Source organism: Dipodomys spectabilis, unplaced genomic scaffold (genome assembly GCF_019054845.1).
Source record: "Dipodomys spectabilis isolate Male_0828 unplaced genomic scaffold, ASM1905484v1 ptg000763l, whole genome shotgun sequence".
NCBI lineage: Eukaryota > Metazoa > Chordata > Mammalia > Rodentia > Heteromyidae > Dipodomys > Dipodomys spectabilis.
Genome location: NW_024871440.1, coordinates 147,367 through 286,832, shown reverse-complemented (window position 1 = coordinate 286,832; position 139,466 = coordinate 147,367). Strand labels below are relative to the sequence as shown.

Here is a 139,466-nt window from a genome sequence, read left to right as displayed (position 1 = left end):
ATGGATGAGGGCATGGCCCAAAAGGAGGGTGTGGCCATGGAAGGTTGGGGCCAAGGCAGGAGGGTGTGGCCATGGATGAGGGGTGGGGCCAGGGCCGAAGCCAGGGCTGAGGGGCGGGGCCGGGGCGGAGGGGTGGAGCCGGGGCTGCGGGGCGGGGCCGGGGCTGAGGGGGCCGGAGCCAGGGCTGTGGGGCGGGGCCAGGGCTGTGGGGCGGAGCCAGGGCTGCGGGGCGGGGCCTGGCCAGGGCTGCGGGGCGGGGCCGGGGCTGAGGGGCGGGGCCGGGACTGAGGGGCGGGGCCTGGCCAGGGCTGTGGGGCGGGGCCTGGCCGGGGCTGAGGGGCGGGGCCTGGCCAGGGCTGTGGGGCGGGGCCTGGCCAGGGCTGCGGGGCGGGGCCGGAGCCAGGGCTGCGGGGCGGGGCCGGGGCTGAGCCGGGACTGAGGGGCGGGGCCTGGCCAGGGCTGCGGGGCGGGGCCTGGCCAGGGCTGCGGGGCGGGGCCGGGGCTGAGGGGCGGGGCCGGGACTGAGGGGCGGGGCCTGGCCAGGGCTGCAGGGCGGGGCCTGGCCAGGGCTGCGGGGCGGGGCCTGGCCAGGGCTGCGGGGCGGGGCCGGGGCTGAGGGGCGGGGCGGGGCCAGGGCTGCGGGGCGGGGCCTGGCCAGGGGCGGGGCCGGGGCTGAGGGGCGGGGCCGGGACTGAGGGGCGGGGCCTGGCCAGGGCTGTGGGGCGGGGCCTGGCCGGGGCTGAGGGGCGGGGCCTGGCCAGGGCTGTGGGGCGGGGCCTGGCCAGGGCTGCGGGGCGGGGCCGGAGCCAGGGCTGCGGGGCGGGGCCGGGGCTGAGCCGGGACTGAGGGGCGGGGCCTGGCCAGGGCTGCGGGGCGGGGCCTGGCCAGGGCTGCGGGGCGGGGCCGGGGCTGAGGGGCGGGGCCGGGACTGAGGGGCGGGGCCTGGCCAGGGCTGCAGGGCGGGGCCTGGCCAGGGCTGCGGGGCGGGGCCTGGCCAGGGCTGCGGGGCGGGGCCGGGGCTGAGGGGCGGGGCGGGGCCAGGGCTGCGGGGCGGGGCCTGGCCAGGGGCGGGGCCGGGGCTGAGGGGCGGGGCCGGGACTGAGGGCGGGGCCTGGCCAGGGCTGCGGGGCGGGGCCGAGGCTGAGGGGCGGGGCCTGGCCAGGGCTGCGGGGCGGGGCCGGGGCTGAGGGGCGGGGCGGGGCCAGGGCTGCGGGGCGGGGCCGGAGCCAGGGCTGCGGGGCGGGGCCGGGGCTGAGGGGCGGGGCCGGGACTGAGGGCGGGGCCTGGCCAGGGCTGTGGGGCGGGGCCGGAGCCAGGGCTGCGGGGCGGGGCGGGGCCAGGGCTGCGGGGCGGGGCCGGGGCTGAGGGGCGGGGCGGGGCCAGGGCTGCGGGGCGGGGCCGGAGCCAGGGCTGCGGGGCGGGGCCGGGGCCTGGCCAGGGGCCCCACCCCAGCCGCTTACCTGAGGTAGCACTGCTGCTCCTTGCCCAGCCAACCTCTGCAAGGAGCTGACCTGAGGACGGGTGACAGGCACTGCAGTGGTGGCTCCCAACGTCTGAAAGGCGGGCAGAGCGCGCTGAGAGGCGGAGGCCTAGGGGGCCTCCTTCTCTTACCACCTCCCCACTTGTAAACGAAAGCACGGATTAGTCATGGAAGGGCGTCCGTCTGTGCGCGCTGGATGGGCCCCCCCCCAGCTTCACTGTCCCGCGGCCACACACGCGCAGGTCCCATCCTCCCCCCGTCTCAGCCCGCGCCCACCCTGGGCCCGGTCATTTGCTTTGTTTGCTGACTGCTCAGAGGGTCCCCACGGCAGGTCGCACACGCACGCAGATCGGTGCGCCCCTCCCGCTCGCTCCTCCCCTCCAGCTCGCAGTGAGGTGTGCTGCACTTCAGCACTGTTTACCAGCTAACATTCTTCTCCCGCTCCACCCTCAAGAAAAACGATCTAGTTCATGCAGGAAATAATTTGGAAGCTAGAAAAAGGATAAAACGATGACCCCTGGGAGGCCCGCTTCCCTTCAAGGGCTTACACAGCTAGACGCAGGCGAGAGGTCTCCGCTCCCACCCCCAGCGCTAGTCTTCCAGGGGGCGGGCACCCTGGTGTTAGCTTCATGGCTTCTACACCTTCCCGAGGACAGGCGCCGATGGGCCAAAAGCTAGGGATATTATTTAGGGTTTCGATACACACCCTTGTTGGGCCCCCGAGTCCCAGCCCTCATGTGGGGCTCTCGGGATGGGCACCCCAGCAGCAGGGTGACCCTCGGGGTGGGAGCTGAGAGCCGAGGCCCTGCCTCGGGACTCCAGGCCCACGCAGTAGAGATGTGCTTCAGAGGCTCACTCACATGAAGTCTCCATTTGGAACCATCACTGTCCACGGCCAAAATGGAGGACAGGCTCCGCACAGCCTCATGGGTAACGCACAAGCCTGTCTGAAGGGAGGGACAGCTCCCCGCCCCTAGACCAGCCAAGCCACTGGTAGCTAACAACCTGCAAGAGCCTCAAAATCAGATGCAAAAATTCTTAACAGAATGCGAGCAAATCCCTTTCCAGGAGGAGGGCACTATATGTGAGCAAGTTGCGTCTGTCCCAGGATGGTAAAAATCCTTGCGCTTAGCTGTAAGGATGTACTGAAGAAGAAAAACACCCTTTTGTCTTAGTGGAGACAAAGAGATGTCAGAACTAATGAACGAGTGTAGCAAGGTTGTCAAGATACAGCAACAATGTACAAAATGCAACTGTACCCTCTATGTTAGTCACACCAGCACTGCACAGTAACAATGTTTTAAAATCCCATTTGTAGTAGCATTAAAAAGTAAAACCAGCAAGAAATATTGAAGGATAAATCGGACAACAGCCATAACACTTCTAAATACAGTTGAGGAAAAATTTCAAAGATCTGAATCCATGGATCAGAAAGCCCAATATCAAGATACCAACTCTCCTTCAGATCTTACAAATTTAATACAGACCTAATCAACGTCTCAGCAGGCTTTGTGTTAGATATTGACAAGATGGTTTTAAAATACATAGGGAATGATAAGGGACCTAACTGCCAAACAACCTCTGAAACCAATGTAACTAAACATCATCATTAGGAAAATACATTTAATTTCAATACTGTAACCTCAATGTAACCACAGTAAAATACCTGGACGCACCAAGATGCACTATCACTCTCTGGCCAGGGGTCTGTGGAGGACAGGAAGAAAAGAAAGCCAGGCAGGGCCAATATCCCAGGATCCCCTCCAAGAGCACTCCCCCAACTTCCTCCCTCAAGGATATGACCCCTCCACTTCCTCCCTCAAGGATGACCCCCCACCACTTCCTCCCTCAGGGCCACGCCCTCAGAGGCCTAATTTCTTCTCTAGGCCACACCCCCGTGACTTCACTACCTCCCACCTGACCCAACCCTCTTAACACTGCCAGGAACTGAGGGTCAAAACTTTAGCACACCCAAACCATCGCACCAAACACGTGCAGCACACGGAGCATAAATTATACCTCAAGGAAAATGCTAGATAAATCAATTCCCTTCTAGTTCCCCTTACACCAGCATCTCTCCACCCCGAAACCAATCCCATCCGCCCAGGAACACCCACAGCCTCAGGCCCAGGCCACAGACAGGACGCTGGCCGGGGGGCTTCCTGCCTCTTTTCTGCCGTCTGCTCCTAAGTGTTGAAACTCTGAAGAGGCCCAGGTCCTTCAGCGGCCCGCCGCCTCTCTGTGGGGTCCAGTCACCCACACTGAACTGGAGTTCTTTGGGAGTGAGGGTGGTGTACCACACCAGGTTGGTCGGCTCAGGGACCCCGTCCAAGCCCTGAGTGGCTTGGGCACCTCGCTGGTGGCAGCATCAGGACCATGTCCTCCGCACTGGCCAGTGCCATTCCGAAGCACACCATTTAAGAGACATGGGGCAATCTTAGCGGACTCCAGGCCCCCCGTGTTCCCCAGTTCCCCAGAGCCATGCCTGTGCCAGACTGACCTGTCCCTCCTCTGGCCATCACCTGACGCAATGCACGCAGCTTTTCCTCGCCAGGGACCCCATCCGCCACCGCCACTGTGTGTACTGTGCAGCCTTTTGTTCCACACTGGTGCTCGTCTGTGCCACTGGCTGCTTCTTTGGTGCTGTATCTATGCATCTCTCTTTTTTTTTAGTCGGTCACGGGGTTTGAACTCTGGGCCTGGGTGCTGCCCCTCAGCTCTTCAGCTCAAGGCTAGTGCTCTACCACTTGAGTCACAGCGCCACTTCCTGTTTTATGCTGGTTCATTGGAGATAAGAGTCTCGTGGACTTTCCTGCCCGGGCTGGCTTTCCCACGATCCTCAGATCGCAGCCTCCTGACCAGCTAGGATGACAGGCGTGAGCCGGTGGCGCCTGGCTTGTATCCGTCCATCTAATAGGTAACATACGGAGTAATTTTCAGTACCAGTAGTGAGGCTTGAACTCAGGTCTGGGTGCTGTCCCTTAGCTTTTTTGCTCAAGCTTGGTGCTCTACCATTTGAACCATAGCTCCACTTTTGGTTTTTTAGTTAACTTGAATTTTCCTGCCTAAACTGGCTTTGAACTGCCATCATCGTATATCAGCTTCTTGAGTAGCTAAGACTACAGGAGTGAGCCACTGGTGTCCAGATGCATGGTGGCTCTACGGGTTCACTCTGGCTTGAGGCTTGGTGCTCCTTCCTGACTTGGGACACTGTGACTCATGTCACCATCGGAGCGCACACTCAGGGGAGAATGGGAAGAGAAAGCCAGGAGATGTACAAACGCACAAGGTTTGCTGGGGCAGACCACCCAGGAGACCAAGGCAAGGCTTTGCTTTCCTTGGCCCAGTTACCAAGAAGGAAACAGCCCACCAGCACCACGGGTCTGCGGGTGGTCACCTGCATGAGGTCTGCGGGACAAGCCGCTTCCACTGAGAGCTGCAAAACGTCACCATTAACTGGGGGCCAGCTTCACAACTGTAATCCCAGCTACTCAGGGAGGCTGAGACCTGATTCAAAGTCAGCCAGAACAGAAAAGTCCGTGAGACTCTTATCTCCAATTAACCACCAAAACCCCACAAGTTAGCGGTATGGCTTGAGTGGTAGAGCACTAGCCATGAACACAAAAGCTTAAGGCCCTTAGTTCAAGCCTCAGTATTGGTATGTACACATACGTGTATGTACGTACACACACACACACACACACACACACACACACACACACACACACCTCCACTAGCTAAAATTCTGCTAGACCCTACCCCCCCTCCAGCCTGGACTTGGAGCTTCTTGAAGCTCTTTGTGGGGGAGCCAAGTATAAGCTTCTTTTGAGCACAGGGTTCCCCCGAGCCAGGCCCTTAGTAAAAGCAGGTTCTGCATCACCAGGCCCACAGGCAGGAGCCGAGAGACGGCCCCACAGTCCCCACGCCTGTCTCAAACAGTGCTGCTGGGCTGGAGAGGTCCACCTCTTCAGGGATGGCAGGTTTCCCCCGCTTGGAGCATCGCCGTCACCCTTCCCCGGCGGCCCATCCCCTGGTGGTGCTGAGCGGACTCTGGACATGGTCTGTCCCTCTACGCCCAAGCGTGTGTTCCACACCCTCAGAACATCTCAGTCACGAATGGAAAAGGTGTGCTGTGTGGCAGGGCCGCCCGTGCGGAGCCATCGAGACGGCAGAGCTCATCTCTGAGCCGCCCGTGCTGAAGCCGTGGAGACGGCAGAGCTCATCTCCGGGCCACCTGTGCTGAAGCCGTGGAGACGGCAGAGCTCATCTCCCGGCCGCCTCGCAAGCACCAGGTCATTTACAGCTGTGCTTTTGTCAAGATAAATGAGCTGTCGATGACACCATTTCTAGCTCTAAGCATTTTAATAGGACAAAAAGGGCCATAAAAATCAAAGGCAACTTCCAGTCATTTCTGCGTGTGTTAGCAGCGTCCCACAGGCAGCCCGGAAACACCTGGCGCCATGCAGCGCTGCGACGCAGGGAGGCAGCGGCGCTGGGAAGAGCCTGCAACCTCCTGGGACGGAAGCTGGGTGTGGCTTCGGGAAGATTCCTCAACTTTCCCACGGGCGGGGGTGGAGGGCTTGAGCCAAGAGCCGTGGCCACCCATCACTCTCCCCTGCCACGTGCGTCACCAGGGGCTCCTGACGCCTGGGCAGAGGTCGGGTGTGGGGTGCTGACCGGGCACGGGACAGGGCAGGCGTGGCTGGAGGACAGTGGGTGGCGTGCATGGTGACACAGCAGCAGACACCCGAGCCCTGACTCCGCCTCCAGGGGTGTGGGCACACGTCCCACCAGGGCCTGGCCAGGCCCATCTGTCCTCTCCCGGCCACGCAGTGAAGGGCTGGCTCTACACGCCCTCCCACCATGCCACCCGCACCCGCCACGGCCCCTACGTCTTGGGCCGGGACCTCCAGTGTTGTGAGCTACACCGACCAGGACCCTTTTTCCAGGGACACAAAACTCATACTGTTCTGACTGGGGACGGCACCAAGGCCTTCTGGAACACACTCCTCATCTGCTTACCTGCCCTGTCCCTCCTAGAGGGTAGACAAGCAAGAGGGAGCAGAAATGCCCCGGCAGCAGCCCAGGCCGCCTGGGTCACCTGTGTCCAGTCTGCAGCCCAGGCCGCCTGGGTCACCTGTGTCCAGTCTGCAGCCCAGGCCGCCTGGGTCACCTGTGTCCAGTCTGCAGCCCAGGCCGCCTGGGTCACCTGTGTCTAGTCTGCAGCCCAGGCCGCCTGGGTCACCTGTGTCCAGTCTGCAGCCCAGGCCACCTGGGTCACCTGTGTCCAGTCTGCAGCCCAGGCCACCTGGGTCACCCGGCACCTGTGTCCAGTCTGCAGCTGGGACTGAACTGCTTGGGGGAGGGGGGAGGTGTCCGCCGACCTGCCTGTCTCACTGCTGTGAGTTCCTGCTCACAGCTTGGCAGTCTGCCGGGCCCACAGCAACAGGGTGCACTACCCCTGCCCTGCATGCCCACCTGACAGCTCGGCTTCCCTTCCCACCAGCCCTCTGCGGCTCCTGACAACCAGCCTGCTTGGTGGCCTCACCCCTTCCGGGGCTGCAGCTGTCTCCACTGGCCGGTGCCCCCAGATCTCATGTCCCCTGGGGATCTCATTCGGCAAACACAGAGCTGCCCAGTGGCTGGCCAGCAGGGAGCAGCACTGGGGGTGCGGGTGAGGTTTCCACCGGGTGCCGTGGGCGGAAAGCAGATTCCTTCACACCTGGAGTCACTGCACCGTCATGCCCCGCTGCACGAGCCAGGCTGCACGGGCCTGTGACCAGCTCCCCCCCCCCCCCCCAGTTACCTTCTGCTTCCTGGAACCCAGCCCCAAGCTGCCCTCCCCAGGGGACCACGCATGGGTGCACAGCCCAGGGAGGCTGGAGCGGCCTCTTCCCGAGCATTGACCTGTGCTCCCAGGATACAGGGCCAGCCGCCTGGGGGACCAGCCCACACCCAGCACTGGCCAGGCCACCTGCCCCCCCCACCCAGCCCCCAAGCCAGACCCGGCCCTGAGATCCACGTAGACAGAGAGAGCAGCGGCACACCGGGCAGTGCCGGCACTGGCCTTCGGTCTGAGTCTGCTAGAGCCCCTGCATACCGGCTGCCGTCAGGGCCCCGGGCAGCCTGGCCCAGCATCCTGGAGAGAGACACAGCAGCCCGGCAGACCATGAGAGAGGCTGCCTGACCAGGACACGGCCTCCTGACCGCAGCATGCCGTTCCGTTCGGCCGCAGGTCACTCACAAGTTCTGCGGAGCCACCCTGAGCACCCACCATCAGATTTCTCCAGACACGATGCTGCCCAGTCTCGGGGCCTTTGCACTGACCGCAGCCCTGCCCCACCGCTTTCCTAGGACATGGTGTTGCGGGGCGTCACAACTAAAGTTTGTCCTGCTCCTCGCAAGGCCCTCAGCCCCCAAACGCCCCCTCAGTCCTCCCCAGGCCCACGCTGGACAGGCTCCTGGCCTGGAAACAGAATGCGCAGGGCACCAAGCCACGGATGGAGACAGAGCTGGGCGGGGAGGACAAGGATTCACGTCGCAAAGCCCAGGGCTGAGGGACGGGCAGGGGGAGGGGGCCAGGGCTGAGGGACGGGCAGGGGGAGGGGGCCAGGGCTGAGGGACGGGCAGGGGGAGGGGGCCAGGGCTGAGGGACGGGCAGGGGGAGGGGGCCAGGGCTGAGGGACGGGCAGGGGGAGGGGGCCAGGGCTGAGGGACGGGCAGGGGGAGGGGGCCAGGGCTGAGGGACGGGCAGGGGGAGGGGGCCAGGGCTGAGGGACGGGCAGGGGGAGGGGGCCAGGGCTGAGGGACGGGCAGGGGGAGGGGGCCAGGGCTGAGGGACGGGCAGGGGGAGGGGGCCAGGGCTGAGGGACGGGCAGGGGGAGGGGGCCAGGGCTGAGGGACGGGCGGGGGGGGGAGGGGAAGAGGGGGGCAAAGCCCAGGACTGAGGGACGGGCAGGGGGAGGGGGCCAGGGCTGAGGGACGGGCAGGGGGAGGGGGCCAGGGCTGAGGGACGGGCAGGGGGAGGGGGCCAGGGCTGAGGGACGGGCAGGGGGAGGGGGCCAGGGCTGAGGGACGGGCGGGGGGGGGAGGGGAAGAGGGGGGCAAAGCCCAGGGCTGAGGGACGGGCAGGGGGAGGGGGCCAGGGCTGAGGGACGGGCAGGGGGAGGGGGCCAGGGCTGAGGGACGGGCAGGGGGAGGGGGCCAGGGCTGAGGGACGGGCAGGGGGAGGGGGCCAGGGCTGAGGGACGGGCAGGGGGGAGGGGACAAGGGGGGGCAAAGCCCAGGGCTGAGGGACGGGTGGGGGGGAGGGGAGGAGGGGGGACAGCCAGGGCTGAGGGATGGGGGGAGGAGGGGGGCAAAGCCCAGGGCTGAGGGACGGGCGGGGGGGGGGGGCCAGGGCTGAGGGACGGGCGGGGGGGGGGGGCAAAGCCCAGGGCTGAGGGACGGGCGGGGGGGAGGCAGGGCCAGCAGGCCAGCGGGGAGGCAGGGCCAGCGAGGTCCCCAGCCCGCTGGGCATCAGGGCCGGACGTAGGTTGTACCAGAGGCATGGGCAAGCGGAGACTGGCCAGGCTGAGTGAGGCCAGCTGTAGGGATCATCCCTTGGAGCTCAGACTTCATCATGGAAGCAAGCAGGCCACCAGACAGGGAGACACACGGTCTGTCCCTCAGGCCGGTGGACCCTGGGCTGTGCTGTGTGACTTTTACCACTGTGTCCAAGGGAGGGAGGAGGCTTGACCGCGCTGTGAGCACTGTGGCGAAGGGCAGACCTTCTCCCACCCCGGCTTCCTGCAGGAAGAGGAAGGGGCCTGACCCTAAGGTCCAGTATTCCAGCATGTTCCTTGGCGGCGGCTCACCAGCTCGGCTCCCCGGGCAGGATGGCCTGTCCTCTCTGGGCAAGCAGGGCTGTGGCAGCACCCCGCAGGTGCCCCTCTCCATCCACGTGGCCCAGCCTTGGAGTACCGCCATGCCATGGCTTCTGGGTTTGCCATTTCCCTGCATCTTTACAGACGGCTGCGATGTGCGGCAGAGATAACAAGTCTGCCCAGCGTCAACAATGCTAATAAATATTAATACAACATAAGCACCGCTTTTACTGCCACGTGAAGCCAGCTTGTTATGCACAGATGAAGCCCAGCGCTGCCTCCTTCATCACCACTGGGAGAGACACGCTGTTCTGTGCCGCCGCCGCCGCCGCCGGCAAAGCTGGGCTGGCCTTGCGCTCAGCTGGGGCGGCCCCTCCCACTCAGCACCAGCCCCCACAGGCCCAAATCGCCCACTTGGACCACCGGGGCCATCTGGAGTCCGTGTGAGACTTGCTGCCCGACCTGTTCCCACGAGTGTTGTGACCATGCCGGGGAGAGGCCTACCAGCCTGCCTGGAGGCTCCCACGCCCAGACAGCGCAGTCACCCCAACCTCCTCCCCAAAGCTGCAAGCACCAGCCGGGCGAGGGGCGGGCCCCGCACTCGGGTGCGCCTTCAAAGCTGCCCTGGGCAATGGCACTGGCCACTCCAACGGCTGTTTGTGCTGATAAAGGCCTGCCACAGACCAGAGCCTCGGCATGGAGGCGGAGGCCAGCGTGCAGGTGGCAGGGCTGGGGAATGCCCCAAGCCCTGGCACAGGTCCCCTCTGAGCATGCCCACCACTGTCCCTGGGCAGGGGACCAGGTCGCCCAGAGTGTTTTCATGGAGTGTAAAGCCTCCCAGCAACCAGAGGAATTATGCAGATTTGGCCTGGTCACCAGCAAAGTCTTGAACTCGCAGCTCTCGTGACTCGCCTAGCCATGTCAGTCTGGCCCTGCCCAGTGCCATCTTTGTAGCTAGCACCAGAGGGCCGTGTGTGGCTTGGTGATGTACAGCCAATGGACAAAGCCCAGGAGGAGGGGAGGGAAGGAGAGGGGGGGCACACCATGTCTTTAGCCCTTTAGCCCTTTCAACAGCAGCAGAAGCAGACGGACAGAATGCCACAGAATGCCACGCACACTCACCTGGGTGGACAGCAGCTGGCGGTCCATCACGGCACCCTGTACCATTTGTAGTTTAAAAAAAGCACGCGGGAGGCGGAGAGGCTGCTCCCCAGACCGCAGGGAGCACCACGGCTTCCCGGAGGTGGTTCTGAGGGTGAGCACGTTCCCTGTGGGCAGTGAGGAAGGGCCTGGGATCGGAGGCTGGCAGGGGACAGCAGCTGGACAGAGATGAGCAGCAGGATGACCAGGGCTCTGCACGCGGCAGCTCTCAAAGGCCGGAGGTGCGGGAGGGCTGACCGACGGGGCCTGAGTGCCGTGCCCAGCTTGCCCCCTCCTCTGGGGCAATGGGGCCCACGCAGGGCGCTACAGCAGTGCAGGTGGACAGCGTGTGGTTGCAGGGCTGGCGTCTGCACATGCGTGTACATGTATGTGCGCGTGTGTGTGAGTGCAAGATTACAAACCATAAGCCAGGTGGGTACAGCAGACACAGACACCAACTGGCGGCCTCCAGGGCTCCCTTTCAGGGCTGAACAGGTGCACAACCAGCCCACCAGTGTGGAGGTCAGACAGCGCTCCTCTGCCTCCGTCCCCCCTGCCAGGACCCTCTGTCCTGGTCCTGCAAGCTCCATCCTGCAGCCTGCTCTCTCAGGGAGCTGGGGTGACCCCAACATGGCAGTCCCAGGGGAGGGGGAGCTCCCAGGGACTACAGCGCTGGGACCTTACCAGTCTACCCCAGGAGCCATTGTGCACACTCCTGATCCTGGGGTACACGCCCTGCCCCCCGCATCCAGCCGCCCGCTGACTGAGGGCCTGGCGGGGCAGTGGCACTGCCAGCTGCTGCGGCCTGGCTCGGGGTGGCCCCTGCCATGCGGGCCTGGAGACTCTGAGCAATCTTGGCCAGCCGAGGCAGGCTGCCCAGGCCCCTAGCTGAGGGCAGAGGCCCTACGCCCCCCGCAGCCCTCAGTGGCTCCCGGGCTTCACCCGGAAGGATGCACACACTCTGTGGAGTCCTGGCAACCACGGGGGGAAGGAGGAATTCTGGAAACTTCCATGCTGAAGTAGCAGCCTCCCGAGGCCCCAGGCCCTGCAGCAGAGGCGACCCCTGGCCAGGTGAAACAGCCTGTCCTCAGCTCCACTGGGAAATACGTGCCATCTCCAGCAGAGAAGCAGTCCTGGCCACTCCACATCGACCGAGGGGCACAGGCCTGAGAGAAGCAAGCTGCCCTACCCACCCAGGAGGTGGGCCCCGGGGCGCGGCAGCCGGGGACCGGGATGGCCGCCGGGGTCCTAGGCCTTCACCGGGAGGACACTGAGCATGGTTGTTCTTCCTCCCACCGTCCCTAACAAGGACACAGGAAAGCCTGTGGGTGGCTGAGACGGGGTGCAGGCCCTGGCCCAGAGGGGAGAGAGCGAAGGCCCACCAATGGTGGGTGCCCGTTCTTCCCCAGGCCCTCGCCCCGCAGCCTCCGCTCTGGCAGCCTCCGCAGTGTCTGCATCCGCTCCCTGGCAGGAGGCCCTGGAGCCCACGCCTGAGCACTGGGTCTGGAGAGGCCCCTCAGTGGGGCACGGTCCTCACCACCCATCACAGAACAGCAAAATGCAGCCAATGGCGGTGCCCGGCTCCTCTCCAGGGCCTCCAGCCCCCAGGAATATAAACGGCGTTGTCAGGAGGCGTGAGGAAACCCGGCCTCGGACGGCGGGGACTTTGGTGATGCCTGGTAACCTCTTGAGCTCATTTCCCCCTTTGTCACCTGCAAGTGTTGGTCACAGAGCGGACGATGAAGACAGAGAGAGCTACGTGCTTTCAGTGAGGAGCAGGTGGCCCTCCCCCATCGCCTCCCGCCCCCGCCCCGCCTGCCGCGCCCGCCCTGCCAGCCGCGTGTCAGCCTCTTCCCACCGGGCACCAGGATGTCACTGTCCTGGAGCTGCCAAGCAAGGCTCTAGCCAGCCCCACTCCAAATGTCACGCCTAGGGATTGGAGGCATGGCTCAGGTGGTAGAGCACCAGCCACTGAGCTAAGGCATCAGATACCAGGTTCCAGTCCTGGTAACAAAACAAAACAAAAAGCCCAAACCCAAACCAAATGCCGCTCCAGCCCACAAGCCTCGCATCCCGCTCACAGCGCCCAGTCCCGGACCTCTCCTGTGAGCTCGGTACCGGCTGAAGTGCTGTCACCAGAACCACCTGAGACCCAGCCGCGGATCTGAACTGCGCCCGGCCCCAGTGCGAGATGCAGGGCGCGTTGGAGGCAGTGTGGGAGGAAGCTGCCTCGTTAGTACCGTGAAACCTTAATTACGTGTTGAAATAACATCTTGGACGTGCTGGATTACTAACGTAATTATCCAAATCAGCTTCACCTGCTTCGTCCTGGCTGCTCGCTCCTGAGGTGGAGGTGGGGGTGGGCGCACCCAGATGTCTACAACTGTCAAAACTCCTGAGGGGCGCAATTACGATATGTGAATTTCAATGTGTGTAAATTACACCTCAAAGGAAAAAAAAAAAAAAAGGCAGGCGCCACAGCCGAGGCCCTCCGGTGGAGAGAGGCAGCTGGGGCAGGCTTTAGAGCCGAGGGCAGACCCCACGTTTGGGGGTACACCGGTCCCCTGCAGCCGCGGGGATGGCATGGATATTCCCTGTTCTGCCAAACCCAGGACGGGGCCTGGGATGAGCAGGCAGGGGTTTCTGGACAAAGTTCAGAGGGCACACTTGGGCCTCGGAGAAGGCAAGCAGGTGCAGGACTGCAGGAACGCCACCCGGTGCCCAGGCCGGGCCCACGGGCCGCTGCAGGGTGAGGCAGCACACGTGCAAAGGTCCTGCTGCCACCACACACAGCTCCAGTGGGGCTGGAGGCAGGGCCACCCTCGTGATGAGCGGGCGGGCGGGAGACCCCGACTTGGGCGTGCGGTAAAGAGAGGAACAGGACGGGGGGGGGGGGGGGGCTGGGGTCAGACACCCCGGGCCCCGCCTGGGAACCCCTACGTACGGCTGAACGGCCCCACCGGGCCCGAGGCCTGTCCATCAAAACTGGTCTGAGGACCAGGTGGCACCATGGGGCGCCCGCACCATCGCCCCTCTGCCTGGGGACCTCTGTGTGCTTTATGCCTTTGTGAAAACCAGCGGAACCAAAAGATCTAACACACACAAAGCAGGGTCCACCTCAAGACACACCAGCGGACGTCAGGGTGGGGAATGGCAGGCTTCTGCTGGCCCGAGCCTGGACGGGGTGCCTGGCCAGGAGGTCCCCATGGAGAGGTGCTTGCTTTGGCGCCTGGGTATCAGGACAAACGGGGCTCAGCAGCAGCATGGGCACGAGTGGATTTGCCGTCTGCTCCCAAGGAAGCCTGCCACCCGCAGGCGGCAGCACCGCGTCAGGCTGACCCAGGCTGGTCCTCCGAAGGCCAAATGGCAGGGTTGGGTGAGGCTTCTCGGCCACGGGGACACCGTCCTGAGGCAGCAGCGCCAGCGGTGGAGCCATGGGCAAGCAGGACTGACGAGAGGTCCCAGGGTGGCTGGCACACACGGGGCAGGGACAGGGAAGCGTGACCTGCCTACGGGGGCCGCGTGGCTCTGGTGTCTGCCGTCCGTCTGCGGAGTCTGCGCCAGGCCTGGCTCGTGGCCCCTCAGACTGGACGTCACTGCTACCTTTGATCCCTGCTTCCCACCACCGTCCTCCGAAGGCTCGAGGGCCCGGCCCGCGGAGAAGGCGTCTGCTGGCGCAGGCTGATGGCCAAGTTCAGCTCGGCATAGCCACCCCCCCACGCCACCCCTGACTCTGTCTCGGACCCAGGCACAACGCACAGCAGCAAAGGGCACGCGTAGTCAGAGCAGAGCGGGGGGATCCTTCCTACGTCCACAGGTGACAGCTGCTGCGTCACCCCACAGCACAGGCCTCGCGCGGCCCCATCGCTGACCCCCCGCCCCACCGCCACGGGTGACCGCTTGCTGTTACATTTGTTCCTGAGTGGAATCCCACAGATAGTACCTTCTTGGGTTCTAAGCCAACTGCTCTATATGAGTGGCTATGAGGATCAGCACCTGAAGAAGGTCTGTCCTTCCTCAGTGCCATACAGCACTCCAGCACATGACCAGACTCCACTCCGGCTTATCCAGTGTATTGCTAAAGGGCCATTATGAACGATGGCGGGTCCCGAGCGGTGTCTGGTGGGACCAGGAGCGGTTGGGGAGCGCGAGCAGACTCTGTCATCTTTGCGGGGCTCTGTCTCACATCTCGTCCCTTTTCTTTATGATCTCCCATCCCTCTGGAAAGCAAGGCAGTAGTGGCTAAGAGTGAGCCTAAGATTCTGGGTCCCATGAATGGCTGAGAAGATTCCAGAATCCCATGATCACAGGAGAGCGAAAGCCTGCTGGTGCCTGCTCTGCATTAGCCATACAACTTGAATAAAAAGAAAAGAGGAGGAACATCTGCCCGGCGTTAGAGAATGGCTCGCTCCCTGACCCGGCTCGGGAGAGGGGCAGGGCCAGGACCCTGCAGCTTCTCTAGTGGCGACGCTTCTGGAAGGATGTTTTTCTAGTTCTTTAAACTGTTCTGAACTTTCCTCCTTTTCTAGAATAGGTGCATTTTTGGTGTGGTTTTCTGTTTGTTTTTTGCCAGTATTTGGGGCTTGAACAAAGAGCCTACGCACTGTCCCTGAGCTTTTGTGCTCAAGGCTAGCACTCTATCACTTGAGCCTCAGCTCTACTTCCAGCTTTCTGGTGGTTAATTGGCGATAAAAGTCTTAATGGACTTTGCTGCCTGGGCTGGCTTTGAACTGTGATCCTCAGCTCTCAGTCTCCTGAGTAGTTAGGATTATAGGCGTGACCACTGGCACCAGGCGGAATGGATGTGTCTATAATGGGAAAAGGAGTATGAGAGTCTGCAACTGCGTGATCCTACCATTTTGCCCCAGAGCCTAAAACCGTGAATGTCCCGGAAACACCCCTCAACGGGGGACCCTGGGAACTCCCTGGGGACAGGCGAGCCTGAGCCTGCGGCGGACGCCTCCTGGTAAGTGGTCTCACAGTAGGGACAGGTGTCTGTGGGACGTTTCTAGGGGGAAAAGTGGCGGGACAGCAGCAGCCCCCGCTACCCTGGCTCTGGCTCTGAGCCTCTCTCCGAGGTCCAGAATGCCCACCGGTGCCAGAAGAGGTCCCAACAGGACTCAGGGGTGCTGAGGGCTCCAGCTGGGGCAGGAACGGCCCCCTGGGGCCGGGGCCCACAACCTGGGCAGAGGTACTGGCCAGCCAGGAGATTATCTGGGCTACTTTGTTTTAAGGGAAGCTCAATTTGGAGCAGCAAAGTGACCATGTTAACTTGCAACAATTCTAGCCTTTGTTGCTCCAGTGGGCATGAATCCTCCCCCCACCCCCCAAGCTGGTCCAGCCACGCCCCCGGGCGCTGGGGCTCCCTAACACTCGCCCCAACCCCCTGTCCAATTGGCACAGTGGGTAAAGACTCACCCATGTCAGTGTCGGTGGGCACCCCAAGCCCTCAAAGGCTCGGGCTGGACACAAGGGCCTCAGAACCCTCAGACTCCACTCATGGGGCCTCAACTCCTGAGCCACGCTCGCGCCGCCCACTGGCGGGGTTCCTCCAGGATTTCCTGGCCCCAATAAAACTACGCCAGCACCTGTGTGCAAGGCTTCACAGGCTGGTCTCACTAACTCAGACTGGCAGGAGCCCAGAACCAGACCTGGCCAGTATGAGCGCTCCATGACCACGCTACCACAGGTGGAAAGAGGGCTGCCGGGGGCTGGATCCCCGCACCTGACAGACATGTGCGAGCCCCAGCCCTGTCCCCACTGCTGTGCCCTGCCGCCAGCGAGATGGTCTCCAGTGAGCACCACCTCGTGAGCGATCTGGTACGCGAGGCCCCACCAGGCCACCTGGGGGCCGACCTTCCATCCCTGAGGGGAAGCCAGGAAGGGCAGTCTGGGCGGGGGCGGGGGTGACTTGGAAGGACAGGGCACCACGCCAGCGCAGGGCCGTGGGCGCAGGACCTTCCTGATCAGTGTGTCTGGCTCTCTGCGTCAGCATGACGGTGGGGGTTACAAGGCACACCGTCTCCAGCCCCATTATGGCCCCAGCGAGTGGCTCCACGTTAAATCTAACAGCCAATGAGGATGGTCAGTATTTAGCCTGCTCATTGCAGGTGGTCCTGTAGCCGCCTGACAGGCCGCTGAGCGGCAGCACGCTTGGGCTGTGCCACACACGGAGTCCAGGACATCAGGGACAACTCGTGCCTTCGGACTTCACCTGCTGGGGTCCTGACCAGCGGGTGTGATGCAGGCACCGCAGCTGCTGGCAGCGAGGGGCAGGAAGGGGGCCCAGGCGAGGGTGGCAGGGTAAGAAGGGGTGCAGGCCCCAGGGGCGGGAGCCACGGTCACTTCCTTCATGCAAGAGATGCCCCGTGCTCATGCGGGGGGAGGAAGATGCTGGCTGGGGGGGGCCCTCAGCATAGAAGACATTAACGAGAGATAACGGCTCCGCTTTGAAATTCAAATTCCTCTGCCTTCCTCATCAACTTCTGTGATCCACACGGCTCCTCCGGACCTTGTGGCTTTGATGTCCTTAATGAAAATATGAAGGGTGATTAAGGAGAGCTCTCCGCTTTCCTCTGGGAAATGTGTAAGGAGTTAGGATCTGCGCATTGAGGCTGGTGACGATCTTCATCAGTGTGTGTGTTGGGGGGAGCTAGGAGAAGGGGAATTGGGGGGAGCTAGGAGAAGGGGAATGGCTGCCTGAAGCCCGGTCCTGGCTGAATTAGGATCTGCGCATTGAGGTCGGTGACAATCTTCATCAGTGTGTGTGTGTGTGTGTGTGTGTGTGTGTGTGTGTGTGTGTGTGTGTGTGTGTGTGTGTGTGTGCGCATGTGTGTGTATGTGTGTGCATGTGTGTGTGTGTATGTTGGGGGGAGCCCAGGGTGGGCTGCACAGAGCCAGGCCCAGCTCCAGGCACTCAGAAGCCCTGCGGGTCAGTCAGCCATCTCTCAGCAAACACAGGTGGAACCTCTCCCCAGGCCCCAGGCCTTGTCCTGGTAGAGCTGACCTCCCAGGACAAACACAATTCCAGCCCTGTCTTTGTCGCCAGCTGTGTACAGTGCCTGTGTCTGTCTGTCTGTCCAACAGACAGGAATGGTGTCCTTGCTGCCAGATGACGGGAGCCCAGTAGGGATCTGGTGTCCTGCAGGGCAAGGCATGGGCGGCCAGGGCAGAGGACCAAGGGCATGCAAGGCATGCCTTCCCATCTCACAGCCTGTCCCGAGCTGGAAAACAGCACGGGGTAGCGGTCTTAGTAACAGATCCCCTCCAGGCTGACGACCCAGCCCAGCATCAGAGTCAAGAATGCACACACACCACGCCTAACGCTCCATCTCCACGAATTCCTTCATCCCTGGGGCTGCACCCTGGAAGCCCTTGGGTACCAACCTGAGAGCAGAGGGCTGCCGGTCTCCATCTCTTCCCCATCTGGTCCCACCCTCACCCCTAAAGAGGAAAAGGGGTTCATCCAAGTCCACTCTCCACTCTCATCCAAACTTCTAAACCTGCCGTTGACACTCCACACCCCAAAACAATGAGATCTGAGCCATCTGAAAACCAGTGACTTCTAGATCCATCGGAGCACAGAGGTCACGGAGCAAATCCCCATGCCCAAACTGGAGACAGACCCACACCTGCTGTAAGCAGCGTGAACAGAGGCCTGGAGGAGGGAAGGAAACCACTCTGCAAGCTACTGCGATGGAGGAGGAGCGCAAGGAAGGACACCAGGAGAGGTGCTGGCGGCAGCCGAGGAAGACCCAACTAACATGGGGAGCCTGGAAACTCGTTGGGAGAGGCGATGCCCAGATCAGCCCTTAAGAGAGCCAAGAGACAGGGCCACCAGGAGAGGCCAGTAAGGACAACCGGGCAGGATGGGAAGCAAAAGCATCACATAGAGATGGTCTAGACACAGATGACAGGTGCTCCGGGGAGAGGCTGCGTCCAAGACCCCAGCCCAGCCAGAGAGGGGTGGGAGCTACCACCACTGTCCTCTGCCTACAGGGGCAGCGTGAGCAACGCTGTGAACACAGGGCGTTTGGAAGGCCTGTCACGCCCCATCGTGGTATGTCTGTACACACACACACACGGCACCCCTCCAGTCACTAGAGGCTAACCAGCAGGACCGGCCAGGTGGCCCCCCCACCGGGCCCGCCCCGCCCTCTCTGCACACAGTCTGGGCTGCCGGGGCGGAGGCACCGGGTGCTGTCCATGGTGCTGAACAGTGGGCTTCTCCACCCCCTGCCACAGGCTCCACTTCTACGCTGCCCAGGAGAGGGCACTAGTCCATCTTCCCTCATTTCCAGACACAGACACAGATGTGGGTTTGTGCCCCCTGAGGGGGGGAAAGGCAAAACTGCAACTCAGGCTTCACAATTTACACACCTGCTCTCCTGCTTCTGAAATTTATAGAACTTCTTCCTTGGGGCAGCCAGCTGTGCCTACCCCGGGCACGAGCACTCAATGCAGCTGAGCACCCGTCCTCGGCACGGAGCGCCACGCTGGACACGGAAGCCCACACCTGCAGACCCATGAGCCCTCCCACCACAGGCCACCACTGCCAGGCTGCAATCACCACTCCGACTTCCCATGATCCACCACGCGTGTCTATCTAAAAAGGACTCTTCAGCGCAGGTTGCACGTTAGGGGAACAGTGCATGAATAATTTTCCAGCAACTTCCTTTCTGGACTCAACTCCATGTCCCCAAGATTCACTGCCGCGATGTCCCAGAACCAGCGCCTTTCCTGCCGCGGCCACAGACACAGCGTGGCGGGCCGCCTCCAATCTTGCCGCCCTGGCCCACGGGGCCCCTCTGCTTACTTGGGCTCCCCCTGGCTTCTCAGAATCCCAGGCCTGGCATCCTGCAGCTCTCGTCAGGATAGACGCCTGGTAGGGTCTCTGGCTGTGGGACATGCTGCATTCAGTGACTTTACATCTCCTTGGTTCTCAATCTTCTAACACCTACGCTCGTGGACTCACCAGCCTGGCGCTGCCATCATTCCGCATGGAGACGGGATCCCTTCGGCTTTCATCCATGGACACGGGAGAGGCCGGGCCGGTGTTGTCATACCTGGCCCACTGGACCCTCTCCCCTCAGAAGGCCCAGCCCTGACTCTGCTGGAGGACTCAAGGCCACCGGGTTTCAGTCCAAGGAACAAAGGAGCACGGTGGGCCAGTGGTGCACACGGACTCTGTGGAAAGCCATTACACCTGGAGATCCCAGGCGAGACAGAGCCATGCTACCGCATGGAGAAAATGGACCAGCAGCCCCACCCACAAGCAATTATCTCCTGAAGTGACATGCACAAGTTCCCTCCAGGAGCTCAACCTCCCACCCCAGGCCCTGGGCAGCCCAGACCGAGTCCTGTTCAGAGAGAGACTCGGGGTCCATGCCCGTCCCCACTTGCAGCCGTGGGTTCTGAAACATCTCACCAAACCCTACAGGATGCACCTGTTTTCTGTGCCTGGGTTTCCAAATCAGTCAGGGGTCTCTGGAGGAACAGAACCCACAGAAGAGAACGTGAAAATAACGACAAAGTGGGTTATCAGATTGCAGGATCAGAGGCCGGAAGCCCAACAAGGCCAGAGAGCCCCGGAGCACTCAGCCAAGACACTGACCAGGCCGGAGGCCTGGACGCTGCCTGGAGACTGGTTGGTGTGGGTCCACACTGAAAGGCGGAAGAAGCTGGAGCCTGACACCCATGGAGATGGCCACACAGCAGACACTGTTCAGAAAGGTGGAGGGTTGCAGACCCTGGACACTGGCTGGCTTCCTCCTCCGTCCTGTGTTCCTCCTGAGCTCCCAGCCCATTGGATGGTGCTACCTGTACTCAGCATGGTCTTTCATTGGCTGTCCCACATGCCTGTCATCTCTGGACACACCTAAATAGACACACCCAGAAGTGCTTTAACCAACCTAGCTTCCCCCACCCAGTCAAGTTGACAATCAAGATGAACCACCGAGCCTCTGAAATACCTCCTTGCACTTTCCTTTTTTCTAATTGGGGTGAAATTTGCGTTACACCAAAGAACTCTCTAAAGTCGTGGCATTTGGTGCCCCTCCTCTACCTGCTCCCTAAACCTCCCCTCCCCCGGGGGCCTTCAGAAGGCTGGGGGCTGGGCACAGTAGCATCCTGGGTGTGTCCTCATCTGTTTGCAGTTGCTGATGAGACCAAGGTCACGAGTTCACATGAGATCACGGGTAGCTGGGACAAGTGTCCTGAGCAGGGACCAGAACATTCCTGATAAATGAGACCAGGAGTGTCCTAGCCGCCGGACAGGGCCATGTTTCAAGAGGGGCCAAAGATACCGGAGTGAATGTGTTTGGGGGTGTGTGGTAACAAGAGTCTAGAAGAGACACAGGGTATGAGGGGAGTAAAGTGCTAGTTCAAGTGCTGGAGGGGCCAGGCTCCCCAGCTGGCGGAGCCCAGCCACCCAAACACCACGAAGTCAGCACACAGGCATCTCCTGCACGTGACTAAGACCTCAGACCTGACCACAGCGGGGCTGGAGGCCGGTGCCCCAGGGAGCGAGGTCCCTTCACAAGGGACCTCCTTGCCACACCTGCCATCCCTCACCGCACCCCGAGTCATCAGCCCAGCTAATCACCACTAATCGTAATAGCGTTTCTGTCTTGCTGCTCATACATTTAGACTTGCTAATCAGACCCTTCCACCTTGCCATGCTGCCTCCAAACAGTTCTGCAAAACAAGAAATAAATACCTCCTAAGCGCTGTTATCGTCTCTGCGGAGATGCAGGACACAGACGGAATCTGAGGGAGAGCCAGCCTCGAAGGACACGAGCTTCCCATCCAACGAGACAGAGGAGAAAAGAGGCCCGAAGTCTGCCCTGGCCACATTTGCTCAACACCTTCCCTGCACCTTTCCACGGCCTCCGCCTCCGCCATCTCCAGCTGACCCTGGCTGGGCCAGCGGCGCCGTCTCTGACCCTGTGACCTGTGAGCTCCCTCCTTCCCTCACCAAGGTAGGGCACACCCACCTGCCGTAGGCTGGCTCTGAGCATGCTGAGGCGGGCCCCAGGCTTGCGATCTGTTTGCCCAGAGCGCCTCTCCTGAGGCCCAGCAGGCCGCAGGGGCACAGGAAGGCTTGGCTCAGGGAACCCCAGCCTGAGGACCCACTTAGAGCCCGGCATTCACGTGTGTGAGACCTGCCATGTCTCCAAGGCAGGCCTGGCCCTGCACCTGGGCCCCTCCAGAAAGCAGGGTGGGACTGGCACTCCACGGCCACACAGGGACCAAGGAAGAAATGTGGCGGACGCCGGCGGCAGCCAGGGCACTCCACTCAAGGACACACTGGAGTGGTTCTAGAATTCTGGAATGGAAACTGACAAAGAGGTGGCCGTGAATGCACCCTAGTATTAATGCATCCGTTACTATGGCAGTCTTGCAGAGGGCTGACTCACCCGCACACCCACCCCACTGTCCAGTCTGGGGCTGTGCTGCCCAGGGGTGACAGCATGCCCCACGACCCCTTGACCCCCCATGCCCTTGCAAACACCATCTCCGCCGGGAATGGGCAGACAAGAGCACTGGACAGAGGGCCTGGCTTCTCACCTGCTCCTGCCTGACTCGGCTAGACCAAGGCACGTGCCCTCTTGGTGTAGAGGAACTCTGGCATGCTCCCCCGTGCCAGCTCTCAGGCCTACTTATCACAGGGCTCACGTCCGTGAGTGAAGGAGCCTTTCTGAGGCTGGCCCAGGCGAGGCTGTGGCAGGAAGGAATAAGCACCGAGCACCAACTTAGAGCGGTGGCAGGCGCGGGCTCACAGTCCTGCGAGGCTGGGGCTCCTAGCCCCATCTCACAGTCAAGGAGCCCGGGATGGGAAGGGCGGCCTCTCAGAGTGCCTAGCCGCCAGCTGGTCTGGGCAAGCCAAGCCCGTGTGCTGCCCACTGCCCCAGGACCCTAGAGTTCGTTGTGATTTTTATCTGGACATCAATGCTTGTTTTTTTACGCAGCTCATTAGGAGCGAGCAGGCGTGAAGGCAGCAGGTTCTATCCGGAAGGGGCACCGGGGCGATGGGGGAATCTGGAAGGGGACAATGTCCCCTGTGGCTATGGGTCAGGCTAGCACTAGGAAATGGAACTCCCGCGGGCAAAGCCGCACCGGGGAGGTCAGCCATTCTTGGCCACGGGCCCGGGGACCTTGCTGACTCCAGGAGAGGCCGTGGTGCGCGCCCTCGAGCGCACAGCAGGCCCCGCAGTGCAAGGCAGGCAGAGACCGAGGCAGCACCATCTGTGGGCTGGGGGCACCCCTGAGCACCCGCGCAAGCCGCCTCCCCCCACGAGCCCAGGACCAGGCCCAGGGTAGGTCCTTTTCATACTTTTGCATTAAAAAAAAAAAAGGAACAAGAACTACGTTTTAAAATCTAACCTAAGAAAACCAACAGGGATGAGCAGAACCAGCCCCACACCAAGCCCGTGAATCACAGCACAGAACCATGTGCCTGCCCCGCTGTCTAGTCACGGCCTCTGAGCCATCATACAACCACTAACACCTGCATGGGCCTGCACAGCGTGCAGAGGGGTTAGCCAGGAAAATCAGGTGCAAGATCCCATGCCCCGCTAGAGCCGGAAGGCCCCCAAGAACTGGAATTAGGTCCCTTCCACACTCCCATCTTCCTAGTCTTTCCTAACTTCAGTAAGGCATGAGAGCCGCCACTGTCACCACCATCATGATGGTCACCACCTCTGATCCTCATGCCACCATCACCATCATCACAATCACCACCATCACCATCATCACGGTCACCACCATCACCATCATCACGGTCACCACCATCATCACGGTCACCACCATCACCATCATCACGGTCACCACCATCACCATCATCACGGTCACCACCATCACCATCATCACGGTCACCACCATCACCATCATCACGATCACCACCTCTAATCCTCATACCACCATCACCATCATCACGATCACCACCATCACCATCATCACGATCACCACCATCACCATCATCACGGTCACCACCTCTGATCCTCATGCCACCATCACCATCATGACGGTCACCACCATCACCATCATGACGGTCATCACCATCACCATCATCACGGTCACCACCTCTGATCCTCATGCCACCATCACCATCCCTGCCATCACATTACCACCACCATCAGCTCCCTTACTATCATCAAGATCACCATCACATCAGTACACCACCATCACATCACCATCGTCACCATCATCATCATCAATCACCACGTTACCATCACAATAAATCAGAACTCATCATCCTCATCACAACGGCCATCTCTTCGATGACAGTATCACAAGACTTGAAAGATACAGTAAGGACCGACAAGCCTGACACCTACCCCTGACCCCTTGTCAGGTGTCAGAGAAAGGGTTAGCCCCTCACTCGGAGCCGGAATCCCAAAATCCAGGGCCTCCAGAGTCTCAGGGAAACATGTGATACAAAACAGGAGCCCTGTGCCCAGGGGTAGAGCCTCTGGCCTCCTAAGGACAGGGCAGAGACAGTGGCACCGGGTGCAGAGGAGCTGGAGGCCCAGACCCTGAGCACCACCCGGACTGTGGTAGCTCAGAGTGTGCCTCACAGTTAGAACTCTATCATAGAATGGTGTTGAGCACAGTAAAGACAGTACCGACGCGTAATGCTTATCTGCATCTATATTCTGCTCCATGAGTCACCACTTTAATTTGTGTGATTGGCTGTTTTTCACTGAAAGCGTTATTTTCCATGAGAACTCACATGCAGATTGCATTCTGTTCCTGTATTGCCACCTGGACCCTCAGCAGTACCTATGAGCATGTCGCAGAGCGGTGACCCAGGCGAAGAGGGCCACTGACACCCAAAACACGAGCCTGGGACCTTCCAGGCCACAGTGATGGTAAGGCACAGGCCATGCCCAGAAAACGGTACGGGAATGCAGAGCCAGAGTTCTGCATTGTGGAGTCCCAGGGGCTCCAAACTCATGGCGGCGACCGTTTGTGGTTGACACATGTCACCGCTCAGCACGCATCACCAGGTTCTAAAGTTACCAAGCGACTTGAGAACTTTTCACGCTTTCTGCTTCTCCTTTACACACACACATACACACAGTGGGGGAGGGGAGAAGGATGAAAGGGAGGTATCCAAGATGCACTGTACTCATAATCTGATAAGTACAACTACCTAAAAATATAATTTGAAAAGAATTGTAAGACTTCTCAGTCTCTGCCTCCTCCACTCATACCGTGAGTCATGCAGCCTCACAAGGCCACCAACCAAAGAGATGGTTAATAAATGGCGATTAGCGCCACCACCCCTGATGTGACCATGACCATCATCACCACCACCACCACCACAAGCAGGACACCACCATGACCATGACCACCACCATCACCATGACCACCACCACCACCACAATGACCACCGCCACCATCATCACCACCACCACCACCACAAGCAGGACACCACCATGACCACCACCATCACCACCACCATCACCATGACCACCACCACCACCATGACCACTGCCACCATCAGAACCACCACCACCACCACAACCACCACCACCGCCACCACCACGACCACCGCCACCATCAGAACCACCACCACCACCACCACCACCACCACCGCCACCACCATCAGAACCACCACCACCACCACCGCCACCATCGGAACCACCACAGGCATCCCCATCCAGTCCCTGACTCCATAACCGAGACCAGCGTTACCATCACAAGCATTACTGCCATCAAAACCAACACCAACCGTGCCATCAGAATCACCACTGCCCCCCTCCACCCCCGATCCCATCCAAGTGAATCCTGAGGCCCCTTTTCAAGGGGAAAGAGGGGGATCAAGGTCTTGGGTCTTGGGCTAAGGACTGGATCTTGTTCAAACAAAACCAGAGGGCCGCCCCAGCAGGGGAGCTGTCCTGGGCAAAGGACTAGTGGCCATCAGAGCTCACGGCGTCCAGGAGGTGGTTGAGAGATGAGGAGAAGAAATCCAGGCGGGTCAGGAAAAGGCCCATCTGTTTGCTTCAACTAGTTCTTTCCGTCTTACCCTCAAGCCCGTGACTTCCGGGCTGTGTTCCCTGGAACTCTGGGTATCCCCCAGAGGGACCAGTGGGGAGAGGCCAGGCGCACAGGGGACCCCAGCCTCATCAGAGGGGCTCCCCGCGCAAGCTCACACTTGGATGGGAGGTCAGGTGACATCTGGAACACCTGCAGTAGGTGACAGCATGGGAGCACTTAAGGCTGGACCTCAGAAAACCGACACCGCAGCAATGCAGACAGCAGCCGCCTCTGCGCAGCTGAGAGGGACGGGCACCGCAGGCACCACGCGGCGGCCCATGGGGAAGTCAGCCCAGCCTTGCTCATGGGCCCCGCCCCGCCCCCCCCACGGGCTCCGTCCTCACCTTGGGCCCAGCCCCACCGTGGGCTCTAAGGGCCGACAGCATGGAGAGTTAGCCAGGCTCAGGGCTCTGCCGGGGAGAGTCCGGCCCTGTGGGCACAGAGCACAGGGCTGGCACCTCTCAGTCTTCTCCATGTGCTGAAGGACAGCAGCACCGCCAACAGCCCACTAGGTGTGTCCACAGACCTGGGGGCCGTGTGAGCCATGCGCCACAAGCCACAGGCTCTGCTTCTAAGACACTTGTCAAATGCTGACCGGTTTCCTGCCATTCTGTCTGTGACAAGGAGCTCCGTGTCCCTGTCCCCAAGGCAAGGCCGTTCTAGCCCTGGACCACACCCACTTCTTGGGAGGGCCATGTTGTTCGGAAGTAAGTCAGATTCCTTCTATGATCTATGCCCGACAGCTGATGGGGAGGGAGGAAGAGGGGGGGAGGAAAAGGAGAGACAGACAGACAGAGACAGAGCTAGAGACAGAGCAAGCCAGAGCCTGTCAGCCTTCACCTCCAGCTTTTCCACCGGACAGCTCCTGATACACAGAGCCGCTGCATCCCCTCTGGGAAGCCATTCACGCCTGTGTTCATCACAGGAAAAGACACACAAGGAGCATGAAATCACAGACATCGGCAGACGCCTTGACTGGTCCCGCACGGACCTCTCAAGGACACATGGGGCCATGCTCAGGTGTGAAAGGAGACCTCCCAGAGCCCACGAGCCTGTCCGCCCCTTCTGTGTCCACTTCTCCCAACCATCCCAGGCTCTCCGGCCGCTGGTCCATGGAGAACCCCGGCAGCCCTGGCCAGCCCATCGGAACAGCCCATGGCAGCAGCCTGGGGGTTACCATGCATTTCCCCACTCCTGGGTCCCAGCTCAGCCCTGGTGGACAGGTCCTTGTCACGGCCACTTCACTGAAGAGGAAACTGGGGCCACACGTGGGGCACCCTGGGGGGAGGGTCTGCGCTTCTCCCTGCAGACCACCAGCCAGGAGGAAGCCGTGTGTGACCTGAAGCTGCCCCTACCCCCACCCCGTGTTCATTTGCCTCCACACAGCCTTCCTCATTACCGAGAGAAAAACCAGGGTGAAACCTGGGGCTGGCGGCTTTTGGAAACAGCCTTCGCAGACTAGCAAGCTCTCTGGAGAGCCGAAGCGGGAGTGTGCACCCAGTTTCTGGGATGTTCCTCTCCCAGTGCTTAAACCCACTGCCAGGTAACAGGCTGCGAAAATTCAGCCCTGCACCACTCACAATGGCGTGAGGGAGCGCGCACTGTGAGGGCACACGCACATACACGCACACATGCACGCACATATACACACGCGCACGCATACACTCACGTGCGCGCATATACACGCACATGCATACACTCACGCATGCACACTCACGTGCACGCACGCGCACACACGCACACACATGTGCTTGCACGCACATCCCACGTGCACACACATGCACGCACGCACATACACACGCGCACATATACACACGCGCACGCACACATACACGCACATACACACACATGCATACATACTCACACATGCACGCACACACACACGCACATGCACACATACACACACACGCACGCACACGCACAATGCATGCATTCACACACACTCGTACACACATACGCTCGCACGCACACACACGCACACGTGCTCACGCATGCACGCGCATGCACTCACACACGCGCACGTGCAGTGTCTGGTGCAAGTGGGCTGGCCCCTCCCTCCACGCTGCCTGCACTCCGCTGGCAGCGGTATCCCTCCTGTAATCTCAGCACAGGCCTTACTTGGAAATGGGGCCCTCACAGATGCAGCCAGGTGGGCTGAGGACACACTGGACCAGGGCGGGTCCCTAAATCCAACGGTGCCTAAGTCATAAGAGGAGGAGAAAAAGCACAGAAGACAAGAGAGCAGTGAGGCCGGAGCAAGGCGTCCACAGGCCAAAGAGCGCTGGGACCCCCAGAGCCGCGGGCTGGGGAGAGGACCTCTTCCAGAACCTTCTGAGGTAGGAAGCATGGCTCCGCAGCACACTGTCTGACATCGCTGGATGTTTCAACCCCACCCCCCCCAGTCTGGCAGCCTCAGAAACAGGCAAGGGCAAGAGGGCAGTCTGTGCTCAGGCAGGGGCTGCTGGCAGAGGTCTGCAGGCTGAGGGGCAGCCAGGCTGGGCTGTGTGGAGGCTCCTGTCCCAAGCCCCCTTCCCCTCCCGGCGCCCCCCAGTCCGCACCCACAGGAGCCCCTCGGTAACCAATCCCCACATTCAGGCTGCTAAGACGAGAGGTGCACACACCAAGACTCTGTCCAGATAAAACCCGGAGCCAGGCATGCTGGGCGAGCGCGGATGACCTCTGAGGCTGGCTGCAGACCAGCGCAGGACGCCAGCTGAACACGGCCCATCTCTCGGGCTCAGGCCGCACCCCCTCTACCTGGTGCCCCAGCTGGCAAGGCCCTGCACCCCGTACCCCATTTACCTTTCCATCAACTCAACAAAGCTAAAGAGAAGCCAATGGTGTCTGGAAAGCAGGTGGGAGCACTCCCCCCCCCCCCCGGGGAGGGGTTTGGGGAGGTTGTGGGGAAGGGACCTGAGGAGCGGGTATAAATGACTGCACCATGCGTGCAGCCACACCAGGATGGAATAAAATGTGTTGCTAAGATACAAGTGGCAAAGAAGTTCATTAAAGGACACTTCACACCGGCTGTCAGACTTCTTCCTTCCAAGACGGCTTACTTGGTATGGACCCTCGTGTTTATAATTAGATCCACAGTAGGAGACATTCAAGTCCACTCAGCACATTAATAAAATAACTTCATTGAGACACTGATGGGGGGCGGGGGGCTGCGGGACTATTTCATTTAAAGAAATGCATCTGAGTCCCACCTGCTTACCTAAATGGGAAAGAATGCTCTAGTTGTGTGATCTTCTATTTTCACTTCACAGAATCTCACACTAGGACTGTGGAATTGCTAAACCTTGGAACCTAGAATCTTCCAGAGCCTCAAGTCGACAGTGTGTGAACCTTGGGGCTCATTACAAAGACAAGACTGAGCAGCCCAGTACTTCCTCCGCATGGCAGGGTCCGAGCACCCCAGAACCGCCTCAGCATGGGGGTCTAACTGCCCAGGGACCTCCCAGCCTTACAGGGCTGGAGCATCCCAGCATCCTGTCACAGGCCCAGTGCTGGGTGGCAGGGCCATCACAGGAACCAGCCGGGAGGAGGTTCAAGACCCTGCTGAGGGTCAGATGTCCACCCAGCCCCGTGGGCTGGGAGGTGACTGACATACGGCCTGCAGGACTGTGCCTCTGGCCAGAAGCACAGGAAAGGCTGCGGCGCTGTCCCCATCCACACGCGAGCAGACCCACAGAAGTGCAGATCACCTGACCATGGGGAGCTGCGGTGCTGTCCCCATCCACACGCGAGCAGACCCACAGAAGTGCAGATCACCTGACCGTGGAGAGGCTGCGGTGCTGTCCCCATCCACACGCAAACTGACCCACAGAAGTGCAGATCACCTGACCGTGGAGAGGCTGCGGTGCGCCCTCCCAGCGTAGTCTGGAGATCTGAAGCCAGAACCTCAGTGTCAGGGCCAAGCACCCCTGGTCTGACGCCCACTGGGGCCACTCCAACTCCTGAAGGCTAGGGCAGTTGGCGGGTCAAGTCAAAGTCCCCAGAGACTGGATCCCCCTGAGCAGCGCTGGCTGCCAGCCCAGCATCGCCTTCCCCAGGCTCCGCGCCCAGCCGCCTGCCGCGCACCGTGGGGAAAATGCCCCACTTCCCTCAGCCTGTCTAAGGACTCTGGGCTCCGTCATGCCCACCCTCCCTCCTCCAGCCACAGCAGCCCCCAGCAGACAGCGCTCTACCCTCTGCCTGCCACACACTCTTCCCCGAGAGCCACCCAGCCCTCTCGCCCTCTTGTGTGGGCTGTGGTGCCAATGCTGCCCGTCCCCGCCCCCACCCCCCTTCCCACCCCATGGGAACCACGTCTGCCCCAGCCTGCTGAAACCAGGCCCACTGCAGCCTATCCGGTCCACAGCCACCGGACTGGTGCCCTTCAGAACATGGGGACACCCGCCTGTGTCCAAGGTCTGCAGCTAATCTGATCCGTGCTACACCAACACACACTTCCACAGCACCCCGGCCCTGCTAAAGTAGCCCGTTTCTCACTAGTGTAGGCTAGCAGTCAACTGCTCTGGGCATGCAGCAGCCATTCTGGAAGGATGCACCTAGGGCCCTGGTCACAGGGGTGCTGGGCAGGGCTCAGGACTTTCCTCCAAGGAGCTGACTGACCTCCACGACAGCGCTGCATGTAGAAAACTCAGCCCACAGAACGCTGCCGTGGAAACAGAGCCAGGATCCTCGGGGGCCACAGAATGGCAGGTGAAGCCCGGATCCTTGAGCCGGATCTGGTCCCCATGTGTAAATCTTCTGCCCTACCCCACCTTTCCCCTGGATAGGGCAAGGAGCTTTCCAGTCCTTTTCAGCCAAGCCCGGGGACTCTGTGGGAACACAGACCCTCTATTTCTACCCCAAATCTAGGCTCCCATCTCCGCAAGGAACACACCATGCTGTGGAGACCAAAAGCAACTCAGGTGTCTGTGGTCACTAAAGAGCCAAGGTCAGCCGGGCGCCGGTCCTCACGCCTGTCATCCTCGCTACGCAGGAGGCTGAGATGAGGATCATGGTTTGAAGCCAGCCAGGGCTGGAAAATCCATGGGACTTTATCTCCAATGAAGCCCAGAAAAAGCCAGAAGTGGGGCTGGGAAGGTCATCGGGCCTGTCCCGGCTACTCTACTTCAGGCTGAGGGTCTGACTGTGCCCTGGATAGCATGTCACCAAAGCCCCCCTCTGTGAACACACCACCGCAAAAGCAAGCCAAGGAACGGAAAGAATGAGGCGCAGCGTGCCAGGGAGGCGCGGGCCGCAGGGCCGCCTGGCCGCCAGGGGCCACGGGAGGCCGCAAGCAGAAGGAAAGCGCGTCAGCAGCTTCTCCCCACACGCAAGGCAGAGCTGCCCCACGATCAGGAACCGCGAGGAAAACAAAACACAACTGTCACCGAAGCACATTCTTCCTTTGAAGAACAGAGGCTGTTTCAAAATGAGGAGACAAGCCTGAAATTAAAACCTCAGCGCCAACTGCCAAAGGAGAGCGTGGGATGGTCTCGGGGCTCAGCAAGGCCGGCCAACACGAGGAAGGGGTGCCCCGAGCTCCAACACGAGGAAGGGGTGCCCCGAGCTCCAACACGAGGAAGGGGTGCCCCGAGCTCCAACACGAGGAAGGGGTGCCCCGAGCTCTGGGGTCAGCTCTCCCAGTGCTGCAGGCAGGCTTCTACCACAGCCCTCCCTCCCGACCCGGGCTGACCCAGGGCCCCCGACCTGCTGGCCACCAGGAGAGGAGGAGATGCCACCCGGTAGCAAGATCTACATGTCCTCTTCTGAGGGAGATTCCTGCCACGATGATCATGTCACCGATTTACCTGGCATCATCCCTGGTACAGGGACTCCATTAACTCTGTGTGTGTGTGTGTGTTGGCACTGGGGCTTGAACTCAGGGCCTCCTGGGTGCTCTCCCGTACCTTTTGCATTCAAGACTAATGCTCTACCGCTTGAACTATAACTACTCCAGGTTTTTTGGTGGTTAATTGGAGATAAGAGCCTGGGCTGGCTTTGAACCTCGATCCTCAGATTTCAGCCTCCTGAGTAGGATTACGGGCATGAGCCACCAGCGCCCAGCTAAGCCCAACTTTTGACACCCACAGCACTGTCCTCTCTCCCATACCAGCCAGCCAGCCGGCACAGGAATGAAGCTCCAGTAGCCTGGGGCCAACAGCTCAGAACCTCTCTCTCCTTGGGTCCCAGTGGTTTTAGCTCCTCCTAAACAACCATGTTAACCACAGGGCCCCCCACCCCCAGGTGCCCTGTGGACTGGTCAGAACCAGAGAGCCTAAAGCAATCAGAGCCCCGGCAAGGCAGAGCACCTGTCAGAAGAGGAGGCCACAGCCCCCTCGGGGCCGCACTGGTGTGCCACCTCCTCGACTCCGTCACTTCTCCACGCTAACCACGGCTGGGCGCTCGCTGACTGGCTGGAGACACAGCGATCCACCTTCCACCCGTGAACCCGGCCCCCGGGGCAGGCTCTGCTCGAGAAGACCTGGTGTGAAACTCTGGTCCGCCCAATTGAGAAACGCTCGCGAGACAAGCGCTAAAGCCTTCTGAGTGGCATCCTTTGCAGGGGAGAGCAGGGGCTGAACCCCCAGCCTGGGCCCGCAGACCCCCAAGAGGCCCCCCACAGATGACGGACCTGGATGGCAGGCAGCAGCTCAAGGGCGCAAAAAGGTGGGAGCCAGAGATGTGGTTCCTGAAGAGAGGCTAAGAGGAAGCCGCGCCGTTCCCCAGGGCGGCACCACCCAGCTGCCTTTACGAGGCATCCTGGGATCATCAAAGTTATTGTCAGAGGCATCTCACTGGAAAGACCCACACTTAACTGAGAGGAGTTTAAAGGGGCTCAGAGACCAACTCTGCCCTGGAAGAAAAAGGTGGCCCAGCTGGCACCAGCGACCTCTCCCAGAGGCGGCCGGTGAGATGACTCGCAAGCGTGGGGGCCTGCAGCAGGGCACCCCCACGTCACAGCAAGCCGCACGCGGTGGGCACTGGCAGGCTCGCCCCCTCAACCCTGTTTCCCAGGCCTTGGCAGCTTCCCCGGGGTGGTGAAGGAGTGGAGGGGGGCCTGGTTACCGCGCTGCATTGTTACTGACAGGAAGCGGCACTGGAGGCTCGCTGGCTTTCCCGCCAGCTCCCCCAGAGCTGCCTGATGTACTTCCCACAGCAGCAGCTCGCCAGACTTGGAGGCTGGAGCGCTGTGCAGACGCCTGCTGCCCTGACGGCATGGGACATGGTCTCTGGCAAGCTTGAAAGATGAGACCCCCTCCCCACCACCTCCATGTCCCCGCGATCTGCTGCGAGCCCCTCAAATACCGAGCTGTACTCAAAGGCTGTCCACAGCCCCTTGTCAAGTATGAAAAGCATGTTTAGAAATAGTGTGTTGTACAGAGCACCTAGCGCTAAGTACCCCAGGACTCGACAGCGCTGTCCACAGGACAGTGGATGGTAAGGGAAGCGAAGCCTACATTACTCAGCTAGTCATTCATGTGAGCTTTAAAACAGACCTGTGTCATGAATTTCCCAACAGGCACAGGTTACTGTTATAACAAAAATGTTTTCAGAAGTAGAATTCTTACCAAGCACTGGTGGCTCAGGCCCTTGGGAGGCCACTTCGGAGGCTGAGAACTGAGGACCGCAGTTCAAAGCCAGCCCAGGCAGGAAAGTTTGAGACTCCTTATCTCCAATTAACCACCAAAAAGCTAAAAGTGGAGTTGTGGTTCAAATGGTAGACCAGAGCACGAGCCCTGAGCAAAAAACCTGAGGGACAGCACCCAGGCCCTAAGTTCAAGCCCAGACTAGCCAAAAAAAGAAAAAGAATTTTCAATTAGTTGTGGTAATGCACGTCTATAATCTCCGTACTCAGAAGGCTGAGGCAAGCATTCAAGCCCAACCTGGCCTACACAGCAAAACTCTGCTGGTAGAGCGCTGGCCTTGAGCTGAAGAGCTGAGGGACAGCGCCCAGGCCCAGACCCCGCCCCCCCCCAAAAAAAGTAGCATTCTCCTTACCTGCTAAATGTTAGTACAGGGCATAAAAACAGATCCTTCCTCTCTCTGTTTGTTTTTCTGGGGGAGTGCTTGTCATGGTCTTGAACTCGGGGCCTAGACGCTGTCCCTGAGCTTTTCTGCTCAAATCTAGTTCTCAGCCACCTGAGGCACTGCTCCACACTTCTGGCTTTTTTCTGGGTAATTGAAGACTTTCCTGCCTGTGCTAGCTTTGAACTGCAATCCTCAGTTCGAAGCTTCCTGATTAGTTGGATGAAAGGTGTGAGCCATTGGAGCCCTGCGTCTTCCTCTCATATTTACAGCAGAATCCTGGACTGATTTTTACATACTCTAGATCTTTCATATGAATCATGATACCTGCCAAGAGGTCTCACTATAAATATATTCACTCCTTATGGTCAATGTAACATAACTTACAATAACATAAAATCGACAAAATGAAAAGATAATTAGTAAGTATATATAAGCATAAACGTTACCCGCATGCATGCATACACACACACACACCATCACCCCTGCGAGAGCCTATGCAGATGAGAAAATCTAAGCAGCCATGGGCTACGGGGCTGCCACGGCCTTCATCCTGGAGCCCCCCCCCCCCCCCCCCCCCCCGCGGCAGACGATCCCGCCTTGTGCCAGGCCTTCTGCAGGAGCCACAGCTTAGCATGCCACCTGTCTGCCTGCCAGCTCGTTCCTCTCGTAATTTGACTGCTTGAAAACCCGCTAGTACCCCACCCCTCACTTGTAGGTTTTTTCAGGCCCTTGACCTCCAGGGACCTGTCCTGCAGCTCTGCCTAGCACACCAACCCTGCGATCACATGGCCCAGGAACTCCTCCAGGAGAGGCACACAGGATCAAGATCAAAACGACCAGTGGCCAGCACTCTAAGGCCAGGACACACTTGGGGCATCAGAGTTGCTGAAAAGACAAGGGCTGTGCAGACAGCCCCACCTCCCTTCCCGAGGACAGACAGCAGGGACCACAGGGGTTCCACCCCAGGGCACTGGAGAATGGAGGGGCACAGAAGGGGGGCACTGTCATGGTGGTCCGCTTTCAAGACCGACACTCTGTAGAAGTGTCACCAGATGAAGCCACAGATGTCCCTCAACAAGGCAAGCAGCTAATCAGAATGCATCCCATCTACGCAAGGACTGCTCACATCCTAAGAAGAATAGCCACAGACACTTGCCGAAGGTCCAGAACTGGGGGCTCTGCAGTGCCAGAGCTTAGGGCTGGGAAAACAGCATCTGAGGGCTGGCTTCAAGGTGACGAAAATGCTCTAAAATGGAGGGTGGCGATGGCTCGGCTGTCTGTCAAAACTCTGTCGTGCAGCACACTTGTGGCGGGTGCAAGGGTGTGTGAACTGAAGCTCAGTATCACTGTGTCTGTTGGAACTGAACTCAAGAAGAAGCTTCTAGAACCTTCCAGGTAAGGACAGTTGGCAGGCCTTGGCACAGGAGAGAGCCTGGAAAGAAGAGCTGTCTTCCCAGAAGAAAGAACATCCTTTGACCAAGAGCTGACCATTGGAGCGGGGGCTTGGAGTAAGACCACACCGCAGTGGGCTCACTCAGGGCCTTGCTCAGGGGGCCTTGGGGTGGAGTCTCGGGGTTTGGCATGGCTGGTGTGTCAGGCAGCAAGCGTGATTGAGTCCTGGTGAACATCACATACGTAACACCTTTCAAGAAGACAAGAGTTTAGCTGGGCACCGGTGGCTCCAGCCTGTAATCCAAGCTACTCAAGAAGCTGAGATGTGAAGATGGTGGTTCAAAGCCAGCATGGGCAGGATACGAGACTGTTATCTAATAAACTACTCAAGAAAGCTAGAAGTGGCACTGTGGCTCCGGCGGTAGAACACTAGCCTGTAGCAAAAGGAGCTCAGCTCAGAGCAGTGCAGTGTGCAGGCCCAGAGTTCAAGCCCAGGACTAGCAAAAAAAATCCTAAGGCAGGCGGTTTTCTGCTAACCTAAGGCCCTCAATGGGGTTAAGGCTAGATAGGGATTTTTTTTTTTTTTTGCCAGTCCCAAGGCTTGAATTCAGGGCCTGGGCATTATACCTGAGCTGCTATTGCTCAAGGTTGGCGCTCTACCACTTGAGCCACAGAGCCACTTCCAGCTTTTTGTTTATGTGCTACTGAGGAATAGAACCCAGGCATTATGTATGCTAAGTGAGCACTCTACCACTGAGCCACATTTCTAGCCCACAGACAGGGAATTTATCTCCATCTGGCCAACAAGCTATGTACTTCTAGGAGTGCTTTAAACACTTGTCACTATTCCTGAAAGTTAAAAAGAAAAATCCCAGTATCAAGGGCATGAATGGGAAATTGATGGCTGGGAGCTAAAAGGCATTCTGCACCTGCTATTATCAATCTAACCGAGGCCGATAATGGGGTCATCTGTTCATTTTACTATCTCGTTCATCACCTGTGCATGCACTTTTAATTGAAACTTAGCCTTCATATCTGATACTAGGCAGGGCAAGTGCAGAAAAGCACTTCTGCAGGTGGATGGAGATGGTTAAGACTGTTCTCTACCAACTCTAGAAAGGAATTCTACTTCCCAGTGTGTGTGTGTGGGGGGGGGGGGGGGGAGATAACTGATCCACAAGCTTTTCCACGGCTCCAGCTTTGGGGTGCCCAGGCTCAGCCCAGTCACCTTCAAGCGTGTTTCATGACCTTTCCTGCCAACCTGCCAATCACCATCCAAGTCTGCCAAGGAGCAGGACGGAGGGGGGGCAATCTAAGTCCACGCGGCTGGCGAGAGGGGGGGGTCGGAGGTGAGCTCCGCGGGGTGGGGGGGTCGGAGGTGGGCTCCGCGGGGTGGGGGGGTCGGAGGTGGGGGGGTCGGAGGTGGGCTCCGCGGGGTGGGGGGGGTCGGAGGTGGGCTCCGCGGGGTGGGGGGGGTCGGAGGTGGGCTCCGCGGGGTGGGGGGGGTGGGAGGTGGGCTCCGCGGGGTGGGGGGGTCGGAGGTGGGCTCCGCGGGGTGGGGGGGGTCGGAGGTGGGCTCCGCGGGGGTGGGGGGGTCGGAGGTGGGCTCCGCGGGGTGGGGGGGGTCGGAGGTGGGCTCCGCGGGGTGGGGGGGGTCGGAGGTGGGCTCCGCGGGGTGGGGGGGGTGGGAGGTGGGCTCCGCGGGGTGGGGGGGGTCGGAGGTGGGCTCCGCGGGGTGGGGGGGTGGGAGGTGGGCTCCGCGGGGTGGGGGGGTCGGAGGTGGGCTCCGCGGGGTGGGGGGGGTCGGAGGTGGGCTCCGCGGGGGTGGGGGGGGTCGGAGGTGGGCTCCGCGGGGAGGGGGGGGTCGGAGGTGGGCTCCGCGGGGTGGGCGCCGGGTCCTCGTTTACAAAACGCCGCAGGGCCTGGAGAGCCGCACCGGGAGGCGCAGAAACAGACAAACCCCGGCGGCGGGCGGCCAGGGCGGGAGACGCTTCTCGGAGGGGAAGGGTCTGCGCGGCCCTTCCTCCCGTGCCGTCCGTCCTTTCCCGCGGGCGGGCGTCCGTCCCTCCGTCCGGAGGTGCACGGCAGGGGCGGCCCTGAGGAGAGCGCTCCGCCCGCGGCATTTCCCAGCCCGCGGCATTTCCCAACCGCGGCGCGCCGGACCCCCGCCGCCCCCGCCGGACCCCCGCCGTCCCCCCCGCCGTCCCCGCCGGACCCCCGCCGCCCCCGCCGCACCCCCGCCGTCCCCCGCCGCACCCCCGCCGTCCCCCGCCGGACCCCCGCCGCCCCCGCCGCACCCCCGCCGTCCCCCGCCGGACCCCCGCCGTCCCCCCCGCCGCCCCCGCCGCACCCCCCGCCGTCCCCCCGCCGCCCCCGCCGTCCCCCCGCCGCCCCCGCCGCACCCCCGCCGTCCCCCGCCGGACCCCCGCCGTCCCCCCGCCGGACCCCCGCCGCCCCCGCCGCACCCCCCGCCGTCCCCGCCGCACCCCCGCCGGACCCCCGCCGCCCCCGCCGCACCCCCGCCGTCCCCCGCCGGACCCCCGCCGCCCCCGCCGCACCCCCGCCGTCCCCGCCGCACCCCCGCCGGACCCCCGCCGGACCCCCGCCGCCCCCCGCCGTCCCCGCCGGACCCCCCGCCGCCCCCGCCGGACCCCCGCCGTCCCCCCGCCGCCCCCGCCGGACCCCCGCCGTCCCCCCGCCGCCCCCGCCGGACCCCCGCCGCCCCCGCCGCACCCCCGCCGTCCCCGCCGCACCCCCGCCGGACCCCCGCCGGACCCCCGCCGCCCCCGCCGCACCCCCGCCGTCCCCGCCGGACCCCCGCCGCCCCCCCGCCGTCCCCCCGCCGCCCCCGCCGCCCCCGCCGGACCCCCGCCGTCCCCGCCGGACCCCCGCCGCCCCCGCCGGACCCCCGCCGTCCCCGCCGGACCCCCGCCGGACCCCCGCCGTCCCCGCCGTCCCCCCGCCGCCCCCCCGCCGCCCCCGCCGGACCCCCGCCGGACCCCCGCCGTCCCCGCCGGACCCCCGCCGTCCCCGCCGGACCCCCGCCGCCCCCGCCGGACCACCGCCGGACCCCCGCCGCCCCCGCCGGACCCCCGCCGGACCCCCGCCGGACCCCCGCCGGACCCCCGCCGCCCCCCGCCGCCCCCCCGCCGCTGGACCCCCGCCGCCCCCGCCGCCGGACCCCCGCCGCCCCCGCCGCCGGACCCCCGCCGCCGGACCCCCGCCGCCGGACCCCCGCCGCCCCCGCCGCCGGACCCCCGCCGCCGGACCCCCGCCGCCGGACCCCCGCCGCCCCCCCGCCGCCCCCCCGCCGCTGGACCCCCGCCGCCCCCGCCGCCGGACCCCCGCCGCCCCCGCCGCCGGACCCCCGCCGCCCCCCCGCCGCCCCCGCCGCCGGACCCCCGCCGCCCCCGCCGCCGGACCCCCGCCGCCCCCGCCGCCGGACCCCCGCCGCCGGACCCCCGCCGCCCCCGCCGCCCCCGGAGGGTCCGGCAGCCTGGACCCCCGCGCCGCCCGCCGCGCACCGCCACCGGGCAGGGGCGGCGGGACCCGCTTCTTCTCCGCTCTGCTCCAAGCCCGGGCGCCAGCCGCTCCCCGGGACCCGGCCCGATGTGCGGGAGCGCTGCTTTTTACGGAAGGTGCCGGCGGCCCCCGGACTCCCCGTCCCCGGACTCCCCGTCCCCGGGCTCCCCGTCCCCGGGCTCCCCGTCCCCGGGCTCCCCGTCCCCGGGCTCCCCGTCCCCGGGCTCCCCGTCCCCGGGCTCCCCGTCCCGGGACTCCGCTCCCCGTCCCCGTCCCGGGACTCCGCTCCCCTTCTCCGCGCTCAGTGAAGGCCTCCGGTCCCTCCAAAAGGGGCCCCGGGGCGGATCAGAATGGCGGGGGCCCCGGGGCGGATCAGAATGGCGGGGGCCCCGGGGCGGATCAGAATGGCCGGGCGGGGAAGCGCACCGTCCCGCCGGCCGCAGGGCTCCCGCTCGCAGCCGGCTCCCGCCACTCTCCAACCTTAAAGACTCGACCCCGAGTCCCGGCCTCCCCCGGCCTCCCCGGGCCCGGAATCCCAGCGGAGGGGGGGAGGGGGGACCGGGGAGAGGGGGACCGGGCCGTCCAAGTTCGGCGCAGGCGGGGGCGCGGGTGCCGGCATCCCGTGCGGAAAGCGATGGATGGGGGGAGGGGAGGAGGGGGGGACCCCCCCCCCCGCGACGGAGGGGGCGGGGCGAGCGGAGGGGGCGGGGCAGAGCCGGGAGGGGGACAGGCGGGGAGCAGGGGCGGGGCAGAGCCGGGAGGGGAGGGGCGAGCGGAGGGGGCGGGGCGAGCGGAGGGGACGGGGCAGAGCCCGTAGGGGGACAGGCGGGGAGCAGGGGCGGGGCAGAGCCGGGAGGGGAGGGGCCAGCGGAGGGGGCGGGGCAGAGCCGGGAGGGGGACAGGCGGGGAGCAGGGGCGGGGCAGAGCCGGGAGGGGAGGGGCGAGCGGAGGGGGAGGGGCGAGCGGAGGGGGCGGGGCGAGCGGAGGGGACGGGGCAGAGCCCGTAGGGGGACAGGCGGGGAGCAGGGGCGGGGCAGAGCCGGGAGGGGAGGGGCCAGCGGAGGGGGCGGGGCAGAGCCGGGAGGGGGACAGGCGGGGAGCAGGGGCGGGGCAGAGCCGGGAGGGGGACAGGCGGGGAGCAGGGGCGGGGCAGAGCCGGGAGGGGAGGGGCGAGTGGAGGGGGCGGGGCGAGCGGAGGGGACGGGGCAGAGCCCGTAGGGGGACAGGCGGGGAGCAGGGGCGGGGCAGAGCCGGGAGGGGAGGGGCCAGCGGAGGGGGCGGGGGCAGAGCCGGGAGGGGGACAGGCGGGGAGCAGGGGCGGGGCGGGGCCCGCCGCCGCCTCGGCGATCCGGACGCGCCATTGGCCGCGGGCTGGAGGACGGCGCGGGGCGGCGCGGGCCGGGGGCGGGGCCGGGCCAGGGGGGAGGCGGCGGCGCGGGCGCGCGGAGCCCCGGCGGCGGCGGCATCTGCTCACGGGCCGCGGCCCGGCGCGCCGGCCGGCCCGGCGCAACTCCAGTCACAATGGACAACTTTGCCTCCCCCGCGCCGCGCCCCCCGCGCGGGAGCTGCGCCCGGCCCCGCCTCCCCGGGGGCCCCGAGAGCAAAGTTGGGCAGAACTGGGGGACCCCGGGGCGCCTTTCTTTTGTTCCCCGAGAGCTGGCGTCCGGTTCCAAGCAAGAAAAAGTGAAGCCGGCGAGGGGAGGGGGGGCGGCCGGAGCCCGGAACCGCTCTCGAGTAGTTGGGGGCGCGCCCGCGCCCGCACCCCCACCCCGGGGCCAGGGGCGGGGGCCGCCACGCCGAGGGAATCTCCTCCTCCCAAAAACACGTCCACCCGCTCAAAATGGACGCCGGCGGCGCGGAGGGGCGGCCGGGCTCGGGCCGCCCCGGCCTCCCGCCCGGCTCGGTCTCTCCGGGGGCGGCCCCGTGGGAGCGGCGTGCGCGCCCGGCCGGCCCCGGCGGCCCGGCTCCCCGCGCGGACGGCCCCGCTTACTTGCTTGTCGCCGGGCGCTGCGATCCGCGGCTGCCTCTCGTGGAGCTGCTTCTTGAGGTCGCCGTTCTGCGGAGACACGGACGGGGGTGGGCTCAGGCCCGGCGGGGCGCCCGGGGCCCCGCGCCGCCCCCGGGGACCCCGCGGGCCGGGCCGGCCGCCGCGCGCCTCCAAGTTTCCCGGGCCGCGTCCCGCCGCGGCGGCGGGGCAGCGCCGCGCCGGGCCGCTTACCTGTGGCTGCCGCCGCATCGGGGCAGCTCGCGGCGGGGCGGGGGCCCGGGCACCCGGCGGCGCGCCCCGAGCCGTGCAAGTTTGCAGGCCCGGGGTGCGGGTGCGAGTGCGTGCGAGTGCGGGCCGGGGCGGGGGGAGGAACAAAGAGCCAAGTAAACACGGCGAGCCCGTGTCGAGCAAGGCTCATAAATATGCAAGTCGCGTCCTAATCTCCCCGACACACACGCACTCACGCGCGCTCACACGCGCTCACACGCGCGCACGCCGCGGGGCCGGCCGCCACGCCGCCGCGCTCCCCACAACGGTCGCCAAAACTACTTTGGCGGCGCGGGGCGGGAGGCGCGGGGCTGGGCCGGGCCGCCCCCCGCAGCCCCGAGGCGAGCGGAGCGGGTCGGGTCCCGCCGTCCCCGCTCCGGGGCCGCACGGCGGGAGGGACCGCCCGAGGACGCGGGGTCGGCCCGGGCCCTCCCCGCCTACCTGGCGGCGCGCGAGTTCCGCGGCGAGCGCCTCGGGCCGGCTCTGCAGCTCCATCCCGGCAACTTGGGCGGCACTTTGCGTTCACTTTGGCCCGGGCCGCGGGCAAGTTGCGCGGCTCGGAGGTGCCGGCCGGGCGGGGGGCGCCGGCCTCCTCCACACCCCGCAGGCCGGGGGCCGGCCACAGGGCGGGGGAGCGCCCCGGCGCGCGCCCGCGGCCGCCCCAACTCCTCAGGCTTCCGGGCGAGCGGCGCCGGGCCCCCGGGCGGCCTCCGCGGCTCGGCTCATGGCTCCCCCCACCCAGCGCTGGGAGCCCCGCGCCGCCGCGCGCGCCCCGCCGCCGCGGCCCCCGCCGTCCGCCGGCAGGGACTATAGTTCCTCCGGCGCGCGCGCCGGGATCTCGCTGGGCCTCGGCAAAGTTGTGATGCGGCCCGATGCTAATTCGGCAGTGCCCGGATGGAGCGCGCCGAGGCGGCAGGGGGCGGGCCGGAGCCCTCCGCCAGCCCCGCCCCCGCCCTGCCCCGCCCCTCGCGCGCCTGCGCACTGTCGCCCCGCCGCGGCCGGGCGCCCGCCGGCCGAGAACAAAAGTGCCCGCGAAGCGGAGTGCGGGGAGTCCGGCGGCCCCGCGGCCCCGGCCCAGCTCGAGGAGCACGGGGCCCGCACCCGTCTCGGCCCAGCTCCGACCCTGCCCCCGCGGGGCGAGGCGGGGCCGCCGCTGGCCCCCCCCCCCCGCCGGCCGTGCCGCCGGGCCCTCCCGGCGCGGCTCTCCTCACGCTCACAAGTGCGGTCGCGGCGGGTGCCGCCCGCCCTGGCACCGTCGCCGAGGGCCGGGCCCGGCGCGGGCTGTCGGCCCCCACGGAGGCTGCGGCGTCGAGGCCGGGCAGCCTCCTGGCCGCTCCTGGCTTCACCTCCGGGCACGAAAAATGAGTTTCCTGGGTTGTTTTGGGGGCTGTTTTCTAGGACCAGGCTGCCAAGGGGAGCGGCGGCGCCCGCCGGGCGCCCCGCTGCGGGGCCCCGCCCCGGCCCGGCCCCGCCGGTCCCGGCCCCGCCCCCGCGGCCCCGCCCCGCCGCCCTGGCCCCGCCCCGCCGCCCTGGCCCCGCCCCGCCGGTCCCGACCCCGCGCCGGTCCCGCCCCGCCGGTCCCGTCCCTCCCTCACCTCGGCCCCGCCGCCGTGGCCCGGCCCCCGGTTCGGCCCCGCCCCCGGCTCAGCCCCGCCCCCGCTGCCCTGGCCCCGCCCTCGCTGCCTGGCCCGACCCCCGGTTCGGCCACGCCCCTGGCTCAGCCCCGCCCCCGCCGCCCTGGCCCCGCCCTCGCTGCCTGGCCCGACCCCCGGTTCGGCCCCGCCCCCGGCTCAGCCCCGCCCTCGCCGCCTGGCCCGACCCCCGGTTCGGCCCCGCCCCCGGCTCAGCCCCGCCCCCGCCGCCCTGGCCCCGCCCTCGCTGCCTGGCCCGACCCCCGGCTCGGCCCCGCCCCCGGCTCAGCCCCGCCCTCGCCGCCTGGCCCGACCCCCGGTTCGGCCCCGCCCCCGGCTCAGCCCCGCCCCCGCCGCCCTAGCCCCGCCCTCACCTCGGCCCCGCCCTCGCCGCCTGGCCCGACCTCAGGTTCGGCCCCGCCCCCGGCTCAGCCCCGCCCCCGCCGCCCTGGCCCGGTCCCCCCGCCCAGGCCCCGCCCCCAGGCCCCGCCCCGCCCACGGAGAGGCTTAGAGCAGGCAGGCCCCCCAGCCCCGTCCTTGCCCGCACTAGGATTTGAACTCCCTTCGGCTCCAGGATGGTGCTCGTCTACTCGAGGCTCACCCGCACTTCCACCTGAAGATAGGCGTGTCACAGAGGTTTCCTGCCCGGCCTTGCCTGTCCCGCGAGCAGCTAGGGTTACAGGTGTGAACCCCAGCCCTGACCCCACCAGTTCTCTTGTTAGCCAGTGTGGGAACAGCGATCGGGACAGCATCGCGCTTCCAGGCGCCTGTAAATTCCAAATGAAAGCACTCCGGGCGTTGCGCGCGCCCACCCGTGTCCCAGCCCCCTCGGCCATCGTCACCACCACTGTCACCTCCTAGATCCTGCTGACAGATGAGATGTATTAAAGGCCAGGACTTGCACACAGGGCTCACCACATTGCTTCATTTTAATCCCTTGCAAAACCCCTCGAGAGTCAGTACTGTTAGCCCTCTTACAGATGAGGACGCTGAGGCCAACCTGGGCTGGAAGCGGGTGTTTCTCCTCTGTGAATCTAAGCCAGACGCAAGCCCGGCCTCCACCATGGTGTCCAGGCCCAGCGGGGTGTGCACACTGGCCCCAGGGCCGTGGGCTGCGCTGGGGTGGGGTGGCCGGCCGGGAAGGGGAGCTGGGCTTGCAGCTGCAGCTTTTCCACTCCCCAGGGAGGACACAGGTAAAGACCTGTCACTGCACACGCAGTCGCCAGCAAGAATCGTAGTTCAGGAGTTACAAGTTGTTAGTAACATTTATAATGTGTGAGAAAATGTGAGCATCCAGGGTCCCAAATGTCAGCCCCAGGCCAGGTCAGAGAAAGATTTCTAAGCAACTTCTTCCCCAACAATGCTACCAAAAGAATAGCATTCCCACCCGAAGCCCAAAACTAAGGTGGCAGCAATCGGGAACACACACCTGCAGGACTGCTAAACCCAGGACCAGGAGGGGACTGTAGCAACCTCCCTTTGCTGCCTGAGCCCAGCACCTGGCACAGCACCCCACGTGGATGCCTGCAGGCTTCTGTGTGCTTTTGCACATGTGTGTGCAAGGAACGCTTCTACTTTAACCCAAAGAAAACCACTTAATAGTTCCAGAGCAGCAGGGGATCTTTTATTTTGTTCCCTGCATGCGCACACATGCACATACACACACACTATTCATATCAAAGAAAGACTTTCCCCAAGACAGAAGAGAATGCCAGCGTCCCTTTTCCTCATTCTTCTTATCTCATAGATGAAAAAAAGGCTGATTCCAAGAACTGAGGTTACAGAAGGGTTTTTATTTCAACCCTACTCTGGGGCTTGAACTCCAGGCCTGGGCGCTGTCCCTCGCTCTTCAGCTCAAGGCGAGCGCTCTACCACTTGAGTCACAGCACCACTTCCAGTGTTCTGGTTTATTGGAGATAACAGTCTCACGGACTTTCCTGCCCTAGCTGGCTTTGAACTGTGATCCTTGGATCTCAGCCTCCTGAGTAGCTGGGATGACAGGCGTGAGCCACTGGCACCCGGCATCAACCCTACTCTTATTTCCTCAGACAGGGAGGGCAACAAGCAGGCACACAAACCACCACGACCTCCTGCCCAAGGCAGACATAAGCAATCAATCATAGATCTCTTCCTGGCTGAGCCTGCACTCGGCCACATTCCTCTCCACACAGCTTTCCTGTCAACCAGTGGTCACCTTGGGCTGGTCTCACTTTCCTTCCCAGTTCTCCCCAGGAGCGTATGATGCCCCTTGGGAGCCTACCACAGCCAGGGGGGCTGCAAGACCTGGCATATCAGAGGCTCCCTGCAAAACGGGCCTTTTCTGACCCACACAAAGAAGCACACTATGCAGAGACCAGGAGCCACACGAATGTGGCCACACTCATGGGCAAGGCTAGGCATTTTAGCAGTTTCTAGTCTGCTTTTTAATTTCAGTCTCAACCACTGCATTGACTTCATGCCCTGACCAGAAAATCAATGTTTTCACTGCACGTGAATCCCGCGGCGTGGAAACCTCTCATGGCATGGTTCTTTCATCCCTGTCTCTGTGTCCCCGGACCTCTCTTTTCACCCAACTCCTGCATCTTCTCAAAGCTCCAGCACCTCCAGAGGCAAGGCAGGGGCAGTACAGGCAATAATTGCATCAGTCAATATCCGCTGGTCTTCTAGCTACTCAGGCGGCTGAGATGTGTAGATCACAGTTTGAAGCCAGCCTGGCCAGAAAGGTCTCTAAGACTCTTTATTCCAATTAAACCAGAAGTAGGAGTGTGGCTCAAGTGGTAGAAGACCAGTCTTGAGCCAAAAAGCCAAGTGAGAATACAAGGTCCTGATTTCAAGTCCCAGGACCAACATGCATGCATGTGTGTACATACATGTACACACACACCGAGTGAAGTCCTGTGAAGAGAGGAGAAATGCTACGGAGGCCATGTTACAGGGAAAGCCCGCTGAGGTGCACAGGCTTCCTGGAGTGCACGGGGAGGGAATGGAGCCTGGGCGCCCCCCTGGGCGAGACCCGCAGCCCCTGGCTGCCAGGGGACACCGACGCCTCACCTCCCATGGGGAGGGCGCACCTGGGAGAGGAGCCCTTCGCCAGCTCCACTGCTCTTCCTGCCTGGCCCATAGAAGGGAAGAAAGTTCTGGAAAGTCAGTTCTCCTGTCTGCACTGGTGCATCTCCCAGATGGAGATCGGAAGGCTTAGGGCAGGCCTGCCTTGTCAGCCCACAGCAGCGGCCAGCTGGGGGCCAGGGCCTCCCACAACCAACCCCTCGGCATCAGCTGGGCGGTGTGTGCCACGCTGCGCCTCCTGGCACAGTTCCGGGCTCCACAGCACGCCGCCCGCCTGCTCCTCCAGGTCTCCTTGACCCAGTGCAGCTTGAAGGCAGAAGGGAACACCGAGATCTGCCAGGAGCCCGTTGCCCTTGGGAACAGATGGAGGGATGCTGTGTCCCCCTCCCCTCCCCTCCTCACTCCTCCTCTTCCCTCTCCTCCTTGTGTGGTCCCTTCTAACCTAGAAAGCTCCAGGCCACGCTCCAGCAGGGCCCCTGGGGAGCCGTCAGCATGGAATGCCCACGGAGCGGAGCGGGCCCAGAGCCTTCTCTGGCCTTTGCTTCCTGTGCACCTGGTGAAAAACAGCAGCGCTGAGCAATCTGTGCTCAACATGCTCACGGGGTGAGACTCGCCCAGCGAGAGTCCTGGCAGGTGAGAGGTGCGGCTCAGAGCCACGCCCACCCTCCGCTCGTTTGAGACCCCTGTGGGACACTCATGAGACAGATGGCCTGACAGACAGACAGGACAGGAGCTGGGCACACTCCTGCCCTGTGTCCTTCTCGCTGGTGGTGACCCTGGACCCTTTCCTTCTCTGAGCCTCAGAGGTCTGAGCGATGTAAGTCAGCAAACAGCTGGAAGTGGAGGTGTGGCTCAAGTGGCAGAGCACCAGACTTGAGTGACAAGGCTAAGAGACAGCACCCAAGCCCTAGGTTATGTCCTACCCAAAAGAAAGAGGAGGAGGAGGAGGAGGAGGACTGCTCTTCTGGAAGGCCAAGTTCTGACAGCGACCTTGAGCCATCATCAGGACACAGTCTCCACAGTACATTTCTTCTCCTGAGTTGAACATGGGGGGGGGGTCTCAGGCCCATCCCTGTACCACGGGATGAACGCACAGGCCATGTGTGTGCGCCAGGGATGTGGGTGCGTACTCTGCCTCCTGCCCAGCCTCCAGAGACCTGCGGGCTCCTCTCTGCTTAGCGAGTCCTCACAGGGTGCGAGCACGGCCACAATCTGGGTATTTCCCCAGAGCCTCTTTCCCAGGTAATTTATTAAGATGTTAGTGCCTAAGCAGAACCCCAGAGAGCTGTACTCCTCGATCTGGAAAATTGCTTAATTATCTTTTCCTTTGTTTCCCTGGCTTGGCACCATTTTACTTACAACAGGAAGCTTTTTTTTCTCTTATGGAGACACCTTCTCTGTAGACACAGGGCGGCTTCCCTGGTGCGTCTTCGCTGCTGCCACGGTGGTGCGTCTTCGCTGCTGCCACCGTGGTGCGTCTTCGCTGCTGCCACGGAGCGATTCGATTCGGGTCCATGCAGATGGGTTACAATGCTTTGGCGCTTCAGCCCTACCCAGGCCCACTCCATGGATGAGGCCAGAAGCGAAATGCCCTTACCAAAGCGGTGAATGAGCGCAGTTGGGCTTTGTGTTAGTTTTGCTTTGTTATAGTGGCACACATTAATAGCACTAGGGGATAGTTCATTCGATGGGAACCGCGGGCTTTGAGCAAACCCCTTCCCCTTTTAAGGCGGTGGTGGGTTTCACTAAGCTTTCCTTCCATAGCGCACATGTGCACATATAAATGTATGACACATACGTGTCAAGTCTGACATGCACAGGTGCGTGATTCTCCTCTCCCTCCCTCGCTTCCTTCCCAGAGGCTCCTCCTCCCACACACACGCTCATCACCTATCTTCCTCTTCATCGTGAAGCTAGGTCTCGGTTCTACCGTGAGCCAAAATGGGTGATACTCTTTTGGGGCTTAGTGGATCTCTCACAGCGGCATCCATTTTCTTGCAAACGATGTCTTTTCGTTGGTCTCCATGGCTAATGATCCCTGGTGTTTGTATTCTTTCACTAGTTAGTGGCACCTGGGCAAACACCACAGCTTTTGCCTGGAGGCTTCGCACCATGACAAGGCTCTGTTATTCCCGCATAAACGTAAACTTCCCTTCCTGAGCCATTACTTACTGACATGCTGACAGCATACACCCATCAAACCCAACGTGCTCCAGGACCTGGTCGAGTGGAAGAGGCAGCTTTCCCGGGGTGCCCACCCCACCCACATCCTCTCCGATCAAATTCTACAGACACGTTGGAGGGTTTGTCTGGTCGGATGGCAGGCAGCAAGCAAGCGCTACTGGCTGTCCAACCAACGTCTTGGAGCAAAACAGGCAGAGTCGGGCTGGGAAGGAGGCTCAGTGGTAGAGCGCTTGCCTTGCATGCCTGAGGCCCTGGGTACAATTCCTCAGCACAACATACGCAAAAACGAAAAAAGCCAGAAGTGGCGCTGTGGCTCAACTGGTAGAGCGCTAACCTTGAGCTGAAGAGCTGAGGGACAGCGCCCAGGCCCAGAGTTCAGGCCCCACGACCGGACCAAAAAAAAAAAACAAAAAACCATGCAGACTCCTCACGGCCTCTCAGAGCAGCCCGGGCCGCAGTTAGTTCTTGCTATCCTGTCTGACCACCAGGCTCTGGGAGATTACAGCCGAGCTCAGGTGCTGGGCCTGGGCCCGGGGGGCGTGTCCCAGCAGGCCCAAGGTGAGCTCAATGATGTCTTTCTCAAACCCCATTCACCTCCCACAGTCCACACTTCTGCTCCACCATCAGCGTCCAGGGGGCTGCAGCAGCAGATGACAGCCCACAGGTGGCTTACCATCACAGAAATGGATGCACCCACGGTTCTTAAGGCCAGAATTCGGGATGAAAGTACTCACAGAGCTGCTGGCTCATGCCTAGCATCCTAGCTACTCAGGAAGCTGAAACCTGGGAATCACAGTTCGAAGCCAGCCCAGGCAGGAAAGTTCATGAGACTGTTATCTCTAATAAACCAGCAAAAAAAAAATCCAGAAGTGGAGCTGTGGCTCAAGTGGTAGAGCACTAGCCTTGAGCAAAAGCTCAGGGACAGCACCCAGACCCTGAGTTCATCAAGCCCCAGGACTGGCAAGGAAGGAAGGAAGGAAAGAAGGGAGGGAGGCAGGGAGGGAGGGAGGGGGGGGAGGGAGAGAGAGGGGGAGGGGGGGGGAGAGAGAGAGAGGGAGGACACGGAAGTACTGGCAAGCCACATCCCCTTCCAGACACGCCAGGGCAGAAGCCGTCCTCCACTTCCTACGGGCGAACCTCCAGCTTCGCTTCTCTTCTCCCATGGCTCTCTCTTCCGTGTCTCCAATAAGGACACTTGTCAGCGCACTTGGGAACAACTTGGATAACCCAGGATCTGCTAGGTCTTGAATTCCTCTACGAAGATCCTTTTTTCCAAACTGAGATCCCAGCACGAGCTCCTCTGTTCACGGGTGAGCAGGCCGCGGGTGAAATGGGTGCAGGTCCAGCCGGGCCTGGCTGGGGATCGCTCGAGGCAGGGAGGTGTAAAGCTGGTGACAGGAAAACGCCCCGGAGCCCCCTCGCTCGCCAAAGCACCGAGTTTTAATTAGCATCAAAGAGCAAAGGTGACAAATCAGGGGCCAGGGGCTATCGAGGGCCACTCAGCTGAGGCAGCCCCCACATCCACTCCAGAGCCAAGGAGACCCCTGGCTCCCAGCCAGGGTGAAGCCAACATGAGAAAGTTCAAATGGTCAGAAGCAGCGCCGCTCAACAGGCCACACGGACTGGGAGTTTAAGAATTGTTCTAACCAGCCAGGTGCTGGTGGCTCACGCCTGTCATCCTAGCTACTCAGGAGGCTGAGATCTGAGGATCATGGTTCAAGGCCAACCCAGGCTGGAGTGTCCATGAGACTCTTAGCTCCAATTAAGCCCTGAAAATGCTGGAAATGGAGTGGTGGTTCGCCCAGCCGCCGGGCTGGGCTGCTGCGCTCGGATTTGGGAAATGACCACTTGCTGCCACATCTCACGGTGTGGCCAAGGTTTCTCACCCGAGCCTCCCGGGTCCCTGCCTGTGAGGACATCCCTGGGGGAGTGGGGGGGCCCTTGGCACCCGGGTGGGCCAGCGGCGCCGTGCTCGGCACCGGGGTCTCCCTGGCCTGCTCTCAGGGCCTCGCTCTGGCTGGGCAGGGTCTCTGCCTCGCCAGGCAGCCTCCCCTCAGAGCCGCCTCCCTGCAAAGATCTCCCAGGCTCCCCTTGTTCATCTGGGGCCCACATCACTCATGTGGAAGAAGCAGCGGGAGCTCCAGGAGCCGGCCCAGGAGGGAGGGTGACTGCAGACAGAGATGAAGACAGAAGTTCCCGAGCCACGCCTCACAAGGGGGAGAGCAGGAGGACGGCGCTTTCTACCAGAGGCGCCCAGGGGCACTGGCGCCGCCCTGCTGGGCGCGCGCGCTCTATCCATGTATACATACGCACATAGACAAATGTATAGATACGCATGTATCTTTCCCCTCTCCCTGTTCCCTTCTCGCTCATTTCCTGAACGGTCAGGCGAGTCTCTACTTGGTGGCAACGGACTTTAGTCCCTTCTACTCCTCTTTCCGCTCGTGTGGAAGTCTAGCACAAGAGCAGTCGAGTTCCAGTGGACACCACGCCGCAGCCCACACCTGGGGGCTCCTCCGGGACGGGGATCTGCAGCGCCATGCGGGGCCTGGCTGCGACTCCCGGGGAGGGGCGCGGAGGCCAGGCCTCCCCCCCCCCTCCTCCTCCCCTCCTCTTCTTCCCCCTCCTCCTTCACCTCCTCCTCCCCCTCCTCCTCCTATTCCTTCTCCTCCTCCTCCCCCCTCCTCCTCCCCTTCCCCCTCCTCCCCCATCCTCCTCCCCCTCCTCCTCCTCCCCTCTTCTCCCCCTCCTCCCTTCCCCCCCTCCTCCTCTCCTCCTCCCCACCTCCTCCTCCATCCTTCTCCTCCTCCTCCCCACACCTCTCTCCCACTCCCCTCCCCTTCCCCCTCTCCCCCATCCCTCCTCCCCCTCCTCCTCCTCCTCCCCCTCTTCCTCCCCCTCCTCCCTTCCCCCCTCCCCCCCTCCTCCTTCTCCCTCCTCCCCCCTCTTCCTCCTCCTCCTCCTCCCCCTCCTCCTCACCTTACCCCCCTCCTCCTCCCCCTCCCTCCCTTCCCCCCTCCTCCCCCCTCCTTCTTCTCCTCCTCCCCTCCTCCTCCTCCCCCTCTTCCTCCTCTTCCTCCTCCCCCCTCCTCCTCACCTTACCCCCATCCTCCTCCCCCCCTCTCTTTCCCCCCTCCTCCCCCTCCTCCTTTTCCTCCTCCCCCTCCTTCTCCTCCTCCTCCCCCCTCCTCCTCTCCCCCTCCTCCTCCCCTTCCCCCTCCTCCCCCTTCCTCCTCCTCCCTCTCCTCCTCCCCCCTCTTCCTCCCCCCTCTTCCTCCCCCCTCTTCCTCACCTTACCCCCCTCCTCCTCCCCCCTCCTCCCTTTCTTCCCTCCTCCCCATCCTCCTCCTCCTCCCCCCTCCTCCTCCTCCCCCCTCCTCTTCCCCCCTCCTCCTCCCCCCTCCTCTTCCCCCCTCCTCCTCCCCTTCCCCCTCCTCCCCCCTCCTCTTCCTCCCTCCCCCTCCTCCCCCCTCTTCCTCCCCCTCCTCCTCCTCCTCCTCCTCCCCCCTCCTCTTCCCCCCCCCTCTTCCCCCCTCCTCCTCCCCTTCCCCCTCCTCCCCCCTCCTCTTCCTCCCTCCCCCTCCTCCCCCCTCTTCCTCCCCCCTCCTCCTCCTCCTCCTCCTCCCCCCCTCCTCCCTTACCCCCCTCCTCCTCCCCCCCTCCCCCCTTCCCCCCTCCTCCCCCTCCTCCTTCTCCTCCTCCCCCTCCTCCTCCTGCTCCTTCTCCTCCTCCTCCCTGCCTCCTCCCCCCCCTCCTCCTCCCTCCCCTCCTCCTCCCCCTCCCCCCTCCTCCTTCCCCTCCTCCCCCCTCCTCCTCCCCCCTCCTCCTCCTCCCCCCCTTCCTCCCCCCTCTTCCTCCCCCCTCCTCCTCACCTTACCCCCCCTCCTCCTCCCCCCTCCTCCCTTATCCCCCTCCTCCTCCCCCTCCCCCTCCTCCTCCTCTGTGCCTGGTTGCTGAGGTCTGGCCCGCAGCAAGCGCTCCTCCTGGCTCCCAAGGCCAGACGTGCAGGGAGAGGGGCCAGCTCGCAGGCTCGGTTCAGAGGACAGAGGGGGACAGAGGTGAGGGAGACGGAGGCAGGCCTTGTGTTTCGTCGGATGTGGCTGAGTGGAGGGCACTTGGGACTTGGGGTGTGGCATGTGAGCCGCAAGGTCATGGGGACCCCTCAGGGAGGCCATGAAGAGGAAGGCAGGAGGTCTTGTTACCAGTGTGCTTGGTGCCCAGCGCGCCGCAGGCAGAGGCTCAGATGTGGCCACCAGGAGGGGCAAAGCTGCTTCTAGATCAGATCTACTGAAGGAGACACATGCTCACACTGGGCACTGGGCACTGGTGGTCACACCTGTAATCCTAGTGACTCAGGAGACTGAGATCGAGGATCATGGTTTGAAGCCAGCTTAGGCAGTCCATGAGACTCTTTTCTCCAATTAACTAGCAGGAAGCCAGAAGCAGAGCTGTGGCTCAAGGGGTGGAAAGCGAGCCTTGAACAAAAAGCTAAGCAGCAGTGCCCAGCCCTGAGTTTAAGCCCCAGTATGGGTGTGACCTCTCTCTCTGTCTGTCACACACACACACACACACATAACAACAACAACAACAATAATCATAATAATCCCCAGGTACTGCAGAGTCTTTCTGGGGACCTGAAGTCCTGCAGGTGCTGTAGCAGGTACATCTCTGGTGCTAACTAAATAGCTGCTGTAATTAGAGCCGCTGGGAGAGTTCTGAGTATTTCAACCCCACAGCGAAAGGGGGACCTTTTACAAGTTCAAAGCCATTTCAGGTAAGTCAGGTACAATTCACACTGCCACTGTCTCCCAGAGTGACTTACTTGCCCTGAAAAGGGTGATCGATAGAGATTATTAACTTGCAGAGCAAAGTACATTTCAAAGAACGGCAGAAGCCCCCAGATCTTAATTAGGTGCCATTTTTCTCTGTTCAGAAGAAGGAATGAGTTTCTGGGTTTGCAGGTGGGTGTGTGGGGGGGTCAACTGCAAAGGGAACAAATAGCTTGGAGGGCTCCCGCAGGTCGGGATAAAGGAGAGGCTGTAATGGGAAAAGACATCGTGAAAAAATGCTGTTCTAGGCTGCGGTGGGAGTCTAGCTATGCCAGCAGCTGCTCGCCCCCCCTCCTCCGCCCCCCGCCCCCGTGGACAGGGTCCACACCAGACATCAGCATGTCCAGAACGGCCAAATGCTCTAGGAAGTGTTGCGTCCGGGGGATTTACCTATGTCACCCCTTCACCCGGAGGTTCTGCAGCTTCCCCTCAGGGGCAGCGGAGGGGGGCATCCTTGGGCTCCAGGGACCCTCCACCCTGCGTCTTCCAGTCAAGTGTCAACCATCACCTTCTGTGCGGCTTTGGGAAAGTCTCTCTACTTCTCTGTTTCCGTTTCTCCATCTGTAAAATGCAGTGACAAGGTGGGCACTGGTGGCTCATGCTGTCATCCTAGCTACTCAGGGGGCTGAGATCTGAGGATCGCAGTCCAAAGGCAGCCCTGGCGGAAAAGTCCGTGAGACTCTGATCTCCAATTAACTAGTGAAAAACTAGAAGTGGTGCTGTGGCTGAAGTAGTAGAGCGCTAGCCGTGAGGGACAGTGCCCAGGCTGCGTTCAAGCCCCAGGACTGTGATCAAGGGTGATCATGCTGTCCATCTTGAGGACACAGGATAGTAGATACCATGTGCTGTGTCCCCTGAACCAGGACTGCCACGTGCCTCCAGAAATGACCTTCCTGTTCAGGAATACTCTGTGGGAAAATCATGAAGTAGCATGGAGTGGCAGGTGGAGTCCCACATAGAATGCAGCTAAGAGAGTAGGTAAACTGAGGCAGCCTCCCAACAATCCCCAGGGTCACGGTCCTCCCCACACCCAGGCTTAGGCTCAGACCAGTCACAAGCAGAAAAAAAAAGCACGAGATCCTCCCTGAAAAACAACTAAAGCAAAAGCAGCTGGAGGTACGAGGTATGGTTCAAGTGGTAAAACGCCTGCCTAGCAAGCATGAGGCCCTGCATTCAAACCTCAGTATACACACGCACGCGCGCACACACCACACACACCACACACACACCACAACACGCACACGCACACACGCATGCACACACGCACACACACGCACACACCACACACGCACGCGCGCACATGCACACACACACGTGTGCACACACACACCACACAACACGCACGCGCACACACGCACGCGCACATGCACACACACACCACACACACACACCACACACGTGCACGCACACACCACACACACGCACACACCACACACGTGCGCACACGCACACACACCACACACGTGCACGCACACACCACACACATGCACACACCACACACGTGCGCACACGCACACACACACCACACACACACTCGCGCACGCACACACACACATGCACACGCACATGCACACACACACCACACACGCGCGCGTGTACACACCACACACACGCGCGCATGCACACACATCACACACACACACCACACAAACACACACACCACACACGTGCACGCACACACCACACACACGCGCGTGCACACACACACCACACAACACGCACACGCGCACACGCATGCGCACACGCACACACACCACACACGCACACACACCACACACATGCACGCACACACCACACACATGCACACACCACACACGTGCGCACACGCACACACACCACACACGCACGCGCGCACACACACACCACACACACGCGTGCACACGCACGCACACACAACACACCTGCGCTCACACACACCACACACACGTGCGCGCGCACACACACTCACACACACAACACACGTGCATGCTCACACGCGCACACACACGCGTGCACACGACACACACGCACACACCACACACGTACGCGCACACACACCCACACACACGTGCACACATGCACACAACACGCGCACATGCACACACGCGTGTGCACGCACACGCATGCACACAACGCATGCGCACACACACCACACGTGCGCACACGCACCGCACACACATACCACACTGCACGTGCACACACACGCAAACACACCCACACACACGCGTGCGCACGCACACTCACACACATGCACACAACACACACACCGGCGCGCGCACACACACGCACACACACACACGTGCAAGTGCACAGAACACGTGCACGCGCACACACACGTGCACGCGCGCACACAGCACACACACGTGCGCGCACGCAGATGTGCACACGCACACACCCCACCACACACGCGTGCGCGTGCACACACGCACACACAACACACATGCACACGCACACACAATACACACGTGCACACATGCATGCACGTACACACAACACATGCACACGTGTGCACACCGCACACACAACACACACGCACGTGCACATGCACACACAACACACACGCATGCGCGCGTGCACACGTACACACAACACACACACACATGCACATACAAAGAGTTCAAAGCCAACCTGAACTCCAGTGTCTCCAACTTTGAACTCTGACTCATTAGGAAGGAGGAAGAAGGTGGGAGGAGGAAAGCAGGAAGAGGGAAGAGGAAGTAGAAGGAGGGAGAAGGAAGAAGGAAAGTAGAGGAAGATAAAGTGCTGGAAGGCCGTGTGCAAATCGGCTTCATGATTAGGGAATCAATATTGAGATGCACCAGGTGTGAAAATAAAAACGCCAATAACGAGCCAATTTTTTTATCGCCTCAGGAAATTGCTTGGAGGACTTCCCGAAGGAAATTTAGATGAAGAAATGAAAGGGAAAAGCGAAGGTAGATGGAAGTTTGCTGAATTTATCATCATGTCATCCTGGATGCTGAGGGAAATGTACGACTTATACAACTGAGTTAGAAACTATGGTTTTTACGAAAGCAAAGAAAACCACTCAGCGATGAAGCAGTCCTATATAACAGACCTCCAAAAATAACATAAGGAGCGGAGATGCTCCAACCATGAGCCTACAGACAATCTCTTTTCTTTTCTTTTTTTTTTTTGGGGTCCGGTCCTGGGCCTGAACTCTGGGCCTGGGCGCTGTCCCTCAGCTCTTCAGCTCAAGGCAGAGTGCTCTACCACTTGAGCCACAGCGCCACTTCGGGCTTTTTTCTTATGTGGTGCTGAGGAATCGAACCCAGGGCCTCAAGCATGCAAGGCAAGCGCTCTACCACTGAGCCACCTTCCCAGCCCGCCTACGGACAATCTCCTGCGCAGATGCAGACCAGGTCAGATACTCTTCCCTCTCACAGGCGTGGGAGGTGTGGAGTCTTTTCAAAGCAGGCAGGGCCAGGAATTTCCCTGGGGTTGTGTGTACGCACGTGTGTGCGTGTGTGTGTGTGTGTGTGTGTGTGTGTGTGTGTGCTTCTGAGCCCTGAAGGGGAATCAGTTAACATCCTGATTCTGTTGTTGATGAAGTTTACTTTTTGTTTGGTTGAACTCAGGGCCTCTTCATTCATACTTGGCTTTTTCTGCTCACGGGCTGGTACTCTACCACTTGAGTCTTGTCTCCACGTTTGGCTTTTTGCTGGTAAACTGGAGCTATGTCTCTGGGGTTTGTCTCCAAGGCTGGCTTTGAACCGTGATTCTTCAGATCTGTTTCCTGAGTAGCTGGGTGACAGGCGTGAGCCACCAGCGCCTGGACCATGGCATTTTTTCACTGAGGGTGAGTGGATGTGCAATGGGGGGAGGAGGGGAATCTGAGGGGTGCAGCCTAGTGCTCGGCGTGATGCAGGGCAGACAGGGCGTGGGAAGGGGCAGAGCTGCAGCCTGCTCAGAGCTACTCGGAGCAAAAAACCTTGACCTCAAGCCAGGCGCCGGTGGCTCACGCCTGTCATCCTAGCTACTCAGGAGGCTGAGATCTGAGGGTCACGGTTCAAAGCCAGCCTGGGCAGAACAGTCTAGAGACTCTTGTGTCCAATGAACCAGCCAGAAAGCTCAACTGGTAAAGCACCAGCAGTGAGGGGAAAGCTGAATGAGGGTACAAGGCCCTGAGTTCAAATCCCAGCATTAGCACAAAAGCTAAGTGTCCAGAATGGACTTATTCTTTGCCAGGAAACTGAGTCAAAGACGTGTGGCCGCCGCCCTTCTGGCGGCGTGCTACGCCAGGACTCACCAGGAAGGAGCCCCCACATCCAGTGCTCACAGATCCCACAGCTCCGCGGGGTTCACAGCCACCTCTCCCTCCTCCCTCCATGCCAGGCCTCCCCAAAATGCAAGCTTCCCACATGTCCACACCAGGTGGCCACAGAGTGGGCACGAGCAGCTCCGCCAGGGGATGGTGCAGCTGCCGGGTGCGGAGCGTGTCCGGCTGCTCTCAGTGCTCTCATCTCTGGGTGGAGGCGGTCAGGGAAGAATCCACCGTCTCCCGGGACCACCAGGCGGATCCTGTACCTTGCAAAGCTCTGTCCAGCTCTGGGGTCTCTGAGTCACTTACCTCCACCTTTCCTGTGGCTCATTTGACTCTGTGACTCACAGCCAGGCTGGGCAGGGTGCTGGGGACCTCTGCAGGCCCTCTTAGGGGCACCTCAACCTTTGATCGGCCAACTTCACCTTACCTTCAGAGATGGCCGGTGAAGTCCTCTTAGGGGGTGGGGCTTCCTGTTGATAGGACAGGCAGTCACCGTAACAAGGGGATGCCGTCCAGGTTCATCCATAGGAAACATTTTTCACCATTTTTTTTAAATCTACTACGGAAGGTGGAGAAATCGATGATAAGTGGGGTGTCCAAGCTGAGCGCTGGTGACTCACCCCTGTAATCCTAGACACTGGGGATGCCGGGGGCGTCCAAGCTGAGCGCTGGTGACTCACTCCTGTAATCCTAGACACTGGGGATGCCGGGGGCGTCCAAGCTGAGCGCTGGTGACTCACCCCTGTAATCCTAGACACTGGGGATGCCGGGAGCGTCCAAGCTGAGCGCTGGTGACTCACCCCTGTAATCCTAGACACTGGGGATGCCCAGAGCTGAGGATTAAGGGTTGAAGCCAGGGCAGAAAAGTCCCTGAGATGCTTATCTCCAATTAATCACTTTAAAACAAAAGGCTGGAAGTAGAGCTGCGGCTCACATGGAAGAGGGCCAACCTTAGGTTAAAAAAAAAGAAAAAAAGTTCAGGGCTGGGAAGGTGGCTCAGTGGTAGAGCGCTTGCCTTGCATGCCAGAGGCCCTGGGTTTGATTCCTCAGCACCACATAAGCAAAAAGGAAAAAAAAGCAGGAAGTGGTATTGTGGCTCAAGTGGTAGAGCGCTAGCCTTGAGCTGAAGAGCTGAGGGACAGCGCCCAGGCCCAGAGTTCAGGCCCCACGACCAGACCCCCCAAAAAAAGGTTCAGAGACAGTGTCTACACCCTGAGTTCAAACCCCAGTCCTGGCACACCTAAAAAGGGGGTGTCCAAAGCTGGCACTTTTTTTGTTTAGTTTTTATTATTTTTGTCAGTTGTGGGGCTTGAACTCTGGGCCTGGGCACTGTCCCTGCGCTCTTCAGCTCAAGGTGAGCGCTCCACCACTTGAGCCACAGCGCCACTTCCGGTTTTCTAGTGGTTTATTGGAGAGAAGAGTCTCCTGGACTCTCCTGTTGAGGCTGGCTCTGGACAGTAATCGTCAGATCTCAGCCTCCTGAGTAGCAGGATGACAGGGTGAGCCACCAGCGCCCGGCCAACACTGCAAGTTTTAAGTGGCATGTCATGCAGCGCATGTACACTTCTGTGGGGTGGGGGGTGAGGGACAAGTCTGGATGAACAGGATCTGCTGAGCCGTAGCCACAGGGACCCAACTAAGGGCCTACCTGTCTGTGGCTTGCGAACGAAGACGGCTGCGAGTAAAGCCGATGTCAAGGGAGGCTCGCCGGGCCAGGCTGGACTTGTTGCTTCTTCATTCTGAGCACAGACGGCCTCCTCGTGGCCAGTGTTTCCTTTCTTCCCTGGCACGTGTGGCAGGTGGGCGGTGACATTTTCAGCTGCTATTTTCACGCGCCACTCTTAGTCACGGCTGGCGGCGAGACGCCGGCACAAACCCCCACCCCTGCTGCTTGCCCGGGCTCTGCCAACCACGGAGGAAGGTGACAGGGTGTCTCCCCTCCAGGGCTTCATGGAGCTGGACCAACAACTCCCACATCACAAAAGGAGACGCTCGGGGTACACGCTGGACAGAGCCAGCCCCATGGCAATACCTGATCCATCTCAAGAGCCATTATTACGCTCTCTTCACCATCCAGAACGTTCCTAAGACTGCAAATAGCAACGACAGCCCCCTGAACACTCAAAACACGGCCAAACCCTGAGGTTTGTGCATGCGAGTCAGGATTCTGAGGGCCCCAGGGCTCCCTCACTTTTATTTTGGGCCTGATTCAACAACTACTCTTCTCACAAATGGCAGATTAGAAGCAACACATCCCTACCATGCTGCCCCCGTACACCCGCCCGAGGAGAAATCAAATCACCAGGATGAAAGTTGGGTGCGGGTGGCTCACGCCTATAATCCCAGCTACTCAGGAGGCTGAAATCTGAGTATCTCGGTTCAAAGCCAGCCTGGCAGGAACATCTGTAAGACTCTCATCTCCAGTTAACCACCAGAAAACCGGAAGTGCAGCTGTGGGTCAAAGTGGTACAGTGTGAGCTTGGAGCAAAATGAGCTCCGGGACGGCGCCCGAGCCCTGAGTTCAAGCCCCACATCCAACACCCCCTCCACCCAAAAGATCATCACCAGGTGACCCCCCTCCCCCCGCTGGCATTCCACAGCCCATAGCCCTCAACACAGACGGTCACAAGGGAGAAGCCCCCCACGACCACATCCACACGCCCTGCCTCCCCACTGAGCAAACCAAGCACGACTCCCATTTCAGGAGCTTTTCAATCTCCTCATCCGTCTCTTCCTTTCTTCTTCTGTCTGGTTCCAGGAGGGCGCCCTAGACTCAAGTTCAAACTAATGTCTGGTCTGGGCTAGCTCAATTAACTGCCCTGGCCATGATTCTGGTGAAACAAAGCGCCACGCGCCCCATACTCACTGAGCAGCGGCCACTGCAGAGCGCCGTTCCAGACCCCGAGGCACGGCCCAGCAAAGCACACACAAGCAAGCCGTGGCGAGTCTGAACCGCGTGGAAGGTGGGTGGTGCCCAAGCAGGGAGCTAGGGGAGAGGATCTGGGATAGAGGTGTGTGTTATTTACAAGGGACGTGGAGCCTCCCGGCCCCGTGGGAGGGGCTGCCCTAGCTCCAGGGCTCAAGCGAGCAGGGGCAGCGGATCTAGCAGAGCTGTAAAGACAATGAACCAGCAGGGCACTGTGGACACAAGGGAGGGCCACAGGAGCGCGGGGGGCAGGAGACCCGGCCAGGGGCAGACTGCAGAGACGCCCTGTCCCTATGTCTTGGTGTCATCTTTGGTAAGAAGTAACCTTCCTTCCTCCAGCCTTCCTTCCTCCTGACTTCTTCCTGCCTTCCTTCCTCCTGCCTTCCTCCTGCCTTCCTTCCTCCTGCCTTCCTCCTGCCTTCCTTCCTCCTTCCTTCTTCCTGCCTTCCTTCCTCCTTTCTCCTTCCTTCCTTCCTTCCTCTCTCCCTCCCTCTCTCCCTCCCCCTTCCTTCCTTCCTCCTTCCTGCCTTCCTTCCTTCCTCTCTCCCTCCCCCTTCCTTCCTTCCTTCCTTCCTTCCCCCTTCCTTCCTTCCTACTTGCTCCCTTCCTTCCTTCTTCCTTCCTCCTTCCTTCCTTCTTCCTCCTTTCCTTCCTTCCTTTTTTCCTTCTTCCTTCCTTCCTTCCTTCCTTCCTTCCTCCCTCCCTTCCTTCCCTTTTTTTTTTGTCAGTTGTGGGGCTTGAACTCTGGGCCTGGGCACTGTCCCTCAGCTCTTCAGCTCAAACACTTGAGCCAAAGCGCCACTTCTGGTTTTCTAGTCATTAATTGGAGGTAAGAGTCTCACGGACTTTCCTGCCCAGGCTGGCTTCCAACTGTGGTCCTCAGATCTCGGCCTCCTGAATAGATAGGATGACAGGCGTGAGCCACTGATGCCCATCTTCTTTACTTTTTTTGTTGGTCCTGGGGCTTGAACTCAGGGCCTGGGCGCTGTCCCTGAGCTCTTTTTGCTCAAGGCTAGGGCTCTACCACTTTTAAGCCTCTCCGGCTTTATACTGGTTAACTGGAGATAAGCGTCTCACAGACTTTCTTACCTGAGCTGGGTTTGAGTAGCTAGGATTGCAGGCATGAGATACCAGTGCCTGGCTAAGAGGTAAACTTTCCATGGGGATCCCCCCCCCCCCCCCGCTTCCTCCCGCTCTCCTCTCCCCCCCCCTCCTCCTGCTCTCCTCTTCCCCGTCCTCCTGCTCTCCTCCCCCGTCCTCCTGCTCTCCTCTTCCCCGTCCTCCTGCTCTCCTCTTCCCCGTCCTCCTGCTCTCCCCCCCCCGTCCTCCCGCTCCCCCCCATCCTCCTGCTCTCCCCCCCGTCCTCCTGCTCTCCCCCCGTCCTCCTGCTCTCCTCCCCCGTCCTCCTGCTCTCCCCCCCCCGTCCTCCCGCTCCCCCCCGTCCTCGCGCTCCCCCCCATCCTCCTGCTCTCCCCCCGTCCTCCCGCTCTCCCCCCCGTCCTCCCGCTCTCCCCCCCGTCCTCCCGCTCCCCCCCATCCTCCCGCTCTCCCCCCGTCCTCCCGCTCTCCCCCCGTCCTCCCGCTCTCCCCCCGTCCTCCCGCTCTCCTCTCCCCCCGTCCTCCCGCTCTCCTCTCCCCCCCCGTCCTCCCGCTCTCCTCTCCCCCCCGTCCTCCCGCTCTCCTCTCCCCCCCCCGTCCTCCCGCTCTCCTCTTCCCCCCCGTCCTCCCGCTCTCCTCTTCCCCCCGTCCTCCCGCATTCCTCTCCCCCCCGTCCTCCCGCTCTCCCCCCCGTCCTCCCGCTCTCCCCCCGTCCTCCTGCTCTCTCCCCCCCCCGTCCTCCCGCTCTCCCCCCGTCCTCCTGCTCTCTCCCCCCCCCGTCCTCCCGCTCTCCTCTCCCCCCCCGTCCTCCTGCTCTCCCCCCGTCCTCCCACTCTCTCCCCCCCCCGTCCTCCCGCTCTCCTCTCCCCCCCGTCCTCCCGCTCTCCTCTCCCCCCCGTCCTCCCGCTCTCCTCTCCCCCCCGTCCTCCCGCTCTCCTCTTCCCCCCGTCCTCCCGCTCTCCTCTCTCCCCCCCGTCCTCCCGCTCTCCTCTTCCCCCCCGTCCTCCCGCTCTCCCCCCGTTCTCTCGCTCTCCCCCCCGTCCTCCCGCTCTCCTCTTCCCCCCGTCCTCCCGCTCTCCTCTCTCCCCCCCGTCCTCCCGCTCTCCTCTTCCCCCCCGTCCTCCCGCTCTCCCCCCGTCCTCTCGCTCTCCCCCCCCCGTCCTCCCGCTCTCCTCTTCCCCCCGTCCTCCCGCTCTCCTCTTCCCCCCGTCCTCCCGCTCTCCTCTCCCCCCCATCCTCCCGCTCTCTCCCCCCCGTCCTCCCGCTCTCCTCTTCCCCCCCGTCCTCCCGCTCTCCTCTTCCCCCCCGTCCTCCCGCTCTCCTCTCCCCCCCCGTCCTCCCGCTCTCCTCTTCCCCCCCGTCCTCCCGCTCTCCTCTTCCCCCCGTCCTCCCGCTCTCCTCTTCCCCCCGTCCTCCCGCTCTCCTCTCCCCCCCGTCCTCCCGCTCTCCTCTCCCCCCCGTCCTCCCGCTCTCCCCCCCGTCCTCCCACTCTCCTCTTCCCCCCGTCCTCCCGCTCTCCCCCCGTCCTCCCGCTCTCCTCTTCCCCCCGTCCTCCCGCTCTCCCCCGTCCTCCCGCTCTCCCCCCCCGTCCTCCCGCTCTCCTCTCCCCCCCGTCCTCCCGCTCTCCTCTTCCCCCCCGTCCTCCCGCTCTCCTCTCCCCCCCGTCCTCCCGCTCTCCCCCCCGTCCTCCTGCTCTCCTCTCCCCCCCCGTCCTCCCGCTCTCCTCTCCCCCCCCGTCCTCCCGCTCTCCTCTCCCCCCCGTCCTCCCGCTCTCCCCCCCGTCCTCCCGCTCTCCTCTCCCCCCCGTCCTCCCGCTCTCCTCTCCCCCCCGTCCTCCCGCTCTCCTCTCCCCCCCGTCCTCCCGCTCTCCTCTTCCCGCCCGTCCTCCCGCTCTCCTCTTCCCCCCGTCCTCCCGCTCTCCTCTTCCCCCCGTCCTCCCGCTCTCCTCTTCCCCCCCGTCCTCCCGCTCTCCTCTCCCCCCCGTCCTCCCGCTCTCCTCTTCCCCCCCGTCCTCCCGCTCTCCTCTTCCCCCCGTCCTCCCGCTCTCCTCTCCCCCCTTTCCTCCCGCTCTCCTCTCCCCCCCATACTCCCGCTCTCCTCTTCCCCCCCGTCCTCCTGCTCTCCTCTTCCCCCCGTCCTCCCGCTCTCCTATTCCCCCCCGTCCTCCTGCTCTCCTCTCCCCCCCGTCCTCCCGCTCTCCTCTTCCCCCCCGTCCTCCCGCTCTCCTCTTCCCCCCGTCCTCCCACTCTCCTCTCCCCCCTGTCCTCCCGCTCTCCTCTCCCCCCCGTCCTCCCGCTCTCTCTCCCCCCCGTCCTCCCGCTCTCCCCCCGTCCTCCCGCTCTCCTCTTCCCCCCGTCCTCCCACTCTCCCCCCCGTCCTCCCGCTCTCCTCTCCCCCCCGTCCTCCCGCTCTCTCTCCCCCCCGTCCTCCCGCTCTCCCCCCGTCCTCCCGCTCTCCTCTCCCCCCCGTCCTCCCGCTCTCCTCTCCCCCCCCGTCCTCCCGCTCTCCCCCCCGTCCTCCCGCTCTCCCCCCGTCCTCCCGCTCTCCTCTCCCCCCGTCCTCCCGCTCTCCTCTCCCCCCCGTCCTCCCGCTCTCTCTCCCCCCCGTCCTCCCGCTCTCTCTCCCCCCCATCCTCCCGCTCTCTCTCCCCCCATCCTCCCGCTCTCCTCTTCCCCGTCCTCCCGCTCTCCTCTCCCCCCCGTCCTCCCGCTCTCCTCTTCCCCCCCCGTCCTCCCGCTCTCCTCTCCCCCCCGTCCTCTCGCTCTCCTCTCCCCCCCGTCCTCCCGCTCTCTCCCCCCCGTCCTCCCGCTCTCCTCTTTCCCCCATCCTCCCGCTCTCCTCTTCCCCCCGTCCTCCCGCTCTCCCCCCCGTCCTCCCACTCTCCTCTCCCCCCGTCCTCCCACTCTCCTCTTCCCCGTCCTCCCGCTCTCCTCTTCCCCCCCGTCCTCCCGCTCTCTCTCCCCCCCGTCCTCCCGCTCTCCCCCCGTCCTCCCGCTCTCCTCTCCCCCCCGTCCTCCCGCTCTCTCTCCCCCCGTCCTCCCGCTCTCCCCCCGTCCTCCCGCTCTCCTCTCCCCCCCGTCCTCCCGCTCTTCTCTTCCCCCCCGTCCTCCCGCTCTCCTCTTCCCCCCGTCCTCCCGCTCTCCTCTTCCCCGTCCTCCCGCTCTCCTCTTCCCCGTCCTCCCGCTCTCCTCTTCCCCCCGTCCTCCCGCTCTCCTCTTCCCCCCCGTCCTCCCGCTCTCCTCTCCCCCCCGTCCTCCCGCTCTCCCCCCATCCTCCCGCTCTCTCTCCCCCCGTCCTCCCGCTCTCCTCTTCCCCCCGTCCTCCCGCTCTCCTCTTCCCCGTCCTCCCGCTCTCCTCTCCCCCCCGTCCTCCCGCTCTCCCCCCATCCTCCTGCTCTCTCTCCCCCCGTCCTCCCGCTCTCCTCTTCCCCCCGTCCTCCCGCTCTCCTCTCCCCCCCGTCCTCCCGCTCTCCCCCCATCCTCCCGCTCTCCTCTTCCCCCCGTCCTCCCGCTCTCCTCTTCCCCCCGTCCTCCCGCTCTCCTCTTCCCCCCGTCCTCCCGCTCTTCCCCCGTCCTCCTGCTCTCTCCCCCCGTCCTCCCGCTCTCCTCTCCCCCCCCAGCTTTCTAGAACATATGGCGCTGTTCACCCCCACAGCAGCAGAGCCCCATGGGGTTTAATCTGCTCCTGCTCACACGTGTGTACCAGCCACGTGTGTGCTCACTGCGTGCACGCTCCCTTGAGGAGAGAGGGCACAGTGGAGCGCCCCAGCTGCCGCTCACCGCCGGGGCACAGCGGGAGCAGGAGGGGCGCCGACCATGACCGGCCACGCTTTCTACCTCCCTGGGTGAGCCACACACGCACACGCACACGCACACAATGAAGCCATTAATTCCACTTCTGGTATAAACCTGAAAAAACTTGGAAGCAGGGCTTTTTTATTTTTTAAGTTGAGATGAGGGTCTTAGGATATAGCCGAGGCTAGCCTTGACACAGGATCCTCAACTTCACTACTGCTGAGGTTACGAGCATGCGCCACCACCCCTGCCGGCACACTCACCTTCCAGCAGCGCTACTCAGTCACCCGAAGGTGAGAAGAGCTATAGTCTAGGGTGGGAAGTGGATGCGTGAAATATAGTCTATCTGTACAGAAAGATGACTCACCTTAAAATGGAAAGTAATCCCGACACACGCCACAACACGAGTGCACCTTGGGGACGTGATGCTGGCACATGATCCGTCAGATCCGTCAGGACCAATGGGGGAGAGAAACCCCAGATCCGTCAGGACCGATGGGGGAGAGAAACCCCAGATCCGTCAGGACCGATGGGGGAAGAGAAACTCCAGTGTGGCTCACGTGGCAGAACATCAGCGTTAAGTAAAAAAACTGCGTACGAGGTCCTGAGTTCAAGCCCCAGTACACTCTCTCTCTCTCTCTCTCTCTCACACACACACACACACCCCACAGTGGAAGTTTCTGGTACATGCCTCGGTGTTGGCAGGTGAGGAGCGCTGTGGGTGGACGGTGCGGCAGGGCTGAAGGGCTTCGTGTCACGGGAGTGGATCCGTCAGTGATCGAGCGCAGTGGCTGCCTGGAACAGCAGCCCGGGCCGTGCAGCACGCGCCGCAGCGGCGCGGCCGAAAGGCGGCCTGGCCTCGAGGTGCCGCGCTCGCAAGGCCGCCTCCCTGGGCTTGCAGACGCCGCTTCCCTCTGCTCCTCCTGCGGCTGACCCTCCTGCCTGTGCGCCTGTGAGTCTCTTCCTATGAGGACACCGGCTCTATTGGATCACCCCCACCACCTCATTTAATCCAACCACCTCCATAGAAGCCCTGTGTCTCTATGTGCAGTTAACACTGACGGTCGGACGTCTGAGTGTTTTTGGAAAAACAATTCTCTCTAAAGGAGCTGAGAAGGTGGCTCAGTGGTAGAGTGCTCACCTAGCATGCATGAAGCCCTGAGTTCGATTCCTCAGTACCACATACACAGAAAAAGTCAGAAGTGGTGCTTGGCTCAAGTGGTAGAGCGCTAGCCACAAGCAAAAAAAGAAGAAGAAGAAGAAGAAAAGAAGCTCAGGGACAGTGCCCAGGCCCTGAGTACAAGCCCCAGGACTGGCAAACACACACACACACACACACACACACACACACACACACACAATTCCATCTAAAACACTTAAAATAGTAATAGTTGATGTTCAACATGTATGGTCACAATCTGAGACGTGAAAGTAAAGCTTTATAGAAGTCTGAGAAGGTAAGATGCAAAAAGGAAGTGTTTCGGCCCCCAAAGGAGTAATTACTTGTGTGGGCAGCAGAGTTCTCAGGGTGCTGACTGGAGGCCAACCTCCACCCCCCTCCACCGCCTTTACTGAAACTGGATTAGCTCCATTAAAAGTGATTTTAAAATTCATCAGAGAGATCTAGTCATATCCAGGGACTACAGTCTTGTCAGCATAGAATTATCTGTTAATATAATCCATGCTTATTAGATCCCGTGACACTAGGAAAAGCAAATAGCCCAGATTTCCTTTCAGATTCCTCAGCCTTAACCCTTCCTAAAAATGCACCTCTTCCTGTGAGTGGACAGATGTGTGTGTGTGTGTGTACATGCGTGTGTGCAGGTGCTGGGGCTTGAACTTGGGGCCTGGGCACTGTCCCTGAGCTTTTTTGCTCAAGGGTGGCACTGTACCATTTGAGCTACAGCTCCACTTCTGGCTTTTTAGCGGCTCTGGCTTTTTAGCGGCTCAGTGGAGATGGAATCTCACACTTTCCTGCCTGGCTGGCTTCACATGGGGATCTTTAGATCTCAGCCTGCTGAGTAGTTGGGATTACAGGTGTGAGCCACTGGCGCCCATCTGATACTTTCCTCTTCGTGTCCCTGTTGTGGAGCGTGAAGAGTGTGTCTTGCCTCCGAAGTGTGGCTGAGGAGCTTCTGGGAAGGCCTCGCTACTCGCTGAAGAGCCACCTGCTGGGCCGAAGGCAGTCTATTGGCCCTGGCCCTGAGTTCAAGCCCAGTAAAAAAGGTTGTTTCCAAGACTGGAGCCTAGGTCTAGGTTTCAAATTAGCCCTAGAAATCCAGAAGCCTTCGGTAGAGAGCACTGTGAGGAGGTGTTTTTGAAAACCTTCCACGTGGTTTCAGTAGACTCCTTCGAACTCTGCCTTGAGAGCATCTGGTCTAGAAGCCATAAGACCCGCTGACACCTGCATGTACTCTGTGCTGTACACACAGAAGCCATGTGCTCCTCACCACCGTGTGGTAATGGTTCATTTTATGAAAGTAAAAACTCCTGGGGCTGAAAGGGTAATTTGCTCCATGTCACATAGCAGCTAAGAGGTCTTAGGGACCGTCTAACAATGCTTCTTGAGTTGCAAAATGCACAGCTTTAAAATGTACTTAACCAAGCAATTCTTTTTTTTTTTTTTTGTCGGTTGTGAAGCTTGAACTCTGGGCCTGGGCTCTGTCCCTCAGCTCTTCAGCTCAAGGCAAGTGCTCTACCACTTGAGCCACAGTGCCACTTCCGGTTTTTTTTTTTTCCTGGTGGTTTATTGGAGATAGGAGTCTCACGGTCTCACCTGCCCGGGCTGGCTTTGAACCGCGATCCTCAGATCTCAGCCTCCTGAGTAGCTAGGATTACAGGCGTGAGCCACCAGCGCCCGGCTTAAGCAAGCAATTCTGACTTCATCAGCAGTAGGCTTTCTCTGAGGGATTCTCAGGCACTGTCTGAAACGGGAGCCATCAGCTAATCTAGCCTTTTGGCCTTACAGGTAGGGGATGAAGGCAGAGAGAGTAGTGGCTCCAGACACTGGGGTCTGCCTTACAAAGGCACTAGAAACCCCAGCCTCCTCTCAGACTCCTCCAAGTTTCATGGGATGGGAACCAAGGTAGGGTCCACTGGAAAGGAGCCCCACCCCAGCCCAGGAGGCTGGGCTTTCTCCAGGAGGCAAACCACGCTGCTCTCCAGCGCCACCTAGTGATGCAGAGGTGCGGTTCAGGGCTTTGAGCATCACTGGCAAGAGGTGCGAAGCAATTGGGTGCCCCTCACAGAGAAATGGGGGAGCAAGCTGTAGTTCCAGCTCCTACCTTAAAGCTTCAAAAAGGAAGAAGATTCTGACACATGCTAGACACGTGGATAGACCTGGATCAGTACCAGAAAGGGACAATTATTGCACGCTTTTGCTTAGATAAAATACCAATAGTCAAATTTGGTCTTGTCACAGCAGCTCACCCTGGGATCGCAATCCTCAGGGACAAAGCATCACCGTGAGGTTCCTACAGGACTTGGCGGAGGCTTCTAACTCTGGGGCATGTGTACAGGTGCTCAAGCGGGTGGCATCAGACGCCTGGCTGAGGTTGAGTTGGCTGAGCTCGTGGCCAGGGAGTGAGACTCACGCTCCCAACTTTGTTTGCTTCATTGGAGCAGATTGCATGGCTTATCTTCCTTACTGTTCTAGTCGTATACACCCTGCCCTTGTCCGCTTTTCTTTCTTCTTCTCTTTTCACTACACTCTAGCATTTCCTTTCCCTGCTGAGTTCTCTGGCAGACTAGGCCCTCTTCACCCTTGCCTTGCCCTAGAACGCCAAATCTTTTCAAACTATAGTTAAGCTCTCACATGACCGTGCTCCATCACACGGAATGCCCTTTACAAACCCTGAACCCAGATGCCTCCATCACAGCAAAAGATCACAGACTCCATAAGCAATCAAGACAACACAAGACCCTCAAAAACTAACAATAACTCAGGGGAAGACTTTTGGTGAGAATGAAGAGAGGAAAAAACAAAGGAATCATTAAAGCAATGATGAGAAATTTTGCCAACAAAATAAGAGAGCAGATCTACAAACAACTAGAATACAAAGAGAAACTACTAGTAGTCAAATTTATGGGGAGTAAAAGCAGAGTCAGACGTAGTCAGGTGCTGCTCCCTAGAACAACACAGCCATTCATTCCTCCATTCTCCAGCCCATGCTGCCACCATGCCCTCTACTGCCCTGGTGGAAACTACAGTCCAATAACATTCACCCACAAAGCAAATACCGGCATGGGGTAGGGAAGCCTCTAGGCCAGGAGCCAGGCTCCTGCCCCTTCCTGGCCTTCCACGCCCCAGAACTCCGTCTCCATGATGCAGCTGACAGCACACCTTCCCTCCCTGGGCCTCTGCCTGGGAAACGTGCCTCTGACTCCTTCCTCCCAGCCAGGTGTGCTCAGCTTTCCAACACTTGGCCACCACGTTTCTACCTCGCTGGTAAGGATGGAGAGAGGCCTATTACTGTGAAACAGTCTGCCAGGCAAGGTCGCTGTAGTTGGTTGGTGCTAATTCTGCACTTGCTGTGTACACTTGGAGATGCAGAACAGGCTTATCTGAGGAGCAAGTAGCTAAGACACCCCTCGGGACACAAGTGCCAAGAGAGCCGCCCTGATCTCTAGCAAAGCAGCCAGCCTTCAGGGCTGGAGCCTTAGGCCCAAGCCAGGGCTCTGCGCCTGCCTCTGCCTCACCTTGTTCATGGGGCAGGTCCCTCATCTTGTTTCCTGCTTTATAATAACAGGGTGCCATGAACTGGCTTCCTGTGGTACACTGTACTGACTTTGAACAGGGTTTAAAAACTTGATGGTACTTGGCCACAGCTGTGCCCACTGGGTGCAGCTCCTCCTCCTCCGCCTCCCCCACCTCCTCCTCCTGCTCCTCTTCCTCCTCCTCCTCCTGCTCCTCCTCCGCCTCCTCCTCCGCCTCCTCCTCCGCCTCCTCCTCCTCCACCTCCTCCTCCTCCTCGTGCTCCTCCTCCGCCTCCTCCTCCTCCTCCTCTTCCTCCTCCACCTCCTCCTCCTCCTCCTCTTCCTCCTCCACCTCCTCCTCCTCCTCCTCTTCCTCCTCCACCTCCTCCTCCTCTTCCTCTTCCTCCTCCTCCTCCTCGTCACTGTCTCCATCATCAAGTTAAGAGGGAGGGGAAGAGGGGGTCATCTTTTAGCCAGACTGGGTCTCGAGTTAAACTTGGAGCCGAATGGAGCTGGCTGTGTGCGTGGAGGACATTCCACAGCAGACCCTGTCAGGCCCCGTGCTCTGCGCTCCATTTCCCGCTCCTTACAGGCCTCACGAAGCGTGCGCTGAGAAGGGGCAGGACCTGGACAGCAGCCAAGCAGAAGGCTGCAGGCGGCAACACAGGAGGGGCTCCGTGAGCTCTACCAGCCCCCCAGGCCACAAACAGGAGGACTGGCGTTCCAGGCAACCAGCGCAGGCTCTGTGGGATGGGACAGCCCTGCTCCCTTCCTCCCCTCCTCCCCACCCTCCCCTTCTCGCCTTCTCCCCCCCCCTTCCTCAAGCTCTGGGTGGACTGCTGAGGCCTTAACAACTCCAGAGAGCGATCATGATCTATCAAGTGAAAAAATCATTTACAAAGTGCTGTGTGTAATTTTCACCACCAACTGTGATAGCAACAGAGAATCTTTGCGGCTGGCGAAGTCCATGATCGGTGTGTGCTAAACTTCCCTCAGCGTGGGTTTACACAATGGAGGAAAACAGCCCCCTGGGAGTCAAGAATGTGCTCTTCCACAAGGACCAGGGGTATGCCAGGACCCTGCCCCGAGCCCTGGAGGGACCCTTCCTGGCCCACCCCACCAGAAAGAGGGAGGGGAAAGAGAGCCCTGCCTTACCTTCCCCCACGGAGGCCGGCGTCCTGGGGCGGGACAGAGGGAAGTCCCAGTGCTCCCTGGCCCATCCACTCAGCGACAGTGTGTGACTGTAAAGGTTGCAATGGTTGGGTTATTTTTATTAAAAAATTTTAAAATGATCGTTAAGTGGTTGTACAAAGGGGTTTCAACATGCCAATTTATGAGTACACTGTATTTTTTTTTTTTTTTTTTTTTGTCGCTTATGGGGCCTGAACTCTGGGCCTGGGCGCTGTCCCTCAGCTCTTCTGCTCAAGACTAGTGCTCCACCACTTGAGCCACAGCGCCACTTCTGGCTTTTTCTGCTTATGTGGTGCCGAGGAATCGAACCCAGCACCTCACACATGCAAGGCGAGCGCTCTTCCACTGCGCCACCTTCCCAGCCCCGGCACATTGTATTTTGATCAGTGCCACCCCTTCCATCACCCCCTCCTCCCAACCCCACCTGCGCCTCATTACCTAGGTCCGTTTTCACATGTGTACATTGAATATTATGTTGCATTTGCCTGCCCGCCCTCTGTTCATTCCGCCTGCGCCCCTCCCTGACCTCACCCCACTCCAGCCTCCTGGGATTTATTTTATTAAACTGAGTTATTGTTTCAAGGAGTGGCACAATGGCAGTCTTCCCCAGTCTATACCATACTTTAGATAGTATGTTTACATATGCATGCATTAAACCTTGTATCTGTTTTCATATGTTTATCATTTAGATCTGGCTCCTGGCCTGTCTGTTCACCGCGCTTCCTGCTGAGCGAAGAGCTCCACGAGCCCCGTGAGGGCTCACTTGTTTGCTGGTAGTGGGGCTCGACTTCAGGGCCTGGGCACTGTCCCTTAGCCTTTTTCCAGTCAAAGAGACCACACCTCCACTAGGGGCTTTTTTTGTGTGTGTGTGTGGGGGGGTCCGGTCATGGGGCCTGAACTCTGGGCCTGGGCGCTGTCCCCCAGCTCTTCAGCTCAAGGCTAGCGCTCTACCACCTGAGCCACAGCGCCACTTCCAGCTTTTTTCTTTTTGCTTATGTGGTGCTGGGGAATCGAACCCAGGGCCTTATGCATGCAAGGCAAGCGCTCTACCACTGAGCCACCTCCCCAGCCCCATCCACTAGGGGCTTTTAAAAAATGTAATTTTATTATTATAAGGCCAGTGCTCTACCACTTGAGCCACAGCACCACTTCCAGTTTTCTAGAGGTTTATTGGAGATAAGAGTCTCATGGTCTTTCCTGTCTGGGCTGGCTTTGAACCATGATTCTCAGATCTCAGCCTCCTGAGTAGCTAGGATGACAGGCGTGAGCCACCAGTGCCCGGCCTTTTTTTACATTTTTAAAGTGTTGGTTTTTTTTTCAAAGAGCATGCAAACATGCTGCTGAACTAGAAGATGGATACTGACAACCCTGAACCCCAAACTTTCCTCACCCCTTGGGACAGGCACCTTTATTTCTTCTGGTTCAGTTTCCTCCCCTTTCTGTGCATCATGGACGTTCCTCCACTCTGTGCCGGTCTGTGTGAACCTTGTGCTGCTTCTGAGTCTAGGTGGGCCAGGAGCGGCCAGTCCAGAGCACGGATGGACAGGGTGCCTCACAGGGCAGCGAAGGGCATGCCTGCCCAGTGTTCTCTAGAGCCAGAAACGTGGAGAGGAGCTTCTCACCTGAGGGGCCAGAAGCCCTGAGCCCTGAGGATTCTGGGAGGAGCCTGGGAGCCTGGAGATGCTATTTTTTGTGGCTGCCTAGAGATAACGTGTCCAAGGATGAAGCCAACGGATGAAGATGGAGCAGAAATGGCAAGATGGAGATGTGTCACTCGAGCCCCGAGCTCAGCCAGCCTGAAGCCCGTCCCCTTTGTGAGTCTTGCTATGGACTCCCAACCTTTCCTTCTCTGCCTGAGGCTCTCCGGCCAAGGAGAATCCACAGTTCCTGTGCAGTGACGCTGTGTGGACACAGCCCCCGGGCGGAGGCAACAAACAGTTGGCCTGCAAGCCAAATGCCAGCCACAGATGGGTTTTGTTGGCCCACAGGAGATTAAAAGTTTGCGGCAACACATTAAAATTGCATTTCCTCTAACAGTAAATTTTCAGTTTCTCTGAAAAAAAAAAAATCAAAAGACCAGGTCACTGGGCCTGTGTCTTTCACACCCAGCGTCTCATTCTCATGCAGATCCCTTTGCTGCCTACTCACTGTCCCCCAGAGGCTGACGCCAACTGCGCCCTGCGCTGCTGGCTTTCTTCTAGGCTCTTATGGGAGAAGAGCATTTCTCTTTACCCCCGCCACTTCCCGGGGAAGCCAGGCCTCCTCCTGGCCCTGCCCGTGGTGATGCTGGGCTGAGCCACGTGACTTGCGTTACTGAAACAGCAGCACCACTGGCTTGAGAAGTCCTTTTTGTTCCCTGAAACCAGAACTCAGAGGTGGGAGGAGGGTCCCCGGGAGTGGGGAAAGGGAGCCCGCAAGCGCTCCAGGAATGGCAGGGATGCATCAAAGAGCACCTTTGAAAGGCTGCTGATACCATATATATGGCAGGGAAAAGTAGAAACAAGACCAAGCTATAACTACAAACCCAAAGGCACCGTCAGCTGGCCTGCTGAACCAAGGGAGAGCAGGCTTTTCCAGGGTGGGCTTGGGAATGCCTGTTGGTTATGCACACAGTTTCAAAAGATGCTTTCTTTCTTATGCATAAACGTCCTGTTTGGTAGATCAACAGGTGGTGGCTTGAAATATAATTCTGTCTCCATCTCCCAAGCAGTGAGGATTACAGGTGTGACCCACTATACCAGCTAACCAGGTTTTTTGAATGATCACAATGCCCACATGCAGAGCTGACTCGAAGGTTGGGGCAGCAAACAGCAGACATGGTAAGAAGATGGAGAGGCCATTTGTGACCCATTTGGCACCCATCAGATGTCTGTCAGATCTACTAAAGAATCAATGTTTTTAGTAAAAGTAGCCTTCAAGATTGTTCAAAGTAACCTAGGCAACTGTTACCATAACTCACACATCAGAAGTATCGTCAAAGCTGGGGAAAACTAATTTTATGTGACCTCCAAGATTTGGGATGTTTAAGTTAACTAAGAGCAGATGCTGTGGTTGTACTGACATTGAGTGGATGGGGAGGGGAGGGGCATTACTGGTGACTTGGGGGGACTAGGTTTTTCCTTGGTAACAATTTCTTCTTGCCTGCTCCATGTGTGTGGCCATCTTGAATTCCACCAGTCTTAGTCTGGTATAGCCCTTTCCACCTGCCTGGCACACCTTGTTCCAAAGGCTGCCAGCCGCTCTACCAGTAAATCCCATCCGAATGCTTCCACCTCAAGACAACAGAACTTGCTTTCTTCAGAAGTGATTAGTGCAAACTTTCTCCCTGGAGAAAGGTGAGGAGGAGCAGACGTAGTGTAAATATCTTGGACGCTTCCCCAGAGATGTAATTAGTCTATCTCTGCAACAGTTCATTTTTAGCTCTGCCATCATTTTCAGCAGCAGGCTAAGCTGCTGAGAATGAAATAACAGCTATTAATTAGCATGCAGATTCATCAAGTGATGGTAAGAAACAGAAAGAGATGAGCAGGAGCCTGGGGAGTACTGCCATACTGCTTCCCACCATGGTAGGAGCTGGCCAGCAGTGGGTCCCACCATGGTAGGAGCTGGCCAGCAGTGGGGCTTAAGGGAGGTCAGAGGGCTGTCCTGAGCCCTGGCTGCTGCTTGACCGGGGGGGGGGGGGGGGGGGGGGGGGGGGGGGGGGGGGTCAGCACTCAAAAATAGCCTCAAAGCAATCCAAAGCTGACCAAATTACAAGGAGAAATCAACAGATCCCCAAAGTGAAAGAGCATATCATTTCCCAAGAACATTATGAAAATTGGAATATTCTGTTACATGCAAGTCTCAACAAATAACAAACGTTAATAGAAAAACCGATGTCTGATTCCAAAATGTATGTGAAGAAAGCAAAACAACCAAGCGCAGAGCGAGCTGGGAGCTGGTGGCTCATGCCCGTCATCCTAGCTACTCAGGAGGCTGAGATTTGAGGATTGTGGTTCAAAGCCAGCCTGGGCAGGAAAAGCTGTGAGACTCTTATCTCCAATAAGCTACTAAGCAAAAGCTGGAAGTAGGACTGTGGCTATGGTGGCGAAGCACTAGCCTTTGAGCAAAAGCCGATCAGAGACAGTGCCTAAGCCCTGAGTTCAAGACCAACAAAAAAACAAAAACAAGCACAATCAGAAATACTTTGAATACTGTGAGAGTTGTCATAAAGCCATCATAATTCAGATATTGGTAATGAGACCAATGTACTGGCTCAAAATGAAGGGCAGCAAACTCATGGTCCATAGAAACACTGCATTACATACAGTTGGTATTCCTGAAGTAATCTAATAAACAATGCATTACAGTTGGTATTCCCGAAGTAATCTAATGAACAATGTGTTACAGTTGGTATTCCTGAAGTAATCTAACAAACAGGTCTTGGCACAGTTTTTTCCCCAACAGTATTAGAATTTGAACTCAAGAGCCTTGTGTTCAGTAGGCAGATGGTCTACTGCTGTAAGCAGCACTCACTTTTGAGACAGTGCTTCATTTGCACTCATTAAAGACGGGGTTTTATTTGGTGCTCTGATGTGTGCCTCACCCAGGAGCTGCCTGTTTTAGTCTTCCTGGTGTAGATGGATGGCAGGCACATACCAGCACTGTTGACAGAACTTTTGGGCTCAATTGCTTCCAAACACCATTTGTAAAAATAAATTTCAGGCAGATTAGACCTAAAAGGCAACAGCAAAATTTGAGAGAACATTTTAAAAAGAAAAAACCCGAAGACCTAGTGTCATTGTTTTCTAACGTTAGTAAACATGGTTTTAATCAGTATTTTATATGTGCAAACTTATTAACATTTGCCCACACAGATATTACTATTTTTCATGTAGACGTTCCAACTGACATCACTTTCATTCTTTCTGCATGATATTCACATTTTAAATTTGGTAAGGGTCTGCTGATGAGACTATTTTGCTTGTTGAAAGTATTCTTCTTCATTTAAATTCTTGCAAGTTACTCCTTCCACGGTCTCCACATGTCCCCTGCTGGCTGCAGCCAGCCACCTGGTTGTTGCTCGTTGTCTTCTGGGAAGCACATGCCCTCCAACACACTTCTCAATTTTCTCTTTGTTTTCTTGAAATTTCATTAGGATGTTAGATGGAAGGTTTGCTTTATCTTTTTGGGATTTCCTGGGCTTTTTGAATCTGTGGTTAAGTATATTTAGTCAAAACCATAGCATTATACTGTCTGCTATTTCTTTCTTCTAGGACTTTGTACAACTACTTTATCACTTTATCCTATACAGGTCAGGCCTCTTGTACTTTCTTTCTTTCTTTTTTTTTTTTGGTCCGGTCATGGGGCCTGAACTCTGGGCGCTGTCCCTCAGCTCTTCAGCTTTGAGCCACAGCGCCACTTCCGGCTTTTTTCTTTTTGCTTATGTGGTGCTGAGGAATCGAACCCAGGGCCTCAGGCATGCAAGGCAAGCGCTGTACCACTGAGCCACCTTCCCAGCCCCTCCTCTTGTATTTTCTATCTTTTCTCCTCTGTGGATATCCAGTGGGCCCAGCAGCATTTATAGAAAAGACCATGAAAATCAGCTGGCTGCAGATGCCTGAGCTAACTCACAGGCACTCAGTCCATTCTCCTGGTCCAACACACCTAACCATGTACCACATCTAGCCTGTACCACATTTTCTTCATTATCAAATTTGAAATTTCCAAAGTCTGAGTCCTTGAAATGCCTTCTTTTGCAAGACTCTTTTGCAAGGTCTCTTCTAGATCTTTTCAATTTCCATACAAATTTTAGGATCATCTTACCAATTTTTACAAAAAAGTAGCTGGAATTTTCATAGGAATTGCCATTTCTTTAGATTTTCCTTAATTTCTTCCAGTCATGTTGTATATAAATCTTATAGTTCTTTTGTTAAATTCAATCCTAAGTATTTTTTCTTCTTTAGGCTTTTATAAACGGGATTGTGTGCTTCACGGTTTTTTTTCCCCCTTAATATATAGTGGTGCAATTTTCATTCATCATACATCCTACAAGCATGCCAGATTCATCATTAGTTCTAATAAACTTTTTGGTGCTTATAATTTTTATATACTAGATTTTCCCATCTATGAAGTTTTGTTCTTTTCCATTCTGAATGACTTAAATTTCTTCTTAGCTCTGCCTAGAAACTGCAGTCCAGGATTAAAAACAGGGGCTGCAAATGTGGCGTAGTAGTAGTGCTTGCCTGGCATGCATGAAGTCCTGGGTTCAATTCCTCAGTACTATATAAACAGAAAAAGCCGACAGGGGTGCTGTGGTTCTAGCCTTGAGCAAAGGCAGCTCAGGAACAGTGCCAGGCACCTACTGGTTAAAAAAAAAAAGAGACTGTATTCATTCCAAATCCTCTGGGAAAGTGGTGGGCATGATGTTTGGTGTCTTTCACAGATGCCCTTGTTCAGACCTGGGAAATTCCTTTCTTTACCTAGTTTGTTATCATGAGAAGGTGTTGTGTTCTGACAAATACTTTGTGTGTCAGTTGAGGTGATCATTTAGGATTTCCCCCTTTATTCTATTTATGTGGTGTATTACTTTGTCACATGTTGAACCATCCTGGCATTCTGAGGATAAATCTTATTTGGTCACAGTATCTCATTCTGTCAATATAAATTGTTTCCTTGCATTGTGCTGTTTTGCATCTATGTTTATAAGGAATATTAGTATATAGGGAGTTTTGTTTGTGCTGTCTGGTTTTGGTGTTAGAAGAATGTTGCTCACATGGAAGTTAGAAAGTGTTCCTTCACCAATTTTTATTTATTACAGAAGCTGAGAAATTTTGTTGTTGTCTTGTTTTCTGGGCCAGTCCCGAGGCCTGGGTGCTATACCTGAGATTTTTTGCTTAAGGCTAGCACTCTCCCACTTGAGCCACAGCTCCACTTCCCACTTTTTGGTAGTTAGGAGGAGATAAGAATCTCAGTGACTTTCCAGCCCAGGTTGGCTCTGAATCATCATCTTCAGATCTTAGCCTCTTGAATAGCTAGGATTACAGGCAGGAGCCACTGGCACCAGCTCTTGGTGTTAGTTTTTTGTCAGTCGTGGAGCCTGAACTCTGGGCCTGGGCACTGTCCCTCAGCTCTTCAGCTCAAGGCTAGTACTGTACCACTTGAGCCACAGCACCACTTCCAGCTTTTTCTATTTATGTGGTACTGAGGAATTGAACCCAGTGCATGCAAGGCAAGCACTCTACCACCGAGCCACCTTCCCAGCCCCTGGTGTTAGTTGTTTCAAGTGTTGTAAATTCACCAGTGAAGCCTTTGTGTCTTGGGCTTTTCTATGTTAGGATTTTAAAATTTTTCTGATTAACTTTCCCTACTTATTAAAGGCTGACTCAGATTTTCTACTTCATATTCATTTTTCCTAGGAATTTGTCCTATTCATTTAGGTTATATAATTTGTTGACATGCAATTATTTATAGTATTGTGTATAGTCCTGTGACTTTGATTTTTCTATTGTCTATTTCACTTTCCAGTCTATCTCCTTCCATTTGCTTTGGATTGAACTTGTTCATTTCATCCTTTTTTTTACCTTTCTTAAAGGATGAGGGATTTGGTTATTGATTTGAGACTTTTTTAATAGATTATTCTCCATAGTGCTTCTGCCATTTCCCATGGGTTTTGGTATGTTATAGCCTCATTTTCATTTAAATCATTTTCTAATTTCCCTTGTGGATTTTTTAACCATTCATCATTTGTAAGTATGCCGCTTAATTTCCATATTTGTGAATTTCCCAATTTTCCATCAGTGATCTTCCATTTCAATCTCTGGTGATCAGAAAACACACTGCATATTATTTCAGTCCTTCTAGCTGCATAAGGCTATTTATTCATGGCTTAACATTTGGTGTATGCTGAAAGTGAACTTTGAGATCATGAACCATGCTGTTGCTGGACGCAGCATTCTACAGATACGTTAGGTCTAGTTGGTTTATAGTGTTAAAATTTGAGTCTTTTGTTTTCTCGATCTGCCTAGGTTTTTCATCCATGACTTTAAGCAGGATACTAAAAATTGTTGCATTGTCTCTCCCTTCAGTTCTGTCACTGTTTGCTTCATGTGTTTTGTCTTCTTGCTTTTTTGGGGTAAGTCCTGTTACACCACCCCAGCAGTTTGTACCTATGAAACTTCATAAGGAGCTTTGAGAATATGTGAGCTTTTCGGTTAAGTTCACTCTTGTTGTAGCTTCTAGGACACTTCAAGTGTGTTATTTTGATTCAATTTTCAGTAACCCCACTAGGTGGTTACCCCATTAGGTAGCTACTATTACTCTCCATTTTGAATAGGAGGCGACAGACATGGAGGAGTTAAATACCTTGCCAAAGGTCAGTATGCTAGCAAGTGAAAGCTGGTATTTATGTGCCAGCAGCTTGTCTCCAGAGTACTGCATGCTGACCCCTATGTTCTAGGCTGCCTCTCCTGGTGCCTGTTTCAAGTGTGGTCTCAATGTGTGGGAGCAGGAAGAGACCCTTACCTTATTCTAAACATTACTCTCTAATTAACACAACCCATGATGTGGTAGTCACATCATTTATAGATATTTAGACTGTTAATTGTATACCCAAACACTCCTCCTCCTCGTTCATCCTTCCTCTTAATGAATAACAGGATGGTGAACTCATGGCACCATCGCCAGTGCCAGGGATATAGTTCAACTGGCCAAAGGCCAAAGGCATCCACTTGATAACTTTATTGGTCCAGAAAAGAGTTTATACTGTGTTAGTCCAGTGAGAGCTGAAGGAACACTGACAATCTTCAGAGGAATTCATAGTCTTGCATACAAGGCAGCTTGTGCTGCTATAACAAAATGCCAAAAATGATGAAACATTTTCCCACAGTTCCAGAGTTGACAGTTCCTGGTGAGAGTTTCCTGCCTGGAAACTCTCTAACAGGCTCTGAGGAAGAGAAAAGGAGGTCTGGAGTGAAGTTTGAGGAGAGGGAAGAAAATCTACAAAGGCAGACATTCAGCCAAGGAAGACCAATTTGGACAGGCAGTATGAGCAGAAGCAAACCTGTCCCTTCTTCAAGAGGGAACACACATCAGCTCACCTAGTTTCTCTTTCAAAGTATTAATTTTAATACCAAGGGGGTATGCTCTTAAAATTGTACATCAAAAGTCAGAAAATACTATCACCAGAAATATACAAGTGCAAAACACAGACTTAAAAAGTATATACTGTGGCTAAAAACCACCTAAAGGGAACATTTGCTTCAGTGAGACAGCCTTGAGACCTGTGAGCCACTAAGCCCCCAACCATGGTAGTTTCTTATGGCAGCCTGAGCAAAGGCGTGCAGGCCTTGGCCTGAACAAACCCTCCCTCCTCCTTTCAGCCACTGGTGGACCTTCACCTGGTCGTACACAGAATACTACTTTGGGTTATCTACTTTCTACCCTGACAGGACAACTGTTTATCTGCCTTTTCTCAGCATTTCCTCCTGCTTCCACAGCTAACTTTGTCTTACAAAACACAGCTTAGAATCTGTCAATGGTCCAGTCTTCCAGGCAGATGTCATATGCTGGCAGTCAGTGGACCTGCTGGGGATTGGATAGTCACAGCCAGGAAAAAGAGGCGAGGGTAGAGAGGACAGCATGAGAAGACCTCAACACTATTATGTGGCTGCAGGGATACAGCACTTACCTGACCAGCAGCACACAGCCCCAGTTCAAACCTCAGTTCTGACAGACATGAACACTACACATACAGCCCAAAACTCACCATTATCTTGCAGTTTTCTGTAGTGGGTTAAATTGGATATGGATTCTGAGACTTAGGCTTTGATTACTTGGTAGTTCCTGTCTTATCATGGAACTTTAGAAGTAGAAAGGAAGAATACATCAAAATTGATGTGTTAGCTGGGCACAGGTGGCTCATACCTGCAATCCTAGCTACTCAGGAGGCTGAGATATGAGGACTGCCATTCAATGCCATTCTGGACAGTAAAGTCTGTGAGACTCATCTCTGATTAAACTTCCAGAAAACTGGAAGTGGTGCTGTGGCTCAAGTGGTAGAGTACTTGCCTTGAGCTGAAGAGCTCAGGGACAACACACAGGCCCAGAGTTAAGTCCCATGACTGACCCAAACAAACAAAAAACAAAAATCAATTTGTTTTGTTCTGTAGTGCTGGAACACTAGGCAGGGACTAGCACTGGACAGCCACAAGCTCATTCTTAATTCAGGAAACCAACATCTCCGGATATTTATACACTGAGCATGAAAAGCCAAAGGACTTTTATCCTTTCTCAAAGTCCTTTGACTCTCAAGGGTTAAGCAAGTTGAAAAGGATTTTGTTTTGCTTGTCTTATACTGGCCTGGACGCAGTCCCTCAGCTTTGGTGCAAAGGCTAGTGTGCTATCATTTGAGCTACAGCTCTACTTCCAGTGTTGGGGGTAGTTAATTGGAGATGAGACTCATGCACTTTCCTGCCTGGGGTGGCTTTGAATCCTGATCCTCAGCTTTCAGTCTCCTGAGCATGAGCCATCAGTACCTGGCTTTGCCTCATGTATTTTGTAAGAGAAACAAACACCTAAATAGGCTGACAACTCTACATTTAGCCTAATGACAACCTAGCTTTGATTAGCCTGCTTTTCTATACACAAGCTCTGAAAACTTTTCAACTAGTTATACATAAGCTCACATGATTCCACGCAGAAACTACAAGACTGGTAGGAAAGATATGCCAAAATGCATTTGTACAAAATCTAACACAGCTTCCCGGCTGGATATTTCTTTTCACATCTGGCGAAGATGAGGTTTTGGATTTATCTTCTGAGAAGTCAATGAACCCCGGCGGGGGGGGGGGGGGGGGGCGGGGGGGCACGGGGCCGGCGGGGGAGGCGGCGGGGGGCACGGGGCCGGCGGGGGAGGCGGCGGGGGGCACGGGCCCGGCGGGGGAGGCGGCGGGGGAGGCGGCGGGGGAGGCGGTGGGGGGCACGGGGCCGGCGGGGGAGGCGGTGGGGGGCACGGGCCCGGAGGGGGAGGCGGCGGGGGAGGCGGCGGGGGGCACGGGGCCGGCGGGGGAGGCGGCGGGGGAGGCGGCGGGGGGCACGGGCCCGGCGGGGGAGGCGGCGGGGGAGGCGGCGGGGTCCCGGGGCCGGCGAGGGAGGCGGTGGGGGGCACGGGCCCGGCGGGGGAGGCGGTGGGGGGCACGGGGCCGGCGGGGGAGGCGGCGGGGGGGGGCACGGGGCCGGCGGGGGAGGCGGCGGGGGGGGGGGCACGGGGCCGGCGGGGGAGGCGGTGGGGGGCACGGGCCCGGAGGGGGAGGCGGCGGGGGAGGCGGTGGGGGGCACGGGCCCGGCGGGGGAGGCGGCGGGGTCCCGGGGCCGGCGGGGGAGGCGGTGGGGGGCACGGGCCCGGCGGGGGAGGCGGTGGGGGGCACGGGGCCGGCGGGGGAGGCGGCGGGGGGGCACGGGCCCGGCGGGGGAGGCGGTGGGGGGCACGGGCCCGGCGGGGGAGGCGGCGGGGGGGCACGGGGCCGGCGGGGGAGGCGGCGGGGGGGGGGGCACGGGGCCGGCGGGGGAGGCGGCGGGGGAGGCGGTGGGGGGCACGGGCCCGGCGGGGGAGGCGGCGGGGGGCAAGGGCCCGGCGGGGGAGGCGGCGGGGGGCAAGGGCCCGGCGGGGGAGGCGGCGGGGGAGGCGGCGGGGGGCAAGGGCCCGGCGGGGGAGGCGGCGGGGGGCAAGGGCCCGGCGGGGGAGGCGGCGGGGGAGGCGGCGGGGGGGGGGCACGGGGCCGGCGGGGGAGGCGGCGGGGGGGGGGCACGGGGCCGGCGGGGGAGGCGGTGGGGGGCACGGGCCCGGAGGGGGAGGCGGCGGGGGAGGCGGTGGGGGGCACGGGCCCGGCGGGGGAGGCGGCGGGGTCCCGGGGCCGGCGGGGGAGGCGGTGGGGGGCACGGGCCCGGCGGGGGAGGCGGTGGGGGGCACGGGGCCGGCGGGGGAGGCGGCGGGGGGGCACGGGCCCGGCGGGGGAGGCGGTGGGGGGCACGGGCCCGGCGGGGGAGGCGGCGGGGGGGCACGGGGCCGGCGGGGGAGGCGGCGGGGGGGGGGGCACGGGGCCGGCGGGGGAGGCGGCGGGGGAGGCGGTGGGGGGCACGGGCCCGGCGGGGGAGGCGGCGGGGGGCAAGGGCCCGGCGGGGGAGGCGGCGGGGGGCAAGGGCCCGGCGGGGGAGGCGGCGGGGGAGGCGGCGGGGGGCAAGGGCCCGGCGGGGGAGGCGGCGGGGGGCAAGGGCCCGGCGGGGGAGGCGGCGGGGGAGGCGGCGGGGGGCACGGGGCCGGCGGGGGAGGCGGCGGGGGGCACGGGGCCCGGCGGGGGAGGCGGCGGGGGAGGCGGTGGGGGCCCGGCGGGGGAGGCGGCGGGGGGCACGGGCCCGGCGGGGGAGGCGGCGGGGGAGGCGGCGGGGGAGGCGGTGGGGGCCCGGCGGGGGAGGCGGCGGGGGAGGCGGCGGGGGGGGGGGGGGGCACAGGCCCCGCGGGGGACCTCGCGTTGCCTTCTGGTTGTTTTTTTCAGGACAAAGGTTTTGCTGTGGACCCCAGGTTGGTCTTGAATTCGTTACCCTGTGGCCTCGCTGGGATTACGGAGGACGGTCGGGCTTCCTCACCGCGTGGCCTGGCTGGGAGTCCCCGGATGTTTAAAGCCGATCAACAGCCGATGGCGTCGGAGCATCACCACTGAGTCGGGCCCCTCCGGCGCCGACGGCCCGCACCGGACCGGGCCACCCCGCACCGGACCCGGGCCACCGCGGACCCGGGCTACCCCGCACCGGGCCACCCCGCACCGGGCCACCGCGGACCGGGGCCACCCCGCACCGGGCCACCGCGGACCCGGGCCACCCCGCACCGGACCCGGGCCACCCCGCACCGGACCACCCCGCACTGCACCCGGGCCACCCCGCACCGGACCGGGCCACCCCGCACCCGGCCACCCCGCGGCGCCGCGCGCTCGCCGAGCCCTTCCGCCCGCGTCTCCGCCCGGGCCCGCCCGCCCGCGGCGGGAGCCCCACCGGACCGCCCCGAGCCTCGGACGCCCCGAACCCCACGAGCGCCTCGGCCACAACTGGCGCGAAAAACGCCTCAAATGCGGACCGCGGCCGGCACGGGACCGACGCGCCCCCGCGGCCGTCACGAACGCCCGCGCCGCGGCTACGTACGCGCGTGCGTGAGAACCAGGCGTTGCTCCCGCCGGGCGTTCCTAAGGAGCTACGCGCATGCGCCGCGTGACGTCCCAGCGTCCACGGAAGGCGGCGGTGCCGCCTGAGCTCTGCCGCGCTTGCGCAGTGCCCAGACGCGGGCGTTTCTTTCCTTTTTCTTTGCCCCCTCCCCCCGGAATTGATTTTAAGCTTAGATGCGAGTTACAAAATGGCGGTGCGGAGCGCGCTCGTGGCCGGTCCCCCAGCGATCTGCGTCTGAGCGGCCGTCCGGCCCCCGGGGACATGGTGTTTGAGACCCCAGGCCTGCCGACCATCAAGTCCTCCCAGGCTCCCAGCGCCCCGGAAGCGCCCGGCCGCAGCCGCGGACTCGCGTGCGGACGCCGCCGAGCTGCGGCGGCCTCCGGGAAGGTGAGGGCGGCGGGCCGGGCCGGGGCGGCCGGGCGGGCGGCGGGAGGAAGGGGCGGGGCCGCCGACGCGCCCGGCCGCCGTTTGCGGGGCCGCCCGGGGCCCGCGCTGCCCGGGGGCCGCCGCCCCGCGCCCCGCGCCCCGCCGAGCGGCTCGGGCCGGCGGTTCCCGGCGCGCCCCGGCCATTGTCCGGTCATAACGCGTGGGGCTCGCCGTTCTCCCGCCGGCCCCGCGTCACCGCCGCACCCCGCGGCCCCCTTGCTCGCACGTGCGCCCCGCCAGCCCGGGAGAGTGTGCCGGGAGCCCCGGGCCCGCCCCAGCCGTGACGGAGGCTCCGCAGCGGCCGTAGCGAGCGGGTCGGCGCCGCCGGGCCCGAGGGGCCGCGCAGGCCGCGGGGCCGGGAGAGGCCCGGGAGAGGCCCGGGCGGCAGCCGCGGGGCCGGGAGAGGCCCGGGAGAGGCCCGGGCGGCAGCCGCGGGGCCGGGAGAGGCCCGGGCGGCTGGCAAATGCGCTGCCCGGCCGAGGTGCTCCGCCTCCGGTCTGAGTCTCGGGGAGAGGTGGGTGTCAGGCCGGGAGCTGCCCGCTGACTTTCCCACCACGTCCGCCCCGCAGGTGGGGGCCGGCCTCGGAGCGGGAGCGCCGGCCCCGCGCGCTCCGGGCGCCCCGCGCGCAGCCCGGTGGTGCTGCCCTGACCGACGGACCCGCGGGGGCCGGCCTGCGAGCTGAGCGCGTTCGGGGCCCCGGGGCTACGCGTTAAAACCGAGACCCGCCCCCCCCGCCCCCCCCCCCCCCCCCCGTTATCCACCGACTTGATCAACAGCGAACGGAGCCGCGTGTGCCGGCCGCGTGTGCCGGGCCGCGTGTGCCGGCCGCGCTCGCCCCTCCCGCAGCCGCGTGTGCCGGCCGCGTGTGCCGGGCCGCGTGTGCCGGGCCGCGTGTGCCGGGCCGCGTGTGCCGGCCGCGTGTGCCGGGCCGCGTGTGCCGGGCGCGCTCGCCCCTCCCGCAGCCGCGTGTGCCGGGCGCGCTCGCCCCTCCCGCGGCCGCGTGTGCCGGGCGCGCTGGCCCCTCCCGCAGCCGCGTGTGCCGGCCGCGTGTGCCGGGCGCGCTCGCCCCTCCCTCGGCCGCGTGTGCCGGCCGCGTGTGCCGGGCGCGCTCGCCCCTCCCGCAGCCGCGTGTGCCGGGCGCCCTCGCCCCTCCCGCGGCCGCGTGTGCCGGGCGCCCTCGCCCCTCCCGCGGCCGCGTGTGCCGGGCGCGCTCGCCCCTCCCGCAGCCGCGTGTGCCGGCCGCGTGTGCCGGGCCGCGTGTGCCGGCCGCGTGTGCCGGCCGCGTGTGCCGGCCGCGTGTGCCGGGCCGCGTGTGCCGGGCGCGCTCGCCCCTCCCGCGGCCGCGTGTGCCGGGCGCGCTCGCCCCTCCCGGGCCGGCGCCCTCGACCTGCTCCGCGCTCGCCTTCAGTCCCACCCCGCCCGCTTTGTGTTCAGTCCGGGCTCTTGTCGGTACCGTTCCCGTTACCCCCTCGCCCTCTGGTGGAGATGCCCCTGAACGAACTGGAAAACTGCCAAAAGAATGCACGGGTGCAATCGGGAAGAATCTCATCTCCTCCTGCACTGGAAACCGGAGTCTAGAAGGAGAATTCTCGGTTAATGACAGCGTAGTTATTAAATGCCCTACGTTGTCTTTTGCGGTGTTGGCCTTTAAAATCATTTTTAAGCCAGACAAAGTATGAGGAGAATGACTAGAATGTACCAAAAGCCGAAGCCTCGAGGGAGTCGCGGTCGCTTTTTGTTTTTTGTCGTCCTTGGGGGAATTAAGGGGAAGCACGGAGAGAGACGGAAGGGCGAGCCGACAGACACTGTGGAGCAGGAGCTCTGCAGGTTACCGGCGGGACGGGGGTAAAGCAGAGCCAAGGGTGACAAAAGAAATGGACTCCCCACCTGACTTAGGAAATGCTAACGCCTCTGCACCACACCTTAATAATAAGCATCAGCCCTTGAAGGGCTGGGCGTCACTCTGTCTGTGCGCGGCACAGCAGCAGGTGGTATGTAAGTTCCTGTCCTGTGTGTGTGTGTGCTAGCACTGGAACTCGGGGCCTGGGCAGGGCCCCTTGTATTTTTTGCTCAAGGCTGGCACTCGGCCGCTTGAGTCACAGCCCGTTCACTGTTGGCTGGTCCACTGGAGATGAGTCATGACCTTTCTTGCTTGGGCTGGCTTCAAACTGCTATTCTCAGATCTCAGCCTGCTGAGTAGCTAGAATTACTGGTGTGTAGCAGGCTTACTCTAGTGGGTTGAGTTTCTGAGGGCAAATGAATGAGGAAGGAAGCCTGGCAAGTGTGGCAAGCCCTGCCGGGTGAGGGGTGTTTTCTTGTCCCTTAGGAGTGACTGCTCTCAGTGGGTTCTAGCATTTCGGTTTTTCTTTTGTTATTGATACTTATTTACAACAAAGGATATAATTCTCCCAACTCCAAACTCTTCCTCTAATGCCATGGTCTTGAGAGAGTTGAATTGAGAGTCTGGAAGTATTAGACATTCTTTGAGTGTTAACCCGTCCACCTTGGTACTTCGAGTTCCTGAATGGTGGCTTAGCTTTGCCTAGTGCACCTTTTGGAACAACTAAATCTTAGGACACATGGGATTAATCATGTGGTAGGCTAAAAAAGAGTACTCACGTGTGAAAGTATTTCTAGTGTCTTATCATTAAAGTGCTTACCTAGGATACACTAATATATAATCTTTAAGAATAATTTTTAAATATGAAAAATGCTTACAGCCAGGTACTGGTGGCTCACACATAGCTACTTAGGAGATCTAAGAGTTGCAGTTCCAAAGCTAAGCTTAAGCAAGAAAGTCCATGAGACTCTTACCTCCAGTAACTACTGAAAACCAGAAATAGAGCTGTGGCTTACAGGGTAGCATGCTAGCCTTAAGCAAAAAAAAAAAAAAAAAGCTCAGAGACAGCACCTAGGTCCTGAGTTCAAATCATGGGGGGGAGGGAGCCGAGCATCGGTGGCTCATGCCTGTAATCCTAGCTACTCAGGAGGCTGAGATCTGAGGATCACGGTTCAAAGCCAGCCGGTGCAGGAAAGTCCTTGAGACTCTTATCTCCAATTAACCACCAGAAAACTGGAAGTGCGCTGTGGCTCAAGTGGTAGAGCACTAGCCTTGAGCTGAAGAGTTCAGGGACAGTGCCCAGGCTCAGAGTTCAAGCCCTGCCTCCAACAAAATAAAAGTTTTACTTGTGGCAAAAATGACTGTAAATGTAACTTTCATAGAGTAAGTTCACCAAGTGCTTAATAACTATACTGTACCATACAGATATTCTAGATTAAATTTTTTTTTTCTGGTGGTACTGGGATTTGAACTTAAGGCTTCACTCTTGTTAGGTAAGCATTCTCCCACTTGGACTATGCCTCTAGCCTAAGACTAGGTAGAAATCAGTGGCTGAATCTTTTTGATGGAGCTTGGCTGAGGGTCGTTCAGGAAGAGAGCCAGTGTTCCTCTTCCCACAATCCTTCACTGGCGCGTAGCCGTGGAGCCTTACACCCCGTCCTAAACCTCTTGGTGCCATCTTCATTGGCATCAGGAATGTTCTGGTTCATGGAGAGGTGACCTTCTTTTTTTAAACATATGTTAGTTGTACATGGAGGTTTCATTAGGACATTTCCACGGGTGTACACAGTGTCCCCCTCGATCTCTGTCCTTCCCCTACCTCCTCAAAACATTGACCAGGTTTCATTGTCTTGTTTCACTCGTGCAAGCCACATTGGTCTTACTGCCCTCGTTAACCTGCTCCTGCTCCTGACCCCTCCTCCACAGAACCTGTTTCACTCTTCTGTGTTTTTTTTTCATGTGTGTTAATTGCACCAGGAGGTTTTGCCATAGTATTTCATCTGTGCATGTGTTAAATTTTGTTCAGATAACCCTCTTAAGGCTTTCTCTTTCTCTGTTCCCAGTCCCTGTCTGCAGCTTTCATTAAAATCTCCTGTGCTGTCTTCATATCATTACATTGGATATAAAACTTAAACTTTTTGTTCTTGTTTTTTAGATTCGAAAAAATGGCCAAAAGAATTGCCGAGAAGGAGTTGACAGATAGGAACTGGGATCAGGAAGATGGTGCTGAAGAGGTAAAAGCGGTTTCCTTTCCCGAAGAGCAGTGCTTTTTAATGTGTCTCCATGTAAATTATTTTGGAATTCCCCCAAAGACAGACAGTAGGATGCAGACATGATCAGCATGTGGACAGAAGCGTGTCAGTGCTTTGACCCTGCTCACAGCACTTGGCTCTTCATTCAGTGTGCTGTCCACTAGCACCTGTCTGGAACTGACTGCTTTGCAGGAATGTCTTCCTCCAGAATTTCATACAGTGGGGACACTCAGGTCCATGGTCCGCTGTCACCATGTTGCTGTGCTGTCCTTTGATTTTAGAGATTGCCTCCCCTGCTCTGAGGCTCTTCTGCTGCTGTATTTGCAGTTCTAGGATCACAGCAGGTGAGGAGTATGAGTAGCAGATCAGCATGGTTTTTTCTTCCCCAGCTGGATCAAAGGTTTGTATGGAAGGACTCTATTTTTTTCCTCTTAGAACACAGGCTAGACATGGTGCCAAGCACCTTTCGTCTCCGCAGGAAGGTCAAGGCCTGCCTGGGCTGCTTAGCGGGGCTGTTACGAAGTAGAGCACAGCTGCAATCTGGGGTTCCATTGGTAGTTTGATATTCTTTTTTTTTTTTTTGTCGGTCGTGGGTTTTGAACTCTGGGCTTGGGTGCTGTCCCTGTGCTCTTCAGCTCAAGGTGAACGTTCTACCGCTTGAGCCACAGCACCACTTCCGGTTTTCTAGAGTCTCACGGACTTTTCCTGCCCAGGCTGGCTTTGAACCACAATCCTCAGATCCTAGCCTTCTGAGTAGGATTACAGGTGTGAGCCACTGGAGCCTGGCCTAGTTTGATATTCTTAAGCTGGTTTACTAAGGAACTCTGTAGCAAGTTAACCTTTTAAATTAATAATGGTGTTTAAAAAAAATAAGTCTGTAGAAATGTTTCTGAACTTTTTTTTTTTGGCAGTATTGGGGTGTAAAATGAGGATTTTATGCTTGCTAAGCGGTAAAGGCTCAACCACTTGACCATGTTCCCAGCTCTACGCTGATAAGTTCTTTTAATATTAACATGTTGTTGCTTTGGAAGGATACCGGTTCTGTATGTTCTGATTGATAGGGTTTTTATTGTTGTATTTTTTCTTTTTAAATTCAAGGCCTCATGCTCAAGTGGTTTGTTGGTCTAGCACTTTATCACATGAGCCTGTCAGGGTAAGAGGGTGTGTGCCCTCCTTGGATTTGAACTCAGGGCCTGGGCTCTGTCCCTGAGCTTATTTTGCTCTACTACTGAGCCACAGCTCCACTCTTTTTGATGTCTAATTGGAGATGAGTCTCACAGACTTTCTTGCCCAGGCTGGCTTTGAACTGCAGTTCTCAGATTTTAGCCTCCCGAGGAGCTAGGGTTACAGGAGTGAGCCACTGGTGCTTGGTGGCAGCAAAATTTCATTGTAAACTTTATCACTAATATCTGAGAATGTATATCTGAACTACTTAAAGATCTGCACCAAAGTTGTGATCTTTCTAGAGCTGTTGTTGACACGCCCCTCTTTCCGAATTGGGACTTAAACCTGTATTTGTAGATTCTCAGTCACAGTCTGCCTTACTCAAGTTGGGATCCACAGGAATCCATGGATGATAGCAGTGAGTCCTCTTAGCGCGGCTCGGGACCTTGTGTTTCCAGTACACGAAGCCTCCTGTTAGGAGACTGGCCTGTCTAGCGCCTACCGCTCCCTTGACCTGACCTCTGCCGTGTGGTTTGTGCCCTTGCAGGTGGGAACATTCTCGGTGGCCAGTGAAGAAGTATTGAAGAGCCGAGCCATAAAGAAAGCCAGGCGCAGGCGTGTTGGGTTTGAAGTGAGTGCTGTTTCATACTTTGCTCCTAAAACTAATGTGGCTTCTGAGTTGCGGACTGTTGTGTGCCTCTCAGAGCAGTTGGTACGCGACAGATGCTTCCCCCCCAAATGTTTACTCCTGGCCAGGCACAAGTGGTTCATACCTGCAATTCTGGCTATTTAGGAGGCTGATACCTGAGGATCAAGGTTCAAAGCCAGCCCAGGCAAACTGTCCATAAGATTTTTTTTTTGGGGGGGGGGCAGTCAATTATCTCCAGTTAACCACTAAAAAGCTGGAAGTGGAGGAGTGGCTCAAGTGGTAGCGTGCTAGACTTGAACGAAAAGGCCAAGCAAGAGCCTGAGGCCCTGAATTCAAGTCCTAGTACCAGTGCCAAAAAATGAAACACTTGTATAGATGTAGGAAATGGAAAAAAAAATGGTGGTGGGATCCGTCCCTTTAAGGGTCCCCCCAGTTCAGGGGAGGTGAATTTATGCTGGGGGACCAGTTTCAGAGGAAGAGGGAGGCTTGCAGAGCAGAGGGCAGGAAAACTGTCAGATGTGATAAGAAGGCACACCGAGCAGAGCTGTGTTTGCAGCGGTGGGTGTGGCCGTCTTGGCCGGTTTTCTCTCGTGCGGTGGTGCAGTGTAGAAGATGCTTCCTTCCTGTGCTCAGGTGGATGGATTGGCACTCTAATTGCATCTGTGCTCAGTATTCAGAAGTCACACTCCCCCCAACACACACACGAACTCCTCTTGGTCTGTGCCTTCTCCCTCGTTATCTGGACCTAGAGTGGTTTTGTCCCGTCCCTGGGCCTCTGCTGAGGCCTGTTGCAGAATAAATACTGCTTTCCTTTCCTTTGCAGTGTTCAGGTTCTTTTCTTTTTCTTTTCGGTGGAGCTGTGGTTTGAACCTGGCTTCACATTTCACTGGGCGGGTGGCGGTTCTATCGCTGAGCCATGCCTCCAGCCCGCAGTGGCTGAATTTTGTCTGGTTTAGTTGGGTTTTTGTGTGCCACTGAGGCTTGAACTCAGGGTCTTTCACTCTCAAGTTCTTTTGCTCACTGGGCTTTTTCATTCAAGGCTGGTATTCTACCATTTGAGCCACATCTCCAGTTTTGGCTTTTTGCTAGTGCGTCTCATGGTTCGGTCTGTCCAGACGGCTTCGCACCACTGGCACCAGCCCTGGTGGTTCACACCTGTGGCCCTCACTGTTGGCAGCTGGGATCTGAGGACCGCAGTTCAAAGGCATTTTTAGTTCATCTAGCCGGTACTTCTGAAGGCTGCTTCAGGCATTTGGGGAAAGTGCATGGCATTTAGTTGTTGAGAATGTTTTGAATTACTTTGAGGTTGTGTGATAGGTAGCTGAGTTTATCACAGTAATCCTTGTTTTTATGCATATATAGTGCTTTTGAGCGCTACTAGGGTTTGAACTCAGGACTTAAAACACTGGCCAGACAAACCCTCTACCCTATAACTCCCCCCAGCCCTCCTTAACACAGCTGTAGACATATTTCAGCATAGAAGATCGCCTTGGCTATTTGAGTGAGGGTTTGGACCAGGCCTTCCTGGGGAGGGCGCGAGGCGTCGCCGCCGCTGTCTCTGCCGGCGCAGCGTGCCAGGCTGGCAGCGCTGATCCCGTCTGGGGCTGGGTGCTGTTGTCACTCACCCTGCTTTATGCCAGCCACGTATCTGCCCGCCTAACAGGTGCTCTTTCTTCTTTTCAGTCCGATAGTGGAGGGGCCTTTAAAGGTTTTAAAGGTTTGGTTGTGCCTTCAGGAGGAGGAGGGTTTTCTGCATTTGGCTGTGCTGGAGGGAAGCCTCTGGAAGGATTGTCGAATGGAAACAGCTCGCCCAGTGCCCCTTCCTTGGGCAGTGCCAGGGCGGCGGCAGAACCCAAGGCGGCCTTTGGTGAGTAGGCGTGCCCCAGGTTATAGGTGACTTGCTAGAGATGTGTTTAACCTGGGCTATGGGAGCGAAGGGCTGGGTCCTTGGGAGAGCTGGGCCACATGCAGAGCCCAGACCCGCTTGGTTCTGCTTCCTGCTTCTGGGCAGCTTGGGGCAGGCGTAGAGGAAGTACCCGGTAGTCACTCTGTCCATTCTCTCCACATGCATCGGAGCTTTCTGTGTGCCTTGCTGCTGGCACCGCGGGCGCCCCCACACATGGGCCTGGCCAGAGCCCCCAGACCAGCCGGGAGCGCAAGTGTCGATCTGGGCTCTCGTGTTGAGTGAGATGGTCCTCAGGAGCTGCTGGGGTTCTTGTAGGCAGCGATCCTGTGGCGGGGCTAAGACAGGACCCTGCCCTGGGTTGCCGCGGGCCCGCAGCGAAGGTGCCTGCTACGGCCTGGTCTCTGCTGAGCCAGGGGTGCAGTGCGCTTGGGTTCGGGTCACTCCCAATTCTAGTGTGACTGAGCTTGGTGTGAAAAGCCACAGACAGCGCCAGGCCTGAGATAAAGCACCAGCCCCCCCCCCCCCCCCATAAAAGACGCGCTGTAAAGCAGCGTCTAAATACGTTGTCCAAACTTTAATTCCCTCCAGGTCCTTTTGCTGTAAATGGCCCTGTAAAAATGGATGCAAACGTTCCCCCCCCCCCACACCCCCCCCAATAAAAGACGCTCTGTAAAGCAGCGTCTAAATTGTCCAAACTTTAATTCCCTCCAGGTTCTTTTGCTGTAAATGGCCCTGTAAAAATGGATACAAACGTGTCCGACCCCAAGGCCAATGGCAGAGGCGCGCAGCCCTCCTCCTCCTCCTCGTCCTTCTCCTCCTCCTCCTCCAGCTCCACCAAAGCTGGCACCGGGAGTGCCTACCGAGAGCAGCTGGCGTCCCTCAACTGCTCGGTGCGGGACTGGATCGTGAAGCACGTGGACACGAACCCCCTCTGTGACCTGACGCCCATCTTCAAGGACTACGAGAAGTACCTGGCGGCCATCGAGGAGCAGCACGAGAGCAGCAGCAGCAGCAGCCATTCGGAGAGTGACGCCGCGGGTGGGTCGCTGCACGCCCCGCCCCCTCCCTCGTTTGGGTCAGCGAAACTACAGCAGGAGGGCACGTTTCTGTTGCACAGCAGTCAGACTGAGACCACATCAGAAAAGAAGAGGGAGGCTGCGTCGGAAAAGAAAGTCGAGCCGGGACAAGGAGCAGCAAGTGCCTCATTCAACGTCGGCAAGCAAGTCGGTAGCTCGGTTCTGGGCTCGCTGAGCTCTGGGCCCCTCACTGGATTTTCATTTCCCCCTGGAAACTCCGGTTTTTTTAGTAAAGATACTACTCAGAGCCAATCGGTTTCTTCGCCATTTCCTGCTAAAACCTCCGAGAGCCCGACGGAAGGCGGCGTTAGTCATGAATGCAAAGGTAAACGAGGCTTGTCCTTGGGAAGCCCCGCCTGTTTCGCTGCTGTGGGGCCGTCGCTGGGGCGTCGCTGGGGCGTCCCGCCCTCACGGGGCTTTTTCCTCTGGGTTTGCTCTACTACTTGCACCGCAGCTCCGCTGCCGCCTTATTGTGATTAGTTGGAGAGCCTCATGGATTGGTGGATTTGTCCGCCGCTCTGGTCAGATCTCGGCCTCCTGAGTAGGATTACAGGTGTTTGCCACCATTGCCCATCCTCAGAGGTTTTACATGTAAGTTTTGTTTGTTTGGGTTTTTTTTTTTTTTTTTGCCTGTCATGGGGCCTGAACTCTGGGTCTGGGCGCTGTCCCTCAGCTCTTCAGCTCAAGGCTAGTGCTCTACTACTTGAGCCACAGCGCCAGTTCCGGCTTTTTCTGTGTATGTGGTGCTGAGGAATCGAACCCAGGGCCTCATGCTTGCAAGGCAAGCACTCTACCACTGAGCCACCTTCCCAGCCCTACATGTAAGTTTTATATGGGGAAAGCACAGGCTTTGAGGGCAGATCTGGATTTACACTGTGTGTGTTCCACTGCTCAGAGTGGTACAAGTAAGCCTGTTCTCTAGGGTGGTTACAAGACTTAAGAATAGAAAATGAAGCCGGGCACTGGTGGTTGATGCCTGTAATCTGAACTACTCAGGAGGACTCATAGCCAGCTGGAGCAGGAAAGAAAAGCTTTAGAGACTCCTTCTCTAATTATCCAGCGAAAAGTTGGGCTAGAGGCATGGCTGAAGTATTTCACCAGCTGTGAGTTGAAAAGCTAAGCGACACTGTGTGAAGATAACGCGGCCAAACCCACTGAGTACGTTTGTAAAGAGGGAGGAAGGGCTAAGGGTTTCCTGGAGGAGGTGAAGTTGTTCAGAGTACAGTGTGCCCATCCATGGCTAGCTCTCACTGAAGCCACTGTGTGCAGTTACTGTGAACTAAGAAAAGCCAAGCAAGTGAGAAGCCCCCTGCAGTTATCAGCACAAAACACAGCAAGTGAGGCCGGAGAGACCCGTCAGTGGCCAGCGCTTGGCTTACTGCGGGCGGGCGGGGCTCGGGTCAGCCCCTTCCCCACATGCGCAGAAAAGCGATCAGCTCACGCCTCAGAGCCTTGATTTGAAAAGCTCGGCATCAGCGTGAATTCCCCCACGTTGGTTTATATTCTGGAGATCTGACCAGATAAATGACCGGGCTCCACTAGAAGGCTAGCTTGTCCAGTGTTCCCACGGGTCTGCACGCAGCTTCCCTTGGGGAGGGTCTTGCTAATGCGCCCGTTCTGTGTGATCAGTGCCTCAGGCCAGCAGAAGGCCAGGCCTTAACCCCCAGCCTCTGTACCCTGTTCTTAGCTCTCAGGCGCCTGCTCGTGGGCCTGTGAGGGGCGGGCCAGGCTCACCGCTTGTCTCTGCGGTACTGCTGTCTGTCCGGTGGCGCTCCTCCATGCTGGCTTGGCGTCTTCCCTACACGAGCCCCACGCAGGCTTGTGGCGGCGGCGGCAGGATCACAGCGATGCTTAATCCAAAGGAGCCTGCCGTGCAGGTCGCCGTGTGCCCACAAGACAGCCTGGGCGCAGCTCCCCAGAGCGCTCCGCTCCACTGCGGAGATTTTCATCAACGGTGGCTCTGGCTTGTAATCCTCACTACTTAGGAAGCTGAGATGAGTGTCTCAGTTCAAAGTCGGCTTAGGCAGGAAAGCCCATGAGACTCTGATCTCCAGTGAACCACCAGAAAACCAGAGGTGGTGCTGTGGCTCAAGTGGTAGAGCACTTGCCTTGAGCAGCGCCCAGGCCCTGACTTCAAGCAAAACAAAACTCCCAGGGGATGCTAGGCCTCCGCGCTTCATCCTCCGACAGCTTAGATCCATGACGGAAGCCCCCCGAGCTGTTACAGAACCCCTCAGGAGGACCGTGGTATCCTCTGCCACAGAGGCGAGCCTCCGCCCAGCGGCCTACGCCGCGAGCCCTGGCTTGAGCGGTTTCTCGGGCAGCCGCCATTCCCATTGGCCCTGGCACTGCTGGTTCTGGGGTCCCTAGCGCTGTGGGATTGGGGGTCATGGAGCCTTCAGAGATGGAGGGCGAGAAGGCCTCGGAGGTGTCCGTTGGATGGTGTTTCGCAGGCCTTCGGAACCCCAGGGCCGCCTCCCTGAGGAGACCGGACTCCGTGTCCGGCGTCTGTCCCGCTCCGGGCAGCGCGCCGGCGTGCTTCTGCTCTTGGCACGTGTCGGTGTGGCTCACCAGCTTGTCGTTCTGTGCCAGGTGGGGACGAGGAGGAGAGTGACGAGCCCCCCAAGGTGGTGGTGATTGAGGTGAAGGAAGAAGATGCTTTCTACTCCAAAAAGTAAGTGGGCGCACTTTCTGTGACTTCAGCTGTCTCTCGGCTTTGAAAATGCTTCAGACAAGGATGTTTCCAGAATCCTCTTCTCACCGTCTTCTCCGTGCCCCCCCACCCCTTCTTCCCCCACAAAGAAAGTCACCGTGTTCCTGCTGGTGGGTTGTGTTCACTTCTGCTCCTACGGGACGCACCCGACCCTTGCTGATGCGGCTCCTCCAGTGGCGGGAGCTGTTGGTTTTGGTTTTGGGGTCTTTTTTGAAAATCTTGGTGACTCTGCCCCTTGAGTCATGTCCCTGCTCTGTTTTGTTTGAAAGGGTCTCTCATTTTTGCCTGGGGCCGGCCTTGACCACAATCCTCCTACCTATAGCCTCCCTTGTAGGCGGGATCGAAAGTATACCACCAGTCAGCTTGTTGGTTGAGATGGGGTCTCACTAACTTTCTAAGCTGGCCCAAACACAGCCCTTCAGATCGCCACCTCTAGAGGAGCTAGAGTTTATAGACATGTTTGTTGGCTAATTTAAAATGAAAGTTGCCTCTTAACAGCTGGAAGGGAGATTTGATCTTCCTAACTAAATGAGATTACTTTGTATATACGTACTTAGTACGTATGCATACTTCCTGTTTGGAAGCTTTCCAGGCTAGGTTTTCTAATAAAAACTTTGGAAGCACAGGTCAACAGTTTTTCCTTTAACAAGTCACATCCTATAACATTTATTTTGAGAGCTTTGAAGAGACTAACAGTTACTTTAATTTCAATTGCCTGGCTGACCAGGACAAAATGTTTTGGTTTGTTTTGTTTTCTGTCCAGAAGGAGAGATATATAGGGAGTGTTGTGACTGCTGGCGACTCCGGCACAGTTCCTGGAGTCTCATTGCTTGGGCCCTGCCTGAGAGTATTTTCTCGCTCATTGTTTTGGGAAGTCAGAAACGGAAGGATCTGGGCTGGGAAGGAGGCTCAGTGGTAGAGTGCTTGCCTCACATGCCTGAAGCCCTGGGTTTGATTCCTCAGCACTACATAAATAGAAAAAGCTGTGGCTCAAGTGGTAGAGTGCTAGCCTTGAGCAAAAGAAGCTCAGGGACAGTGCCCATGCCCTGAATTCAAGCCCTTGACTGGCAAAAAAGAAAAAGGTTGGAGGATCCCTGAAGAGAACTTGGCACAGCAGAACACGTGTGTGGCAGGGATTCACAAGGCAGGATGGGCCTGCTGCTGTCCTCAGGCCTGGCCTGAGCACTCACACGAGCGAGCGCTGTGTAGCTTTTATTACTCTATACCCATAAAGACTGGTTTTCTGCTCTGATTTAATACAGACTTGGCCACGCAAGTGGACATAACCGCTGTTAGAAGACTGACTTGTTCTTGAATTGGGGTCATGCTTCTTTTTCCACACAGGTGTAAACTATTTTACAAGAAAGACAATGAATTTAAAGAGAAAGGTGTGGGCACCTTGCATCTAAAGCCTACAGCAAATCAAAAAACGCAGCTACTAGTGCGGGCCGATACCAATCTAGGTGAGTACCTTGATTATTCCATGGTTTTATCGTTATTACTGAGCGGCTGTAGAGGGTTGCGGTTTGGCAGTGCGCACGTGAGCGGCACCCCTTCCTTTGCTCCCCCACGTGGATGGCTGCCTTTGTGTCAGGTGTTGCCGGACGGAGCCTTTCCCTCCCTGGTTTCAGTCCTCGAGAGGGCGGAGGATGGCAGGAAACACGCCCCGCAGGCAGAGGAGCAGGTGGTGGTGCCATCCTCCACCAGGTCTTACAGGAAAACCCACAAAGGCATCATTTTTGTTTCCTGTGGCCTGACGCATTGGTAAAGACGCATTTGCAATAGCTGCTGTTACAAACGTGGCTCTTGCCCGCAGCCCTTGCTGGGCTCATGCCAGGCGTTGGCTTATGGGTGTCCTGGAGCTTGGAGTCAGGGCCTGGGTTGCTGCCCCTCAGCTTTTTTGTTCTCACTCGGGCCCTGCCGCTTGGGCCACGGCTCTGCTTCCTGCTTTTTGGTGGTTCATTGGAGATAAGAGTCTCAGACTTTTCTGCCTGGGCTGGCTTTGAACTGTGATCCTCAGATCTCAGCTTCTTGAGCAGCTAGGATGACAGGCGTGAGCCACCGGCGCCCGGCTGGCTTCCAGTTTTGCATGCAAGGTGCATCCAAGAGTAGAAGCCGCTCCAACCTGTCCTCACGCCTTTCTCCAGCTGTGCTTCGGGATTCGATGTGCGTCTCCTGTGTTGTCTTACTGCAGGCAACATACTGCTCAACGTCCTGGTCCCACCCGGCATGCCATGCTCCCGGACAGGGAAGAACAACGTGCTGATCGTCTGCGTCCCCAACCCTCCGCTTGACGAGAAGAACGCCACTGCCCCCGTCCCCATCTTGATTCGGGTAAAAACAAGCGAGGACGCCGACGAATTGCACAAAATCCTACTGGAGAAGAAGGATGCCTGAGCACCGAGTGTGCCGAGAGCCGCCACGCCGCTGCCTCCCCGCCACCCCGCCACCCCAGCCTCGCTTTCCTTCCTACTTTGACATTCTAAGGACTTCTAGACAACTTAAAACTTTTGTGAGGAAGATTAAGGCCAATAAAACCTTTCAAAGTTAAGTGTCAAACAACTATTCTCCCTTCTTAAGAACCAATTGCAAAATACTTTGGGAATTTTGGGGAGATTTTTTTTTTTAATGTTCACTTATTGATTAAACTAAGCATAAGTGATTTCTTGATGGACTGGGATCAGGGTACCAGTTAGCTCCTTCTGATAATCCGGTGAGGCCTCCGTGGCGGCCTTCTGCCCACACCCCTTGCCCCTCTGAACGGACTCGGCCAGGCGCTGTGTCAGGTGCTGTCCGCTGCTTCGGTCTGCTGCTGTCCACTGCGCTGTGGGTCTCTGCACTGCGGAGCTGGTCACCTGCCGCGGGCAGACGCTGCCCTTCACCCTGCGATCAACCCTGCTTTACCAGAATCCAGGCACGGCTGCTTCGTTGTAAAAAGGGTGGAAGTGAAGGAGGCCAGAGTGTTCTAGGGTGGTGCTGTTTTTGTTTTTGTTTTTTGTGAGGTGTTGTCACTTCAGCCCTGAGACAGTCTGGAAGGGAGGGACGCCAGGAATGGGTTTTTAAAAGCACAAATTTGGTATCTTATTATTTCTAGACCATGAAAAAAACCCTTATGAAGGAGAGTCAGTGTGAAACCGCATTAAACAGGAAGTGGGGCGCACAGCCATTGTACCGTGGGCCCCGTGGACGTACACAGGAGCCATTGAATTCGCCAGCAGACCGAGGACGATGGGAAGGAAGATTGTGGGATTCTGCCTTTAGCTTAGCAGTCTGGTACGCATTTGCTATCTGACTGACACCTTACTTTAAAAGTGAGATACTCAGGAGCCCGTTTGGACAAAAGCCATGTGAAGCACAGTGGCTGGCTGGCAGCACTGCCGTCTGCAGATGGTACAGAGCTGAGACTAAGTGTGTGTCCCAGTTGGTTGCCATGCCAGGCCGGCTCCAGATCTTTCAAGCCCGGCCGGTGCCCAGGGGTTCATAACCTGCACGCTTGCCTCTCTGCTATATCGTGATCCTACGGGAGAGCCAGCAGAGTGGCTGGAGGGGGTGGTGGCTTTTTGGAACTGCAGTCTCTTGATGTAAGCTGTGTGGAGTGTTAGGATGGCACCTGGTTAACTTCAGATGGAAGGTCATGGGACACGGCCATCATGGGATTGTTATGTTGCTTGTGCTGGTTCTGAGCCCAGTGTGAGAGTTTGGCAGTGTGTAGCTTTGGTAAGTAGGACATGGTCCAGGTCTTAGCTCTGGTGTTTTGCATTTACATTGTAGAACTGAGAGTGCTTATGACTCGGTTAGTAGATTTACAGTAAGGAAGTGGTCGATAGGATAAAAATAGCAATGGCCCGGTCCTATTCACATTAGAGAGATTCATCTAACATTTTTGTGTGTGCTAATACTGGGACATGAACTCAGGACCTGAGCACTGACCTTTAGCATTTTTACGCTCTACCATTTGAGCCACAGCTCCATTTCCAGCAGGGTTTTTTTTTTTTTTTGTATTGTTTTTGGTCATTAGAGATGTCTCAGATTTTCCCGCCCAGGCTGACTTTGAACCATGATCCTCAGATCTCAGCCTCCTGTGCCTGGCCTGTAACTTTCTCAAAGAGGAAGGGAACACAGAACATTACAGCTTAGCCACACATGCGTGTGTCACGCTTGCTACCCTGCGTATGCAGTATTTACAGAAAACAATATGGGAAGGTTATGATTGGATTTCTCCCCTTACCTCCCCCCCCCTCCAAGGTTATTTTTAAATGGCTGGATATGTGGTTTCCCTTTTTCCTGACATTCCCTGCAAATGTTTGCTGCTAAGATTATCACTGTTGAGGTGAAAATTACAGGGGAAAATGTGATCTGTATACCATAATTGACAATGTGACATTTCCTTGATCTCTGATGCTTTAGGAACTTGTTGCTCTCTACCCATATGAGAGTCTGACTGTGTGCATTTGGTTGTAATTGTATCTCGTTACTTGGGGAAGGTGCAGGGCACCGTCTGTGTTCCCCATCTTTGTGAGCCGTGAATTGACTCTCATAGTGATGTTAGTTTTAATACAGTGGTAGAAAATTTTAAATGTCTAATGTGAAGTGAAATTTTACTCTTGGTTTAAAGGTCTCTGAGTTGTGACATGGATTTGGTCTAAGGTGAGTTTTTGTTCTGTTGGGTTTTTATTCTGAGTGGAACTCCATCCTCACAATACTAAGTGTCCCTGTGGCCTTTCTTTCCAGAAGCAGGCATCAGCGTTTCTGTTTGCACATTCCCAGGAAGCAAAAAAAATGAGTTCTGCTGTCTTCCTTTTTAGCATCAACACTGGAAACATGTCCAGGGTTTTTAAAGGACTTTAGATTGTGTTTTACCTAGAGATGCTAGTCAGACCGTCCGTGGATTGCTTTTCTTCAGGACGGTTATTCTGTTCTACAATCTCAATTCTAAATCATATTTTTATATGCTGCATGCCAAAAAATAATTTAACAAACTACCTGTTGTAGGTGGAGAGAAACAATTCACCTACTGCTCTTAGAGCTGAGAGACATATTCACTGAGCGCCTTCTCCATGTGGTTAAAGGTAACAGGTTTGTTCTGAGCATATCAGGCAAATAGTTCTGGAGTCACTAGCCTGATGCCCTTAGAAACCCACTCTGGACCTTAGTCTCCTCATTCTGAAAGTGGGAATTGTAACAACAGACCAGTGGCACAGAGCTTGTGTACGGTCAGAAGCTCCTCCAAAATGGGCAGGTTTCCGAGCCTGCGCGCTGAGCACAAGGCCCCTAGCCGCATGCTCTGGCCAAGTGCTGTGGTGGTCGGCACCAAGGACTGTCCATTCCATGCAGATGCAATTGTAAGGGAAGCATACAACTTCTCCACAAGCAAATGGATTAATTGCTGGCTTTTTAAATAGGAAATCGCTTTCTAAAACTAAAACAACTTGAATTGTCCACCAATAAAATCTCAGTTTGTGTTAGTTTTTGAATGATCCTATTGAGAAGTGTAACAATCCGTCAATGTGAATAAATGGGAAGTAAAGAAATCAGTGTCTCATGTTTCCCTCTGATGTTTCTCTGTGATTCACTGGGCGTTGACACAAGCCTGGCAATGTCCAGAAACTTCCTGAAATGACAGGTTGACTTGGAGGCAAGCAAGCGGGAGGCTCCTGAGGCTGAGGGTCAGGACGGGCTTACGATCAGATTGGCCATTGCACACAGCACAGTGTTGGGGCTTCAGGGAGTGGCTACGTCCTCAAGTAGACTTGGACCCATGAATGGGCGGCGTGAGATTCCATTTCCCTTGCAGAAGCAGTGACTGGGGTTTGTGTTCAAGTGTGTATCTCTACTGAGCTAAGAACATTTTAAAACAGCCTCAAAATGATGCTTTGAAATTACACAATTTAGAACATTTGCTTGAGTTAATAAGTTTACATTTTTGATCCAGAAAACCTTTTCAGGCAATAACATTGTTCTAATACAATTAATAGAATTTTGGGTCTTTGTGTGTCACTGGGGTTGAACTTGGCTCTTCGCTTGGCCTGCTTTGCTTGGCTGGTGGTCTGCCACTTGAGCCACACCTCCAGTCTTGTTTTCCCAGTCATTCTGACGAAGTCTCATGGACTTTTCTACCTAGGCTGGCCTCAAACCATAAACCCCCGGAACTCGGCCTCCTGAGGGACCAGGATTACACACGTGAGCCACTGACCCGGCAATGCCCATTCTTTTTGAGGTTTCCTATTTCAGCATTTATATACATATTTTCTGGTTTTAAAAAAAACTGCCACAAAGACCAGGTGCTGGTGGCTCGGGCCTGTCATCCTAGCTACACAGGAGGCTGAGATCTGAGGATCGCGGCCAGCCTGGACAGGAAAGGCCATGAGACTATCTCCAATTAACTGCCAAAAAGTCAGAAATGAGCGCAAAATCTTAGGGACAGTGCAGGCCCTGAGTTCAAGCCCCAGGACTGGTTAAAAAGACAAAAAAACAGGAAGACTGGGTCAGCCATGGGAATGCTTCCCGCTGTGCTGTGCTGAGCTGAGAAGGGGCCACCTGGGAAGCCCAGTGGCGCCTGCGCTGTAGCAGGCCTGCGGCCCATCTCGGCCCAGACCAGCCGCCCCGCAGCACCGTGAGCCCGGCCCTGCCCTGCTGCCCCCGGACTTGAACCTCAGCTGCTTAGGTTGGGATGAGATTCACATAGCAGAGCCAGCCTTGGTTCAGTGGCTTTCAGTACCTCCATAGCCGCACAAGCATCACCCTGGCTGCATCCCCAAAGACTGCCCAGCCACCCGGCTGGCACGGGCCGTCCCACAGGGGCAGACCCAGTAAGCAGCCTCGGCTCCCAACCCCGTCCTGGAGCTGTGTGGGCTCCCTCCAGAACAGAACCACTCTTGGTGTCTGGAACTGGCTAGTCTTTTGAGCAAAACATCCAAACATAATCAACGTTCACTAAAAATCATGATTATTTCAAACTGAGCAACCTAATTGTTTTATTAAAGGAAGATTCCAAAGTGAAAGCCTTCCATCACACAGAGGAAAGAAACATCTGGCTAACGCGGCTGCCGGGAGGCAGGCGGAGCAGCTCCTTCACCAGCCCTTTCCCGCGCTTCCACATCACGCATTTACAGCAGGTCTCCAGGCAACATGGATGTATGCAATGGGCAGGGTCGATCACATTTCCCTCCCACAGTTCCTGTCACAGGCACATGGGTGAGGAGCCAAGACCTGAGAGTAACAGGAATGAGGCCTCCAAGGCAGGCTCCTCCTAAACACACTGCAGGCCAGTTTTAAAAGGTCTTAACAAGAGGTCAGGCAGGACACCAAGATGATCTTGAGACCTGGCTGCATTCAGTTACCTCTCTCTCTAACTCCCTGCTGGTGGCCTTCCGTCCCCTGGTGGTATGAGGAGTCCGTGTGGCCACACGGTGGCCTTGAGGCTGGCTCTCCCCAGCCTGAGAGCAGACAGACAGCTCTGGCACGCGCTCCTTCAGCAGCCTACAGAGCGGCAGGAGAGGCAGGGCAGGCAGGAGGGCCACCTCCGCTACGCCAGACACAGCACGGGTCACATGATCAGCCGCCAACATTTTTTTGGTGTCAAAACAGTACTTTGTGTAAACGTTTCAAAAGAAAACTCAGGGCCCTGTGGGGCAAAATTCAATCATTTTACTACTGCTTTGCTTTAATGTCTGCAATGAATCTGAAATGGGTAGAATAGGAAAAAAACAAAAACTAGGTACAGACTAGGAGGAAACCAGAAGGGAAAGTAAGCTGAGCATCCAGTATGCAAAGCGAATTTGCAAAGCAGCAAAATCAGAAAGCATCAAGGACAGCTGAGCACCAGTGCGCCCTCATGACGGCTGGTCACAGATGTGGAAGGTGGCACCCGTTGGTGGTACATCGTTGTACGGGACTGCCACTGGCAATTAGCACACTAATATATTCAATGTACACCATCGCGGTGTTTGTGCCAATGTATTTGCACAGAATTCCCAAGGTAGGCCTCAACGTTGTCTGTAGATCTTTACCTTCCCACACAGGGTGTCTGGAAACCACAAGGGCTCACTACTTGTACCGAAACCTGTGGATTAGGAAGAGAGGCCCAGAGAAGACAAGACTGAGGCAGCAAGAGGCGGCGCTGGAGGACTTGGCCTGCGATCTGTCTGTTGGCTGATTCCCCCCGCCCGGTCCCAAACTGCAAACACAGAGCTGCACACCCAGGCTTCCTTCGCTTCCCAGTGCCGGGGCTTCTGGTGCTGCACACGGTGCGTGGTGGCTGTCAGGAGCCTTCTCCACAGAGGGCCACGTCAGGTCGTGTCTGTACCAAACCAGTTAGAAAGAAAGGAAGGGGTCTCCCAGTCCTCTCCCTGAAGGGCATGGAGCCTCCTGGCCTATGAGCAGCTCTCCCTTTGAGATGAGCGGAGCCTCCAAAGGCTACTTTCATTCAAGATCAGGCCCTTGCTCGTCCTTATTGTGTTAGAAGGCCAGGTTTACCAGAAGCTATTTTGCCTTCTTACACAGAGGCAGCCTCAGCAAACAATTACAGCAGTGACAGCTGCTGAATTCCATTGCAGGCTGGCAGGCTTGCTCCGGTCCTGGGAGCCCCTAAAGATGTCGAGGGTATGTGTGTGTGTGCACATGCATGCATGCACACCAGTCCTGGGGCTTAAATTGAAGTCCCTGAATATTGTTTTGCTCAAGGCTAACACTACCACTTAAGACACGGCTCCATTCCTAGCTTTTCTGGTGGTTAACTGGAGATGAGTCACAGAATTTTCTGCCTGTGCTAGCTTCAAACTGTAATCCTCAGATCTCAGCCTCCTGAGTAGCTAGGTTTACAGTCATAAGCCACCATTGCCCAACACCCCTAAAGATTTTAACCAGCTTTTTTTTTTTCTCGGGCATGGGGCTTGAACTCTGGGTCTGAGCACTGTCCCTGAGCTCTTCAGCTTAAGGTGAGCGCTCTACCACTTGAGCCACAGTGCCACTTCCAGTTTTTGGAGTGATTTATTGGAGATAAGAGTCTCATGGACTTCCGTGCCAGGGCTGGCTCTGAACCACGATCCTCAGATCTCAGCCTCCTGCATAGCTAGGATTATAGGCGCGAGCCACCGGTGCCCGGCGTTCACCAGCCATTTAAAACCACCAGGACACTGCCAAATGCCTACATCTGGGTTTCAATCCCTAGGGTGCACTGTCAGCAGAGGAACTGGAAGGTCTTTGAATGAGAACAAAGCTTTGCCTGCATTTACCTAAGTCTTCTAGCTAGTTGATGACTGAAACGTCTGAAACAGATCCTTGGCGCTGGCTGCAAGCACAGAAACGCACCTTCCTGTTCCCACTCGGTTAACCCGAAGCTCCGTGAGCTGGCCAGCCCGCCAGGTGCCTGCGTGCCAGCCAGGGCCCTGCTCGCCCGAGAAGCTGCCTGGAGGCCGGGCAGGCCGTGGAGGCCCTGCTGCTTCCCACCCTCCGGGCTACTTCCCCATGACCCGCTGACGGGGCCTCTGTGGGGTGAGCCTTTCTGAGCCAACAAGTGTTGAAAGGTCTAAGCGGAAACACCGATAAACTGTGACTTTCTTCTAAAACAAACAAAAACAAGAGGAAATCAGAAGGAACATGGTTTTCCTCTCTGTGTCCCATAAGCTGACAGCTACATTTCCTGCTAGGGAATTCATTCCAATTCTCACGGAAGGTCTGTCTGGGCATGCCTGCGTCATCCTCATCTTGTACAGAAGACAGGTGTGTCCCCAGGAAAACCAAAGACGGCCTTCAGGGAGCAAATCTGTCAGCACCAGACCTCTGAGTCCTGCTTCAGAAAACCATTTTAGGACAAAGTCTCACTAGATAACCTAGGCTGGCCTCACACCCCCCCTCCCCCTCCCCGCCCCTGCGCTGGGCACACCATGCTCAGCTCTCTATCACTTTTTGGCTGATGTCAGTACTTTGAAAAGCAAACTTAAAAGTGACAGCTCACAGTCTAGTTATCGAGTGCCTGCGAGCAAGTCTCACACTCAGGACCAGAAGTGCTACCTGGAGAAGAATTTAAAGACTGAGAAAGGTAGATGCAGCTGAGCGTCTGGCCATGTGTGCGGCAGTGCTGAGTGGTCTGGCCGTGGCAGGGCCTCTTGTCCAGCTTGACTTGAGCCACTGCGCCTCACAGCTCCACTCTGTTTCCTCAGCAGCAACATCAGCGCTCCCTGGACATCTGGGATGGGCCTGCCTGCCACAGGCGCCACACATTGTGATCCAATCCCGAGGGATGTCCCTGGGTAGCACATCCTCACATTCCTGCACCTGACCCCACAATCACCCCATCTTACAGAGAGCCAGCCCTTCCTGGGTCCAGCCAGGAGTGCCCGGCGGAGCCTCGGAGCTGGACCTGGCTCCACAGGCGCCCTGGAGGCTTCTCACTCCGTGCATGTAGGGGCCACTGCATTGCTGCCAGGCCTGGACCACCCCGCCCTCCCAGGGAGTCTGGTCAGGACTATGTTCCTCCTGAGCTCCCAGGCAGTCCAGGGAGGCAAAGGTCCGGAAGCCGTTCGGTGCTGGCCACAAATGGTGGCGGCACCGCAGAACCAGTGGTGCCCAGAGTGCTCTGCTCGGACACCCTGGGCAGGACCCAACTCTGCGGCCTGCAGACAGTGGTCACAGGACCCTGATGGAGCCGGGAGGTGGCATGGCCTGAGCAGGACGGGGCCCCACCCACCACAAGTGGCGCAGCAGGCACACAGAGCGGGCCGGGCCGGGAGTGGGGCCTCCGTGGGCCCAATCTAAGCTGGAGCTGGCTGTGACCACTCCTTGGCGGTGGTGCACAAAGCCCTGGAGACTTCAGTGAGGTAGGTGGTATCAGCCCCATTTACAGGTGGGCAGACTGAGGCAGAACGAAATGCAATAGCTTGTTTTTAATAACAACATACAAAATCTCGAGAAAGGCCCAAAGCAGTCCCCATTTCTGGAGCAGGCAGAGTGGCCACGGGAGAGCAGGCTCCCGCTCCCTCCTCTGCCCACCAGGGATCTCTGCACTCGCTGCCGGAGCCCAGCAATGTAAGGCCCAGCTTCCAGTGGATTCCGGTTGGTAAGAGGGGCCTCGGGCTCCTGAGCGCACGCTGCTAGGCCATGGCTGGGCCGGCGGCGGCTCAGTGCTCCCTCGCGGCTGAGCGGCTCCTCTGTCTGTGCCCTGGCCTGCACCCCGGCCAGAGGACACAGGCTGGAGGAAGCGGGAGAGGAAATGCCTGGCCCAGAGCCCTCCAGGGCAGATCCAACCCCAGCCCACACCACAGCACAGGTCCCATTCTGCCTGCTACCAGATCTCCACCTGCCCTCAGAATGCACACTCTGGCTCGGCCGCCAAGGCCGGAGCAGGGTGTCCTGGGACTGGAGGTGTGTGTTGGCGGTGTTCTTTGGCTGGAAGCAAAAGGCCATTCTGGAAGGATCGGGGCCTGTGTGCTCAGCTCGAGGCTGATCTGGCTGGACCTGCCGTGGGGAGAGGTATTCACAGCCCGGGGCAAAGCCACCGGACTCCCCACGGTGACAGACCGTGACAAAAGTGGTAAGCAGGGCGGGAGGTGGGGCCGACTTGGACACACGTCATCAGTACCATGTTACAAACCCCCGACATGGACAGTCTGGCTCACTGAGGGCCCGAGCGGGGCGCTGGCCTCTTGGTGTCTCCGACCCTCGTTGGGTGCAGAAGGCTCTTTGCAAATGGGCTGGGGTGCCGGGGATGGGCACGGGGGCGCAGAGCCAGCAGGGAGGAGGACGAGGCACTTCAGTTTGGGCTGGTGTTCATGGAGTTGGCCCAGGCCCCAGGAGTCGAGTGGCCCTGCCTGGCTGCGGCGCTGGCGCTGGCTCGTTACAGAAGACCTTGGTGGCGGTGGCAGGTAGGCACTTGGCAGCATTCCCAGGGCCAGGCGGGCCAGGGCTCCGCAGGCTCTGCGCACATTAGGTCATCAGGATGGGTTTCTGCCGTACTTCCAGGATGTCTAGGGCGGCGGGAAGGAGGCAGGACAAAGAAACTCAAGCCGCTGTGCTCGGGTGGCCACCGTACCTGAGCCACCACCATGCCTGAGCCACCATGCCAGACCACCACGCCCCGAGCCACATGCCTAGGCTGACAACTCTTGGGGAGGGAGCTGCTATGGCCTGGACACCTCTGCTAAGGCCTCACAGAGCTGCAGATACACCCCCAAGCCGGCCCCTGCAGCCTACATTCCAAACTTACCCTAACACAGACAGGCGATCGGCTGGGGTCACCTGCAAAGCCCAGCTGAGGCCAAGCAGAACAGACCCCCAGGGGAACAGGAATACACAGGACCCAGCCCTGAGGCTGAAGGCCAGGGCAGCCAGGCTGCACGGCGGGGGCCTGGGATGGTGCGGGAGGGAGCAGCGAGGGCCCCAGGAAGGGGTACAGAGCAAACTACTGGTTCCGAGAGCCAAGCCCACAAGGAACCCCACAAGACAGCCTTGGCGCCCTGGCCCCGAAGCCAGCCTCATTACCTGTTAAGATCCGATGCAGCGGCAAAGTGACGTAGGTCAAGTGTGCATAGAGAAGGAAATTCCCATCAGCTCGGCTCAGCTTCAGCCAGGACCCGACCAGCGACCGCCCCGTGCCAGACAGGGACCGAGACCGCAGGTTGGTTGCATTGTGTAGATCGGCTGCAGGGAAGAAGGCCAAGTTGGGGGTGCAGCAGAGAAAAGCCCTCATTCTTGGCCAATACCCCTTTGGTTGTGGCCCAGAGCTCCCAAGAATGCCCCCACCTCCCCCTCCCCCCGCCCTGAGCAGGGAAACCAGTGCACCCAAGAACAGCTGCCTCCTCGCCTCCAAGTGCTGCACCCCCTCCCCCTGCACCCCCTCCCCCCTGCCGCTGCACCCCCTCCCCCTGCCGCTGCACCCCCTCCCCCTGCACCCCCCTCCCCCTGCCGCTGCACCCCCTCCCCCTGCCGCTGCACCCCTCCCCCTGCACCCCCTCCCCCTGCCGCTGCACCCCTCCCCCTCCCCCTGCACCCCTTCCCCCTGCCGCTGCACCCCCCTCCCCCTGCCGCTGCACCCCCTCCCCCTGCCGCTGCACCCCCTCCCCCTGCACCCCCTCCCCCTGCCGCTGCACCCCCTCCCCCTGCCACCTCCTGCAGGGCCTCTGCTCCCTGCTTCTCTGTCCAAAGGTCAGAGTCTCTTGGTGGGTTTGTGATGCCTGGTACTGGAATTGGGCCCTGGCAGGTGCAGAGCAGGGGTTCAGTAGGCCTGGAACCACAACTGTCACGCAGTCCCATAGCCAGGGGACCTCCCTGGGAAGGCAGACCCAGGTGGCTACCAGCACTTTGCTACTGATCTGGACATGCGTGGGGTGGTTTTACAACACAGCCCTCTCTGCAGGGGGCAGCGCTCAGACCACATGCCAGCGCTGCGGGGAGGGAGGCCGAGGCCACGCAGGGAGGGTCAGGGCTGCAGCGGTGTCTCCAGGCCCCACGGCCCCAGCTTCTCATCAGGACTCCTGGGTGAGGACGGTGACTGCCACCTCTCCCACCGGGGCCTCGCTCAGGGCCTGGCCTGGGCCATCAAGGGAGCCTCCTCTCACATTTGTTGAACACACACAGAGCCAGAGAGGCACCAGGCTGTTCCAAGGACAGCAAGGGTCCATCAGACTCAGCTGGTCCATCCTGGCCAGCTGAGTCCATCAGAGTCTCGAGCCTGTTCCCAAAGTCCACTTTCCACCCAGGTGTTTGAGTGGGCAGCGCTGCCCTGGCTCATGGGACTGAGGACACCGAACCCATCTGCAGTGGCACTGACCACCGCCAGGACGCTGGGAAGGGCGGATGTGCAGAGGATTTCCGGACCTGTGGGCAGACACCTAGACCACAGGCTGAGGCCAGAGAGGACACGCAACAGGAAAGCTCACAGAGCACAGGCAGCCCGAGGCCAGAGATGGGCCAGGCAACCTGAAGGATGCTCACAACAGAAAGTTCTAGAGAAAGAACTGGCCCAAGACAGTGGCGAAGGCACATGAGCAGGAAGCCAAAGCCAGAGCTCCCTGCTGCGCACCACCAGCTCAGCCTCCAAAGCAGCCTTTCTTGATGAGGCACCAGAAGAGTCCAGAGACCTCTGAACCCTGGGGGTGGGGCAAGGGGCAGGTGCTGTGCCCATGGGAAAAGGGCTCCTCGAGGCAGGATTTCCCTGTCCCAGGTCCCAGATTGGCCTGTGCATGGACTGGCTGTCTGAGTGCTGTTGAACGAGTGGCCAAACCAGAAATGAAAGCTGCCAGTCTAGTCAGGGGAGAGGGGGCAGGCAAGGGCAAAGAGTCAGGGGAGAGGGGGCAGGGGGAGGAGGATGGGGAAAAGGGAGCAGGGGAGGGGGGAGGGGGGCAGGGGAGAGGGGGGCAGGGAAGGGGGGCAGGGGAGAGGGGCAGGGGAGAGGGTGCAGAGGGGGGAGGGAAGGGGAGGGGGGCAGGAGAGAGGGGGCTGGGGAGAGGGGGCAGAGGGGAGAGGGCAGGGGAGAGGGGGCAGAGGGGGGAGGGCAGGGGAGAGGGTGCAGAGGGGGGAGGGGAGGGGAGGGGGACAGGAGAGAAGGGGCAGGGGAGAGGGGCAGGGGAGGGGGGCAGGGGAGAGGGGGCAGAGGGGGGGCAGGGGAGAGGAGGGCAGGGGAGGGGGGAGGGGCGGGGGGCAGGGGAGAGGGGGGCAGAGGGGGGAGGGCAGGGGAGAGGAGGGCAAGGGAGGGAGGCAGGGGAGAGGGGGGCAGGGGAGGGGGGAGGGGGGCAGGAGAGAGGGGGCAGGGGAGGGGCAGGGGAGGGGGGGCAGAGGGGGGAGGGCAGGGAAGAGGAGGGGAGGAGGGCAGGGGAGAGGGGGCAGAGGGAGAGCAGGGGGGCAGGGGAGAGGAGGGCAGGGGAGGGGGGCAGAGGGAGGACAGGGGAGAGGAGGGCAGGGGAGGGGGGCAGAGGGAGGGCAGGGGAGGGGGGCAGAGGGAGGGCAGGGGAGGGGGGCCGGGGGCAGGAGCCCCTTGGCATCACCTCCACCATCGTCCTCCCGAAAAAACTCCTCGCTGTCGTTGGCTGAGTGGGACTTCTTCATCTCGGCGATGCGGTTCCGGGGCAGTTTCCTCTTGAGGGACGGCGAGAAGAAGGTGGGCCGGCTGCCCCGCTCTGGGGTGGGGGGGGTGCTGAAGGAGGTCACCTGGAACAAGGAGTCCAAGTCAAGAGGCGGCCAGAGCGGCTGAGTGTGCCCGCGCTGCCCCGGCCAGCGGAGCTCTGGGGGAAGGGGCTCGGGGCACAGGCCGCTCTGGCCCACCTTAGCCCCAGGAACAAGCGGGATCCACAGCCGCAGCACAGCAGGGGCAGGCGGCAGGCAGCAGCCGAGCCTGCACTCCAGTCTTCCGCTTTCCAGGCCACCCCCTCTCCCGCAGGTCTGCACCGCCCGGCCCACAGGCCACTCCCTCCCCTTCCCAGGCCTTTCGTCTTAAGACTAAATGGCTCTCGACCTTGGGCAGCTCTTTGGAGTGCCTTTTGCTCTGTTCACTAAACTTTCTCCATCCACTCAGGGTCGGGGGCACAGGCAGACACACACAGGGCAGGTCCCTGCCCACAAGGAGCTCACAGTCTTCTGGGGCCAAGAGAATTAGCAAGGGACAACCAACCACAGACAGCATGCTGGCTGCTGAGACAAGAAAGGCAAACAGGACACAGAGGAAGGAATCAATAACAGCCTGGAAAATAAGGGTGGGCTTCCTGGAGAAGGTGCAGCTTGAGCTGGGTCTTGAAGGACGAGGAGGAGTTCGCCAGGTGAAGAAGGGGGGGAAGGGCGTTCCAGGAAGAAGGAACTTGGCCCATCTCCTCCCTCCTCCCCACGCAAACAAGAATCACAGCAGTGAGATGAGCTGGGACTGAGACAGCTCGACCTCCACCTCCACCGAGATCCCGCCGCTGCTGGGCTCCGGGCGTCCTCCCACAAGCCAGGGAAGGGTTTAACAGATCAAAAACACCAAAACCACAACGCACAGTCTGCAGGGTCCTGCACTGGGTACCAGCACTTGCTCAGGCCAGTGAGCAAGTGACTTCCTCCCCTGGCCCTGGGGCCTCCCTGCCCCCTGGGGCCCAGCCATCTCCAGTCTCACCCTTGGCCTCAGCCCCCGGCCAGGCCGAGGCCCCAGCGCCTCCTCTCCTCACAAGGGCAGTGCGCATCCTGAGCAGGTGGGCGTAGAATGAGCTCAGAAATGTAAGACACCAGCGTGCCAGAGGCCTGACCAGCCCTCGCAGCCATCTCCCAAACGCTAGCAAAGCGTGTGTGTGGCTTACACAACAGCATTCACAGACGATGCAGAAATCAGAAAGACAGGCAGAAGAGAGAAGGACACAACAAAACGCTGTCCGGCCTCCTGGAGACTCCCAGGGTTGAAACCTTCCGGCGCACACGGGACAGTAGCGGATCACTTGTGCCCACGCCCTCTCCCGTCAGCTGGACAGCACACAGCAGCCCCGCACCGTGCGTGATGCCCGCAGTTCACCATGGGAGAACGGAGCCTCAGGACCTGGCAAGTCCCTCGAACTGGGCCCTGGTCACCATGTCTCTCGTAGACAAGGCCTGGAAGGTCCGTTAGCTACTTTTCCAGTGCTTTCCAGGACCTGAGCAGCCCCTTTCTAAGGAGACAAAATAGCCAGCAGGCAGAGAACCTTCCCTTGCCTAGGTCCTGGGCCTGCAACCCAGCCCAGGCCAAGCTTCTGGGCTGGAGGTGGCCTGAGCTTGCTCTCCACATGGGGGTGGAGGGAACAGGGCTGAGCCTGTGCTGAACTGGGGAGTCTCGCGGCCAGGGCAGTGTCTGGCTTTTCACATCAGGGGCAGGATGGTACATCCTCCTATGGGGCTGCTGCCAGCAGATAAAACACCCTGTTTATGAAGCAATGGGACAGGGTTGAGAAAGAGCCAGGTGGCCCCAGGGCCTTTGTGCGCTCTGGCCAACCCACAGGATGGCAGGGAAGCCAACCCGTCATCCTCCCGCTGACTCAGCAGGGGGGCCTCACACAGCCTCGCTGGGGAACGGGTCTGCCCTGCAGGCACCTGGGCCTGGCTGCAGCCGCAGCTCAGGGACGCACCTGCTCCTCTGAACCTCAGTGGCCCCATCCGAGGGGGAGGAGGAGTCCTGCCTCACCCGGAGGCTGTGGGATGAGGGAGACCGGACCCCTCCCCCTGCCCTGTCCTTACCCGCTCGTGCATGGGAGAAGCCGGGCTGGAGTCTTCAGTCCCACAGGGGGACGTGTCGCCTGTGGAAACTCGGCTGACTGCCATCTCCGCGTGGCCCTTGCCCTGGGGGCCCTTCATGCGCACGAACTCCATGTTGTTGTACTTGTAGAAGCCAAACGACATCTTCTGGGCCATGCGAGCGGCCACACTCACCTGTCGTGGGCAGGACCCGGTCTGAGGGGCGGTGGGGGTGGGGGTGGGGCCTTTCCCTTGGGACACAAGCAGCCAGAGCAAGCACCCGAGAGACCTGGGGACCACGTGCGCCCCAGTGGACCGGGAGTGCTGCCAGTGACAGGCAGCAGATGGCCGGGGACTCACAGTGGGGAGGAAACCACCGTGCCACCGGCTGCCGCCTCCCAGGGAACCACAGCGCAAGGACCAGATGCTCACTGGCGTCTCGGGGACAGCCTGGAACTGGGGCCAACACAGGATCAAAGGACACAGGGACGTGTACCGAGGAGCCGCGGGGGCCGGGAATGGTGGCCGTCACCACGCAGACGCGGGGATGGCTCAGGTGGGAAGGAAAGAGGGGCTGGGGCTGCTGAGCGGAGCCCCACACTCACGCGGTTGTCATACACCTTCTTGAGGGCTTCATAGCGGATGGAGCCCTGGAAGATGACGCCCTGGAACGTGTTGGTTTTGTCACTGGCCACCAGCTCCACGCAGACCATCTCTCCTTCCCCCACAGTCATGTCGCTGAACACCTGAGACAGGCACACAGGAGACAGGGCCGTCCAGTGTCCGCAGCTGCCTCGGTTGCAGCCTGGCCTGACTGCTGGGAGCCACCGCTTATAAAAACCCCATTATGAGAGCAGAAGGTTGACATGGCGATCACATCAAGGGAAGAGGCTTATGCACAGTGAAGCCGAGAAGATGGCCTGCGGACGGGGAAGATCCTCACCAGCCATGTATCTGACAAGGGACTAATAGGCAAACTATACAGGGAGCCTAAGAAGCTAAATCCCCAAAGACTCATTAACCCAATTAATAACTGGGCAAAGAAGCAGCTACTACTCGGGAGTAGTAGTAAAAAACGGCCAATAAAGACACAAAGAAATGCTTAACAACATCCCTGGCCGTAAGAGAAATGAAGATCAAAATAAAATTGTAAAGGAAATGAAGATCAAAATAAAACTGCGATTTCATCTTATCTCAGTTACAATGGCTATTATCAAGAATACAAACAATCCATACTGCTGGGAGGTGGGGCCAGCCGGGGGAGGGGTCGGGGTGAGGAGGAGGGGGAGCCCTATTACACTGTTGGTAGAATGTAAATTAGTACAACCATTATGGGAGCCAATATGGAGATTCATCAAAACACGAAACAGTACTACCCGATGATCTGGCAATACATTCTTGGCATTCACGCAGATTACAAATCAGGATACTGTAAAGACACCTGCACAACCATGTTGGTTGCTGCCAAGATACGGAAGCAAATCAGATGCTCTACAATCAATAAAATGTGGTGTGTGTGTGTGTGTATAAAAGAATTTTTTTGTGTTTGTGTGCCCCTCCTGGGGCTTCAACTCAGGGCCTGGGCACTGTCCCTGAGCTTCTTTGCTCAAGGCTAGCACTCTCCCAATTACTTGAGCACAGCTCCACTTCCAGCTTTTATGGAAGTTTAGTGGAGATAAGAATCTTCTGAACTTTCCTTCCCTACTTCAAACTGTGACCCTTAGATCTCGACCTCCTGATAGTCAAGGATTACAGGTGTGAGCCACCAGCACCCCACGTACACAGTGGAATTTTATTCATGCACCAGGATAAATCGTATGTTATTTGCAAGAAAATGGATGGACCAAGAAAAAAAAATGATGCTAAGTAAAGTAAGCTCAGAGAGACAGAGGGTGCATGCTTTCCCATATGTGGAAGTCAGACCTAAAATATACACAAAGATGCAAACACATACACAAACATATATACATATGTGCATAGACACACACACATAGACCAAGCTGAGAACAGTGTGAGGTATGCAGGGCCGGGTTTCCACAGAGCAACCTCTGTCAATTAACAGTTGAACAAAATGAATATTAGGAAGCGGAAGCATGTCATGGTATTGGGGGGGAGTGGATGAGCAGAATGAGACACTGTGAACAAACACAGTCATATGCTCAGGGTGAAGATGGAACTAGGGCACAAGAAAGCGGGGGAATAAGGTAGGTGGGAAGGAGAATGGCGGAGGCTCACCATGATCAAGGTGCACTATACACAGAAATGACATTTTAGATTCAAACCCCCTCGTATTACTACTTTAAAAAAAATTTTTAAAGAAAACTCCACTTAGGGGCTAGAGACACAGTGGTCCTTCAGTTCAAACCCTGGTATGAATAAATAAATCAGAAAAAAACATTTGAGCGGGCGTAGTAGCATGTCCTGCCTGTACCCGTCAGGATCTCAAATTTGAGGGCCAGTGTGGGCTACATAATGAGATCTTGTCGCCAAAAGCAAAATACAAGCTAGGTAAATAAGTGAGTAGTGCTTCAAGGCACCATCAGATCTAGTGGAGACTCTAAAGTACATGCTGCTCCTGTATGGACCCTCCCAGGTGGCCTGACTGCCTAGAAGCAAGCTCAAAGACCACCTCCAGGGCCTCGGGAAGGCCATGCGGGGAAGGGGACTGCCAGCTTCTCCCCCTTTCATGAAGCACCATGTTTCCCAAGTCACAGTCCAAGTCTGGAGAACTGAAGCCCCACCCCTATCTGACACCTCAGATTCCATGTCAGCACAGGCCTGAGGCAGCATCTAGAGCAGCTGCAATGGTAAAGCTCCTCCTGCCCGGGCAGCATTGATTGTAGGAGTTTACAATGTGTTTTATCACTCAGGACTCCCTGGGCCATCGATCCTGCCAGGAATGTAGAGCAGTCAGTCACCACACTCATTGTATAGGTATGAAATAAGGCTGCCCCAAGCTGAACACTGGGAAGAGGATAAGTCACACTGGCCTTCATCTAGACTCTTCCTTCTCCCTTCGGGAAAGGGGAGCTAAGGGGAGAGCCGGGCACAAGCAGTTTACCTCCTCGAAGCTGTCAATCATGAAGAAGATGTTAGGGTAACTCATCTTGGACTCTTCCCCTTTGCTGTCCATGGGGTGTTTACTGGGGGATGCAAACACTTGCTGGAAGAAAACAGATTTTTAAGGGCTAAGAGAGGCACCGCCAAGGCAGGCCCAGAGCCCTCCTCAGAAGTCATAGGGCCACCGTGCCCTGAGCCAGCCAGAAGCGGGAGGAGCACTGGGCATCAGTGTGGGTAAGCTGGCTGTGTGCTCCCTGCGGGGGGCCTGGGCCCCAGGAGATGAAAGGACCTCTGCAGCGCACCCCCACCTGGGGGCGGGGAAGTGAGGAGGAGGAGGAAGACGCGTCTCCCAGCACAGACTCAGGGCACAGAAGGCTGGCCGGCAGGAGGCTGGGGCTCACCTGGGATTTCTTCCGGTGGATGTGGATGTCCCCGCCGTCGGCACGTGTGCACACCGCACAGGTCACCATGTAGTCCAGCTGGAAGAGAGCACAGGTCAGTGTGCACGGGGGCTGCTGTCCTCTTACCAGGGCACAGTGGGCCCCTCCCCCCTTGGTCTGTACCTTCTGCAGGATGAGATTCAGGCAGACGCTTTCTTCCCAGTCAATGTCAGGGTCTCCCAGGCCGGGGAGCTTCTTGGAGTCCCGCCGGTACACCTCTACCTCCACTTCCACCTCGGGTTCGGCCTCAGCCTGTGGCACAGGACAGGCACGAGCATGAATGAGGACTCCCTGACTCCCCAACTTTGTGACCCAGACCTCCTCTCCTTTCCTCTTGAAACCTCACTTTTCCTGTCTGTACAATGGCTGAGAGCAACTGCCTTTCAAAGCGCTGTGATGATAAAAGGCCACAGACTTCCCAGGTGTGTTTTGGGACAGTGATAGCCGTAGCATCTACTGAGCTCCCAGGGGGCATCCGGGTCTGGGCTGTTCATCCTTCTGTCCTTCTGTACTGACAACAACCCTTCAAGCAAAGCCTCATCAACCTTGCTCTAACAGATGCAAACCAAATTTACTGCAAATCAAAAAGACACCCACATCGAAGATAAACCAGAGCACCCAAGGCGATCAGAAGTCAAAAGCAGACCTGGATACAACCCACCCTGGCCAGCAGCCCCCAGCCCTGAGTCACAGTAAGGCCCAACAGGGTCCCCCGCCAACTCCTGCTGGGCCATGCTGGGACCTCTTGTAGGCACAAGCCTATACAGAGCTAAGCCCCATGAAGAGGTACAGGAGGCCGGATGTCACACGGGGAGGCTGCCTCCCCACTGCCCACACGGCTGTGGACAAATGGCTGCGTGGCTTGGTTCCACTTTGTGGTCCTGTCTGGTTGCTTTCTTTCCTCCCCGTACTTTCCCCCTAAGGTTCAGAGAATGCAGCCCCAACGAGGCCGCGCTGCTCATGGCAGGTGCTCGGCAAGCCCCTGCTGGCTCAACGCCTGAAGAAAAGCATGCTGGACAGTGGAAAGAGAACCTCTCCATCAGGAAAGTGCGCCCCCAAAAGACAGATCCAAAAACGTGCCAGGAGCACGCGCATGAGGGAGGGACGTGCAGCAGCCAGATGACCAACCCCAGCCCCTGGGTCAAAGACGACAGGGAGGTAAGCAGCAGAGGGACGTGAATGACCGACGGCACCACCCGCCCAGGGGAGGGAAGTCAGCCTGCCTGCAGGAGGGAGGAGGCCAAGGGCCTCGGGTATGTGGGTCATGCTGAGCTCTGGTGGGTCATGCTGAGCTCTGGTGACCCTGGTGCTCACACTGGAAAGACAAACTTTCAAGTTGGGGTCCTGTGCAGACATTTGTCTGCACATTCTTTTCTGCCTGTCTTCTACTCAAGGCAATCTATCAAAAGATAAAACACCACCAGGAAGTTGCAATCTCTAAACTTTAGTGTCCAGTGAGTGGGTTCAGGATAATCTGTACCCAAAACTGCTGTTAGTGTCAACAGGAGTGTCAGTGGCCCCCAGCAGGGGCATTTGGATGTTCTTGTCCTTCCTGGACAAAGGCAAAATAGGCTGCTGAGAATGGGGAGACATTTTGTCCAGAGGTGCATTGAGAAAGCAGCGAGGAGACACAACTGACCAAGGTGCAATGTGTGCCTATCGGGACATGTAAAAATGAAATCCCCTCATAAAAGTAACTAGTGCTGGGCTGGGAAGGTGGCTCAGTGGTAGAGTGCTTGCCTTGCATGCATGAGGCCCTGGGTTCGATTCCTCAGCACCACATAAGCAGAAAAAAGCCAAAGTGGCGCTGTGGTCAAGTGGTAGAGTGCTAACCTTGAGCTGAAGAGCTGAGGGACAGCGCCCAGGCCCAGAGTTCAGGCCCCACAACCGACAAAAAAAAAAAAGAAAAGAAATTGGTGCCAATAAGGAATGTCTTTTTAAAAAGTGACAGCACAAAAATTCAGGGCATCCTTCCCTGGGAGGAGCCGGGCCAGGGTCCCCAGGATTCTGGAGGCAGGTGTGGGGATTCCAGCATCCTATGCCCACCCACACTGCAGGCCTCGGCTCTCCCATCACCCGCCTCAGCTAGGCAGGAAGCCTAGCTCTGTTGCCATGGTAACTGGGTACCAGCAGGCAGCACTGCTGCTGAGGACTCTCAGCGCACAATCTGCAATCATGGTGGTCCACACCTCGCCGCCCTGTGAGACTGCTCTGGGCCGGGAGCACTTCTGGCTCATGCCTCCAGATGTCCCCTGCACGCCGCCCTCCACACTGCAGCCTGACAAACGGGGAAAGGTGTCAGCAAGCATGGGCAGGGCCCTACTTGGCCCTGGCCTTTGCCATACACCGGCCTGCTGGTCCGCACTGGCAGGCACTACGCTGGCACACTGGTCACACACACTCAGCAGCCTCCTGCCCGTGGCGGAGTCTCAGTCCATGGCTGCTCTCCCTCTCCCTCTGGCCCCCCAGACGCGTGTGACGTGTGCCCCCACCGCCCCTGCGCCCCTGGCCTCCCCATCATCTCAGCGCTGCTGCCTCTAAGGATCAGCAAGCAGCTGCCCGTCCTAACAGACAGGCCCAGGCCTGCGTCACCTCTGTGCCCCCAGTGCTTGGGTTGGACTTTGCACGTGGCTCACGGCAGGTACTCAGCACTCCCATGGGACTTGGGGGTCTCCCACTGACCTCAACACCCCCAAGTCTCCAGGTTGGGACCCCTGCAGTCTGGACCCAGGGCTGTTCCTTCCCCCAGCAGCTCCTATCTTTCACCTGCCCAGTCCTCTCTCCTCCCCGCCTGTCATCTGTGGGGTGCATACAGGCTGTGAGGGGAGAGCTCCCCCCTCCACCTCAGGATCTGTCCCTGCCCCCACAGACCAGACATCTGGGCCCAGTCACAAAGCAAACTGGGGGCAGGGGCTGACCTCCCTACGGCATACCCAACAGGGAGGGCACAGTGGTGAGGCAGAAGGACCAAGAACTGGGCTCCCGAGAGGAGGTCTGTGGGACCTACAGCAGACTCACAGCTATCTCTGAGCTTCAATTTTCTGTGGCAACTTCCCACACTTGCCCCAGGGCCCCAGTGATAGAGGCTCTCACCCCTTCCATGGGCACCTCCTGTACTGCCCACAGACGTGGCTCTGCCAGACCTCCACACCCTTTTGGTCCCAAGTCCTATCCACTGACCTTCCCCTCCTGCGTCTCTTCCTTCTCTCTAGCCAGTGACCTGAGCTCTCCTGCTAGTCCCTCCTTCTCAGAGGCCTAGGCCTGTCTACTTGCCACAGATTCATTCTGCACGTGTTCAGGATCATGCCAGGAACTGGGCTCCAGGCTCACGGCATGAGACACCACTGACAACTTGTGGGGCTGGGGTCACAGAGCACTGAACTTAAAGTGAGGCAGGCCACCAGTCCCAGACCTGCTCCATGGTTCCACAGAGACTCTAGATCCCGCCGAAGCTTCCAAAACAGAGAAGGAAGCATATGCAGTTTGCTTTCTTCACACTTCCATATAGTGGCTCAAACACCTTCGGTAAGTCACTTCATCTGTTTCCTTACCTGTCTACACCAAGGAGCGTGGGGAATTTGGCACTGTCTGGTCTATGGTAAGCACTGGCTGAAGAAGGCACCATCACATCAAACCAGCTCACCCTGTCCACATCCAAGGCAGGCCCTGGGCTCAGGTCAAAAACATCTATGCCATCATCCATTACTGAGAGACTGGTCACCTGAGATGAATCCTAAGCCTCTCCTTTCTCAGAACTACACTGGTGTGAACAATCACTGCTCATCAGGATTACAGGGATGCTGCAACGTGTGTGATTACACCTGGTCCCTAGAAGATGGTAAGTGCTCCGTCAGCATGGTAGATACCTACAGACACGCACAGGAGTGTGGGGCAGGAGCAGACCCTGCAGGATGCTGGGGCAGACTCAGGCTGGGGTTAGGGTCACCCACCTTCTTCCCTTCAATGCTGCTCTCGTTGCCTGTGTAGGCTAGCTTCCGGCGCACGTAGAAAAGCATGTCATCCTGCCGGGGAGCCCATTTCTCCATGAAGTAGGTGGAGAACATCCACGTCCAGAAGACAATGCGGTCATCCTTGAAGCACCCTGCAGAAGGGAGCCAGAGAACCATGAGCAACCGAGGCCATCCTGGCCCTGGCCAGGCCACCTTGACCAAGCCCTGCCCTCCCTGCAGCATTTCTGATCAGATATCCCACAGGGCTGGGAGGTGCTCTGGCCCTCCTCCCTTAGCATTCCACTTGCACCCTTGAGGCAGCCAGAAAGGTGCAGAGCTGCCACCCGGAAACCCAATTTCTCCACCCAGCCGCAGATGGGAGCTGGCCCCGCCCGGCTGCTGAGCCCAGCCCACTACAGCCTGTGAGTGAATCAGCAGCTTCAGAGCAAAAGGAAGATCTAACAGCTGAGAATGAAAATGTGGCTAGCTGGCTGGCAGGGAGCCGAAGGCTGTGCAGGGGTGATCTTCCAGGCAGACGCCGCCACTGCAGACACCCTCCCTTTCCACTCCCCCTCCCCCCCACGCACACCAAGGCTGCGGCAATTCCCAGGGAGAATCTGACTTAAAGGGACCGCCACCCTTCACCAGTAGGTCTCAAGAGCAGACAAGAACCCGTTGGAGAGACTCATAACCTCATCTGGAATGCCATGGGCCCTGAGAGCACACCACAAGTATTCCCACTTGGCTCCTGCTTGTTCTGTTACGGTATTTCTACTGGTATTGTTGGTAGATTATATGACCTTTTCCCATGAGCACGTGCTTCAATGGCACAGGGTTCCCTGCAGAGGAAGGAAGGGAGAGGGAGACATACTCAGATGCCCTCCACATCCAGAAACAGCAGGAGCCAGGACTGGCGTGGAGTCTGAATCCTGGAGGGAAGGGCACCAGGAAGCTCTGAGGTCAGACCACACAGTCCTCACTGCTCCTCTAACCTGCCCACCTCCTGGAATCAGTGGTGAGGACTGGGGAGGAGCTGCCAAGCCCAGAGTCCTTCAGACCCACAAGACTCATTAGGGTTCCCCTCCGTACTGCTGCTGTGTGGACGCTCTTCACTGGGCTTGGCCTGCTGGGAATTAGTCACCGGATCCTAGCCTCCCTAGGTCTTTTGCCTGTAGCACAATAACTAAATGAGTGAACACATGAGAGGTAATGGGGCCAGGTGCCAGTGGCTCACACTTGTCAGCCTAGCTACTCAGAAGACCGAGATCTGAGGATTGCAGTTCAAAGCCAGCCCGGACAGGGAAGTCTGTGAGACTTTTTATCTCTAATTAACCACCAAAAATATGGAAATGTAGCTGTGGCTTAAGCGGTAGAACACTAGCCTTCAGCACAAAAGCTCAGGTCCCAAATTCAAGCCCCAGGACCAGCGCGCACACACGTGTGCACACTCACATATGTGCACACACACACACTCACAAATAAGGTAACTGGACTCTTGCATGGACTGAGAAATCACAAATAAACCCTTCTTCCTTCTTTTCCAAGGCCTGCCCAGCAAGCACCACTAGGTCACAAGTCCTAGTAGCCAGCCACCTCTCCAGTAGCGCTTTCTAGTCTCTGCACTTGCTCTGTTCCTGCAGTTTCTCCAACCCCAGCCCAGTGAACTTCCCTCTGGAGCAGCCGCTGAAGCTGAGCCCCTCCCCCACACAGCACCATGGACAGCGCCACGCCCCAGGAATCCTCCCTCTAGTCCCGGGTTCCATGGGGCAGCAGAGGTGAGCCCCTTCTTAAATACCTACAATCTGTGAAGTACTGTAAAGCACTGACCACTGTTCCCTGAGGAAATCCAAGGTTGGGCTCCTGAGGCCCTCTGGTCATATTTTCATCAAGCAGCAACAGGAGCAGGCAAAGTGCCAAAAGGAAAACAAAAGTGAGGGAAAATATTAATCCCACTAGTAACCAAAAATTCTTCCGTAGGACCAAATTTTCATTGTTAAGAGGGAAAATTTGTTCTTTAAAAATTACAGTTTAGCCAGGTGCTGGTGGCTCATGCCTATAATCCTACCTACTTAGGAGGGTAAGATCTGAGAATCATGTTTCAAAGCCAGCCTGAGTAGGAAAATCCATAAGACTCTTATCTCCAAATAACCCAGAAAACTCGAAGTGGAGCTGGGGTTCAAAGTGATGGAGGACTAGCCTTTCAGCGAAAGAGCTCAGGGACAGTGCCAGGCCAACAAAATTACAGCTTAGCTGGGCACTGGTGGCTCGCACCTGTGATCCTAGCTACTGAAGAGGCTGAGATCTGAGGATGGCAGTTCAAAGCCAGCCCAGGCTTACCTCCAATTGATCACAGAAAAAGCCGGAAGTGGAGCTGTGGCTCAAGTGGTGGAGCATTAGCTAGCACTGAGCAAAAGAAGCTCAGGGTCCATGCCAAGGCTTGAGGTCAAACCTTGGAACCGGATTTAAAAAAAAAATACAACTTACCTAGGTGCCTGTGGTTCACACCTGTAATCCCATCTACTCAGTAGGCTGAGATAAGTCAGGCTAGGAGGAAAGTCCGTGGGACTTTTATTTCCCATTAACCAGCAAAAAGCTAATGCTGTAAAGTATTATCCTGAGCACAAAAGCTCAAGGACAGTGTGCAGGCCCCATGTTCAAGCCCCAGGACTGGCAAATACAAACTGCAAAATTTTACAGTCTAAGAAACGTCAGATTCTTAGGAAGAGAAACATGTACTTGCCAGTGACTCCCAACTACTAACCTAAGAGAGAATAAGCATGTGTCCACACGAAGACTAGTACCCATGTAGCACTAATAGACCACAGAAAGGAAGCAGTTACAGGCTGAGGACTAAGCGTCGCCTTGAGGTGAGAAGTGGCTGAAAATGGTCATCATTAACCAGAAAAGTGCCGTGCAAGGCGGAAGGGTGAGTCTACAAGAGGTGTCCACGAATAATGAGAACTCAGCAACCAGGACAGAAGCTCTCAGTGGCCAATGAGCTGCAAGTGCCAAGTGCTCAGTAGCACTTGGCTTGATGACAGCTCCGGTGCCCCATGGGATTTAAAGCCTTTACTTTTTTTTTTTTTTTGCTGGTCCTGGGGCTTGAACTCTGGGCCTAGGCGCTGTCACTGAGCTTCTTTCACTCAAGGTGAGTGCTCTACCATTTGAGCCACAGTGCCACTTCTGGCTTTTTTGAGTAGTTTATTGGAGATAAGAATCTCGTGGGCCGGGCGCCGGCCGGGCAGGAAAGTCCGTGAGCCTCTTATCTCCAATAAAAACCACTAGAAAACTGGAAGTGGCACATTGGCTTAAGCGGTAGAGCGCTCACCTTGAGCTGAAGAGTGCAGGGACAGCATCCAGGCCCAGAGGTCAAGCCCCATGACCAAAAACAAAAAAAATAGTCTTGTGGAGTTTTCTACCTGGTTTGGCTTAGACCTGCAATCCTCAGATCTCAGCCTCCTGAGTAGCTAGAATTACAGGTGTGAGCCACCAGTACCCAACTTACCCTTTACCTTTTTAAATCCTCAGCGAGGATGGTCTCGGCAGAGTGTGAAATGGTCTCAGTGTAAGGCAACCAAGCCTTGGGACTCATGGCTTCGTGGTAGCCACAGGAGCTAGGACTTGAACCTAGCTCCTCAAACAGCCAGTTTTTCCCAAGGTCCATCAGGCATGCACAAGCACGGCCAGGATATTTTTTGTTTGTTTGTTTTTTGTCGGTGGTGGGGCTTGTTCTCTGGGTCTGGACACTGTCCCTCAGCTCTTCAGCTCAAGGCTCTACCACTTGAGCCACAGTGCCATTTTCAGTTTTCTGAGTGGTTTATTGGAGATAAGAGTCTCACGGAGTTTCCTGCGTTTCCTGCAGGCGCTGCCTTTGAACCTTGATCCTCAGATCTCAGCCTCCTGAGTAGCTAGGATGACAGGCATGAGCCATCGATGCAGCTAACAGCTAGGATTCTTACAGCTGATTTTTAATGAGGAAATGGAGGGGATCTGAGGTCACCTGGTGAGTGGCTCCTCTTTCCTTCTGAGTTCCCAGGAATGGCTCTGCCCTTCTTGGTAGCCCAGGGGTGGTTCACAGTGGCCACCTGGGCCCTGAAGGGTCCTCAGGGCTTGTGTGGAGGGATGTGGAGTCCACTTCACAGTAGGGCACTCATAATGTGAAAGGCTTTCCACAGACAGGATTCCTCAGACACATACTGGAAAGGAACAAGGCACTAGATGACAAGGCTGGTCACATTCTCTACCATCTGGTCCCTCGGACCAGAGTCTAAGAGCAGACCTGACCCACATTCTTGACTAGGCTCTTGGCCCTCTGGTTTCCTCATCACAAAATCAGAACAGCTCCTCTTACAGTTGTTATGGAGAACCCAGGACCATGCGTGAACTAGTAAGTGTTCTTCCATTAAGCTGTGCCCCTCCAGATGCCAACTCAAAAGTTGCAATGGTAAAGAAAAATCATAAGAAAACAAACCTCCAAAGCCAGCGGGCATGGCAGTGCATGCCTTGGAAGTCCCTATGCTGGGAGTTTAAGGCCACCTGGGTGATTAGAGACAGACGCACAGACAGACGAATATGCGTGGGATGTGCGAAGCAGACCAGGAAGGCTGAGGGAAGCGCTGGAGGGGTCCCTCCAGCTCAGCAGGGCTGACCATGCCACGCAGACGCCTATCTCCTGAGTGTGGAATGATACTCATTTGTCAGCTGCCTCCCGAGGCTGAGAGTTTTAATTCAGTGTTAGTATCATTTGCTCATTGCTAGTGTTATCTTCGGAGACAGAGAAGGGAAGAGAAGGATCTCAGGTTTTCTATTATCAGTCTTCTCATAGCTACTGAATTTTGTACCCTGAGCACCATGTTTACTTATTCAGAAAAAAACCAAAATATTTTTAACAATAACGCAGTTAAAAATGCACTGATCAGGACTGGGGAGAGAGGCTTATTCAAAATTGTACATGGGGGCTGGAAGGTGGCTCAGTGGTAGAGCGCTTGCCTTGCATGCCTGAGGCCCTGGGTTCGATTCCTCAGCACCACATAAGCAAAAAGAAAAAAAAAGCCGGAAGTGGTGCTGTGGCTCAAGTGGTAGAGCTAGCCTTGAGCTGAAGAGCTGAGGGACAGTGCCCAGGCCCAGAATTCAGGCCTCACGACCAGACCCCCCCCCAAAAAAAACTTAAACATGGATAAATACAAGACAGATTATTGGTGGGTTTTTGTTTGTTTTTTTTTAATGCCTGGGAATAAAGACTGAAAGGAGGTACCCCAAATGTCCATAGTCGCTGTATCAAGAGCAATGGAGATAACACAAAAGGCTTCCCATGTCCCAAGCACCACATTAAACTTCCTCCACTTTCTCTGCCTCTCACAGAGCACCGGCAGGCTTGTTGTATGGATGGAGACTGTGTCAGGGAGCAGCTGCAGGGATGTGCTGGCCAGGGCTGGACCATGCCGGGAGCCTGCTTAGTGCTGGCCAGAAGGCTGAGCAGAAACCATCTTGGTTTGGGCCTTCCCAGAGCTTCAGGGGAGCTGGGCGCCGGTGGCTCACACCTGTAATCCTAGCTGTTCAGGAAGCTGAGATCTAAAGATTGCCATTCAAAGCCAGCCAGAGCTTCAGGGGAGCAGGGCTCATTCATCAGTAACATAGAGGCTCAGAGGGCAGGCTGTGGTTCCCACCCAGCTGCTGATGAAGGACTTTCACTGGGACTCAGTGGAAATTACAAGTGAAGATGGCAAGTAGGGGGAAGCTAATGAAAGCCAGATGAAAGACTCGGGTGGGACAGAGCCAGAAGACTCTGGCCCCAGAGGTGTCCCACCTGGCTCATGGCTTGTGTGGCTCCTCACACGGCTCGGCCTCTGTTGTAGTCTGGCGGCGGCACTGCGCAGCCCGTGCCCTTCTGCACCAGGGCCGCCTGCAGGAGAGGACACCTGGTCAGCAGCAGGCTCTGCTCAGCTCTGACTACCTCCTCTCAAAGGCAGGCTGGCTCTGCTAGCCTCTTTGGTCCTTCGGAAGCTTCCTCACACAGGGCCAGGGCCGCCTGAATGGGCCTTTCACTACTCCAAGCCTCGGGCACAGCAGACAAAGGAGCTGCCCAGGCTGCCCTGATGAGCCCCTGGGGGAAAGCAGGACTGGTCAGTTGGGTCCCCATGTGAACGATCTCGAGGGCTTGGCAAGCCAAGAGGGGCATGGGGTTTGGAGGACAGATGAGGCCAAAGTCCAGGCTCCTTTGCCACATGAGCCAGGCTCTCCAGAGAGCTCCCGTGTCTTCCCTATGGTCCTCCATGCTGCACTGGCCTTGTTTGCTCTCATCTGCTCCACCTGTGCCCACCGCCTCTCCCCAAACTGGCTCCTGCCCCAGCGCCTGCCTGAGCCCTTTTGAGGTGCAGCAGGGGCTATCTGCACCCTCCCGCTGATGTGCGCACAGTCAAAGCCACTTTGCCTTCTTTGGTTGTCATTTTCCTGGTGAGGAAACTGTCTCAGGTCACAGCGGCGCCTCCCTGCCTGTCTACAAGGGTCTTGTCCGTGGACAGGCAGTCCCGATCCCGCAGCCCGTGAACGTAGAGCAAGTGAGCACAGGAGTGAGCGCAGGACTGCACACTCAGAAGCTCCACTGTGGCTTTCGGTTCACCATCAACAAGAACTCTGCTTGTGACAATGTGGACCCCTCAGGGCCTGGTCATCTCCCTATTAGCCCACTGAAAATCAGGGAAATGGAGGCCCTGGAATGAATCTATGTTGCCCTGTTCTTGATTGGCACTAGGATTCCCGTTTCCTGGCCTGCTCTGTGCCAGGCACAGAGGTGTGTGTCAGGGAGTGACAGCTTCCACCTGGGCCGCCACTGGGTCACAGTCCCCACGACTCAAGACAGGCACCGCAGCCCCTGCCGCTTCACTGCCCAAGCCGTCTCCAAACTACAGCCACCTCCCCAAGCCAGGCTTGCAAACTGAAGCAGCAGCTCGAGGTTCAAGTTCCCCTGCATGAGTTCCTCAGAATTCCTGATTCCCCACTCCCTGCTTTTCCCAGAAAATGGCCCCCCCAGTTGGAGGGGCTGCTGCTTGTTCTGACTCACTCTGCAGCTTCCACCGTCCCTGCCAGGAGTCATGAGCTAGCCACGCCAGTGCCCATCCCACCCCCTTCCCCACCAGCCTCCACTCTCCTGCCACACACAAGTAAGTCGCAGAACCCCAGGATCCACCCTGCTCTCCAGCCATGAACCCATGCCAAGGTCAGGAACCAGGCTCATGAGCGTATCCAATCACCTATTTCTCCCCACCTCTCACCAGCCCTCACAGCGCCGGGCTCTAGGCTAGGAGCCAGGCACAATGCCAGGCTGACCCGTGACAATGAGCCCATGTCTTGTCCCTACAGCGCGCGCAATGCTAGGTCCCTGCAGCGTGCAATGCTAGCTCCCTGTGGGCCCCAGGGCTCATCCCATGTGAGCCTTTCCATGCACACACAAAGCCACACAAAACAAGATTCTGGGCACCATCTGCCTGGAAGACCCCCCCAAAGGCAAAGAAAGCTGGAGCACATTCTTCCTCATGTATTAGCCCAGAGAAAGGGGGCATTTGAGTGTGCAAGTCCTGGAGAATTCATTCCCAAGCCCACTGCTACTGTGGGACTGCAAACAAGAACCTTAGACCCTCTGAGCCTCCTGGCTCCACAGGCCATCCCAGCTGCACAGATGAGATGCAGGGCACAAGGTAGGGCTGTTCCACTCAGGGAAGGAGACAGCAACCTGAGCAACAATGAGAGACCTCCTAGAGCAAAGCCTCAGTGCTGCAGCCCTCAGTGACCTCACTCAGCTGCAAGGAGGGGGGGAGGAGGAAGGGGGGAAGAGGAGAGGGAAGAGGAGGAGGAGGAGGGCGGCAGCTGCAGCAGCTCTGGCCCCAGCTGACTCACCCCACCAGGAGTGCTGCAGGGAGGACTCCCAGAAGCACAGCCAGAGGGACTCTGGAATGCAGGAGCCTCTCAGCAGGTGGGACCCTCAGGTGCTCATCCAAGCAGGACCGCCCAAGGTGCCCGGGCAGCCTGGTGAGGTGGGGCTGTGTGGATTGAGCCTCCTCCCTCTGCCTGTCCCGCCTGGCTGGTGTCCCTGGTCCCAGGCACTGTGCAGCTGTGGGCCCTGGGCAGTTAGCCTGAGCTAACAGGGCTCTTCACAGGGGTGCAGTCACCCAGCCAGGCCAGCCATCTTCCTATGTGAAAAGAATACCAAGAGCCATGAGGAAAGAACCTTCTCCACAGGTTCCCAGGGACAGAGGACCTGAGGCTAGATCTGCCCCTCAACCTCTGCTGGACCAGACAGCAGTGACCTGCTCATTCTGCCCAGAGAGCTGCAGTGACTTCTTTGTAGCAGCACAGAAAAGGAATTTCAGGCCTTTCTCTGTTCTCTTCCTGCTCTGGCCCTGCTCAAGCAAGGGCTCTCTGTAGGAAGGCCCCACCAAAGGCCCCTCTTCCCCAAGACCTCACACGGCCCACTCCCGGCCTGTCTCCAAAGCCCAGCACCCTCCGTGTCCCACAAACACCTCCCCAGGTCACTCCCGGGGGACTGGGCTCAGGTACCTTCCCCACTGGGCTGGCATGAAGAACACTAAACTCATTCAAACTCGGCCCAGGAGGGGGGGGAGGAGGAGGAGCTCTAGGGAATCACATGGGTGCCCTGGGGAACAAAGGTCAGACAGCAGGAAAAGCTCCAGGGGAGTCCTCTGAACTGTCCTGGCAGCCATACCAGGCAGAGGAACTGCAGGGTGAAGAGGTGGAGGGAGGCTCCAAAATCACATCATCACAACTCAGGCCGCCAGGGATCTGGGGCTATCTGTCTAGCGGCATCAAGAGGTCACTAAAGGTGTGTCAGCGGGGATGGCAGGGTGGTGTTTTGTGACCAGGACCTCAGCAGTGATCCTGCGGTGGGTTCTGCAGGCCCATGGTGCTGGGTTCTGCAGGCCCAGGGAGCTCTGGGCAGGTCCCATGGTGGTGTGCACAGGACACATACAAGGACCCTGTGAGGAAGCCACCCGCATGTCTGACCACTCCCGCCCCCACAGACCTGCACCCCCAAGGAGCACCGAGCCCTGAGCGGCAGGCCCGGCTCAGCTCAGCTCTGGTTACAGGACCTGTATCAACAGGCAACAGTGGCTGCACTGCGTAACAACACACACTTGGCACAGGCGGGACATGACTAGGCAGGCACAAAAGGTGTGCGTGGTTGCTGCAAAGGTGCCTAGGGAGCACTGCTCTGGAAAGAACTAGAAGACATTTGCTCCTGGCCTCCTGTCACTGAGTCTCCACCCCAGCCTCCAAAGTGGAGATGCCCCGCACTCTGCAGACCAGTAAGTGTGGAGGAGAGAGCACTTGGTAAGTGCGAGTGGTCAAGCTGTGCACTACTGGCATCCAGGAGGACTTGGAGCCTGAGGACCCGGCTGTCCCCAGAGAGCTGAGCCTTTTCTCTCCTTATATAGATAATCCAAAAACAATACAAAAAAATATTTTGTATTCTGCTTTCCTCCCCTTGTCCGAAAACATGTCCAAATGCATAGGCCTCAGCCCTGAAAAACAGAACCTCCACAACGGAGCAGAAAATGCAAATGGCCCCTTCTCATCCACCCACATTCTGCAAGTGCACAATGGTCTTTAAGGGCAGCAAAAAAAAAAGAACCTTAAGTGGGAGGCGTGGGTCTTTTTGTTGCTGTTGTTGCTAGTCATGGGTCTTGAACTCTGGGCCTTTCCCTGCACTCTTCAGCTCAAAGCTAGCGCTCTACCACTTGAGTCACAGAACCACTTCCTTTTTTTCTGTTTATTGGAGATGAGTCTCATGGCCTTTCCTGCCCAGGCTGGCTTTGAACTGCAATCCTCAGATCTTAGTCTCCTGAGTAGCTAGGATGACAAGTGTGAGCCACTGGCGCCCAGCAGATGTGGATCTTATACTGTCAGGTAAAAGATGTTTAGAACTCCTCGGGAGTCCATTTAGTTTTATTTCTCCCCCAAAATGGGATGATATCTTTCCTCTCCAGGCCTGGACTATACAAAGGGCCCCTCACCAACTAGGTAACCTCCAACCCTCAGAAATCAAGACTCAATGTCTGCAGTCCCCAGGAATGGTAAGGCTGGGAGCTAGCAAGAGGGCCTAGGTGGGTCCAAGAATGAGCAGGCAAAAGGGAGGCCCGACCTCTCACGACAGTAAGGAAAGTGGCACTAGAAGTGGAGCTACCAGCTTCCTGCCCCTCCTGAGCCCTAGCAGCTGGTGGCAAAGGGGTGGTTAGCTGGTGACCAGTGGCCCCCAACTGCAAATTGCCCCCAATACACAGGGATATGTTAAGACTATGGATGAAGAATGGCCCATGAGGGTCTGATGCCCAGGTGGTAGGAATGAGTGGACATACTGCTTCTAAGGTTCCCGGTGAGGCTTAGGATGTAGCTCAGTGGAAGAACACTGTCAAGCATGTACTAAGCCAAGTCCCAGCTCACAACATGTCCTCCTCCCCTCCTGTCCCCCAGCCATGTGCTTAGCAAAAAGTTGGTAGGAATGGGGGGACAGACACTCCAGCTTGGGGGGGAGGGACAGACACAGGCCCAGGGGCAAGCACATGGGGAGGTTTGGAGAGATCACTTCGTGTCAGAACATGCCTGAAGAGTGGCGTAAAGCAGCCCTGGCGGCCCAGCCGCTGGGAGCAGCGAGCTTCTCCTTCTCCATCGCACCAGGGCAGCTGACAGCCCCTGGGGAAAAGCAGGCACCATGGCCCCAACGAAGCTGAATGCACCCACCTCTGAGATGACAGAAAAGAGGATGGCAAACCCACACAACTCCCCGAGAGTCCATTCTGTTTTATTTCTCTGTAAAATCTGGGATCAGTTCCTACTTTCCGGAGCGTTTTGAGAATTAAATGAGACAAGGCTTATTTACATGAGACATGGTTACAAAAGACAAAGCTGCCCACTTATTCGGACTGAGGTGGAAGGGGTGGCCAGGAGCAGATGGAGTGGCAGCAGTGCTAGCTGTTTGTGGACAAGCAGGCACCGGAGGGAGGGCAGGTGAGTGCACAGGCTCTGGTGTGTGTGTGTGTGTGTGCGCGCGTGTGTGTGTGTGTGTGTGTGTGTGTGTGTGTGTGTGTGTGTGCGCGCACGCGCGCGCTCGGGTGGGTATGCAGATGCAGGAGGAGATGCAGGTGGGGATGCAGATGTAGGTGGACATGGAGACACAGGAGCGGTTCCGGGAGAGGTGCAGGTGGTACACAGGCACAGGACGGGGTACAGGGAGTGTGCAGGCAGAGGCACGGCTAGACGCAGGTGGACATGGAGACGCAGGAAGGGTGCAGGTGGACGTGCAGATGTGGGAGTCAGTCAGGTGCACCTGGTGGGTCAGCCTGCACTGTGCTCAGAACCTCGGTTTCTTGGCTGAGAAAAGAGCTTCTCCCTCTGGAAGCAGAGGATTTCAGAAAGAGAAACTGGAATCAAACACTGACTGCCAAGCCCCTCAGATGCTGGATCCTTCCTCAGCTCCTTGTGTACCCTAGGGCTGGGAGGCTCATCCCTGCTGGCCTTCTGCAATCAGCCTTTCCATTCTGTACCCATTGCCAAAAAAGCTCTCCTTAAGTTTGGTGAGCATGTGGGCACTACTTGTAGCCCTGGCCCTGCACTTGGGGTCAGACAGAAGCCTCTGAAAAACAGTGCCCAGGTTTCTAGGCAATACAGAAGCTTATTCACACAGAAAGAGGTTTCTTGCAAGTTATATTATAACAATAAAAAACTGGATCCAGCCGGGTGCTGGTGGCTCATGCCTGTAATCCTAGCTACTCAGGAGGCTGAGATCTGAGAATCGTGGTTCAAAGCCAACCCGGGCAGGAAAGACCGTGAGACTCCTATCTCCAATAAACCACTAGAAAACCGGAAGTGGCGCTGTAGCTCAAGTGGTAGAGCGCTCGCCTTGAGCTGAAGAGCTGAGGACAGCGCCCAGGCCCAGAGTTCAAGCCCCATGACCGACAAAAACAAAAAAACAAAAAACTGGATCCAAGCTGAGTTTCCAACAAGATGAAATGAATTAAGTAAATTATGGCACATCCTGTAGTCATCTAAATAATGTTTAGAGTTTGAACAATATGAAAATGTTTTAGGAATTTTAAGTAAAAAGTATGATTAAATTTTTTATGTACAAAGAATATCCAAGTATTCTTGAGAAAGGCTTTGAAGAGATTGGTGGACAAGTGTGTGTGTGTGTGTGTGTGTGAATACCGAGCTTGAACTCAGGGCATAGCGCACTGTCCCTTGGTTTTTTCACTCAAGGCTAATACCCTGCCACTGAAGCTAGAGCTCCAGGTGCTGTTTTTCACTGATCAATTGGAGATAAGATGGTCACATATTTTCCTCCTCAGGCTGGTTTTGAAGCTCTCAGCCTCCTAAGTAGCTAGGATTACAGGCGTGAGCCACCAGCTCCCGCTCGGGTCTCACCTTTTGCCCAACCATGATCCTCCTATTTAAGATTCCTGCCACTGCCTCATCTGTTGAGACAGCGTTTTTGTGTGGACTGGCCTCCAACCTTGATCCTCCTGATCTGTACCTCCTAAGTAGTTAGGATTCCAGAGTGAGCCCCATTAGAACTCAGTCTATTAGCTTTTTTAATCTATATTTTTGTTGGTCAGGGGCTTGAACTCAGGGCCTGGACACTGTCACTAGCTCTTTTTGCTCAAGCTAGCACTATGCCATTTTTTTTAAGACTTATTTGGTTTTGTTTTTTAATGTTTGTATGTCATTTCTTTTTTAAATTTAATTTTATTGTCAAGGTGATGTACAGAGGGGTTACAGTTACATACATAAGGTAGTAAATACATTTCTTGTGGATTTTGTTACCCCCTCCCTCATTTTTCTTCCACTTTCCCTTCCCAGCACTCTACCACTTGAGCCACAGCGCCACTTCCAGTTTTCTGATGGTTCATTGGAGATAAGAGTCTCATGGACTTTCCTGCCCAGGCTGGCTTTGAACAGTGATCCTCAGATCTCAGCCTCCTGAGTAGCTAGGATTACAGGCGTGAGCCACTGGCACCTGACTTATTAGCTTTTTTAATTGGAAAAAAAAATCTGCTTCAGATATTGAGGACTTAAAAAAAAAAAGAAAACAAGTGTTCTCACAAACAAAATGACTAAAGGAAGATATGCTTAGGGGAAGAATCCAAAGGTATAACTCCTCGAAAGTGCTGTTTATCAAAATGAATACCAGGATGTGGAAACATGTTTTGGGGGAGGAAAAAGGGGTGGCACAGGAATGGAGAGAGGAAGGGTGAGCAAGTGTAGCCATTATCTTCACTGTCTATTTGTGGGAAATGAACTCTGTGACTTGAGCGTGGGCTGGAAAGGGGAAATGGGGAGATGAAGGTCGGGGTGATCGTGACTAAGGTCACGATCATAACCTGACTTATGGAATTGCAACCTCTTTGTACAACGACTTAAGAGTAACAATAAGTAGGGCTGGGAAGTTGGCTCAGTGGTAGAGCGCTTGCCTTGCATGACTGAGGCCCTGGGTTCGATTCCTCAGCACTACATAAGCAAAAAAAGAAAAAAAGAAAAGAAAAGAAAAAAGCCAGAAGTGGCACTGTGGCTCAAGTGGTAGAGCGCTAGCCTTGAGCGGAAGAGCTGAGGGACAGCGCCCAGGCCCAGAGTTCAGGCCCCACAACCGGACCCAAAAAAAAAAAAAAAAAAAGAATAACAATAAGTAAACAAATAAGCAAGTGTTCTGGTTGGTTTTTCTCAGTGGTCTCGTGGTGTGGCCTGACCGGTTGGGCAGTCACAGGCAGCCCCTGGGCAGGCTAAAAGCTGGAGGGGGAAATGACTCACACAAAGCCACGGCTGGGCAGCACATGCTCATCACTGGCTCTGTGGCGCCAAGACAACTGACTGCAGAGACAGCCCTTCAACGAGCACCCCTGCTTCTTTCCAGTGTGAGCTCCAGAGTCCCCAGATGCCCCTGTAAGGCACAGGGCTCTGGACCCCAGGACTGGAGGAGGCCAGAACTCACTACCTCAAAGCAGACTCAGGAACTGAAAGCAGCCCAGCTACCACTCCAAATGGCCCCACTTCCTCCCCTCCATGCTGGCTCCCAACAGCCCTGACTGCGGTGGGGTGGGGGAAACAGGAGTCACAGTGGCCAGTGACCCAAGGAACCCTGAGAGAATGTCCCCAGGGACCACAAAGCCACACGGAACAGCTCAGAATGGCCCTCTGAACTTCAGCCCGCACACACAGCTGTAACTGAGTGTGCGGGCACTGGGACAGCTGTAAGAGCAGCAGCCAGGGCTAGGCCACCTCTCCCAGAGCTTGTGCTGAGCGACGCCTGCCTGGCTCATTCACAACCGTCCCAGCCCCAGAGAGGCTGCGTCTTCTCTACAGACAAGACACAGAGGTCTGAAGGCTGCAGCATTGGCCGGGCCCCGCAGCCTTCCTTTACAGACACAACTTACACTGAATCCCTGCCCAGTAAATCCAGAGCCGGCCATGGGCGCTCAGCGTTCATCCCAACCCAAAGGGTGGGCCTGGCATGGTGGGGATGGGGGGGTAACATAGGGGGCAAGGGTCACTGGCAGACAGCCCCCCTCCTGCCTCTGACAGGCCTGGAATCTCAGGTGTCTCAGCTTGGTGGCCCTGTCAATGGGCGGTGCTGGACTCTCCCCACACGGCAGCAGGCTACAGGAACGCTGTAGGTATAGGCGGCTGGCCCGTGGCTGGGGTGCAGAACCCTCTGTGCTAAAAGCAGCCAAAGCTGCACCTGCAATGTCAATCAATGACCCAGAGCCCTAAATACTGCCACTCCAGCTTCAACTCCCACAGCCCCTCCACGCCCTGCCTCTGCTCCTCCATCAAGGCAGGTCCTGCCCATCCTCACCCCTGCTCAAAGACCAAGTGGCCCACAAACTCCTCCCCTGCGCAGCACTGGTGATTCGGTGCCCAGTGACCCCTCTGGCCGGCTGGCTGCTGAGCCACCTCTGTCAGGCAGCCACACACCTGGAGCCGGCAAACTACTGGAATCCAGAGGCCATGTTGGCTGCAGAGCCCAGAAGCAAACAACATGAGATTCGGAATCCACCCCTTCCACCCTTGTGGAACAATGCTACCCCTCCAAACCTCTGTACGGTTTCCTACACCACAAACGCCCAGGCGCGAACATCTCCGGCAGCACACAGCCAAGGCGGACACAGCAGCACAGCACAGGATGGCCCTTGTAGAACCTCTTCCCGCAAAAAGTCATCTACCAGGCTGAGGGCATAACTCAAATGGTAGAGCATCTGAAACCAAGGGCCTGATTTCAGTCCCTAGTACTACCCAAAAAAAAAAAAAAAAAAATCAGGGGCCCATCCCACGTGGCGTGTCTGGGGTGACACTAGCACTCCAGAGAAGCTGCCAGACACAGCAGGCTTGGCCACCTTGCATCACACATGTGGGCACAGAACCATAGCCAGCAACATCAAAGCCCTGTTTGGGGTGGCTAACAGTCACCTGTGCACCTGGCTTCTCTCCCTAGAGCTGACTTCCTACAAAGCAGGGATCAAAGTCAGCCCCATCTGGCACAGAGCAAATGCTCAAAAAATGCTGCTGCTGCAGAGACCACTGGGGAAAGAATGCAAGTCAGGTTTGTATCCACAAGGTGCCTTTCATCACGAGCCACACAACGAGCTGGTGTGGGAAGGCCAAGAGCTTTGTCCCAGCGCACAGACACTGACTCAAACATGTCCAAAGGCGCCCCTGACACCTTCAAAACAACCTCAGAGAGGAGAATCACCCCAGAAAAGACCCAGCCAGCATGGTTCTGAGCAATCTAAGCTTTAATTAAATACCACCACCCAAATCAGGAAGACCTAACTTCGCTCAAAATGGCCTGGAGGTGTTTCTTTGTGGTACGGTGAGGCTCTGGGCTCAATCTCTAACACTAAAAAAACAAAAACAAAAAAACATTCGGAGCTGGGAAGGTGGCTCAGTGATAGAGAGCTTGCCTAACATGCATATGAAGCCCTGGGCTCAATTTCTCAGTACCACATAAACAGAAAAACCCAGAAGTGGCACTATGGCTCAAGTGGTAGAGTGCTAGCCTTGAGCAAAAGAAGCTCAGGGATAGTGCCCAGGCCCTGAGTTCAAGCCCCAGGACTAGCAAAAAAAAAAAAAAAAATTCATTCATTCATAAATCAAACAAGCTACAGTGGTGATGACAAAGTACAATTGAAGGGGGAAAGACAGAACAAACCGTAATCCTGACCCACAGGCTGCTTACACGAGCAGGAACAAAGTGCTCTGACAGGTCTGGATCCCGGCTTCCAGCACAAGCCCCTGTGAGCCTTGCCCCTATATGAACATCAGACTTCCCATGTAAAAACGTGGCGTGGATGCATCTGCAATCCCAGCTGCTCAGGAGGCAGAGCTCAGGAGGACTGCCGTCCAAGGCAGCTCTAGCATAGAGCTGTTGGGTCCCCCTCTCACCAATAAGCTGGATATGGTGGCAGGTGCCTGTCATTCCACACACACAGAAGTCATAAGTCAGAGTATCACAATCTGAGGCTGACCCTGGACAAAAGCTTGAGACCCTACCTGAAAAAGCACAAAAAAGGGGAAAAGAGCTAGGTGCCAGAGTACCTGCCTAGCAAGCGTAAGGCCCTAAGTTCAAACCCCATAACCACCACCAAGAAATGGGGTTGGAGTATTGGGGCATGGCTCATAGTGTACTTGCCTAGCATGCTTGCTATAATGTCAGGTGCTGTTGCACTGCTTGTGGGGGATGGCTCTGCAATCTCCTTAGGAGCAGGGCTGTCTAATAGGAGAGAAGATGCCCACAGACAGGGCCACCAGAAGGCAGTGGGGAACAGAAGGGGCGTATGCTCAGGGGACTGTGGAGGGGCTGCTTGGAGCTGCTAAGCACACACAGCTGAGGAACCTGTGGCAGATGGTCCCTAGACCCCTCCCCAGTTCAGACACTGCGTGCCAGGGGAGCTGCCAGAATGCACACAGTAGGTGCCCAACTCAAGTTTTCTGAATAAATTAATGAGGGTCCTCCAATTTCAGCTCAGACACCTTTATAGAGACACCTTATAAAAACACCTTTGCAGAGATGGGGTGCTCCACTCCCCTACATCTGCTAGCCAGGGAGCATTTAACTGTAGGCAGGCTAGACTGGGGACTGCTACAAAGAAGAGGATTCAAATTAATTTCCTCTCCTCAACCAGCCTTCATTCAGGGTGTGGCCTCCAGAGGGGTCTGTCCTGCCTGCTGCTGTGTGATCTAAGCCAGGGACCAATTTCTCCTTTGGGACTTGAATGAAGGAGCACTGGTAGAACCTGCCAAGTTGTCCCAGCCTAGGAAATCCCCGGCTCACACTGGGAGGGTGACCACAGGGAATGAAGTCACTCACAGTGTGAAGAAGGGAGGGGTCTTTTCGTGGAGAACATGACAAATCAGTCTATGGGGGAGGGAGCACCCCCTGGCTAGAGTCCTTCACAGATTACCTCACACGCGCCAGGCTGGGAGACCCCACCCACCTGCAACCCCAACAATAAGAGTCCCCCCCCCAGATCCCACCGGGCAGAGCAGGCCTCGGACTTCACACCCAGACCGGCGGCACCCCTGCCCTCGGAGCCAAGCAGGTGCCATCAGGGGGCCGGGAGGCCAACAGGTCCCGGCAGGGCGAGTGCAGAGAGACAAAGGATTCGTTCAGCGAGCGGAGACACGGACTCCACGTGAGCTCGGGATGCGGCCAGGGGTCCCCAGCCCTGCGTGCGGAGATGGGGGGATCTCCCCGAACCTCCCGCCCACACTCCAGGCGGTAGCACAGAGGCCCCAGATGTTCTTGGAGAAGGAAGGCGACTTGCAGAACCACGAAGAGGAAGAAGGGGGCCGGACACCATCTGGAGAGGCGGACACCCCGACTGGCCCGGGAAGCAGACGCCCAGGGCGCCAACCATCAGAGCCACGGGGACCCACGAGAGACCCCGGACGCGCGGCCGGGGCGCACGGCGGACGGCGCGCCTGGCGAGACGCGGTGACGGCTGGGCTCGCAGGGACACGCACGGCAGGGGCGCGCGGAGGTGGACGCGCAGAGCGGCGGCTGCGCGGGGGTGGACTCCCGGGACACAGACACGCGGGGCCGCGCGGAGGCCCGGCGGCTGGCGCCCGCCGCCGTGCTCCGGACCGGCCTCGCGCCCCGCCGGCCTCGCCCCCGCCGGCCTCGCCCCCCGCCGGCCTCCGGACAGGCCTCGCCCCCGCCGGCCTCGCCCCCGCCGGCCTCGCGCCCCGCCGGCCTCGCGCCCCGCAGGCCACGTCCCCCGCCGGCCTCGCGCCCCGCGGCCTCCGGACAGGCCTCGCCCCCGCCGGCCTCGCGCCCCGCCGGCCTCGCCCCCGCCGGCCTCGCGCCCCCCCTCCGCCGCCGGCCTCGCGCCCCGCCGGCCACGTCCCCCGCCGGCCTCGCGCCCCGCGGCCTCCGGACAGGCCTCGCCCCCGCCGGCCTCGCGCCCCGCCGGCCTCGCGCCCCGCCGGCCTCGCCCCCGCCGGCCTCCGGACAGGCCTCGCCCCCGCCGGCCTCGCCCCCGCCGGCCTCGCCCCCGCCGGCCTCGCCCCCGCCGGCCTCGCGCCCCCCTCCGCCGCCGGCCTCGCCCCGCCGGGCCACTCACCCAGGCCGCAGACCTCGCGGCGCAGGTGGACGCGGCTGCGCTCCTCGGCTATGGCGCGCAGCATGTGCTGCAGCGAGCGCTCCTCCGCCTCGGCGCCGCCCGCCGGCTCCGCGGAGGCCGTAGCGGCGGCGGGGAGGCCCGGCAGCGCAGCCCGGAGCCCCGCGGGCGCGGCCGCGGAGGCGCAGGCCCGGCCCGGCGGCCGCGCGGAGGCCATGCCGGGCCCCGGCTCATCGCCCGCGCCTCGCCCGCGGGGGCCCCCGGCGCGCCCCGCCGCCTCGGTCCCGCCGCCGCCCGCCGAGAGCACCAGTGAAGCCACAATCCGCCCCTCTGTGCGCTGTCGCCGCCGTCGCCGTCCGCCGAGCCCGGCTGAGGAGAGCGCACTCCGCGCCGCCGCCGCTGCCGCCGCCGCCGCCCGCGCGCTCCCGTCGCCGCCCAGGCCCCGCCCACAGCAGCCAGGCCCCGCCCCCACCGCCAAGCCCCGCCCGTTCCTTCTAGGCCCCGCCTCCCGTCCGCCCTGACCCTCCCCTGGAACACCAGGCCCCGCCCCACGCCCGGCTTCCTCCGCGGCAAGCCCTTGGCCCCGCCTCCTCCCTAACGACCCGCCCCGGCGCCCGCCCACT

General features: G+C 58.3%; 4 protein-coding genes across 4 annotated transcripts in view; 1 reads left to right on the top strand and 3 right to left on the bottom strand.

The window, feature by feature from the left end:
• The window catches only part of Phf21b (PHD finger protein 21B), a 61,162-nt gene extending 19,869 nt beyond the window's left edge, over positions 1-41,293 (bottom strand). The window contains 3 exon segments of the mRNA XM_042672718.1: positions 1,461-1,553; positions 40,457-40,522; positions 41,162-41,293. Of these exon segments, the coding sequence (XP_042528652.1) occupies positions 1,461-1,553; positions 40,457-40,522; positions 41,162-41,215 (213 nt within the window). The 5' untranslated portion in view covers positions 41,216-41,293.
• Positions 41,294-56,702: 15,409 nt separating this feature from the next.
• Positions 56,703-84,156, bottom strand: LOC122102158 (basic proline-rich protein-like). Its single transcript, XM_042672713.1, is given in 10 exon segments — positions 56,703-56,892; positions 57,088-57,161; positions 80,910-80,964; positions 81,243-81,507; positions 81,632-81,737; positions 81,740-81,835; positions 81,837-82,146; positions 82,380-82,908; positions 83,194-83,471; positions 83,771-84,156. Coding segments are annotated over 10 exon segments (2,289 nt in total).
• Nup50 (nucleoporin 50) lies at positions 83,617-101,147 on the top strand. The gene is made up of 8 exons (XM_042672715.1): positions 83,617-83,973; positions 88,009-88,087; positions 89,817-89,900; positions 91,602-91,785; positions 92,536-93,225; positions 95,493-95,574; positions 96,958-97,076; positions 97,808-101,147. The coding sequence occupies exons 2-8, from the start codon at positions 88,019-88,021 to the stop codon at positions 98,008-98,010; spliced, it is 1,431 nt and encodes a 476-aa protein (XP_042528649.1). The 5' UTR covers positions 83,617-83,973; positions 88,009-88,018; the 3' UTR covers positions 98,011-101,147.
• Positions 101,148-106,477: 5,330 nt separating this feature from the next.
• Kiaa0930 (KIAA0930 ortholog) lies at positions 106,478-139,249 on the bottom strand. The gene is made up of 10 exons (XM_042672717.1): positions 138,847-139,249; positions 120,224-120,375; positions 116,397-116,525; positions 116,235-116,312; positions 115,835-115,936; positions 113,379-113,519; positions 112,777-112,968; positions 110,592-110,754; positions 108,091-108,249; positions 106,478-107,576 (listed from the first exon to the last, which is right to left on the bottom strand). Exons 1-10 carry the CDS (start codon positions 139,058-139,060, stop codon positions 107,536-107,538), a joined length of 1,371 nt encoding a protein of 456 aa, XP_042528651.1. The 5' UTR covers positions 139,061-139,249; the 3' UTR covers positions 106,478-107,535.
• Between the last annotated feature and the right edge of the window lie 217 nt (positions 139,250-139,466).

Bases quoted from the DNA above. Each gene is read 5' to 3' on its own strand.
- Nup50 (XM_042672715.1), top strand. From the start codon at position 88,019: ATGGCCAAAAGAATTGCCGAGAAGGAGTTGACAGATAGGAACTGGGAT. The intron at 91,786-92,535 runs GTGAGTAGGCGT...AATTCCCTCCAG, and splicing joins AGAACCCAAGGCGGCCTTTG to GTTCTTTTGCTGTAAATGGC. The intron at 93,226-95,492 runs GTAAACGAGGCT...GTTCTGTGCCAG, and splicing joins CGTTAGTCATGAATGCAAAG to GTGGGGACGAGGAGGAGAGT.
- Kiaa0930 (XM_042672717.1), bottom strand. From the start codon at position 139,060: ATGGCCTCCGCGCGGCCGCCGGGCCGGGCCTGCGCCTCCGCGGCCGCG. The intron at 116,313-116,396 runs GTACAGACCAAG...GCTCTCTTCCAG, and splicing joins TGAATCTCATCCTGCAGAAG to CTGGACTACATGGTGACCTG. The intron at 110,755-112,776 runs GTAAGGACAGGG...TCCTTGTTCCAG, and splicing joins CTTCTCCCATGCACGAGCGG to GTGACCTCCTTCAGCACCCC.